Consider the following 112,808-nt stretch of genomic DNA (forward strand, 5'->3'; position numbering starts at 1 on the left):
AACTGTTGCTTATTGGAAACGATGACATCTATATTCATTTGTACATATTTGTGGTCTTTACCTGCAGAGGATATACGTGGTGGTAAAACAGGGTGCTGTAAAAATGGAGGAACCGTAATGCTTTAAGGCAGGCCGCCACGTGCACACTTTAGCCATTAACTCCAGGTACAGATACCGTTTGGGCGTCCCGTGTGTTTGTACGGATACAGTTGACAAACACAAGCGCACTCAGGTTCCCTATTTAAATAATACCTGTGTTAAAACCGTTTTAAGCAATCCAGTTATCTTAAGATAGGGTTTATTCTCTTAATGACCTGATGAGGGGCGAGCAGTGGCGGCAGCACAGTCCAAAATTCAAATAGGGGAGCCACACCAGCTGCCACCCCAAATGCTGCCAGACTTTGCCGGCCGGGAGTCGCTGGCAGTTGGTGTTGCTCCCCTATGTGAATTTTGGACTGTGCTGCAGCTTCACCTCTGGAGCCGCCATTGGGTGCGAACAGAAATAAGCCAAGGTGTCTTGTCCGTATTTGCCAGCTAGAGCGCAGCCCGTATCACGCAAGTGGGTAGGGTTCCCTTTGGTGGGACTCCCAGGATTTGCTTATTTAGACAGCCCCAGCACATTGTTCCCGAATGCCCGAGTGAAGAAGGAAGCGTCAGTCAGTGCCAAGCGGCCCACTATATAAGCCGATTGAGATAATCATTGAACCGTATTTACACCTACATTCCAGCCATACACATGTCAGTCTTCTCCAGCCATATATCCACCTCTGTCCAGGTCTCCATGCCTTCAAAATTGAAGATGACCTTACTGTACTTACCTTCCGACAGAACGCCACCTTCCTACCTCCCTACCTATCCGCTTGAAGACAGGTGCAAGTGGAAAAAGATCTGACATATGCAGAGATGCATACGTGTTTGTACACTTCTGTGAACATGCGGAGAGTGATTACACCATTCATGCTCTGCTAACTGTGAACATCTAAGGCCCAGTGTGGCCTTAGATGTTCTATTTCCTATTGGCTCAGCTTGGCCATAAATGGTCTAGTTCCTATTGGCTCAGCTTGGCCATAGATCAGGGGTAGCCAACCCTGGTCCTCAAGAGCTACCAACAGTGCATGTTTTGCAGGTCTCCTCACAGAATCACAAGTGTAATAATTAGTTCCACCTGTGGATCTTTTCAAATGTGTTAGTGAGTAATGACTGTACCTGTGCACCAGCTAGGTGGTCTGGAAAATGTGAACTGTTGGTAGCTCTTGAGGACCGAGGTTGGCTACCACTGCCATAGATGGTCTAGTTCCTATTGGCCTAGTGTGGCCATAGATGGTCTAGTTCCTATTGGCCTAGTGTGGCCATAGATGGTCTAGTTCCTATTGGCTCAGCTTGGCCATAGATGGTCTAGTTCCTATTGGCCTAGTGTGGCCATAGATGGTCTAGTTCCTATTGTTGGGCCAATGTGGCCATAGACTCAGTCCTTGATGGGCCAGTGTGACCATAGAATGCCTAGTCGCCGATTCTATTACATCATCATCCAATCACAAGCCAGCTTGTTGCATAGACTGTGTCACTGCGCTGATTCTGTGACATGGGTGAACGTGGAAACGCCAACTACCTAACAGTTTTTTATTTATGTACGTGCATGCGCGATTGTGCGTACACATTAGATTATAGGGATGATATGTTGTTCTGATCCGCGTCGGAACGATATATCGTCTAATGTATACACAGTCTTACATATTTTCTTTACTGAGCTTGACCCATTGTAGTATCTTAAAGCGAAAAAAAATAAGCAAACAATTAGGTAATAAATTAGAAAAGTAAAATCTACTGGGGCTTTAAGTAGGTTACATGAATTTCCCTTAAAGTTTAGACAACAAAACAACACATCCTTAATCGGGTGCTCAGAGTCCAAATGATGTAATAATCCTGACTTCAATTTAATGTATAAGTGGAGATTGAAGATGCCAGGGTGTATAGTTCTCCTTTACACGGTGTAGTTCCACTTGGTATGCTTTGCCCCGCCGGTCCCCTCACCGTGAGCCCGCTTCACAGACGATCACCAAGTCGGCGACACGTGAGACCAACTAAGTGAAACCAACGTGCACACTTCCGGCGGCAACAAGGTACATCACAGCACCACTTCCGGCAGTAGTTAAGGTATTGTGACACAGTCGGGTTAGGGGTCCCTCTCCTGGGGTAGATGGACTTCCTCATTACACACACAGCAGCCATAGAAACAGGATACAAGTCAGGGGTTCTTGTACAAACTGGTCGGCGCCAGTCTTTATTGTGCCAAATGAATATAAACAAAACATAAACATAAGTCCTAGCCCGGCTGGGCACTAGCTACACAGCAGATTCCCACTCTAATAATAGTAGGGCCTATTGCCCTCACCATCAACAAAACGTGCACAGTACTTACAAGGATTATCACCAAGTGTCTCTGAACAGGCTAGTCTGCCTGTTTTCCCAGGTGTGAGACACTACATTACATTAGCCATTTCCAGCTGCAAGCCCTAATGAGCCTGTTACCAGGCTGAAAGGCCCAAAACCTGGAGTGGCCTGTGGATGGAGCCCTCCCTCTCCTCACATCCACACCCCCAGGACCCAAACCGGCTTTTCCAAAAGCCGACACTCTGGTCTGCTTACAACACAGACTTCTCCTGTCCTGGGGTTTTTTAGAACACATAGGCCAAAAACCTAGGCCAAATGTACCTGCCATTGACCACTTTACCAGTGCTTCTATCACAGTACATAACTATACACCCTGGCATCTTGAATCTCCACTTATACATTAAGTAGAAGTCGGGGTTATTACAGCATTTGGACTCTGAGCACCCGAATAAGGTTGTTTTGTTTGTAGTCTAAACTTTTAGAGAAATTCATGTAACCTATTTAAAGCACCAGTAGATTTTACCTTTCTATTTTATTGATTTGGTTAAAAGGAGTTGTGAGCCTTGGTTTAATCTAGGCTGCCTTAATAGGCTCATTGCGCAAAAGTATAGGTCTTTTCTTTGTATTGTAAACAAATAGGTAAGCCAATTCTGATGACATAATCCAATGTACAAGTAATAGATTAAAAAAAAATACTTCAATGAAAAGATGGTTTTTCACCCCCAGAGTATCCTGGACAAAATGAATGTACGGTGGATACCTTTTTCTATACGTCCTCAACACATGAAAACATAAAAAAAGCGGGAAAAATCCAGTAGTGTAGGAATGTAATGTAAAACCAATTCGGCACCCAGTGCATATATTATGTGAAGTAGAACAAAGAAGGGGGAGGGGATGTCCACTTCCTCTTAGTATTGCACATACACAATGATTATGAAGCATGAACGTATCAAGCCTTATCTTTTGTGTTGTACAAGGTTCTCTCTATAACCAGACCTCCATATTGTGGTTTAAGGAGAGGTCAGTCCACCATATTGTAGATGAAGCAGAGAAAATGCTAACATGGGACCTCATTCAGAGCCGCTTGCAAAATGCGAGCGTTCGCTCTGAATGAGGGCGGCCGCATCTAAAAAATGATCCGGCCTCCTGGCCGCTCGCTTTAACAAGCGGCCAGGATGATGGTCAAGACCATCGCGACCGTCGGGGCTTGCGACGAGACTGGTGATGTCAGTGGGGCCGCCCGCAAACGGCAGTAGTTCGCTTGGGAACGCCTCCGTTTGTGAAGCCACCCCCCCCTTCCCCCCGCTGAGCTGTCGATCAACATCGACAGCCGTCCCTTTTGTAGTGAGCCCTGGAGCAAGAGAATTTCTCGCCCCGGGGCTTGCGCACACGCAGTGTGGCCGCTGCGTATGCGGAGAGCCCGAAATCGATCCGCATGCGAACACTCAAGCGCTTGCGAGTGGGTCTGAATGAGACCCATATTGTGATTCCATACATTTTTTAATTCACGATACACGCCAAAAATAATACAGCAGAACAGATGTTGCAAGATGGCCTCCTACCAGAGGTTTGATATAAGAGCCCCAAAAGGTTTCTGTACCCCCCCAGGAAAGATCACAGGACCAAGTTGGTTCTTCCCCTATTGGAGGACCACGTTGCAATCAGGCTTCCCTCTTCCTATGCCTTTTAACCTGAAATAGGTATTTTTTTAAATATTGCCTCTCTCATCCCCCCTACCCAAAACCTTCCTGTCTTACACCTTGCTTTATATTTCAAGGACAATAGTGAGAAGACTTTTGTAGTGAAATGGTATTCTCTTCCCTAAGCGGCAATGGCTCAAGTCCTTCTCCGTCACCTTAAGCACCCTCTCACCATTTTGATTCCACAAATGACGAGGACGTATCTACTTTTTCCATTTCCTCCCATTCTACTACCTGTTCACTTGACCCTACGCCCTCATAAATCAGTCAACTGCTGTAAATTGCTGTCCTCATCTCAGCCTTAACTTAAATCTGCAACCTCTCTCGCTCTCTCTCTCCCCGCTGGTGTCTTTCTGTCTTTAGCCTTTATAGTGGAAAAAAAACTTTTCTGACCCAATGTAGATTACAGTCCCTTCTCTCAGCTCTCCTTCCCCCTCCAAGCTTCTTAAGAGGATTTCCTACACCCGCCACGCAGTCTTCATTTCCTAACACAACCTGTTGAACCCTCACAGACTAAGGTGGTGAATGATTTGACCACTGCTAAATCTAAAGGCCGTTACTCATTTTTAATTTTCCTGGATGTCTCTGTAACATTTGACATTGTTGCCCTATCTCATCTCTGCTCTTACAAACACTGCATTCCCTTGATCTTCAGGACACTGTCCTATCCTGGTTCTCATCTTACTTATCAAACCTTTCCTTTAGTGTTTGTCTCTGAATCCACCATCTCTCTGTGTCCCTTAGTCAACTAGAGTGTCACACGGCTCAGTGCTAGCCCCTTTCCTCTTCTCTATCTATACCAGTTTTTGTGGAAGACAAATAAGCTCCTTTGGGTTACAATATCACCTTTGTGCAGATGATACCCAAATCTACCTATCGTCTCCGGATTTCTCACCAACCGGGTTGGCCCATGTTACCTATTGTCTTTCTGGCATTTCGTCTCAGATATCCACTCACCACCTCAAACTCAGTCTTTCAAAAACTGAGTTAATTATATTTAAACCAACCAACAGAAGCTGCCTGCCTGGTATCTCTCTATCCACGGGCAACGCGGTAATAGACCCCACTTGTCAAGATCACTCACATACATTTATGAAACATTTCTAGATCAAGCACATATCTCTCAGAAGATACTGCAAAAACCTCTACACGTGCACTCATTGCATCTCATGCAGAGTGAGCTCTACACCAGTTAGCTGAGCATGAATGGTGTCATCACTCTCCGCGTGTTCACAGCAGTGTACAAACACGTATGCGTCCCTGCAGATGTCAGATCTTTTGTCACTTGCACCTGTCTTCCAGTGGATCAAGGTAGGAAGGTGGCGTTCTGTCGGAAGCTAAGTACAGTAAGGTCGTCTTCAATTTTGAAGGCATGGAGACCTGGAAAGAGATGGATATATGGCTGGAGAAGACTGACATGTGTATGGCTGGAATGTAGGCGTAAATACGGTTCAATGATTATCACAATCGCCTTATGTAGTGAGCCGCTAGGCACTGACTACCGCTTCCTACTTCACTCGGGAACCCTACCCACTTGTGTGATATGGGCTGCGCTCTAGCTGGCAAATACGGACAAGACACCTTGGCTTATTTCTGTTCGCACCCAATGGCGGCTCCAGAGGTGAAGCTGCAGCACAGTCCAAAATTCACATAGGGGAGCAACACCAACTGCCAGTGACTCCCGGCCGGCAAAGTTTGGCAGCATTTGGGGTGGCAGCTGGTGTGGTTCCCCTATTTGAATTTTGGACTGTGCTGCCGCCACTGCTCGCACATCATCAGGACAATAAGAGAATAAGCCCTGTCTTAAAATAACTGGATTGCTTAGGACGGTTTTAACACAGGTATTATTTAAATAGGGAACCTGAGTGCGCTTGTGTTTGTGAGCTGTATCCGTACAAACACACGGGACGCCCAAACGGTATCTGTACCTGGAGTTAATGGCTAAAATGTGCACGTGGCGGTCTGCCTTATAGCATTACGGTTCCTCCATTTTTACAGCACCCTGTTTTACCACCACGTATATCCTCTGCAGATAAAGACCACAAAAATGTACAAATGAATATAGATGTCATCGTTTCCAATAAGCAACAGTTTTGACCTAAAGGAGAAACAAACATTAATATTGACATATATATTAATAATGTATACATTACAACATATGGTGTGGATCTGTGTTATTCTGGGGCATCAGCAACTTCCCCAAATTCCTGCCAAAACTCCATCAGCTACGTGTAATGACTTCCCATACGCTTCTAAGGTGCACCACTGACTCCAGCAACCTCTGAACCCAGCTATTTTATCCTACTTGTTTATTGTGTATTTGCACCGCGTGTTGTTAATAAAGTTCATCCAGACTGTGGGTTCCACCCGACTTCCTGGTTATGCGGTTCAGCCGACTTCCTGGTTGTGCGTTCCACCCGGCTTCCTGGTTGTGCGTTCCACCTGGGTTCCTGTCCGTGCGTTCCACCTCATTTCCGGTTCCTAGGAGCCCGTAGTCTCGGCCTAGCCATGGCCGGCGGGAGTCGTGATCGCTGGGCTTCTCTGCTCTGCCTTCGGGGACAGTTTTAGGGAAGGTCTGTCACATGACCGGCGGCCGCCCAATCCGTTTCGAGTAAACTACCGCACGGGGCGAAGGGTTACCTAGCAACCGACCAGTGCCTGCAGCTGGGACACACGTATGTATGGGGCCAGGTGTGTACTGCCAGCAAGTCTCTGGGGGCAACCATGCTGGGTATTACCCCAGATGGGTAATCATCATGCTAGGTGTGTGTGTATATATAATATATATATATATATATATATATATACACATACATATACACACACTACTGCATGGCAAGCGACATCTGTAATGGAGCAATTAGATAATAGGTATATATACATTAGCCTCATTTGTAGTGGGAAGGGACCTGTCATGTAATACATTACGCCGCAGCCGATATCTCGCTATTGATCATTTTAGCGATTTTGGGGTACCAGAGCACCTATATGCGACCCACATGGGAGATGTCGGGGTGCTCCCTTTTATATGGTCCTCATGAGGTCATGATCCGATAGCATAGGATATATACAGGTTGAGTCTCCCACATCCAAATATTCGGAAATACAGAATTTTATTAGCATGACTGAGGTAGTGACACCTTTCTTTTTGGTGGTTCAATGTACACAAACTTTGTTTAAGGCACAAAATTATTAAAAATAAAGTATAAATATTACCTTCAGGCTGTGTGTATATAGTGTATATAAAGCATAAATTTATTATGTGTGGGTCCCATTCCCAAGATATCTCATTATAGTATGCAAATATTCCAAAATACGGGATATTCCGATATCCACAATACCCCTGGTCCCCAGCATTTTGGATATGGGAGACTCAACCTTTATTGCCATTGCATCTCTACATAGCAAGGGGCTCCTCCATTGTTTGTTTTACGTAGTCTGACTAGGCCGCTCGCCTTAATTATTTGGGGCAAGACCTGTACAGTCCCGGTGCACTCACATTGCCTGTAGCCAATAAGCTGTAACTAGGGAGAAGAACGACACTCACAGGCCTTTTAGCACATTATATACCAAGGGTACATATAGCGAGCGGCGGCTTACGGCTCTGCGTGGAAGGAAGAAGGCGGATAGCAGGGATAATGAGGGTCTGCAGAGGATTGTGTTCAGATTTGCTTGATTTTACCGTCTTTAAATGATCTTAAACAAAGTGGCGGTATAATCTAATAGCCCAAAGAGACATACCATTTTTAAAACAAAAGAAACCCCAAACTGCATAATACTTGGGGCATCCTGTTTTTGTTTGACCAAAGATGATGGGGAGATCTGGGCATTGAAAACTCGACCGTCCCTTCACCATCTCTGGAGAGGCTAATGTTTTCTGTGGTGCCGAGGTCATTGTCTCATGATTACGCGTGATTATCAGACAATAACTACTAAGGGGACTCCCCTCTTTGGAAAGGGTGCCCTAAGTGTGCCAACATGGGGAGATGGGGCACTTTTAGTACCCTTTACCGTGCTGGCTTTTCTGTATTGTAGTGGAATGACGGAGCAATGACTTACTCCTTACCTGTGGTAAGTGGGGATTTGTTCAGTATCTTCTTTACCTGCCAACAGCGCTTGAGTGCTTGAGGACGAGTCCTCCTCACGTTTGATGTACATGCTGGGGACAAGTCACACTTGTCCTTAGCACTCAAGTTAATGAGGGAAGGTTGATAAGGGATAGTTGGAATAAAGAAAGGACTATCCACCTACAGATATTTTTAGATATCGTCCTTGGTGAGTAGCTTAATGGACAACTGCACATTAGGCAGCTATCTAAAGAGACAACCCATAAAAAAAACATATGGTACACTGTATAGTTTTTACATGCCAGGAAGCAGGTAACCATCTCCCACACAGCAATGAATATTCATGAGTATTATTGAGAGAGCGGATGTACATGTTACCTCCGTTACAATTTCTTTTCATACGCTGAGAATCAAAATAAGTTTAATAGGCAGAAATATCGTTCGGCATTACCAATCACTTAGGGTCCGTGTAACAGGTTGCCCTTTAAAAAATTAGTTTGAACAATCCGAGTACTGCAATATTGAAAATGTAATTTATTATGTATTTTTAGATTGAGCTTAGAAACCATGTGAAGGGGAAACCAGTCTGTAGCGGAGAGAGCATCTGACCGATCTACTGAGGATGGATAAAGACAGGACTTGGCTGACTGATACGATATTGAATATCACCCTAGAGATCATCTACGTGTTGACTGGGGAGGTGAGGGAGTCTGGGAGTGTCACAGTGACATCACTCTTATCTCTATTACTAACACAGGGACCTGACTGGGGAGGTGAGGGAGTCTGGGAGTGTCACAGTGACATCACTATTATCTCTATTACTAACACAGGGACCTGACTGGGGAGGTGAGGGAGTCTGGGAGTGTCACAGTGACATCACTCTTATCTCTATTACTAACACAGGGACCTGACTGGGGAGGTGAGGGAGTCTGGGAGTGTCACAGTGACATCACTCTTATCTCTATTACTAACACAGGGACCTGACTGGGGAGGTGAGGGAGTCTGGGAGTGTCACAGTGACATCACTCTTATCTCTATTACTAACACAGGGACCTGACTGAGGAGGTACTAATTACTGTGTCCTAATACACAGGAGTACACTGTAGTGAAAAAGACATCTGTAGAGTGTCTGACACCCAGCAGCCGCCCCCGTGTGTCAAGAGGACTGAGCAGGACCCAGAGCCCCATCACGGTGCCTCCACCTCACTCACTGATACATGAGAAACACAATGATCAGAAGATCCTGGAACTCACCAACAAGATCATTCAGCTGCTGACTGGAGAGGTGACTGCTGGGAATGGGACATTATACGGTAACACCGGGGGATGTGTCTGGGTGATGACTGGAGAGGTGACTGCTGGGAATGGGACATTATACGGTAACACCGGGGGATGTGTCTGGGTGATGACTGGAGAGGTGACTGCTGGGAATGGGACATTATACGGTAACACCGGGGGATGTGTCTGGGTGATGACTGGAGAGGTGACCGCTGGGAATGGGACATTATACAGTAACAGCAGGGGATGTGTCTGGGTGATGAATGTATCATTGTGTGTGCCAGTTAGAGTCAACTAAATATACCTACAGGGGTTGGATACGTTACGTCGAGTCTCTCTAGGTCCACAGTAACCTGACAATGTCAGCGAATGTTTTGCGCTGACGCTCGCACAGAAAGATTCACTCACCTAGTGAGTTACAGATCGTCAGCGTTTGGGGTAGGTAACGTTGGGTAGTTAGAGAAACGCTGGTGTGTCGGACCATTTCAACGTTGTTTTCTGGGCGTCCATAAATTAGCCGCTGCATCCTTGCAGGCAGCAGGTGAGCCCTCTGCGTATCTGGAGACTTGTTGTGTCTGCAACAGCTTAGACTTACTCAGAAGGCTGATCGATCTGCATTTGATGTTACCATTTTAGTGCGTGAGCGGCGGATGTGAGATGCTTTCAGTGGGCGTCTCTAAGCACTGGACGGCGGGTGAGACATTAGCCTATTTTCGTAATTGCGTTCCGTGCAAGAATGCAGCTGCGATTACATTACGCGGATCTGAATCAGGCTCTCAGTGCACCAGCAGAGCAGGGCTAAGTTAGCTAAGGACCTTCTCTATTGTGTCCTGCTGCTAGCTCCTAAAAGGAGGGTCACCGATTCACTGACTAAGGGACAAATCCATTTGGCCGCAAACAATTACGCCGACCTCGCAACCAATTTTTGGATTACTGTGGGTAGGAGCGCTCCTAATACCTGCAATGTCCAATTAAAATTAATTGGTTGCAGGGTTTTTTGAGCTCAGAAAAAAAATCAAAACCTCACAGCTAATTGAATAACAAAAAATCCTTCACCTGCGGAAAAAAAACGCAGCAGCTGCGAGATTTTTGGTAAAACCCGCACTTAATTGGACATGCCCCTAAGAGTGTCCGGGCTTTACCTAAGAGATCATACTGTGAGTTAATATGCAGTCATCATCCACTATGGGAGTGGCGCTGGGCTGCGACTCTCTAGTCCATACACTCCCCAGTACACGGCGCCGACTGATGGTTGCCTCAGTGACCGGGTGATGCTGCCGCCCTGCTTGCAGTATCTGCCCACGATTTCGACTTTCCTCCCAGGCATGCTTTGTGGCTGGCTCCTCCCCCCCAGCTGTACTTGGCTGCAGGCATCTGAGGGCATGCTGGAGGCTGCAACTACACAGCCAGAGGCTGGGGAGCCTCTTAGGGTTTTTGGCTCAGTAAAACAGCCTATGGTTGCAGAGTGATGTGTGTGTGTGTGTTTCGTTGGGATTAAAACCTATAAAGTGGTTGTTCCTTACTGCAAATATACGGATACATTGCTTTAATGGAGATTATAAACTGTGGCTGGTAGTTATCCTTACTATGATTCATGCATTGCTATTTCTGTTATGTTGATTTAGAATTCATTTTAGCACCCTGCACCTGTCACAACCCGTGCAGTTCCTCTTTCCTACCTGGGGTGTCGCTCTCTGCTCTGGTGCTTCTAGCACACTCAGCTGATGCAACAAACTGCTGAGATACAGACCAGAAGCACCAGAACAGAGAGCAACACCCCAGGCTGCAGGGTGCTAGAATGAACACTACTGAGTAACCCTATTTATGTTAATGCTGCTGTACATTTGTGGGGATTATAACCCTACGGATAGATTCATGTACGTATGTATAGGATGTTCAGCTATTGCAGTTACGATTAACCAGTTGTGGGAATTACAAAGTGTTTTGTGAGCTTTATTAACCCTACCTGTACCGTAAGGCCGACATCCTTACTGGTTTATTCTGGTTATAGTCCATTACATTACTGTACCAATTACTGTTTCTTCTACATCTTTTATTTTTTTGAAAGATACATTTTTATTGTATTTTCCATGGGTACAGAAGACCGAACACATTGCCAAAATAATCAAAAGATCCAAGTAATATGGCAAAATATAGCCATGAAAGAGGAGTTAACTTCTACATCTTTTATATAAGTTTTAGGCAGGATTTAGTTTAGTTAAAGTTCAGCCTCATTACTTGCACTAGACCTTTTTGGAGGCTATATAGGAAGGTTATGTTGCTTTTTGGAAACAGATTGTTTATTGTGTCTATTTCCCAAGGGTGACACAGAGCCAGGAGCAGTCTGCAAAGGATGCGAGACGGAGGCCGTGGACCGGCCGTCGGGAAGTTCAGCGGATGAGTCGGTGATCCCGGAATGGGCTAAGTCCATGGCTCGGGCCATTGCAGATCTTACCAGGCGGGTAGATCGTCAGTCAGAGGTGAGTGACTTTTCTCTCCTTCGTGCCTAGAGAGTCCCGCAGCTTCTTTCTGACCCTTCAGCTGAGTCCGAAATTTGGGGGAAGTCCCTTTCCAAGGTGTCTGCATGAGACGCCTACTGTAATACCGCCTGGTATTTTGTTAGACGCCACGTCTGTCGCACCATTTGCACCAGCCTTATAGCATGTGCAGATTTACCGTCGGCGTGTGACATCCAGAGTGAGCAATGAAGCATCTGCGCATGCAAACACTTTAGCGTCGCGCCCGCGACTCGCCCCTAAGGCGCCCATAAGAAGGACCATCTTCGTGCATCCGTTCAGCCACCGCCCAGCACATTTCTAATACATCTCTGATACGGTGCGTCTCAATCACAACGGCACCTTTGTGCGTACACTCTGTGAAACGCATTTTGCCGTCTGAGTTTTGGGGATTTTTCACCCATGCACACTAGCAAATAAAAATCGCTCAACTCCGTAAACATCAGCTCTGATTCAGGCCACCTGACTCCTTGGGATGGGACTTTTCCGATTTCAATGCTCTGGCGCCCAGGGAAGTGGGTTGGTGGGTGGATGCCTCGAACTATGGTCCCTTTGGCAGGTTTACTCTTCAGGGAACTAGAATTGGCTACTGTGAGGGGACTCTACAAGACAACAGGAGAGCACACACAGGGAACAATGTCCTGCCAACTTCATTAGCTGCCTTAATATAGGAAGAAAAATGACGCTTCAAATCTACAGCTACATCGATGGTCTCCGCACTTTCCAAATCCCCTCAGGCTATTACCTTTGGCCCCATATGTCCTATTAACAACTTGGGGGGTTCCCGGGCGGGCTGAGACTTGTTAGAATGTCCCTAGTATCCGCATGGGGACACCTGGGCATTGTGGAGCTGAAACTACTGCTGGGAAGGTCATTATGCCCTGTATGAAGCTGGGTAACTGGGGAAATGCACAGTTTCTATACCCCATTCACCACAATGTTTATTGTCTATATAGGAGTATGTAGAAGAACAGAAGAGTCTGTGTAAGGACGTGATGATGGAGAATCACCGGCCCCTCACATCACTGGGTAAGAGGAGGGGTAATCACAGTCCTGCGTATTTAGGAGATGTCATCGCTATGTGATAGATACATTGTTTTATGTATACAGTGTGAGTGTGAAAGTTGAAAGTGTCACCCTCCATCTCGGTGGAGATAATTGACTGCCGTTACCAATCACACGCAGTGCTAGAGGGAGAAATGAACGGGATGCGTTTGGAATTGGAGTCTATTAAGGAGGTGGAGGAAGACCAAGAAAGAAAATCACATAGACACAACAGTAGCATTAAAGGAATTCCTGAGACCATTGATTGCTAGCCCTACATAAATTCCTCACCTACCTTTCACCCACACCTCGCTCTATGGCAAGCCGTTTTCGCAGAGATTGGTCGCAGTGGCAGATTATAAGAAAAGATGGATTCTACAGAAAAAAGCACCCTTTACTTCCTCACGTGTTTCTGCCGACCCAGAGGAAAGAGATCACATTTTAATGTGTACCCTCCAGCAGTGTCGGACTGGGGCATGAAGGGCTCACCGGGGGTATGCAGTGCTAGGGGCCCATGCTTAAGGGGTGTGGTCAGCCAGCAGAGGGGGTGTGGTCAGCCACTACAGCTGCTTAGCTAACCATTAGGCAAATCATGGTGTAGTTTCTTTAGAAGTGCATCAAGCACCCATGTTTATCCATGGTCCTGCTCCAGCAGGTAACTGACCCTATAATAGAGTAACAATGTATAATTTGAGTGCACAGTCTGGAACCTGACACCTAGAGGAGGGTGTGGGGCCCCCAGACAGTAGGGCCCATCGGGGAATTCCCCTGTACCCCTGTGGGCCAGTCCAACCCTGCCCTCCAGTCTGAAACACACTGACATCTGTATACCCGTCTAACCACAAAAAAATCACACACCCTTCTTTATTGAATTGTTCCAGTGTGTCGGGCAAATTGCATATTTCCCATAATCCTTACAGTAGAGGGGACTATAGCGTTATTCTCGACCCACAACTTGGCATACTGCAGTCAGTGTCTACTCAGACAGCCCAGGCTGAGTCTCAGCAACTTGTGGCACTAGTTAGACAGTTCAACCTCAGAGACACCTGGGGGGTAGATATACTACTCGGCGGTTTGTCCCCTGGATTTAACATTTACTTGTGCTGCCATTTTAATTCCATCGGTCAAAGCCTCAGGTCATCGGCAAAAAAAAAAATCAAAGATCTCTTTGGAAACCACGCAAACCCTCCAATGGAAAAAAAAACATCTTCGGCCCTTCTCCACTTTGGCCTTACTCCCCGATTTTATTAGAAGCTTGTTGGCATTGGTGCTCCGAGGCCTTGTGTTGCTCCGAGGCCTTGTGTTGCTCCGAGGCCTTGTGTTGCTCCGAGGCCTTGTGGTGCTCCGAGGACTTGTTTGAAACCAGCCTAGAGGGACGGCCTTTAATCCAGGCAATACGACAGCCCACGCAATGGTAATCCCAAAACCTGGTTGCAACTTTAGACCCATTTCACACTGCACGCGCCGAGTGTCAAATGTATGGGTTTTCCTTTATTGCTCCTCTCCCTGATGTCACATTGAGATAATACATACCTCAGTTTCTTTCTAGGTGACTAAGCTATACAATATTAAAAACGCAATCCAAATTCATCCCATAGTTTTTATGTGATGCCGGAACGAACAGACAGATAAACAAAAATTCCAAAAATGTGTGTTGTTTTTTTGTTTTTGTTTCTATAGTTCATAGACAGTCCCAAGGAGAACATTTCTCCCCCCCAAAAAATCGAACTTCTTAATGACTTTGGTGTCTTCTCTATTACACCTCTCTTTTCAGACCTGCAGGAATGAAAAAAAAATCTGTCAAAATCAATATCCCTTCTGTGAATAGGAAGAGATCTACAGAACATGACGTGACATGATCACTGCCCTCTGCTACTGTCACTTCCATTGTGACCCCCTGTTTTGTATTGCTACTGCAACTTTTGATGGGACATTTATACTATTTCACAGTGCGCTTTATTTTAGATCTTCCTGCACCCCTAAGCACGCTTCTGTTGAGGGTCTCTCCAAAGACCAGGAAGTTGTTGTGCACTTTTAAATGTGCTGGATAGAGTTTAGAGGAGTACCGATGTAAGTGTGATTTGTGGTCCTCATCCAATGAGCTTCGTATATGAAGGTGACTTATGGTGGTCCACAGGTTGGACACAATGACTGAGTTTGACTTCTCCACAAGGAATGTCCTTGCTTGTGTCAACTAAAGATGTCATACATGGCCAGCCAACCCGATTTTCCCCCCTTGGTGTTCCTTTTTGTTCTCTTTTAATGGATAGGATACTACTCAATTATCCATACAGCTTGTAGGTTTAACCACTTCGTGATGGGGGTAGTTCAAAGCTTTGTGATCACTGCATATCTTGCAGCTATCTGGACTTTCCAACACTTTTTGATGTCAACGGGATATTTTGAGATCAGTGAGGAATCTCCGGCTTCTCCGCTAAGCTTTACATAGAACTCTCTTTGAGTAAGTTAGTTAGTAACCATTGCTGGCTACTTCCCAGGAGCCCAAGGCTGCCATGGCTTCCAGGTGTGGAGCGGTGTATTGTTGAGGTTTTTATGCATCCAAGGTGGGCAGGGAGGGGTTAAACTATGCCAAATTGGCCAAAGTCGTCTACACAGATAATGGCATATTGTTGTTTCTCAACTGTACCCGCAATTCTTGCAATTTCTAATATATTTGATACGTTTACAGTATATTATTGTGGTTTTTAAAGAAAACGTACTAGAATAGGAGCCATGCAGCCCCAAAGCTATCCAGCTACACCAGTTGCACTACTGCTACACGAACCTACACCATCCACGCTTCTACTTCCTACACTCTACTGCTTCCTGCACCAACACAAGCCACACTCTACTGCTTCCTGCACCAACACAAGCCACACACTACTGCTTCCTGCACCAACACAAGCCACACACTACTACTTCCTGCACCAACACAAGCCACACTCTACTGCTTCCTGCACCAACACAAGCCACACACTACTGCTTCCTGCACCAACACAAGCCACACACTACTACTTCCTGCACCAACACAAGCCACACACTACTGCTTCCTGCACCAACACAAGCCACACTCTACTGCTTCCTGCACCAACACAAGCCACACTCTACTGCTTCCTGTACCAACACAAGCCACACTCTACTGCTTCCTGTACCAACACAAGCCACACTCTACTGCTTCCTGTACCAACACAAGCCACACTCTACTGCTTCCTGTACCAACACAAGCCACACTCTACTGCTTCCTGTACCAACACAAGCCACACTCTACTGCTTCCTGCACCAACACAAGCCACACTCTACTGCTTCCTGCACCAACGCGAGCTGTACTCTACTGCTTCCTGCACCAACGCGAGCTGTACTCTACTGCTTCCTGCACCAACACGAGCTGTACTCTACTGCTTCCAGCACCAACACGAGGCATGCTCTACTGCTTCCTGCACCAATATCAGCCGTACTCTACTGCTTCCCGCACCAACACGAGGCATGCTCTACTGCTTCCTGCACCAACACGAGCTGTGCTCTACTGCTTCCCGCACCAACACGAGGCATGCTCTTTTGCTTCCTGCAACAACATCTGCCATGCTATTGCTTTCCTCACAAACACCAGTCATACTGTGCTGTTATCCACATTCGTGCCACCCTTGCTAATATTAACTGCACCAACAGCCCTCAGTCTATAGCACCTGTAGCTGGTGGTACCACGGACTACACCCTCTCCTACCATAGACTATACCTCCTACTCCCTCAGCCTAAAGAACCTGCAGGCGGTGGTACCACAGACTAAACCCTGTCCTGCCATAGACTACACCTCCTCCTCCCTCTGCCTATAGGACTCCCAGGAGCCTTTGCTCCTCTGTATAACCATTGTGCTTACATTATCTAACCACAAAGTATTTCTCTCCAACAGGTCTCACTGGGGATACAAAAATATCTGGAGGATCCCGCTCCCCTATTTCTTCCCCGGACTGTAAGATTGAGGGTCACAGTTTTTTAGATATCCAGACTGCAAAATCCTCATCAGTACATGAACAAGACAGAGTCATTTGTAAGGAAAATGTCATTTCGTGTGACCATACACGGCATACATCTACTGATGTAAAGGAAGAATCGGTCTCCAGCGATGGGGGACATCCCACCAACATTTCTCCACCCGCAGATCAGACACAAAATCCATCTCCTATTAAGGAGGAATCTGTCTCATGTGAGGAAGGAAAAGTCACAGACACTGACAATTCTACATCCCCAGATCATGGACAGACTCCATCTAATGTTAAGGATGAGTCCTGTGAAGAGGTGGAGCTCGGCAATACTGACTGTTATACAGAGGATCTAAAATACGTGTCTCTTCATATTAAGGAGGAAAGTCTCTCGGGCGATGAAGGAAATCTCTCAGACACTGACAGTTCCATGCCCACCGACATTATAGAGTATACAACTATTCACATTAAAGAGGAGACTGTCTCTGGGGATGAAGGAGATCTCCCAGATAATACTCAGACTTCATCTTCATATATCGACAAGTACGGTCGGAATTGCAGACAAGATGCTGCCACGGAGAAACCCTTCTCGTGTTCTGATTGCGGCAAGAGGTTCAAGCACAAGTCCAAGCTCATCAGCCATAAGAGAATTCACACGGGAGATAAACCCTTCTCTTGCTCCGAGTGCGGGAAATCCTTCAACTGCAAAACGGATTGCCAAACCCACCAGAGAATACACACAGGGGAGAAGCCCTACTCTTGCTCCGACTGTGGCAAATGCTTCAACGTGAAATCCAATCTGGTTACGCACCAGAGGATTCACACGGGGGAGAAGCCCTACTCCTGCTCCGTCTGCGGGAAATGTTTCATCAGCAACTCCAATCTCGTTACCCACCAGAGGATTCACACGGGGGAGAAGCCCTACGCGTGCCCCGAGTGCGATAGATGTTTTAGTAATAAGTCGGAATATAACCGGCACCAGAGGAGTCACACGGGAGAGAAGCCATACCCGTGCTCCGAGTGCGGGAAGTGCTTCATCAGCAAAGCCGAACTGAATAGCCATCAGAGGATTCACACCGGCGACAAGCCGTTCTCTTGCACCGAGTGTGGGAAGTGTTTTAGCAGGAAGACCCAATTCATGACCCACCAGTGGATCCACACCGGAGAGAAGCAGTTTTCCTGCTCGGAGTGCGGCAAGTACTTCAGCAGCAAGTCCAACCTGGTGACGCATCGGAAGATCCACACCGGGCAGAAGCAGTACGTGTGCCCCATCTGCGGCAAGTGCTTCAACAACAGCTCGAACCTCGCATCCCACCAGAAGATCCACACGGGCGACCGGCCGTTCTCCTGCTCGGAGTGCGGGAAGTGTTTCATCACCAACTCGCAACTGGTGGCCCATCGGAGAAGCCACACGGGGGAGAAGCCCTACTCCTGCTCCGAGTGCGGGAAGTGTTTCAGCAGCAGCTCGGAGTGCAGTAGGCATAAGAGAATACACACAGGGGAGAGGCCCTATGCCTGCTCCGAGTGTGATAAATGCTACATCAGTAAGTCCAACCTTGTCATACACCTGAGGACTCACACAGGAGAAAAGCCGTTCGCCTGCTCTGAGTGTGGGAAGAGTTTTATCAGCAACTCCGATCTTATTAAACATCAGCGGATCCACACTCGGTAGAAAGCATCCTTGCTCTCCGTACAGATAACCCATTATATTAAAGGGCATGTACACTTTCGTGGGGAGGGGGTATGATGATCCCTTTCTTTTCTGTCTAGTAGAGCCTCCAAGTGTCCAGTGAAATGGCGGAGGACATATTTATAAGCTTCCTACCCAAGAGTTTGATGTAGCGTTCCTAGAGTAAGGTGGAAAACTAAAGTACTAGGAAACCTGAAAAGAACATAAATGACCAACAGCAGCCAAGAAATAAAGACACTCGTTTTAATATTCCATGTATAAGTCATTTGTATGTGTGATTATGGACAGCTTTACTGCCATCTAGGATTTGGCGGACGAAGGGCCGCCTCATATCATGTCCATGAAACTAGCCTCGTCCTGTATAAACCGATCTAGCTAGCCGAACACTAATGGAAACTATTTACTGTGCATGTCTGTTTTATACACGTCTGGAATGTTAATGACATTAAAGTTGAATAATAAAATTAGCTACTAATATGTCTTTGGGTTTACTGGTTTAAGGGACTGGTTCTAGCCATCTCTTCCTCTGCTGACCAAATCAGCCTGGCTCAGGTTACCTAGGCTATAACCAATGATGCACAGTGAAGTCAAGTGAATTTACCGAACTGTCCAGTATCGGCCAATGATCTGCTCAGTACAATGTATCCTCCCAAGATGAATTACTGAATGTCATTGGTAAGCAGCCTCCCAATGACCTGATGGCTGGCGTCACATAAGTAGTTATACCCTCATCTACTGCTCTGTAATCCCTTATGTCAGGGGTGGGGAACCTTATTTTCTGCCGAGGGACATTTTGATATATATAACATTATTCACGGGCCCGGAGCAGGCCACGCCCTCTCCACGTGACATCACACGGGGACGGGGCCACAATCGCCGGTGATTACAGCAATGCCCGGAGCATCCAGAGGATACTCCTGGGGAGCTGTAAGGGCAGCGGTGTAACCGTCTGAAGCATCCTAAGGACACTCCAGGTGGCACTGCTGCATAGATTCTGGCTGCAGGGTGCCGTTCTAGGCACCCCACTAGCCAGATGAGGCTAGCAGAAAAAAGCTCCAAGGGCCAGCCCAAATGATTCCGCGGGCCCCATCCCTGCCTTATGTGATTGAACAGAAAATCGGCCACAACTATTCTACCTTATTTCAAAATATTCAGAATTCATAACTAAAGATTTATAAAAGACAACATGGGATATTAATGTATAAGATGCTGTCCGACCTAACTCATTCAGAATTAAATAGGTTCTATTCAATAATATACAAAGAAATTAGCATTCAGCGCTCAAACCTCTCCCTGAGAATATACTGAATTTGATTGGCCTTCACCTGAAATGAGCATCCTGCAAGTCTATACCATGTAACCTGTCATATAGATGGTAACAATAGACTGAAGTGATATGTTTAAAAATACTTTTACTTTGCAATAAGTAGAAAACGTACAAAATAATATCAGACACTAGCGGTGTCACACTATGGTGTACAACAATTAGAATGTCTGTGCTTGACTAGCACTTGGTGATCTGAGAATCACTGTCCCCTATACTTGGGCACTGTACCAACTGTATTGAGTCCCTTGGTTTTTGATGAGAATGGTGACAAACTTAGTGAGGAAGTTTGGGGACAGAATAACGGCGTCCCGCTAACTCCTCCAAACTGAACAATGCTGGTGTTCTTTAGTGACAAGTCTGGTTTGTGTTGTGTCCTTACTTGTGTGGTGCTGTCGGTATCCTGGGATGTCTTCTGACCAGTTAGGAGGAGAACCACTCGGACTAGGGTGTAGGGGCTCCAGACTGGAACCTAAGTGAGTGATATGTCTAATTAAAGACTATATCCTGCACCTCGGCTAATAAGCCTTACAGTCCCGTCTTTGGAGGGGAACCGCTGGATGCGACCGTCTCCGATCTCAGCCTGCTCTCCCGTCCGCTACAGAGACTCCCCTGCCTTTCTGTCGCTGCGTGTGGCTGGATCCCTCCTCCTACAGTCTGTGTTCCGTGTCCTCTGCTTTGCGGTTACGGGTGCCCGGCTTCGGCGTCTGGACACTCCGTTACATCCTGGTCTTGTGATAGGCCCGATCACGTAATCGTTGCTCTGGTTTCAATATACAGTGTCTCCGTTCGGGGATTATTGGGGACAGTGTTTCAATTGTAGCTTGGGTGTAACACCTCCCCGTTAGGGTCTTCCTCTGGAAGTTGTTGTCTCTTTGGTTTACTACCACCAATATAATAAGAGAAAAGCTAGTGCTTAATATCTCTCCATGGTCACAACATCATCTCATCTCCACTCTCTCTCTGCCTTGGAGAACACCCATTTGCATGCGGTGGGAATTACTGGATGCCATTCTGAATATGGGAGAGAGGAGAAGAACAAACAACAGCGGTTTGATAGTCCTATATTACAAAAATAGTATCAAATTTGTCTCCGAAACCATTAATATAATTTAAGACAATAAATGTTTTTGAAAGACATAGGGGCATATTCAATTAGCCGTGGGAGTTCACCCCGTGGCTAATTGTACCGCCAATCCGATTCAATTAGGGGGGATTCCTCGCACGGGAAAGTCCCCGAGACTCCACGTATGAGCCCCCGCAGTCAGTCTTTACCACGCACCTCATAGAGGTGCAAGGTAAAATCCGTGTAAAAACGGCCTATTCGGCCTCGCGTGCAAGGGCAAAACACACTGATTCCGCAGTTTTTGCGGAATGAACTCCCGCGGCTAATTGAATATGCCCCATATTATTCAGACAAAACAGTTAGAATTTTTTTTCCCCTTATAAAACAATATATCACATTTCACAAAGAGAACATCATAATATATAGAATTGTAAAAATAATTATATTGTGGATAAAGTGGACAAATGAACACAAAGTCCGAAAAATTAAACCAATGGGAGAGAGCAAATGGGATTCTTAGGTTCCACACTGGAGTATAATGCCCCTCCCCCCCCCAATACCCACTCCTGAGCCCCTCACACACTTGACTTTTGTCAACCAAAATATAATAACTTACCTTCTCCTGGATGGCTTGCAAGATGCAATGCTGTATGATGCAGGACACTGTCAAAGCTCCACTGCTACCTAGAGGCAAACACAGGATTTCTAGAGAGGTTGGGTTCCTAATGCTAGACTGCAGAACAAAGCTATTGTGATGATTTGTTCAGTCCTTATCTATGTATTATGTACTTGTTTAAAGATATTGTGGTGAAATGTCTGTATACCTGCCTGTTTTAAATCATAGATGAAAAAATTACCAGCTTTTCCCACACATGCCCACCTGTCCACCAGCTTTTCCCTCACATGTCCACCAGCTTTTCTATTACATGCCCTTCTGTTCACCAGCTTTCCTCACATCCCCCCCACTGCCCACCCAGACGTGACTGCTGCTAAAGACTCTGTATGGACGCGGCTTAAAATCAGTCCCATTTATAGCTCTTTTGCAATGCCAGTCTGCTATAGTAACGTTCAGCTCTTTTTTTTTTTAGCTGCGAGTTTATAGCTCTATTGCCATGTTCTCCTGTCTTTGGTACTAATGTGTAGGTAAGTGTGCTATGCGTTTTTACATTTCCCTCTTAGAATGTTCTATTGCTGTATGTTTATAGCCCTCTGATGGTGCCACTCTATACTAGTGATTTACAGCTCTTGTGTTAGGGTGAGGTTTAGCTCCGCTGGAGTGCACTTATGTCTCAGGCTCTAGTATGTAGTTTGCCCTGCATCTATGGTGGAAATTACCAAAAAATCGTGTTTGGCGCTGGATTAAATCCACCGCACATCACCAGCGGTATTGACCTCCAGAACTCCTGGATTTAACTTTCGGTGGTTTGGAGGGTAATTTCCAAATGGCCAGCGATGTGTCAGGGTTTACAAATGGCTAAAACGACCGTTTAGTGAAAAACACACTTATACAATGAATTTTTTCCCATATGAAAACAACATTTATTATCAATATTATTATTCTCTTAATCAATAACTAATGATTGCCCTGAAAAGTCATTGTGTATTTTGCCTCCTCTTGTGTCCTGAATGGTCAGACACTTCAGACATACTGCTGTCACGCCTATGATAATCATTTTTTTTCTATTAGTGGCTTTCATGGTGGTTTTTGAAACCGGCAATGATGTGTCTGGTGGTTTCTCTCTTTTATAGGTGAACACAAGTCATGGTAATGTGGAGCGCGGGGCTTGGTAAAATGGCAGGTTTTTGCAGGTTTTCTAGCAGTTTAGCCTTTAGTAAATCGGGTGGTTTGCAAACCACCAGAAAAAAAACAAAAAAAACCCAACATTGATATTGCAAAACCGCCCGTCAGTAAATTTCCTCCTGTACGTTAAAGTTTTAGGTATTTATATACTATATGGAGCTTTTACAAATGGCTGATTTTTGGCGTTTTTGCTGCAGGATTTAAAGCAGCAATTATTTTAGTTAAAAGGTGATACATTGGTGAATCTGCTGTGCCCATACACTTCGCACAGTGTCCCTGTGAAAAACAGCCCTGATTGGTTAGTTCAGTGCGGGCCCAATTGGCTCCTCCCTACTCAAACACCCATCAGGATTGGTGCACACTTCAAGTGCTTATTTGAATATAAGGCTGGGGTATTGACTGGCTCGGGGTCTATATAAAGAACACATGCTTCTGCATCTGTCTCTCTGCAACCCTGGAGAACTGAGTGCTGGGGCTATTATGGGGTTATGGCTATAACTGGTGCAATTGAAGATTGGAGCGCCACAGTGCCTTTCCAGCAGCGCAAGAGGAGGAGCCTCCACACTGTTGAGACTCGCCTGGATTGGATACCCACAGGTGATCACTCATATACAGTATCTGTGTTACCAATGAAACTGCTGCATAATTAAGTTAACCCATGCTGAAGTGTGTTACAATCACAGTGCCATTATTTACCTGTTCTTCCCCATTATTGTCATTTTCGATGTTGGTTCCTCTCTTTACCTCTTTCATTAATAAACCTGACTTGTTATATTAACTGGATATTTGCCTGACGTGAAATATGTTCCCAATTCCACGGTACTAGGGGTGAGCAGTAGGCGTAAGGAGACTCGGGTAGAGCCAACCTGAATGGCGTAGTCATTCTTCAGTGGCGGGAGATTGGTAAAGAACAAATAAATGTAAACAGCAATAAATGATCATGTATAATTTATAAATCGGATGTCCGCAACCTGTTGGACGTCTTGTGGAGCTGATACATTGTCCAGCAGGGAACAGGGTGGGGGCGTGCGTTACATACGCCAAATTCACAGGGTGGGGGCGCGCGTTACATACGCCAAATTCACAGGGTGGGGGCGCGCGTTACATACGCCAAATTCACAGGGTGGGGGCGCGCGTTACTTACGCCAAATTCACAGGGTGGGGGCGCGCATTACATACGCCAAATTCACAGGGTGGGGGCGCGCGTTACATACGCCAAATTCACAGGGTGGGGGCGCGCGTTACATACGGCAAATTCACAGGGTGGGGGCGCGCGTTACATACGCCAAATTCATAGGGTGGGGCCGTGCGTTACATACGCCAAATTCCCTATGTTACGTTGTCCGGGAGCTTAAATGTATAGAGGTAGGACATCGACGAGACACCAATGCTGTAGTAGTGCAACAGTTCTGAAGCATGTAATGTTATGTGGTTACTTAATAATTGATTGGTACAGCTGACACCAGATCTGCAAGACTACAACATCAATTTTAAAGTTGCAAATATATATAGAGAGAGATATACACAGTATATATAGCTATAGATATATGTATATATATATATATAGATATATATATATATATATATATATATACATACACAGTGTATATATAGATATATAATAGTCTGTATAAGTAATCAGTTTATGATCATATTAAGCTATATGGCTGTCACTGTGGGCTCTGGACTCAGAGACTGACTAGCAGCAGTTACAATTAGCGCTGGAGAGGCTTTTGCGTTCTGTACCCATGAGACTACAACTCCCATAATGCATCTCTCCCGCGGCCGCTAGACAGGACCAGTCTGACCCTTCTGTAGTGCAGGAAGTATCGTGGAACGCAAGCAACAGGAAGCGACGTGGAACGCACACACCGGAAGTGCTTTGCTAGCCATTTCCTTTTAAGACTGAAGCAATAGAAAGCAGAGAGGAGAGACCAGAGAGATTGCTGCTGCTGCTGATGGGACAGTCAGTGACTCCAGGTAATGACATTTACTACAGGCTGTCACTAGGTGTCTATGTCATAGTGCAGGTGGAGCAGCCTCTGGTGTCACTAGTCTATTTCCCATCCATTTTATACCTACCCCCCCCCCCCCCCCCCAGATAACAGGACAGGACCAGAGTCACAGCTATAGTACACCTTGTAGGTTGGGTTACCAGACCAGCCATGTACAGGATAGACGGACGCGAATGGCGCTTGTTACATGGCCACCACTGTACATGCTAGGCTATGTGTTATATACCCTTGTCGGACAAATGTTTATCATCTTTGTATATACTATATATTTATGTTGACTTGCGTCCCATCCTCACATTGTACAGATGTTGTATACTGATGCTGTATACATACTATACTACTGACTTTTTTTTAATTTTTTTTATTCTTTTTGTTTTTTTGTAATGTATTCATTTATGTGACTTATGTCTTTATTCCTAACTTCCGTTTGGCTCAGATGCGCAGGGAAGATGGTGCTTAGGAAACAATACTGGTGACTGTGAGTAACCCAGGTTGGTAACATTATAAGCATTCATTATATGTCTGTGGCTCGTTATACTGAGTAGATGAGGTATCATTGTTCTTATCACTATTTTGCAGCGTCATTCGATGACATTACTTTTCACTGCTTCCATTCCACCAATGTTTTACTACATTTGTGTCCCATACCTGTTACAGGGACGTGCAGTCAGGGTAGGCAGGAGAGGCAGAGCCTCCCCTGTCATACTCCTGAGATTTGATATGAAAATTGATTAGAACAATACAAAGATATGTATAACTTATAAACATCATCTTTGTTTATTGTAATCATTTTTGTAGTTACCACTCACCAGCTTTGTGGATCTACCTGGGACTGCAGGGAGACGAGAGATGAGGCAGCCACAGCTCAGCCTCGCTTCTGTATAGTCGGACACTGCTTACAGTGCTGGGGGAGGGGCCACACCACAGGTAGTAAGCTGCACAGAAAGAGAGCTAATAGAGGCATGCCTCTGAGTATGGGGAGCATGCCTTGAGCACTGATGGACACCTTGGATGTGTCATGTGACCAGGAAGTGCCCAGCAGTGTTTAGAGATCGGAGCTCAGTCAGCAGAAGCAAGAGAATACACAGTGATGCAGGTAGGAGAATCAATGGACACTGAAGCTTAGTGTAGTGAGGGGAGAGTTACAGTGAGTAGGGGGTGAGACAAGCTCCCAGGACTCAAACCCATCTCCATGTGTGCATTACCAGCCATTGACCTCACCGCTCGTCACTGATCTGTTATATTAGGATTTACTTTTCATATTATGTGGACTATGTAGTATGAAAACCAATGAGGTAAAACTGTATTTTTACCACACTATGCTTTATGTGGCTGGCACAACTACATATTCAAGACCCTTTGATAATAGTGTTCCCTCTCTAGGTAAAGGGATATTCCAGCTCAATGGGGATTTGGCTTTCATCCGCCTTAACCCAGTCTAGTACACTAATAGGGAACCTATCTGTTTATGAGGTGCAGGTCCCCTGTCTTTCTGAAATGAGGTTGTCGAGTAAGCAGGACAAACAAAACCACTTACCCAAGGGATAAACGTGTGACTCGACCATAACCCAGAAGGCAGGTGTAGTGTGGAAATAAGTAAATGAAGTTTAGATGGGTTAATTATTCAGCGTAGAAATATTTTTTAGAATATTTGACTCACCAAATCCCCCCCTCCTTTCCTTTTGATCTAATATGAATGTAGTACTCTGGCTAATACTAGGGCTTCCGTCTCACGATAACTGGTTACAGTCGTTTAGCATCATGAATAGAATATAATTAAATATACGAGGAATCTATCTCTTTCCAAAGTTGTGATTTTTGGAGAAGAAACAAAAACTTGAGAGTCGTAATTTGGAAAGTGTAGCCGAGTGATTGAGGAAAGGGAAGAAAAATATGGTGAAATATTAGAGTGACATTTTCAACATTGTAAATAAACAAAACATTATTTGTATGTTTTTATGTTTCATTATAACGGTGTATAACCAGAGGTATGGAGCAGTGATGCACACAGAGCTAGTTACAGCTGCGATCCTCAGCAATCTGGTGCATTCAACAGTTGTTGAAGCGGTTGAATACTTTTTCGTGTCCCTCCCAAGTATCGGTTCCCCCATGTGAGACCCCTACTGTTGCCTGCCATCGATAAATGGCACCAAAAGGTGGAACCAAGAGTTTTTTTTCTCCATGGCAACTAAACCTGCCTAGACAGGAGGTGTGTTCTGTATACAGCACCTGATTGGACAGGAGCCTCTGCCAGTCCAATCAGTTTATGCATCCAATACACATCTCCACCCCCAGTCCGCCAGTATCGGAAGCCTTTGGCTCCACCTCCTGCAGTGGGTGGCTGATGAACTGGTAATGTCAGGTTAGGGGTCCTATACACTAATTGGGAGGCTGCCCAAGAAAGACAGGTTGTGAATAAATGGACAGACCCTTTCCTAAAAGTTATATATCTATATGATTACGCTCCAGGAAATTGTTACTTTGAACTGTCTTATAATATTTAAGAGTCACTGAATACGAGATGAATTAATCCCTAGCTGTAAAGAGACATTATTTGACGAACCTCTGCACAGTATTGTGCAGTTGTTAACAGACTTAGGGGCAGATGTACTAAACTTTGGAGAGTGATAAAGTACCAACCAAACAGCTCCTAACTGTCATTTTTCAAACACAGTCTGTAAGATGACAGTGACTGGTACTTTATCTCTCTCCAATTTATCACTTTCTACAGCTTAGTACATCTCCCCTTAATAATGAATAGTGTTCCTCCATTGCCCTGACTCCGAGAGGTATATTAATAGGTAGCGGAGGGGCTAAATCAGGTTTATGGGTTCAGTATCGGCCAATGATCTTATCCATGTGGAGGAGGATGTTGTGTGTTTGCAGGGGTTAGTTTTCTTCTGATTAAATGATCTCCGGTTTAGCGCGCTTATGGTATGGAAATTGTACAATTTTTCAAAATACTAGGCTATATGTCACGTTACTTTCTCTATTGCAGGTACTAATCATTTGTGGACCATAAGCTGGTAAGTTGCTGTCTTCATCATTATTTATAAGATTGGTCCACTGAAATGAAATACATCCAAAATAAGGAAAAGAAGACACACGGCAAATTCCAGTTGACCCTGATCATCGGCTGCTTCTGCCTCTCTATGTGAGGATCAGTGTGCCAATTCTGCAACACATGTATATGGAAAAATTGGATGCGTTTCGTCCCTTTCTGTAGTGACACGAGCAACTTAGTGCAGTACTATAATAAGGGAGTGTAATAAGCCCATGTCACCTAACCCAGGTTTAGATTTCAGGATTTAACTACCATTAATATGTGACTCTGAAATACCTCTAATATCCAATCTGCCTTTGTTATACAGTCCAGGAATAATTTCCTCTTTTCCCTATTGTTTAATTCCTTCACATTCAAGCTAAAGAACATTAGTATTTCAACATTAATAGTCTGTGTTTAACTTACGGTGAAAGAGGAAGCATATTAGGGGGAACATAGCAAATAGTTACATAAGTAATATACATTTTGACGGGTTGGGTACGGGATCGCGGCAGTCGGGATACCGGTTGTTAGATTACCAACAGCGGCGTCCCAATGGTCAGAATCCCGACAGGATTAGGTAAGTAGCCTAACCCTCCCCCTAATCATCTTTCACACAGCCTGACCCTAACCCCCCCACGCATCTTGGCCCTAACTGTCCCCTTAACCCACCATGCCCGCAGCCTAACCCTAACGCTCCCCACCCGCAGACTAACCCTCCCCGTAATGCCTATCCCTCCCTCCCTTCTTAATACTTACCCCCAGGATGCTGACTACATCCCATTTTGACATTAAGCATACATCAGTGACGGAACAGTTGCATCCCCAGGACACAGAGCAAAATTTGGGTAAGGGCACGGCGATGCTGCTGTAGCCTCCCAGGCTCTATTTCAGGAGTTTGCTGCCACTGCACTTGCCCCACTCATATGAGGCTCTCTGCTCTGCTTAGAGCAGAGTTGGGGCCTCAGGTAGTGATTTGGGCATCAGGCGGGGAGCAAGGGCCTCAGATGTAGAGAATGACCCTCATCTCTTGGCACCGTAGCGACTGCACAGATAGTTCAACCACTGCCGTACACTGAACTAAAAACTTAAACCCAAACCCCCACACAGTCGCGTGGGAAAGAACATTGACCCTATATCCAGGTTTTCCCACAACGCACAAATTCTTGCAGTGAGCAGAACATTTATTCTGTAGGAACAAGGTTTGTCCTATTTTAAATCCAGGAAAAGGAGAGGCTGCAAGTTTTTCTCCAGCCTATGACTAGTTGGGTATCGGGAAGAGAATCCACATCCAATAGGGCAAGCGAGAACTTGAAACATCAACAACGCCCAAACACAAATTCATCACTGTCTACATCAGTGGTGTCAAACTCAGGCCCTTCAGCTTTTGTGGGACTATGTATCCTAGCATGCCCTGCCACAGTGTTAGCATGCCCTTATAGCAAAACTGTGGCATTGCATGCTGGGATGTGTAGTTCCACTGCAGCTGGAGGGCTCGAGTTTGACACCACAGGTCTACATGGATAAGTGATACAGTGGCAGGAAACTCTTCGTACAGGTGACGGGTAATGTCCCCGTGTTGAACTAAATTCCATTCTCTCTTTCCGTGGTCTGTGTGCCTCACATGTTCCAGTAGGGGATCGATTGCTGCAAATTAAGTGGTGCCATTAGCGAGCGAAGGGACAAAGATAGTGTTTCAGTACTCACAAATCTGAGATCAAGTAAATCCTCATCTGTGAAAGGTTGAAGATTGAGATTAACTTGAGTATGTTTAGTAATTCCCATGCAGGATATGAACTCCATGAGCCAAATGTAACAGGTCGGTACAGACAAATCTGCACTTTTTTTTGGACTCTGACCCTACTACATTCGGCCCTAAGGTTTGGTGCATGATGCTCAGATAACAAAGGGACAAGAACGGCAGAAGATGTATTATTTTTTTAGGAGATGTAGCTCTGAGTTATATATGCTGTAGGCCAGTGGTTCTCAAACTCGGTCCTCAGGACCCCACACAGGTCACGTTTTCCAGGTCACCCAGCAGGTGCACAGGTGTAGTCATTACTCACTGACACATTTGAAAAGATCCACAGGTGGAGCTAATTATCTCATTTGTGTTTCTGTGAGGAGACCTGGAAAACATGCACTGTTTGGGGTCCTGAGGAACGAGTTTGAGAACCTGTGCTCTAGGCGTCACAGTCATGTTGCATGTCTTCTGTCCAGTGGAGACATCATTGGGAAATTGAAGGGGGTGAGAGCGTATGCCTTCAATAACATTGACCAAGCAGCTTGAGTAGGGCTGTAGCTCCCTAACTCACCACCTTGCCAAGCATGACCGTCTGTCTCATGTGTGTGAAAAAACGGTTTTAATTATCGGGAAGTCATTGTTATGCATATAATGATTTATGGGTGAACGGTAAATATGATTTGATGTGAAGGGAATGTCATTTTCGTAAGCTGTACAGCAGTGTGTGAAACGGGGAGATGAAGATTTTTGGGGGGATTGCGACATTTAAATTAGTGCACGTGTTGATGTATTCATTACCTAGATGGTAAATTAATTATGGGCAGCCATTAGCCATTTTTTTTAGCCACTGCCGCGTGAAATTTATTGGCAAGTGGCTGTCTCTGGGAATTAGCTGATGTAAAATCGTGACTGTGAAACACTTAAAAAAAACCCACCAAAATCACTTTTGCTCCAAAGCACAGACCTCGAGGTCCACCCCAAAGTAATTCCACGGCTCTTGAATTCCGATCATCCCACACCTGATACACAATGTTGAAGTGTGTTCCACTCCAGGTAGACAAACACATGGTAACACGAGGCAAGCCTTAAGCCGGATCTATTTATTTAATGACAATTAAGCTCTGCTGTCTCAGTAGACGGTGATTCAACAAAATCCATTGACCCTGTAATGCTCAGTACTTTGATTTGACAGGAATTTTTTTTCTGGGATGCAAGCAGTAATGTAGGGTTAGGCTGCGGAAGGGGTGTGTTAGGGTAAGGGTCACAATAATTACCTAAATCTGTCACTTTTAATGCTGCTGTAGATATTCTGACCGTCTGGATCCTGTACCCAACCCCTAAAACTTACCACTTGATCTCAGTTGTTAATATCAAACTCCTTCCATGCATCTCCGACCCATATTAGCTTCTTAAAAAAAAAATTATATTAATGCATAGAAAACTGAATATACCTGGTAGTATACATCACAAGTAGCTATGATACTGTACCATCTACAAGGTAGTCTATACTCAAATCCTTGCAATGATACAAAGTAACCTGTTCTCTGGGATAATGTAATAACTTGGCTAGACAGGATAACTAAAATTAAAATGGCCTATCTATGTACATATCTTGGTCAATTTCATAACTGGCTGATACATTTTTTTTGTGAGGACGAGCCCCCAAGAACAAATTTTTTTCTCAAGACATTTCAATGTTACAATCTGCATCCCATCTAAGTCACCTGGTGGCTGGTTTACTCCGACACAAGTTATAAAAATGTATTGACCTGGAAGCAAGTTGAACCACCCTGATTTTGCTCCGTGTCTGACCTAATCTATGACAAAATAGGGGTATTAAGATGGTGGCTGTGTCAAAGTTTGGGCTTGTTCGCCCCTACAAACAGCTTACAGCACAGATTTGATCTGGTCGTAATAAGCCCTTTCAAATTTCTCCAACTCTTAGATTTTATTAATTTGCTTCCAAGGGAAGGCATTTCCAGAACACCCTAAATAACTTTACAAACATTTCACTTTATAGTATAATTCTCAACACAAAATAATCCCTGACACCTAAACCTGAACATAGATGGAAGGCCAACTTGGGCAAGCCATAGGATGAGAAGGCCTGATCCACAATAAGGGAAAGGGTATTAAATTATTTACTCTCGACCCTAATAAAAGAGAATTGTTATAAAACCCACTATAGATGTATTCGGTACCTACGAAGCGTCAAAAGGCCTAAACTTTGTGTTGAAGAAAAGTTTTGGGTCCTTCCTTCACATCTGAGGATGTGCCCCAAGATAACAGCTTTATTCGATGTCTTCCTTTCTTCTTTCTTCTTCTCTTAAATTACATTCATTCTTCCGACACCTTAGACCAGTGGTTCTCAAACTCGGTCATCTAGCAGGTGCACAGGTGTATTCCTTTTTTCACTGACACATTTTAAAAGATCCACAGGTGGAGTTAATGATTTCACTTGTGATTCTGTGAGGAGACCTGGAAAACATGCACTGTTTGGGGTCCTGAGGACTGAGGACCTGATTCCGACCCGCTCGCTAGATGCGATCGCTCGCCCCCAGCGTATGCAAATTTGGCTAAGTGACGGTATGGTAGGTGCTCACTCGGAAAGGCATAAGCATGCCCACTTTGTTTTGGCGAGCGATCACTTTGTGTCTATAGACGCCCTTTATCTTATGTAGAGACGCCCACTAGCGCACGTCATCTCCAGGAAGTGTATTAAAACTTTGGTACATCGAGGACCATCGGAAGGGATCGCAGCACTTGTGGTTGCCTTACCTTACCGCAAGCACTGCGATGACTTCTGTGTAAAAACTGTCAGGTGACCTGTACTATGACGCTGGCTGATAATTATGCACGCCTCTGAAACGGCGTTGAAACACCCAGGCACGCCTGCGTTCGCACCTCCACTCTCACGTTATTAGTATCCTGCCCCTGTTACCACCCACAAACGGCCTCTCCTGTCACTCATTACACTGGGCTGTCTCTGCTGGGCGAATGAGCGGATTGTGATCGCTCCGAGTAGTTTGCGCACGCAAAGAATGAAGCGTGCGCAGTCGCTTAACATTGTCCGCGTACGACCGCGTGGCCGCTTGCGACCGGGTCTGAAAGAGCTCCTGAGTTTGAAAACCTGTGCCTTAGACATTCACAATCTGAGGGTCCAGTGTGTAAATTGTACTACTTGTACTTATTAAAGACTTGCCATCACATGCCATTGTAGGAATTGTGAGGAATAAGTGATATTATTGGATGTGGTGGTATTAGGAGAAGAGCATGTAGCTTTGAGCTGATCATTTGTACAAAGTAGTATGTTGCTACAGGCACATACGACGCGTTTCGCAATATATTATAACTGCTTCTTCAGTTACGATTATCAGTGCACCAGAAAAGCTGGTAAATCTGGGCTTAGTTTAAAAGAAGGTTTTATGTAGGATGTTGTCATTTTTAATAATATTAGGTTTATCCCAGTGTTTATATCACCTAACCACAATGTATTTCTTTCCGTCAGATTTCACTGACAGTACAAAAAATGTCTGGAGAACCCCACACTGCTACTTCTTCACCGGACTGTATGAAAGAGGATCACAGTACTGACCTAAATATCCAGACTGCAAAATCCTCATCAACAGATGAACGAAACACAATGAGCGCTTTGAAGAATGTTACTGAGAAACTGACTTCAAATGAAGGACCATACTTCACTGACATTGCCACACCCGTAGATCATACACAGTGCACATCTTTTCAAATTAAAGAGGAATCAGTCTCATGTGATAAAGCAAACCTCACCGACTACGACATTTATACACCTACAGACTATACACAGTATAAATCTTTTCGTATTAAGGAGGAACCAGTCTCATGTGATGGTGGAGACCACTCAGACACTGATAATTATACACCCACGAATAATACACAATATACATCTAATGATATTAAGGAGGAATCAGTCTCATGTGATGGAGGAAACTTCGTTGACGCCAACATTTATACAGACGCCGATTATAGACAATATTTATCTATTCATGTTAAGGAAGAATCAACTTCGTGTGAAGAAGAAAATTTCACAGACACAGACATTTATACACCCACATATCATACACAGTATACATCTACTCATATTAAGGAGGAATCAGTCTCATGTGATGGCGGAACCCTCACACACACTGACATGTATACACCCACATATCATACTCAGTCTACATCTACTCATACTAAGGAGGAATCAGTCTCATGTGATGGAGGAACCCTCACAGACACTGCCAATTATACACCCACATATCATACACAGTATACATCTACTCATATTAAGGAGGAATCAGTCTCATGCGATGGAGGAAATTTTTCACAAACTGAAATGTATCCACTGACCGATTATACACCATATTCTTTTACTTATATTAAGGAGGAATCAGCCCCATATGAAGAAATAAATCCTACAGACAGTGACATTTATGCACCCTCAGATGATACTCAGTATACCACTCTATCTACATATACTGAGGAGTATGGTAAACAGACAGTAGACGAACCGCTCTCATGTTCCGCTTGTGGGGAAAGTTTTCGAACAATAACACTCCTTACCAGGCACCAGCAAATTCACACCGGAAAACCTTCGTATTCTTGCCCAGAATGCGACAAATGTTTTACCAATAGCTCAAACCTCGTCGCACACAAGCGGATCCACACTGGAGAGAAACCATACTCGTGCCCTAAGTGTGCGAAATCTTTCAGGTCTAACTCCAATCTCGTTGCGCACCAGAAAATCCACACGGGGGAAAAGCAATATCCCTGCTATGAATGCGGGAAATGTTTTAGCAGCAATTCATATCTCGTCATACATCACCGGATCCACACAGGTGAGAAGCCGTATTCCTGCTCTGAGTGCGGGAAATGTTTCACCAGTTTTTCCGAGCGCAACAGACATCAGAGAATTCACACAGGCGAGAAGCCATATTCCTGCTCCGTGTGCGGAAAATGCTTTCTGAGTAGCTCAGAGCGTAATAGTCATCAACGAATCCACACACAAGAGAAGCCATTTTCCTGCTTCGAGTGTGGAAAATGTTTCATCAGGAACTCGGACTTTATCAAACACCAGAGGATTCACACGGGCGAGAGGCCGTATCCTTGCTCTGAGTGTGGGAAATGTTTTCGCAGTTCGTCGGAGCTTAACCGGCACCACCGATTTCACACGGGCGAGAAGCCGTATTCCTGCCCTGAGTGTGAGAAATGCTTTCTCAATAACTCGAAACTTATTCGGCATCAGAGAAGTCACACGGGGGAGAAGCCCTACTCTTGCTCGGAGTGCGGGAAAAGTTTTACCAGTAACTCGCATCTGGTTAGGCACCTGAGAATACACAGGGTAGAAAGCCCACATAGTCAAAGTTGAGCAATCTTGTTTCGTATTAAAGGAAATGCTCATTTTAGGTTTAGACAAAATTCTCCACACCTAGATAGCAACTTGGCAAAGGTGCAAGGGCAGGGCGAGCAAAAAATATACAACGTACAAGACAAGCTAGGGAAAGCAAGTCACCCGGAAAACGTAGAGTTGAACAAAGCGATGACTGTTATTTAAATTTATTTAAAAGTATCATGCATGAATAATCTCTGAGTGATGATGATGATAAATGTGTATTTTAAGCAGGCCGACATCAGTGTTACGATCTCGAAAACTGGGGGCTGCCATATTTGCCTATCAATGTGGCTCATACTGTGCTGTATGAAAAAGAGCCGCCATATAAAATTGATTGCTGTAGTATGTTCTACTGTTTATGTCACGTTATGTTAATGTGGTATGTCATCGGCATTAAAAGTCAATAGGAAAAAAGTCTGGGCAACTTTATATAGTCTATTGATGGAAGGAAAAAAACGAGTCTTCCTCTCTCCAAAGTTTATGGAGAAGCAAAAGTTTGCACAAGTCAGGAGGGAGTTGGACGGGGTGATGGCGTTCTTTGTAAAGTATTATGGTTATGTAGAGCACTGCAAAAATGAGATTTCCTTTTCCACAGTCAGACTGTTGACAGAAGATGACCCCTACTGTGGGTAAACACAGTATATATGATACCCCGGGTTGGGTATGTGATCCTGCATACACCATGCCGGTGGTGGAAATACTGATGCATGCAGATAAATAATTTAATCCTAACCCACCTTTCCCGCAGCCTAACCCTCTGCTCCAGCAGCCTAACCATAAACCCCCCCCACCGTAGTCTAACGCTCCACTCCCGCAGCCTAACCCTAATACTTACCGTCAGGATGCCGACTACACCCCGATACACCAACTGTATTATTAAATCCTTTGATGAAGTTCTGAGGCCCCTAAAATCAGGTCTACAATCAATGTTCTAGATCAGTGATTCTCAGTCATTTCCCAGCTGGGTACCCCATGGCAGCTCATTTGCATCCTATGTACTCCCTACCATTACCCTACTGTGTATTATTCCTCTAACCAGACTAAGAATAATGGTGCTGCTATCTGGATGCGCAACTTCCTCCCATTTGCCCACCATTCCACCATGACTGATGAAGGCGGCCGTTCTATTATTTTAACAGGCAAAACTAGGCCATTTAGACCTAACACTAGCTCATCTATATGCCCCCAACAATCTGCCCTTTTTGATTGGTTCTTCTCTGCCTAAGGTGCATCGGGTTCTCCTTTCGTTAGGCGGACACTTGAACGTAGTGCTGGACTAATCAACCTGTTTTAGTTATTGCCCAACATCGTTGCTAAATAGCTCTCCAAAATATTGGCAAAAAGACTAAAGCCTTCGACAGAATTGCTTGGCCTTCCATGTTCCAAATAATATTGAAATTTGGATTCCACTGTAACTATTACAGCCCTTTAGCGGTATACAAAATATATAGAAGGTGAACTATACCCCTTTTACACCAGAGCAAAAACCTGGGTGATTGCTGGGTCTACCCGGGTCACAGTTAGGTGTAAAAGGGTCCCTGAAAAATAACCCAGGTCAAGTGACCCGGCAATCAAACCCAGGGAGCAACCAGGGTCGGACCCAGGATGGACCTGGATAATGGTGCAGTGTAAACGGCACAACCTAGGTTATCCGACCTGGGTCATGCCTAATGCTGGGCATACACTACACAATTATCTGTCAGATATCTGTCCAATCTGGTTGGTTGTAATGAAAATCTGGTAATGTATGGGAGCATTCAGACAAATTGGTTAAAACACACGTATTTAACCAATTTGATAAATTGTTTTTTGTCCGTTTTTCAGTGCTTAAGACCATATGATCAATTATCATTTGCTCCCATACATTACCAGGTTTTCATACCAACCAGCCAGATTGAACAGATATCTGACAGATAATTGTATAGTGTATGCCTAGCATAAAATGAGCTAATTGGTGGTTGTGGAGCAGTCACCTACCACTTTTTATGACCTCACAAGTTTAGCAGGGCTGACTTGAGAATAACCCAGATCGATGGTGCTGTGTAAACGGTGTCTGATCTGGGTTGGAACCATGTCTGAAAACACAGGTCAGACCCGGGTTTTTGGTGGAAAAGAGGTATTAGAAACAATTCACCTTAGGGTGCGCTTATATAAACCTCAGAATCAAACATACAATAATATATTTTATTAAGATCGCATATGAAGAAATAAACATAAAATACATTATATATATATATATATATATATATATATATATATAATGTATCGGCAAACTATACATCCATTCTTTCTATCTCTCTCAGGTATTTGAATTTGTATCCTATATGGGCATTCAAAAGTTCCCTTTTAATAATAGACAAAACGGCTCCTTGAAAAAAGTGTTTAAAGAAAGTTACTTTGCCTCCAACTCCGTCAGTATTTAGCAGTTCCTGATAGTATTTGTAACAGAATAAGTCTCCATGCAGTTACTGAAGTATCAACTCCAATAGCAAGTATGATATCTGAGGAAACCTCCATGTGATGGAGAAACGCGTCAGGGACAAATTAATATTCTTATTACTACATCCAGTATCTGGAGCACATATACTGGCTCAAATAGATAGAAAGAATGGATGTATAGTTTGCTGATTTATATATATATATGTATATATATATATATATATACTGTATATATAAAATGTGTTTTATGTTTATTTCTTCATATGCGATCTTAATAAAATATATTATTGTATTATTTGATCCTGAGGTCTATATAAGCGCACCCTGAGGTGAATAGTTTCTAATTCACCTTATATATTTTTTGTATATCGTTAATTAGCATTATTGGAGCAATTAATTGGGTTGCAGCTTTTTTATATGTTTTATAGACAACTTAAGATATACATTTACTATTGCGCCTGGTTATTTTTTTTTTTTTATTACAGCCCTTTATCTTAAGCCCTCTGCCACAGTCCTTGATAGTGGTTTGTTATCCAACCTCTTTAATATCACCAACAGTAGTACCCAGTGATACCCTCTGCCATAATCTTCGCCTTACCTAGAGCTTCTAGAATCTGATCCAAACCAGATATTAGTGATATAAACATAAACAATTCCCGATATAAAATCTACCCCTTTTCACTGATGATATCCTTCTTACCTTATCTAAACCTCTCACCTCCTTTCCAAATTTGTTCAAAGAACTGTCACGATTTTGGTAGGTTCTATGGATACAAAATGAGTAATAAGTCAGAAGCCATACCTTTCCACCTACCAGGTCCTCACAAAAACCTTCTTAAACTCAACACACTGTCAACCTGAAGGTGTCACATGTCCCCCTTTCTTTGCCCAAATTCAACAGGACTTACTTCTGTGGTCTGGATAGGTTGCATCAATGTGGACAATTGAAGGTCCTCCTGAAAGTATTCTATTTCTTTCTATCTTTACCCATTGCTGTCCCTGTGTGACCCATTCCCTTCAGTCTTCTTGATCTAACTTTTGTGTGGAATCATCTAAAGTCCCGACTTAGCAGAGACCTGTTTTCCAGAGCGGCCACGAATGAGGTATAGGACATCCTATATTTCTTCTGCATTCCAATACCACACGAATCAGTCACACGATGGTCTGGCAGTTTAACCCATTCTCTAAACCAGGGTTTCCCAAGCTCGGTCCTCAAGGCAGCCTAACAATCCAGGTTTTCAAGCGCTGGGTTGATCTGGAGACCGATTTACTAGGTGAGGATCTGCTCTCACTTCTTCCTTGGCCACAGAATTTGCGATGCTGTCAGTTGCATCATTTGCCTTAACACTATCCAATGGGTATAGGGTCAACTCTACCTCTTAGCAATAGGACTATCCTTTTCCTTCAACCTCCCCATGAAACCACCCCCTTTTCCCACCTGGCCAGCAAGCTAACACGCCTGTGACATCGGCTAGCGTTGGCATAACCTACCTCCACCATATAATCTGAGATTTTACTCCACAGACGTTTGAGGACATTCAGGAACAACATGGTATAGCACATTTTATCAGTATCTCCAGATTAGTCCCTTCGTCCGATCTCTACTATCTGCTGCACCCCGGTAGACGCACCACCCCTATTGAACGTTGCTATATTTATCATCCTACTGACAAGGATTCTACATCCCGACTCTATCACAACATCTTTGTTCTGGAATCCCCAACCCTATTTCCTCGCGAAAAGATCTGGGATGCCGATCTTGGCTGTCCCTTGGGTGGCGATATTTGGAATATAAATTGTTCAAATAATTTAAAATCCTCTATAAGCATCGCTAGTAAGGAAACCTCCTTCAAGGTTCTCACTAGATGGTACACGGTGCCTGAGCGTCTTCACCCCAATACTCCTGACCTTTGTTGGAGACAGTGTGGTCAGGCCGGCACTTTTAGTCACGTTTGGTGAACGTGCCATAAAATCACCCCTTACTAGACTATGATAAACTCCCTCATAACGGCCGTCACTGTACACACTGATCCACCTCATACTTTGCGTCCCACCCTGCCATCTTCCTAAACATCCCAACAAACTTATCCTCCATATTGCTTCCTCAGAACGATATCAACTAGGTCGAAAATGGAAATTCTCTGATTCCCCTACTGAACAAGAAGCACTGAATCGGATCTGGTTTGTTTCCCGAGTGCAATACATCACTGGCCTCCTCAACAAAACAATGGCTACAGTTCATGCTGTTTGAGATCCATGGTGTACCCACCACGCTGTACCCAACCCAAGCACCTAGTAATTTATTCCGGTTAGATCCTACTCCACGCGTGAGCAAATGTGTATGATTGATGTATCGGTACCTGTACAGGTGTGGTATGTTCATTTTTAATTGATACAATAGTGTCTACAAGTGTGGTAGTGACTATCAGGTGTCTGAATTGAATCTATAGTGATGTCAGGTGTAAGGGTGTTAGCGGACTTGCCCTTACTATGCCTCGCTTATATTACGGTTGCTGCTATTTCCAAGTTGGAGAAAGGACCTCTGTGACGTAGACACCACGTGACCGCTGCAGGAGGCTGGACCGCTCCTGCGTTACCATCCACTAGGGCATAGAGGGGGAATATATATTTGTGGCGAGCGCAGCGAGCCACCGTTCCCTGAAGCGTGGCGAGCGTAGCGAGCCCGCGAGGGGACACTTTTGGTCCCCCGTTACCATCCCTGCCCCTCCCCCTTTCAGGCCGAGTCACGTGGGTGTGACGTCACAGGGCCATCAGCCCTGTATAGTCTAGACCTAACCCTTATATTACCCACAGGAACCCGGTGTACTGTCTGCATGCAGCTGTCACTGGCTCTTAACAGGGGTGTGCAACCTGTGTCCCCTCCAGCTTCTGTGGAACTACATACCCCAGCATGCCCTGAAACAGTTTAAGCCTGCCCTAACAGGAAAACTATGGCAGGGCATGCTGGGATGTGTAGTCCCTCAGCAGCCGGAGTCCCACAGGATGCAAACCCCCTGGAGTATTGTATTCATTCATTGCTGGGTTGTGTGACCCGCAGTTGATGATGATAATATTAGCGAATGCAGAGACTGCCATCTACAGGTCAAAGTAAAAAATGCAGGTAACAGACTCCAGCGTTTTGGACTCGGGAGGGAATAATACAGGTCCCTACTGTACTGCACAGCTCCCATGGGCCACCTCAGCCGCTCACGGGGAAGGGAATATAATGTTTAGAAATCCATAACCAGGAAATCAGGTGGAACGCACAAGCAGGAAGTCGGGTGGAACGCACAGCCAGGAAGTCGGGTGGAACGCACAAGCAGGAAGTCGGGTGGAACACACAACCAGGAGGTGCTAAAGCCATAACAGTCTGGTGATCGGGCAAAAGCAGCGGTTGACTGTATTTCCCCTTCGTGCTAGGGACCTGGAAGTGACGTGAGTGAGGGCGGAAGTGCAAGCAGAAGCAGCAGATCGCAGAGTGAATACATCATTGCTGCTGGCATGGCATAGCTGTGGGTGACACCAGGTAATGTTATGTAATAATACAGGCTGTTGTCTTGCACTCTCATCCAGTAGCAAGGCAGGTGGAGCAGCCTTCTGTGCCTCCATGCTCATATACCCCCCTTTTTCCCCCAGCAGCTCAGGGTCAGGGTATTACACACTCTCTGGTAATACTATATGTGTAATATAGCACAGATGTGTAATAATAATGGGATTGTTTTATGATAATTTGGGGCCTTTAATGATTAACCAGCATGTATCAGATGACATCGTCAACCCCACGGGACGCGGTCACAGTCCCGGTTGTTGAGATGCCGGCGCTTTAAAGGGTTTAAAGCTGCTGTGACCCGGCTTTAAACCCGTGTTCAGTGACCCGGCCTGGACCCGGGAATTTGATGTAAAAGGGATAATAGTGATCTAAAACTCGGACATGGTTCAGTATGTTACAAAGAGATCAGATTTTTCATTAATTGGTAAGGTTTGCAATACCGGGACTCCCTTTGAGCCTTTTACCCAATGCCGAATGTCCAGGAGTACCCCCAGACTTAACCAGGAGAGACTCCAGCACCGCTGGGCTTAGTGTGTAGTGTTTTCCCTTTACCTGGTACTGCTACGTAGGTACAGATAATTACACACCCAGGCAATATCTGTATAATAAGCCTTTGTATGTATTTCCTTATGTTAACCGACACAGCTAGAGAGCTTCCAACAAGTCATCAGTTCAACTATAATAAAATATAGCAATACAACATGAACATGACAAATGCCAGTCTCCTGGGGTCCGGCAAGGCAGTGATCCTGTCCGCTTGGCCTCTGGCTTTCGGGGGGACATACCGTCACAGAGTTTGAGTATGGAGGAAGTGGTTCTCCTCGCATATTAAAATGACCGGAAAGTATTCTAAGTGAAATTGCCAGAGATGTGCCATTGGTTTGCTTTCCCCTGAAAGGGGGCCCTGGGTGAGGTTAATACCATCCACCTAGTGCACATGGGGGTACTTGAGGCATACAGGAGCAAAAAGGACTATGGGATATTTTCTTCATGTAGCAAATTGGTGCCTCAAATCCCGGCAGCGCCAGCCCGACATGGAAGGAAATCCCGATCGTCTAGGAGGTAAGTACTTACTAACCTAACTCTACCCCCTAACCCTAACCCTCCTTTAGGGTGCCTAACCCTAACCTCCCCCCCTGTGCCTAAACCTAATCCCCCCTCTAAGTGCCTAAACCTAACCCCCCCCTTTCCCCGCCGCCTAAACCTAAGTCCCCCGGGGGTGCCTAACCTCCCGGGGGGGTGCCTAACCCTAAGTCCCCCCCCGGGAACCCTAAACCTAACCCTCCAAAACCCCCCCCCGCAGCTGTCCGCGCCCGGCGCCTGGCATCCCTTCGATCGGGATGCCGGCCACCGGTCTCCCGGCGTAGGTTAGTAAACCCTCGCCGGGATTCTGTAGTCTAGATGCCGGCGGTCGGCATTGTGACCGCCAGCATCATAAACGTATACCGGCTAGTCTTATCCTGTCAGTATATTACAGAGCTCCCTATGCCCCAGGATGCTCAGAAATCTTCAGCGGCCCAGTGCTGGTGTGTTCTTTACTACTACTGCTAGCTTATTTCAGACAAGCAGCTGTGTTGTTGATGACGATTCTCAGTAAGTTTATTGAATATATAACCTAATAATTGCAATTTATATTAATATAGTAAATTCAGTAATAGGTTTTGGTTCGGTTTAGATCTGTTCCTCCAATCACGTTTGTATCTTCATTATTCTCTACGTCTAGCTGTGAGCTCACGGGAAGGTGACATCCATCTTTAGGGGAGATGGTCCTGTATAGATTATCCGACTGACTTCAAGATGGACAAGGACAGGAGTCACATGACTGAGAGGATATTACATCTCACGCTGGAGATTATCTACCTGCTGACTGGGGAGGTGAGGGAGTCTGGGAGTGTCACAGTGACATCACTATTATCTCTATTACTAACACAGGGACCTGACTGGGAAGGTGAGGGAGTCTCGGAGTGTCACAGTGACATCATTATTATCTCTATTACTAACACAGGGACCTGACTGGGGAGGTGAGGGAGTCTGGGAGTGTCACAGTGACGTCACTATTATCTCTATTACTAACACAGGGACCTGACTGGGGAGGTGAGGGAGTCTGGGAGTGTCACAGTGACATCACTATTATCTCTATTACTAACACAGGGACCTGACTGGGAAGGTGAGGGAGTCTCGGAGTGTCACAGTGACATCACTCTTATCTCTATTACTAACACAGGGACGTGACTGGGGAGGTGAGGGAGTCTGGGAGTGTCACAGTGACATCACTATTATCTCTATTACTAACACAGGGACGTGACTGGGGAGGAGAGGGAGTCTGGGAGTGTCACAGTGACATCACTATTATCTCTATTACTAACACAGGGACGTGACTGGGGAGGTGAGGGAGTCTGGGAGTGTCACAGTGACATCATTATTATCTCTATTACTAACACAGGGACCTGACTGGGGAGGTGAGGGAGTCTGGGAGTGTCACAGTGACATCACTATTATCTCTATTACTAACACAGGGACCTGACTGGGGAGGTGAGGGAGTCTGGGAGTGTCAGGGAGGGATGGGGCAAAGAGAAGCAGCATTTTAGCAGGGGCGGGCTGAGGTGACCCGATATTTGCCGGGTCTAATTTATTAGTCCTCTATATTTTGTTTACTATCATAGAGGGTCGAGAAAATCAAATTACAAGCCTATGTAGCTATATTAATTTCTATCTCACAGGAATACACGGTAGTGAAGAAGTCTGGAGAGCATATGGCACACAACAGCTCCCAGGTGTCAGGAGGATTGAGCAGAACCCAGAGCCCCATCACGGTGCCTCCACCTCACTCACTGATACACGAGAGACACAATGACCAGAAGATCCTGGAACTTACCAACAAGATCATTCAGCTGCTGACTGTAGAGGTGACTGCTGGGAGTGGGACATTATACAGTAACAACAGGGGATGCGTCTGGGTGATGACTGGGGAGGTGACTGCTGGGAGTGGGACATTATACAGTAACAACAGGGGATGCGTCTGGGTGATGACTGGGGAGGTGACTGCTGGGAGTGGGACATTATACAGTAACACCAGGGGATGCGTCTGGGTGATGACTGGGGAGGTGACTGCTGGGAATGGGACATTATACAGTAACACCAGGGGATGCGTCTGGGTGATGACTGGAGAGGTGACTGCTGGGAATGGGACATTATACAGTAACACCAGGGGATGCGTCTGGGTGATGACTGGAGAGGTGACTGCTGGGAATGGGACATTATACAGTAACACCAGGGGATGCGTCTGGGTGATGACTGGAGAGGTGACTGCTGGGAATGGGACATTATACAGTAACACCAGGGGATGCGTCTGGGTGATGACTGGAGAGGTGACTGCTGGGAATGGGACATTATACAGTAACACCAGGGGATGGGTCTGGGTGATGACTGGAGAGGTGACTGCTGGGAATGGGACATTATACAGTAACACCAGGGGATGGGTCTGGGTGATGACTGGAGAGGTGACTGCTGGGAATGGGACATTATACAGTAACACCAGGGGATGTGTCTGGGTGATGACTGGAGAGGTGACTGCTGGGAATGGGACATTATACAGTAACACCAGGGGATGCGTCTGGGTGATGACTGGAGAGGTGACTGCTGGGAATGGGACATTATACAGTAACACCAGGGGATGGGTCTGGGTGATGACTGGAGAGGTGACTGCTGGGAATGGGACATTATACAGTAACACCAGGGGATGGGTCTGGGTGATGACTGGAGAGGTGACTGCTGGGAATGGGACATTATACAGTAACACCAGGGGATGGGTCTGGGTGATGACTGGAGAGGTGACTGCTGGGAATGGGACATTATACAGTAACACCAGGGGATGGGTCTGGGTGATGACTGGAGAGGTGACTGCTGGGAATGGGACATTATACAGTAACACCAGGGGATGGGTCTGGGTGATGACTGGAGAGGTGACTGCTGGGAATGGGACATTATACAGTAACACCAGGGGATGTGTCTGGGTGATGACTGGAGAGGTGACTGCTGGGAATGGGACATTATACAGTAACACCAGGGGATGTGTCTGGGTGATGACTGGAGAGGTGACTGCTGGGAATGGGACATTATACAGTAACACCAGGGGATGCGTCTGGGTGATGACTGGGGAGGTGACTTCTGGGAGTGGGACATTATACAGTAACACCAGGGGATGCGTCTGGGTGATGACTGGGGAGGTGACTGCTGGGAGTGGGACATTATACAGTAACACCAGGGGATGCGTCTGGGTGATGACTGGAGAGGTGACTGCTGGGAATGGGACATTATACAGTAACACCAGGGGATGCGTCTGGGTGATGACTGGAGAGGTGACTGCTGGGAATGGGACATTATACAGTAACAGCAGGGGATGCGTCTGGGTGATGACTGGAGAGGTGACTGCTGGGAATGGGACATTATACAGTAACACCAGGGGATGCGTCTGGGTGATGACTGGAGAGGTGACTGCTGGGAATGGGACATTATACAGTAACACCAGGGGATGGGTCTGGGTGATGACTGGAGAGGTGACTGCTGGGAGTGGGACATTATACAGTAACACCAGGGGATGGGTCTGGGTGATGACTGGGAGGTGACTGCTGGGAATGGGACATTATACAGTAACACCAGGGGATGTGTCTGGGTGATGACTGGAGAGGTGACTGCTGGGAATGGGACATTATACAATAACACCAGGGGATGTGTCTGGGTGATGACTGGAGAGGTGATTGCTGGGAATGGGACATTATACAGAAACACCAGGGGATGTGTCTGGGTGATGACTGGAGAGGTGACTGCGGTGAATGGGACATTATACAGTAACACCAAGGGATGTGTCTGGGTGATGACTGGAGAGGTGACTGCGGTGAATGGGACATTATACAGTAACACTAGGGGATGTGTCTGGGTGATGACTGTATCATTGTGTGTGTCAGGTTCCTATAAGGTGTGAGGACGTCACTGTCTATTTCTCCATGGAGGAGTGGGAGTATATAGAAGGACACGGGGATCTGTACAAGGACGTGATGATGGAGAATCACCGGCCCCTCACATCACTGGGTAAGAGGAGGGTAAGGGGTAATCACACTCCTGTCTGTCATCACTATGTGTTTAATACACTGGTACATGTGTTGTTTGAGGACGATGGGTTTGTGGGTCGCACTGGCAGAGGACTTTGCTAGGCTGTATGTACTTATAGTTTATATGCTGACATATTGTATGGTACATAGCTAGGAATGGTGAGGATACTACCTGTCATACAATAGGTCACTGTCTAATTATGGCAGGATTTACTAAGCAGCGTCTTTTGAAGCCTCCAATTCTCTATGGGTTTTGACTAATAATACACCTACTTTTTCATTTAATATTATGTGAAATAAAAAAACAAAAGAAAAAGACAGACAAGTTAAGTACATCTTAGATGTTCTACTAATAATCATTATCTCCATTTCAAAATCTCTCTGGAGGGTAGACAAGCATGGCTGTCATTCTAACCCACACACACACACTCACAGCTCTCAGCATGCCTTATGATGGCAGAGAGGGTGGGAGGACTTTACTGTGCTCAGCGCAGGAAGAGCTGATCTAAGATCTCAGCTCACTGTATCGTGTGACATGAGACTGGTTGCCATGGTAGTTACATTAACACTGTGTAAAGTCTACAGAACTATAAGTTAGGAATAACAGCCTGAATAAACATTCAAGGAAGTCCATATCCTCCACACCAGTTTTTTTTCTTTTTCTTTCCACCTTATGTTAAACCAGGAGTGCATACAACTTCCAAGCGGTGTCCCAAAGCAAAAAAACCCCATATATATAATATATATATATATATATATATATATATATATAGTGCAGAGTTTGAAGAAGTAAAAGAATGTATTGCAGTACGAACAGGCTCACACAAAAATCCAGCAGGATATTTCAGATAAATAGTAACAACTTCAATGTTATAGTGTAAGCAGAAAAGCAGGTTTAGTTTGGGAAGTTCCGGAACTCCCACTCACCGCCGAACCAATCACAGGAGCAGTCACAAGTGGGTCCCTCCAGATTAGCCAGTTAGAAAGCAATTGAATACAGGTAAATGTAAATACAAGTAGTTGTAGCAAGTACCCTATGCAACCAACGCGTTTCGAGACTCCTGGACTCTTCCTCAGGGCTGCGTGCTTACCTGTGGCCATATCTCCTTTATTTAAGAGCTAAGATAATGGATGACCTCTCTGACACCAAAAGACCTGAGATTATGAAGAAAAATATTCACTTTCTACTTCAGGGTCCATAAGGGGTCCACAGGGTTGACCTTGGGGTATAGCTGGATCTGGATCCATGGGCACCACGCAGTTAAAGCTTTGCTGCTCCCAGGATGCACTTGGGTCCGTCCTCCTCTATACCCCGCCCCGGCCACAGGCACCTCAGTTTTAGTTGGTGCCCGGCCGGAGTCGGGTCACCCTGCGCAGTGGGGCTGCATAAGCAGCCCCTAAGCTTTATTCTTTATTTTTAAAAAAAAAAAAAAGAAGAAGATTTTATTATTTTATTTTTACTGTCTTCAGAGCGGCAGCATCAGACTGTCCATCTGGACGTCTATGCTGCCGCTCCAACATCCCCGCTGGCGCTGCGACGCCGGTACTGATCCGGGGATCGCAGCGGGACCCCGGAGTCAGTGCTAGCGTGGCTCCGGGACCACCCAAGGACTGCTGCCGGACTGAAGGGGCCAGGTAAGCCGCGTGCAGCGCTGTCAGCGCTGCACGCAGGGATAATGCAGTCTTCATGCCGCCGGTCTCTGGGGACAGACCGGCAGCGCTAGTAGCGGCGGCGGGCTCCCCCTCTTCAGGAATACCCCGCGTGTCCGCTGGCCCCCGGGGTGTAAGTACCGGCGGGGAACCGGCTTCCCCGGGGGTTTAGTACTAGCAGGGGAGGCAGCCTTCCCTGCTTCAGCGCTCCTCCCCTCAGCCCAGCGCGCCTTCTCTCATGTGTGCTGGCGTCGCTGGGCTGTAATCTCCTGGCCACTCCTCCTCAGTGCTCTCCGGCGGCCATCTTCCTCAGGCAGCATCGCAGAGCTCCCAGGCAGGCTTCCAGTGGACCCGTCCCCCTGCGTACCTCTCCCCTGAACAGGACAGTGTTCGCAGCGCTATAGCCCTCCCAGACACTGAATCTGGGAGGTTGATTGTAGCGGAAGGTGCAGTGAGTAATACTTCTCTGCATGGTATGTGACTTTTTGCTAGTGCTGCTGTCTGTGCTTATTTCTACTTACTGTCAGCTTTTTACCTATCCCTTTCCTTCTACGGTCCTCAGGTGCGTGGGGGAGGGGTGTTCTTTCTGTGTACCTCACTTATATAAATCTACGTATTTGTGAGGTCCGTCACATACTGCGGTGTGCTCCTCAGTACCAGTTTGTGGGCTGTTTGGGTTGCATACTTGGGAGTGCGTGGGTGTTATACGCCTTTCCTCGTTTCGGTGAGACACTTTTTTAGCAAAAAAGTTTGTGTCATGTCTGATGAGGGGAATGAGCGCTCCGAGGCTCCTGTGTTGTTTTCCTGCCGACGCTGTTCGGCAGGGGTTGACGGGGCAGAATTGTCTGAGGACGGTCTGTGCGGGCGGTGGCAGTTGGTACCTGGACCCTCTAAACCCCCGGTGGCGCAGGATCCTCCGTGGGCAATGTTTACGCAAGTGCTGGCGTCAATCGCGGACCGACTTGCGGTCCCGACTGCGGCCCCTTCTAGGGCGTTGCCCCAGCCTACCATGCCCCGTTCCCCGGGTGTGACTCGTCTGGTGCAGTCTCCTCCCGGGTCTCAGACTGTGGGTCCTTATGCGGGTTTGCCGGTATACGTGCAAACCCCCACGGTGCCGCAGCAGTCGATGGTACCTTTTCAGGGGTATCCTCAGGCAGTACCCCCGCCTTGGGTGGACGTCCTCTCCAGCTCTGTTCAGAGTCTGGCGGCTTCGTCTTCGGCTTTTCAACATATGTTGCACAGCGATTTGCCCCCACGGGCGTCCAAGCGTTCCGCTCCGGCTTCACCGGCGACTCAGTTCACGGACACGGACGTGTCTTCGGATGACGGGGAGATCCATGAAGACTCTGACTCGGATGCCGGGGCCCAGGAGATGGAGGCTAAGTCTTCCATTAATGTGCCGGCATTGGTTAGGGCGGTGCGGGCCATCCTTCACATTGAGGAGGATGTGCCCGCCCCCAGGTCAAAATACCCAAATTTTAAAAAGGCCAAGGTAGCTTTGACGGTTTTTTCCCTGTCCGATCAATTGACGGATCATATGGCAGGGGCCTGGCAGTTGCCCAGCAAGAGGTTCCAACCGCAGAAGCGGTTGGCTTCGAACTATCCGTTTCCGGAGGCTCATTGCAGGAAGTGGGAAACTCCTCCAGCGGTGGATTCCCACGTTACCCGCTTAATTAAAAGCACTACGCTGCCTTTGCCGTCGATCTCCTCCCTGAAGGATCCCACGGACAGGAAGGTGGAGACTTGTTTGAAGTCTATTTACTCTCTCTCGGGGGCGGTGGCCCGTCCGTCCATGGCCATCTCTTGGGTGGCTAAGGCCATCGAGAGCTGGGCCAATGCTTTGGAGGATACCTTTCCGGAAGATGCTCCGGAGATCCAGAGAGCGTTGATAGGTCAAATGAGGGATGCGGCTTCCTACATTGGGGAGGCATCGTTAGACGCAAGCCTGCTAACCTCTCGGGTGTCGGCTGCAGCTGTGTCGGCGCGTCGGTCTTTGTGGCTGAGGTCTTGGAGAGCTGACGCTGACTCCAAAAAGGGACTGGAGGCCTTACCTTTTAATGGGGAGTTGCTTTTTGGTCCAGACTTGGACAAAATTGTGGACACTCTGGCTAAGTCTAAATCAGCCTTCCTCCCTTCGGCTTCTGCTCCTACCAAGGTACGGAGCTCTGCTTTTCGGTCCTTTCGGGTTCAGGGCAAGGCAAAAGGTCAGTCCTTCCCGAGGCAGTCGACGACCAAGGCCGCTTCTAAGCCCAAGAAGCAGCCCTGGAGTGCCAGGCGCCCTTCTTCCAAGCAGGAAGATAAACCTTCTGCCTGATGGGACGGGCCTCCCTCTGGGGGACCCCAGAGTGGGAGGCCGACTTCTTCTATTTGCCCAGTGCTGGCACAATACCACCACGGATGCCTGGGTTCGAGAAGTGGTCTCCCAGGGGTACGCCCTGTCTTTTCGGCACAGACCGCCCCACCAGTTTTTCTGCACGAGTCCTTCTCAGGATACGACGAAGTCTTTACAGATTCAGGAAGCTATAGAGTCCTTGCTGACAGCAGGGGTCATTGTTCCCGTTCCTCAATTGCAACGAGGGACGGGGTTCTATTCTTCTCTGTTTCTGGTGCGGAAACCCAATGGTTCTCATCGCCCTATCCTCAACTTGAAGTCTCTGAACAAATTCCTCAGAGTTCCCAAGTTCAGGATGGAAACGTTACGTTCCATCATTCTGGCGATGGAACCGGGGGATTATATGGTGTCCCTGGATATCCAGGACGCCTACCTCCATGTTCCGATAGCACCTTCGAACCAGCGGTATCTGAGGTTCGCTATCCTTCAACACCATTACCAGTTCCGGGCGCTACCCTTTGGTCTCTCCACGGCACCGAGGGTGTTCACGAAGATTATGGCGGTCATGGCCGCACATCTTCGGAACCAGAATGTACGGCTACTACCGTATCTGGACGACCTCCTGTTGCTGGCGAGTTCCCCGGAGGTACTGCTTCATCATCTCCACTTGACGGTCGCTTGCCTGCAAGCGCACGGGTGGCTGATAAATTGGAAAAAGTCCTCCGTGATTCCATCTCAGCGGATGGTTCATTTGGGAGCCCTGCTGGATTCTCGGCAGCAAAGGATCTTCCTGACCCCGGAGAAGGTCTCCTCCCTGCAGCTGAGGATACACAGTTGCCTGAGCAGTTACCGCCTGTCGGTCCATTCGGCTATGAGGGTTTTGGGCTCCATGGTGTCAACATTCGACATGGTGGAATTTGCCCAGTTCCATTCCCGGCCTCTGCAGGGGCTGATTCTATCGGAATGGAACGGGTTACCTCACCGGATCCGCTCTCAGTTGCTGGTGTTGTCCCCGGAGGTTCGGCAGTCTTTGGCTTGGTGGCTTCAGACAGCTCATCTGATCGAGGGGCGTCCCTTTTGGATCCCGGACTGGGTCCTGCTCACGACGGATGCCAGTCTTCGGGGTTGGGGGGCAGTGACCGGCTCGTTGTCACTTCAGGGTCGTTGGTCTGCGGAAGAAGCTCTTCTTCCCATCAACATTCTGGAACTGCGGGCGGTTTATCGTGCCCTGCAGTCGTCCGGTCCCGCTCTTTACGGACGGCCGGTTCAGGTGCAGTCCGACAACGCCACCACGGTGGCGTATATCAACCACCAAAGAGGAACTCGAAGTCGGGCAGCAATGTCGGAGGTGTTCTCGCATCCTTGCTTGGGCGGAGTGTCACATTCCAGCGATCTCGGCAGTCTTCTCTCCCGGAGTCCTCAATTGGGAGGCGGACTTAATCAGCCGTCACGACGTGCATCCCGGGGAATGGTCGCTTCACCCAGAGGTGTTTCAGCTACTCGTGGACAGGTGGGGGCTGCCGGAGCTGGACTTGATGGCCTCCCGTCACAATCACAAGTTGCCCGTTTACGGGTCAAGGACAAGAGACGCAGGCGCCAGTCTGGTAGACGCGCTGTCGGTGAAATGGACGTTTCACCTGGCGTATCTGTTTCCTCCGATATCCTTACTTCCTCGGGTTCTGCGGAAATTCAAGCAGGACGGCGGCACGCTCGTGCTGGTTGCTCCGGCGTGGCCCAGACGTCCTTGGTACTCCGATCTGAGGTGTCTCTCCATCGACGCTCCGTACCTTCTTCCTCAGCGTCGGGACCTGTTGTCTCAAGGGCCCTGCCTTTACCCGGATCTGGGTCGGCTGTCTTTGACGGCGTGGCTCTTGAGACAGCCGTCTTGAGGTCTAGGGGTTTCTCCAGTTCAGTCATTGGTACCATGCTTAGGGCACGCAAGCCTGCCTCCGCACGGATTTACCACAGGGTGTGGCGCACTTACTTTCAGTGGTGTGAATCCAGAAACTATGATCCTCAGGTGTTCCGGGTTTCCAGAATCTTGGAGTTTCTTCAATCAGGTTTGGACCTCGGCTTACACCTGGCCTCTCTGAAGGTTCATGTGTCTGCATTGTCCGTGTGGTTTCAGCGACGGATTGCTACACTACCGGATGTTCACACCTTTTTCCAGGGTGTTCTCAGGATACAGCCTCCCTTCGTGCCTCCTGTTGCTCCTTGGGACTTGGCGGTGGTGCTACGGGTCTTGCAGGGTCATCTTTTTGAGCCTCTTGAGGCGGTGGACCTCAAGTGGCTGACGTTCAAGACCGTTTTTCTCCTAGCAATTGCTTCTGCCAGGAGGGTGTCAGAGTTGGGGGCGCTTTCCTGTCGCCCTCCTTTTCTGATTTTTCATCAGGACAGAGCGGTGCTCCGCACTCGTCCTGAGTTTTTACCCAAAGTGGTCTCGAAGTTCCACATTAATCAGGAACTTGTTGTGCCAGCTTTTCAGTCGCCTGATCTTTCAGCTGGTGAGGCTTCCTTAGATGTAGTCCGGGCACTTAGAATCTATGTGGATCGGACTGCTTCGGTTAGGAAGTCGGATTCTTTGTTTGTCCTCTTCGGTTTTCACAAGAGGGGTTGGCCTGCCAACAAGCAAACGTTAGCCCGTTGGCTTCGTTCCGTTATTTGTGAGGCTTATGCACAGGAGGGTTTACCTGTGCCAGCCTCTGTTAAGGCTCATTCCACTCGTTCTGTGGGTCCCTCTTGGGCTGCTAGACGTGGCGCCTCCGCTGTTCAGCTGTGTAAGGCGGCCACTTGGTCTTCAATTCAAACGTTTTTGAGGTTCTATGCGTTTGACACCTTCGCCTCTCAGGATGCATCCTTCGGGCGCCGGGTACTCCTTTCAGCACAGGAGCGTCCCCGCCCTTAGTTGAACTGCTTTGGGACATCCCCAAGGTCAACCCTGTGGACCCCCTATGGACCCTGAAGTAGAAAACAAGAGATATGGTAAGAACTTACCTTTGTTATCTCTGTTTCTACGAAGTCCATAGGGTCCACAGGGCGCCCGCCCTGATGCACCTGGCTTCAAATGGGCTGTGTGGCTGGTCACCGGTTTTCCGTCTCCCATTTCTGTGAGTATGGTTTCTTGTGTGTTCCAGTCTTCCTTCTCTCTGTTTAGTCTCCTCCTCCGGACTTAGCTGCTTACCAACTGAGGTGCCTGTGGCCGGGGAGGGGTATAGAGGAGGACGGACCCAAGTGCATCCTGGGAGCAGCAAAGCTTTAACTGCGTGGTGCCCATGGATCCAGATCCAGCTATACCCCAAGGTCAACCCTGTGGACCCTATGGACTTCGTAGAAACAGAGATAACAAAGGTAAGTTCTTACCATATCTCTTGTTATATGCGAACAAGTCCTATTACAAAAATATACAGCATTAAATTTCGTGTCACTTAGAAATCCTTAAAAATTAATAATGAATCGATAAAAATACATTAAGTCCACAAAGTGGACGCGTCGTTCCGATTATCATCTTCCGCTCTGTAAAATTTCAGTAAATGAATTGACATCACATAGTGAACTGGCCGGAAACCAGAAGTCCTTCACCAACGTGCCGGAATCATAAAGTCCTTTCATATGTTTTTTGGTGTCCTCACTCCAATACCTGACCGGATTCAAAGTGGTCCGCAAACCGGAACTTCATTTCCCATGCGACAAAGTTTTTCAGTTAGTGTCGTGTTTGTCCGGTCTCCGCAATAATGGAAGTCCATGTGCCATGGACCGGAATTCCTTGGTCCGTTTCCCAATTAATAATGTATTAAATAATATCCACTAATAAAGAATACTTTATTTACAAAAAGGGTACAGTGATTAGGTATAAAATTTTTTACAAAAGAAATGGTTACAAAGGTACATACATGTATTACAATTTAAAATAAAAAGGAAAAACTTACAAATTAACATACAGAAAATCTGTCCAGAAGGAATAACAACACATGCAGGTTACTGTAAACTTCAATGCAACATTGATACCTCAGTTTGAACCCAGAACAAAGAAATCCCCTGTGCACCCCCCTTATATAGTCATAACCAAGTCTTTGCTGACTGGCTGACCAGCTAATTTAAATCTGTGACTCTCTCCGAACACCTTCAGTCACATTTAACTTAAAAAAACCATATAATTAACTTCCCCTGTGGAATGATTATCTAAGATATAGGGTGTTCACATTAATATTTGCTATTTTAGCTACAATATGACGTAAATATCATGTGTTTGTGATGGGGGATTGTTGAAATGTTTCATAGCTTGGAAATTATACTCTTGAGTGATTTGAAAATCGGAACCCAACCTGCGAACAGACCAGGGTTGTGTGTCCTGGTTCTGCTACTCGGGTCAATACCAGGGTTATTCCTGGGAGTGACCTGGGCAGGCTGCAGTGTGAAAGGTGCGATCCGGGTCGTGCTAAAAGGAGTTGGATGGATGGCTGATCGGGCACTAATCAAAAACATACCGATCAGTTAATAGGCTTCCGACAAAAACGGAGTGTGTAGTAGACTGTAAGCTCCTGTGGTGAATGCTCCGCGCTCCAAAGATGGCTATAGTACTTTGAGTCCTACATAAATAGAGAATTCCGATGCATCTTCAGTAACACCTGTTTTGCTTATGGCCACACTTTGGTAACTGTCCTAAACACCTTGGAGTTATCTTTGCCTAAATCCACTTGGAATGCGATACAATAATTTTCCACACTCATCGCTTTGTCACTGTCACTTATCGGTCATTCCACCAGCTTCCTCTTTCTGTCTAGAGCAGTGGTGTCAAACTCGGGCCCTCCAACTGCAGTGCAACTACACATCCCAGCATGCAGTGCCGCAGTTTTGCTATTAGGGCTGCTAAAACTGTGGCAGGGCATGCTGGGATATGTAGTCCCACAAAGCTGAAGGGCCCGAGTTTGACGCCACTGGTCTAGAGGCAGGCGGAAACTCTGACCCATTTCTCTAAAGCCCTCAACAATGTAGCAGCTTCCTTTGTCTTCTGTCATGTCGGTGTCGCCCCATCTGTGATTGCCATTCTAAGGACAGCTAAAGACTTAACGATTTTAATAATGCCTCATTGCCATCTCTAATATTCAGATTTAAGACTTCTCATGTGCTGGACCTATTCTTTGGAACTCTCACTATATCTATCAGACTGTCCCCTAAATCTTTAATAGTGGTCAGGGATGAGATGGGAGAGTAGGTCAGGAGATAAGATTATCTTGATATTTAAAGTCAGAGTTACCGGTCCTTGTTATCCTGCCTCCTCCTCCCCCAGCCTATCGCACCTGCAGCTCTTGGTACCACAGACTACACCCTGTCCTGTGCAACAATGTCACTCCCAGCAGCCTCTGCTCCTCTGTATTATCACCTTGTTTATATAATTTAATCACAATGTATTTCTCTACTACAGCTCTCACTGAGGATACAAAAATATCTACAAGATCCCGTGCCCCTATTTCTTCCCCGGATTGTATGACTGAAGATCACAGTGGTGTTATAGAGATCCAGACTGCAAAATTACCTTTAGCAGATGATCGGAACATGATCAACTGTCGGGAGAATGTTACTGAGAAACCAACTTCATGTGATGGAGAAGACCTCACTTACACTGACACTTATACACCCACAGATCATACACAGTATACATCTACTCATATTAAGGAGGAATCAGTCTCATGTGATGGAGGAGACCTCACAGACAATGACACTTATACACCCACATATCATACACAGTATACATCTACTCATATTAAGGAGGAATTAGTCTCATGTGATGGAGGAAACCTCACACACACTAACATGTATACACCCACATATCATACACAGTATACATCTACTCATACTAAGGAGGAATCAGTCTCCTGTGATGAAGGAGACCTCACACACACTGATAATTATACATCCACAGATCATACACAGTATACATCTACTCATATTAAGGAGGAATCAGTCTCATGTGATGGAGGAGACCTCACACACACTGACATGTATACACCCACATATCATACACAGTATACACCTACTCATACTAAGGAGGAATCAGTCTCATGTGATGGAGCAGACCTCAAAGACAATGACAATTCTACACCCACATATTATACACAGTATACATCTAATCATATTATGGAGCAGTCCATGTTATGTGATGGAGGAGCTATCACAAATGGTGACATTTATACATTTTCAGGTCATAGGCAATGTATCTCCATCCAAACTGAGGAAGGAGACCAAAATATCCCAAAGATTCAGTCAAACGACAAACCCTTTTCATGCTCCGATTGTGGAAAGTGCTTTAAACGCAACATTTATCTTTCTATACATCGTAGAATCCACACGGGGGACAAACCGTACTCCTGCTCTGAATGCGGCAAATGTTTTAGCAATAGCTCGAATTTTATTAAGCATCGGCGGATTCACACGGGAGAGAAAACGCATCCGTGCAGCGATTGCGGCAAATGCTTCTACAGCAAATCCAAAGTGGTCATACACCAGAGAACTCACACAGGAGAGAAACCATTTCCCTGCTCCGAGTGCGGGAAGTCTTTTGTATGCAGATCAGACCTCATTAGGCATCAGAGAATTCACACGGGGGAGAAACCGTACGCCTGCCCGGAATGTGGGAAGTGTTTTGCCAGCATGGGAGAGCGCAGCAGACATCGGAGCGTTCACACAGGAGAGAAGCCCTATCCTTGCTCGGAATGTGGGAAGAGTTTCGGCAGAAAGTCAAGTCTGGTGACCCATCACCGGACGCACACGGGGGAGAAACCTTACTCCTGCTCTCAGTGTGGGAAAAGCTTTACCACCAACTCACATCTTGTCATACATCAGAGACACCACACTGGGTAGGAACCCTATTCTGGCTCTACCTGTAGGAACTGATGTATGACCAGTGCAGGACGTAACAGTAACCAGAGAATTCACGCGTGAGAAAAACCTCTAGGTAAATAAGTGGCTTGAATTGTAAATAGTGGGGCTGATTCGGATGCCTTTATGTCTGACTACGGCAGCTTATTCACTCGGTTATGCTAAGGAGAATATCAGCACGTCTATATGAATTTGCGTTCGTATAGACGCAGGGGTGGCGCGCCGACCCCTGGTTTTCCCGATGTAGCCGTCCTCATTTATATTGAGACTAGCATCCAGCCCTGGTTGGGTACGGGATCCCGGGCCTCAGGATGCCGACAGTCAGAATCCCGACAGATTTCTGTAAGTATTGTAACCCCAACCCTCCCCCTAACCCATCTTTCCCGCAGCCTAACTCTCCTCTCCTCGCAGCCTAAACCTTCCTGCAACCTAACTCTAACCCTTCTCTCCCTGCAGCCTAACTCTAACCCTCTCCTCCCTGCAGCCAAACTCTAACCCTCCCGCAGCCAAACTCTAACCCTCCCGCAGCCTAACTCTAACCCTCCCGCAGCCTAACTCTAACCCTCCCCTCCCACAGCCTAACTCTAACCCTCTCCTCCCTGCAGCCTAACTCTAACCCTCCCCTCCCTGCAGCCAAACTCTAACCCTCTCCTCCCTGCAGCCAAACTCTAACCCTCTCCTCCCTGCAGCCAAACTCTAACCCTCCCCTCCCTGCAGCCAAACTCTAACCCTCCCCTCCCTGCAGCCAAACTCTAACCCTCCCCTCCCTGCAGCCAAACTCTAACCCTCCCCTCCCTGCAGCCAAACTCTAACCCTCCCCTCCCTGCAGCCAAACTCTAACCCTCCCCTCCCTGCAGCCAAACTCTTACTTTCCCCTCCCCGCAGCCTCTCTAACCCTCCCCGCAGCCTAACTCTAATCCTCACCGCAGCCTAACTCTAACCCTCCCCGCAGCCTAACCCTAATCCTCCCCTCCTTGCAGCCTAACCCTCACCATAGTACCTAACCCTCACCATAGTGCCTAACCCTAATCCTAATACCGTTTGGATTTAATAGACGGGATTCTGACCGCCAGCATCCTGACCCCCAACCCATGTTGCATGGAATAGATCCGTCAGAAACAGACGGTCCAAGCTATGTCCGGACACCTCAAACACGTGTGGAAGCCGGGCTACATGCCCACCACATTTCCCCGTGATGCAGCTGTTCCGTGCGTCCGAATAGTCGCCACCCAGAAACGCTTATAACATGTTAGGCTCTGTACACTCCAAATGTGGCGAGGATGAAGCTACTTACTACTGCGGACGCCTGCGCAGACCCCGTTTCCAGTTTTATTTTCGCAGATTGTGAAATGCGCTTGCTTCTGCGGATCCACTGACGCAGAATCAGCCCCGATGTATTTACAGATGTGCCCTCTTACATCCTTGCCGATCGTGCTACAAACGTGCGCACGCATCGCGCCATGTGATTACCCGCAGCAGCATACGCTATGGTATGCTATGGCGCTCACTGCGGCAATCCTATGGAGTTTCGGGAGTGAATGCAGTGCGCGTATCTGCTCACGGGTGCACACGCCTTGCGCGATTTGCCGCGTACGCAGTAAAGATGCAAGAGGGCATACCTGTACTTTTGACCTCCAGATTAAGTCTGTATGTAAAACTGAATTATAAAAATGTGTTAATAATTACAAATATTTTTAAAATGAATATTAATTACAAATAGACACATGCTGTATTCTGAATTAGTACTGCTAACAATTAACAAAGGGACCCCTTGCATCATATTCTACATGACTACAGCAGTGTTACAGTAATGCTTGGTACACACTGATAGATATATCGCCCGTTCCATTGAACAGGCGATATATATATAGTGCATCGCCGGGTGTATACAGCGGATATGCCTGTGAACGACGTCATTCACAGACCTAATCAATTTGCTGTGCGGCAAAGACAATGGCCGATATATCTGAAAGATATATCGATCATCTGCTAGTGTGCACGGGAGACCCGCGATCGCCTGTACACATGCTGCTGGACCCAGCGGTGATTGACAGCTCAACTGGGCGATTTAAATGCCCGCCCATTTGAGCGGTCAAGCCCGGCACATTGGGCAGACGCTTTGCTAAGTGTGTAAACACTTACCAATCATCAGGTCGGCGGGTTAGCCGAACTATCGACCCAACTTACACTGCTTATGCCTGGTGTTCTGCCATTTAGAACATGATTATAGCTATATTATTACAGTCAGGTGCATAAATATTGGGACATTGACAGAATTTTCATATTTTGACCTCTATTCACCACCACAATGGCTTTGAAATGAAACAAACAAGATGTGCTTTAACTGCAGACTTTCAGATTTAATTTGAGGGTAATTACATCCAAATCAGGTGAACGATGTAGGAATTACAATGATTTCTATATGTGCCTCCCACTTTTTAAGGGCCAAAAGTAATGGGACAAACTAAACAATCCTAAATCTAACTTTCACTGTTTAATACTTTGTTGCAAATCCTTTGCAGGCAATTACAGCCTGAAGTCTGGAACGCATAGACATCACCAGACGCTGGGTTTCATCCCTGGTGATGCTCTGCCAGGCCTCTACTGCAAATGTCTTCAGTTCCTGCTTGTTCTTGGGCATTTTCCCTTCAGTTTTGTCTTCATCAAGTGAAATGCATGCTCAATCGGATTCAGGTCAGGGGATTGACTTGGCCATTGCATAACATTACACTTTTTAGCCATAAAAAACTTTGGTTGCTTTTGCAGTATGCTTTGGGTCATTGTCCATCTGCACTGTGAAGCGCCGTCCAATGAGTTCTGAAGCATTTGACTAGGAGCATATAATATTGCCCGAAACACTTCAGAATTCATTCTGCTGCTTTTGTCAGCAGTCACATCATCAATAAATACAAGGGCACCAGTTCCATTGGCAGACATACATGCCCACGCCATGACACTACCGCCACCATGCTTCACTGATGAGGTGGTATGTTTTGGATCATGAGCAGTTCCTTTCCTTCTCCATACTCTTCTCTTCCCATCACTCTCTGGTACAAGTTGATCTTTGTCTCATCTGTCCATAGGATGTTGTTCCAGAACTGTAATGGCTTCTTTTTAGATGTTGTTTGGCAAATTCTAATCTGGTCTTCCTGTTTTTGTGGCTCCTCTTGATTGTTGACTTTGACACATATACACCTACCTCCTGGAGAGTGTTCTTGATTTGGCCAACTGTTGTGAAGGGGTTTTTCTTCACCAGGGAAATAATTCTTCTGTCATCCACCACAGTTGTTTTCCGTGGTCTTCCGGGTCTTTTGGTGTTGCAGAGCTTTCCGGTGCTTTTTAAGAATGTTCCAAACAGTTGATTTGGCCACACCTAATGTTTTTGCTATCTCTCTGATGGGTTTGTTTTGATTTTTCAGCCTAATGATGGCTTGCTTCACTGATAGTGACAGCTCTTTGGATCTCATATTGAGAGTCGACAGCAACTGATTCCAAATGCAAATGTCACACCTAGAATCAACTCAAGACCTTTTACCTGCTTAATTGATAATGAAATAATGAGGGAATAGCCCACAACTTTCCATGAAATAGCTTTTGAGTTGATAGTCCCATTAATTTGGGCCCCTTAAAAAGTGGGAGGCACATATAGAAACCGTTGTAATTCCTACACCGTTCACCTGATTTGGATGTAATTACCCTTAAATTAAATCTGAAAGTCTGCAGTTAAAGCACATCTTGTTTGTTTCATTTCAAAGCCATTGTGGTGGTGAATAGAGGTCAAAATATGAAAATTCTGTCAATGTCCCAATATTTATGCACCTGACTGTATGTATTGATTGTCTATGTATTGGTCAAAGACAAGGTTGACTGCAGGGTGTTTGCTCGGAATGTCCAAAGGCCACTGCAGCAGCAATACTGGCTGCAGGGTGCCGTAATAGACACCCTGCTACCCAGATGCAGGGGCCAAGGGGCAACTAATACAGTCACTTCACTTAAATAATAGCATTCAAATGATGGACAATGAAACTGAGATTTGAACAAGAATAAAGTCTTTATTTAGAAATGAATATTTTTTAAAATTGTCAAATGAGTTTTCAAGCATATCTACAATCTAAATATTCATGTGTATGGCTCAGGAAATCTTGTATGACCCTTACACGCTATTGCAAAGTAGGAATGTCATACGTGAGGAGAAGTGCTACATAATGCACATCAGTCCAGCCATATTGCAGAGGATCTTTGTGGGCTGTATGATCCGGTCACACAGCAATGTTGGCCTGGGGTCAGCGGGATGAGTAGGATAGCCTATGGAGGTTATGTGGGTGGTTCAGGGATTTGATAAGCTGTCTGAAGAGAGAAGTTTTTAGGGAACGCTGGAAGGTTTGGAAGATAGAAGAAAGTCTTGTCCGACGGAGTGGGTGCAGCCAGAAAAATGTCCTGGGAGCAGGTAATGAGTGTGGATAAGAGAGATAGATCTTGTGCAGAGCAAGGACAGTGAGCTGGTAGATGTTTAGAAAGAAGGGAAGAGATCTGTGTTGGTATAGTTTGGTTAATAGCCTTTTGTGTAAGTAGAAGTATTTTATATTGAATTCGGTAAAAGAAACAGGCAACCGATGTAAGTGTACTGACACCGGAGCAGCAGAATTTGAAGTTTTAGGAGGCAGATCAGTCTCCCCTAAGCTGTATCCAAAATAGATTAGAGGAGTGACAGCCTGGTGATTGGAAGACCAGTAAGGAGACTATTGCAATAGTCAATGCGGGAGATAATTAGGACATGTATTATGGTGTTTGCAGTGTCTTGTGTATGATAGGGGCATATTCTGAAGATATTTCTTAGATGTATGTAACAACCTGGAAACGGATTGAATGTGGGGAACAAAGTACAGTTCTGAGACAAGGATGACACCTAGGCAGCGGCTTGTGTAGTAGGGTCGATTGCTGAATTATCAACAATTATAGAGATATCAGGTTGGTAACTACTATTGGCTGGTGGAAATATAACTAATACTGTTTTGGATGTATTAAATTTGAGGTGGTAAGAGGACATCCAGGATGAAATGGCAGAAAGATATTCAGCGACATGTACCAGCACAGATGTTGACAATCTAGGGGGATAAGTAGATTTGAGTATCATTCGGATACAGATTATTCTAAACTACGAAAGAGCGGATTAGTTTGCCAAGAGAGGTGGTATAGATTGAGAAAAGCAGGGGCCCTAAGGGTGCATACACACCTGTACGATATCTGACCGATTTAGCCAAATCGGAACAACAAATCGGGCATATCGTGCAGTGTGTATGCCCAATTTGCGCGTACCCGCGGTCGCATGCGATATCGTGCGATTGGCTGTGCAGCACAGTCAATCATACGATATCGCATGTGAGCCTGTACAAGTGAATGAAGGACGGAACAGTGATTGTTCCATCTTTCATTAAATCTTTCAAGTGTGTACCAGCAATCATGGGATGTCCAGGGTGAAGGCAAATCGCCCTGAACATCGGCACGATTGCCGGTCGTTTAGGTGTGTACCCTGCCTAAGACTGACCCTTGCAGTCTCCAACTGATACCCATTTTCCACCAAAAACCCGGGTCTGACCTGGGTTTTCGGACGTGGCTCCAACCCAGGTCAGACCCCGTTTACACTGCACCTTCGATCTGGGTTATTCCCAGATCAGCCCCATTCACACTGAACCCGGCTCTGCCCTGCTACACTTGTGAGGTCATAAAAAGTGGGAGGTGACTGCTCCACAACCCACCAATCAGCTCATTTTAGGCATGTCCCAGGTCGGATAACCCAGGTCACGCCGTTTACACTGCACCATTACCCGGGTCCATCCTGCGTCCAACCCTGGTAGCTACCTGGGTTGGATTCCCGGGTCACTTGAGCCAGGTTATTTTTCAGGGACCCTTTTCCACTGAGCCGTGACCCAGGTAGACCCGGCAGTAACCATGGTTATTGCAGTAGTGGGAAAGCCATGTTTTTGTACGATCACTTAAGAATGCTGTGCTTTTCCCACCTGTATCTATTAACCCTATTATCTACATCCAATACCGTTCTCTTGGACTATTAGGAGGTGCTGGGCTTTGGCCACCTTCATCTGATATTATGCTGCCATTCTGTTTCCATTCATTTGCATCCAAATGCAATCTTGTTTTACTGATAGGAAATGTATATTTTATTAAATAGCGATCCTGCCTGGGGCTGGTCTGTCTCTCTAACTCATTTGCATCCAGTACCTTCTCCTTCCACTAGTAGGAACTGTAACTTTTCTTAAGCTACCACCTGACTACCTAATTGAGGCTGTTCTGCCAGCCTGTTTAACTTGTGTTCAGTACCATCCTAAACATAGTTGCAGAAAGACATAACGCTGCCACGAGGCTAAAGCTGGGTACACCTTAGACCATGTGCAAACTATCCCTTGAACTCCTGGACAAACGATCTAGTGCAGTGGTGAAACTCGGGCCCTTCAGCTTTTGTGGAACTACATATCCCAGCATGCCCTGCGACAGTTTTAGCATGCCCTAATAGCAAAACTGTGGCACTGCATGCTGGGATGTGTAGTTCCATTGTAGTTGGAGGGCCCGAGTTTGACACCACTGATCTAGTGCATACACACTGTGCAATCTAACAAACGACCAAATGATATATCTTGCATCGTTTGGTGGTTAGATCGTTAGCTATATTATGTAACCGTATCGCCTGGTCATTTGGTAGATTGATAGATCGAGCTACTTGTAGAGAAGATCTGAAGATGTGACGGACGACGACGCTGGAGCGATGTGTGACGGACGACACACTGAACGATTTGCCTTTCCGATGCGTCGGAATCGGCCCTATCATTAAAAAATGTGTCTAGTGTGTAGGGGCCTTAATGATTTAAGGAACTGATGCAGAATTGACTGATTTTGCTCCCCAAATTGCGGGATAAGAAAAGGCACAATTGCGTGTATAAGATAACTTGCATATAAAGCCTGCACCAGTAATATAAGTGCCAGGTTTGAGGCTGGGCTGTTCATGGCATGACGACGTGTTTTATCAGAGTTCGAACAGGGCATGGCGGTGTGTGCCTGATGGATAACTGTGTGGAAAATGATTTAATTAATGCCAACACATTACACAGCAATGTACCATACAGGCCCACTCTCTGACCAGAAACTCCTGTTTTTTTTTTGGGGGGGGGGGGGTCTCCTAGCTCCTGGAAATGTGGACCAGCACCTTGCACCGAGAAGTGTGCAGGACAAAGGCCTTGATGACGCGATCCCCAACATCCTGCCCTCCTGGGACATCCTCTGGGGAACTAACCGTATGCACTGTATGGAGAATATTCATTCAATCCCTCCCACCCCCGGAGCTTACAATCTAATTCCCTGCCATATGCACACAAACCCCTACTTAGGCCATGCCGCAATCCTTAGGCCTTCAGGACACAGTCCTCATCAGCCCTTTCGGGTTTCAGTATCATCTGTACGTGGGTGATACCCAAATCTCCCCCCCCCCCCCCCCATATTTCTCACCACTCGTGTTTAAGAACATATTCGTCCACTGTAAATAATTCAATACTGGCGTTTCCTGTTTGCGTTTCTGTCCTGTGAATAAAGTCGGTGATAAGTCTGATTTTTATACAATTCAGGTGGCAACACTACTACTACACTTATTACTATATTCCATGCAAAGGATTGCAGCGTCTTAATTTATTTGTATTTTTTTTACTATTTAAATAGTTGGTGGTATCCCATGAGCTCCTACACTTTCCTTTTGTCCTTCCTCACACCATGTGGGACCCCACCCCCCCCCCTCCCTAATTTACTCAGTGTTACTGTAATTATTCATAAGGTTATTTTTAGTAGTGGTTGGAGCACTAATTTTGTACAACACTGCTGGAAGGCACCACAAGGTGGCGCTGCTGTGCAAGGACAAGTGATTTAGTGAGCCTTTACTGCAATGCATCATGGGAGTTGTAGTCCAAAGGGCGCAAGGAGAGGGATATTTGGCATAGTATTACAGATGTTATTGTTTTTAAATACAATGATTGGAATCTAGACAGCAGCCACTGAGCTGTACGAGTCCACACGGAGGAGACCAAGGAAGCCTACAGAGCCAAAAACTCTGGGGATATGCTAGAGGTGATGGCTTGGTGGAACGCACAACGCGGAAAGCAGCTGGAACGCAAATGCAGGAAGTTGTGAGGGGATTTTATGGACATCTTCCGCTCAAGGCAGAAGCAGTCGAGAGCAGAGGAGACACAGCTGATGTAATTGGGAATAGCATCAGGTAATTGTTGTTCTCAGTGTGAGCGTTTAATGCATGGTAGAGGCTCGTTATATCTACTGCAGATGTCCATCCCTAATTATACCTCTCACCCCTGTCTCTTTATCCACACCATGGCCCCTCCCTCATTATCCCCACCACCCTCTCACCCCTGCCTCATTATCCCCACCATGCCCCCTCCCTCATTATCCCCACCACCCTCTAACCCCTGCCTCATTATCCCCACCATGACCCCTCCCTCATTATCCCCACCACCCTCTCACCACTCCCTCATTATAACCACCACCCTCTCACCCCTACCTCATTATCCATACCATGGCCCCTGCCCCATTCTTCCCACTATGACACCTAATTCATTATCCACCATCACCCCTCATTATTACCATTGTCTTCCAACTATCTCTCTTCATCCTCTCTAACCCCTCCCTCATTATCCCCATTATCCCTCTCATTAATAACCCTCTCTCATCATCCTACCATCACCTATCCCACATCAGCTTTACCATTATAATCCCTCCCTAATTATCTACACTTTAACTCCTCCCTCATTCCTCCCACTATCATCCTTCACCCCCCACCCTCATCATCCCTCCCCTATTATGTGCTCTACCCGCCCCCTTTACTATCCCCACTATCACTCCCTTGCCCACCATCTTTACCATCACCCTGCACTCACCATAATTATCATAACCACTAGGTCAGCAATTCTACCATCTCCCGCCCTCATCCCTTCCATCAGCATCCTTACCATCACATCTCTCATTATATCCAGCTTCACCCATTCCTCACTGTGCCCACTGTCCTTCACCCATTCCTCATTATACACACTGTCCTTCACCCATTCCTTATTATACACACTGTCCTTCACCCATTCCTTATTATACACACTGTCCTTCACCCATTCCTCATCATTCCCACTGTCCTTCACCCATTCCTCATTACACACACTGTCCTTCACCCATTCCTCATTATACACACTATCCTTCACCCATTCCTCATTATACACACTGTCCTTCACCCATTCCTCATTATACACACTGTCCTTCACCCATTCCTCATCATTCCCACTGTCCTTCACCCATTCCTCATTACACACACTGTCCTTTACCCATTCCTCATTATACACACTGTCCTTTACCCATTCCTCATCATACACACTATCCTTCACCCATTCCTCATTATACACACTGTCCTTCACCCATTCATCATTATACACACTGTCCTTCACCCATTCCTCATCATTCTCACTGTCCTTCATCCATGCCTCATTATACACACTGTCCTTCACCCATTCCTCATTATACACACTGTTCTTCACCCATTCCTCATCATTCCCATTGTCCTTCACCCATTCCTCATTATACACACTGTCCTTCACCCATTCCTCATCATTCCCACTGTCCTTCACCCATTCCTCATCATTCTCACTGTCCTTCACCCATTCCTCATTACACACACTGTCCTTCACCCATTCCTCTTTATACACACTGTCCTTCACCCATTCATCATTATACACAATGTCCTTCACCCATTCCTCATTATACACACTGTCCTTCACCCATTCCTCATCATTCCCACTGTCCTTCACCCTTTCCTCATTATATACACTGTCCTTCACCCATTCCTCATTATACACACTGTCCTTCACCCATTCCTCATCATTCCCACTGTCCTTCACGCATTCCTCATTATACACACTGTCCTTCACCCATTCCCCATCATTCCCACTGTCCTTCACCCATTCCTCATTATACACACTGTCCTTCACCCATTCCTCATTATACACACTGTCCTTCACCCATTCCTCATCATTCTCACTGTCCTTCACCCATTCCTCATTACACACACTGTCCTTCACCCATTCCTCACCATTCCCACTGTCCTTCACCCATTCCTCATTACACACACTGTCCTTCACCCATTCCTCATTATACACACTGTCCTTCACCCATTCCTCATCATTCCCACTGTCCTTCACCCATTCCTCATCATTCACACTGTCCTTCACCCATTCCTCATCATTCCCACTGTCCTTCACCCATTCCTCATTATACACACTGTCCTTCACCCATTCCTCATTATACACACTGTCCTTCACTCATTCCTCATTACACACACTGTCCTTCACCCATTACTCATCATTCCCACTGTCCTTCACCCATTCCTCATTATACAGACTGTCCTTCACTCATTCCTCATTATACACACTGTCCTTCACCCATTCCTCATTATACACACTGTCCTTCATCCATTCCTCATCATTCCCACTGTCCTTCACCCATTCCTCATTACACACACTGTCCTTCACCCATTCCTCATTATACACACTGTCCTTCACCCATTCCTCATCATTCCCACTGTCCTTCACCCATTCCTCATTATACACACTGTCCTTCACCCATTCCTCATCATTCCCAATGTCCTTCACCCATTCCTCATTATACACACTGTCCTTCACCCATTCCTCATTATACACACTGTCCTTCACCCATTCCTCATCATTCTCACTGTCCTTCACCCATTCCTCATTACACACACTGTCCTTCACCCATTCCTCATTATACACACTGTCCTTCACCCATTCCTCATCATTCCCACTGTCCTTCACCCATTCCTCATTATACACACTGTCCTTCACCCATTCCTCATCATTCCCACTGTCCTTCACCCATTCCTCATTATACACACTGTCCTTCACCCATTCCTCATTATACACACTGTCCTTCACCCATTCCTCATTATACACACTGTCCTTCACCCATTCCTCATCATTCCCACTGTCCTTCACCCATTCCTCATCATTCCCACTTTCCTTCACCCATTCCTCATCATTCCCACTGTCCTTCACCCATTCCTCATCATTCCCACTGTCCTTCACCCATTCCTCATTATACACACTGTCCTTCACCCATTCCTCATTACACACACTATCTTTCACTCATGCACACTTTAAGGAGAGAACTACCCAATGACATCAGTTCCACTGTGTTTTAAAGGAGACCATACAGAAGGGGATAGAATTCCTCTGCGAGGCATCTATTAGTATTTCAGCCAGAGCTATGGATGAGGAATGGATACTATGAGAAATAACATCAAAGCTAGCTGCGTTACATCAAATGCTAGGTGATTTGGGATGATTAAAACTGTGCCAGATTAGGTAGACATTGGCCAGTTCGACAGTCCCCTTTGCCTCTTTTTGGTAACTTTTTTTTTTTTCCTCGATCCTATATATAGGAGAGAATATTGCCGGGGTCGGCTATAGGTCAAATGTGAAACATTTTATTGTAAGTTTAAAACTACAAATCTAAGCACTTACAATTGTGTCGGTTGTAGGAAACTTTGTTGAAGAACAGATTACAGTAGGTTTATCCGTTCTCCCCTTTGCGACGCGTTTCACAGTAGATACTGCAGGCATCCAAAGTATATAGATCCAGCTGTTGTTAGGAGGGCCCTATGGCTCATACCTTGGTCACTCCATAACATTACTGAACATCACGGCTGGATGGGAAAATCTCAGCAGAAGAAAAGTACTCCGAAAAGTTTGGTAGACTGTAGCTACCCCAGTACAGGAGTGAATGAGCTGCTCCGGTATAGGCCCAGTAGTGATAGATGCCAATGGTGGAAGACAAGAAAAAAAATGAAAATGATAACATGTTAAAGAGCTGGTCTACTTGTTTACATCCTGCCTTCCGCAACCGTGGAGCAGTGTGGACCATCAAGTGGAAAAAATAAATGTACATATTCATAAGCTGTTTCTTTATATTTAATTGGCAGCACAGTTTATGTAGAAGTTAGCATTGCTGCAACACAGCACTGGGGTCTTAAGTTAAATTCCTGCTAAGGCCCTATCTGTGTGGAGTGTGTAGGTGCTCCCATGTTTGCATGGGTTTCCAGGTGCTCTGGTTTCCTCCCAAAATCCAAAACATACAAGTTAATTGGATCCTAACAATAAAAGATCTCTAGTGGTAGGGAATATAGATCGTAAGCTCTATTGGGACAGGGACTCATGTGAATGGCTAAATATTCTCTATAAAGCGCTGCGTAATATGTGTGCATGCTTTATAAGTTACTGGTAATAATAATGTTTTCTGTCTCTAGGCTAAATCATGAAGTCACAAGAAGGCGAAACGTGTCTTCAGGGGAGAGAGTCCAGTATAGATCACCTTTCTGATTCCCGAAGGATGGGCAAGGACAGGAGTCACGTGACTGAGAGGATATTACATATCACCCTGGAGATCATCTACCTGCTGACTGGGGAGGTGAGGGAGTCTGGGAGTGTCACAGTGACATCACTATTATCTCTATTACTAACACAAGAACCTGACTTGGGAGGTGAGGGAGTCTGGGGGTGTCACAGTGACATCACTATTATCTCTATTACTAACACAGGGACCTGACTGGGGAGGTGAGGGAGTCTGGTAGTGTCACAGTGACATCATTATTATCTCTATTACTAACACAGGGACCTGACTGGGGAGGTGAGGGAGTCTGGGAGTGTCACAGTGACATCACTATTATCTCTATTACTAGCACAGGGACATGACTGGGGAGGTGAGGGAGTCTGGGAGTGTCACAGTGACATCACTATTATCTCTATTACTAACACAGGGACCTGACTGGGGAGGTGAGGGAGTCTGGGAGTGTCACAGTGACATCACTATTATCTCTATTACTAACACAGGGACATGACTGGGGAGGTGAGGGAGTCTGGGAGTGTCACAGTGACATCACTATTATCTCTATTACTAACACAGGGACCTGACTGGGGAGGTTTATTTTTGGTAGACATTTAGGGGAATATTTACAAAAGTTAGAGTTTTTAGAAGTGGTGATGTTGCTCATAACAGCCAATCAGATTCAACTTAACATTTAACTAGCACCTTCTAGAAGATAATAGCTAGAATCTGATAGGTTGCTAATAGCAACATCTCTACTTCTAAAAACTCTCCCTTTAGTAAATGTACCCCTTACTGTACTCTTCCCACCCAATGATATGCATTGTCACTGTCCTACCCCCTGCTGACCTCCTTCTCTCATTAGCCACATGTGCTCTTCTCATTATGTAATAAATAATCCGGGCAGTGGCGAAAATCGAGTCTTACAGTGTTGCCCCCAGCTGCTTTAGAAGAGTTCACGCTAATCAGGAGTGGTCAACGTGATTCACCATTTCTCAAACCATCGCATTTTGCTGCAGATATAGAAAGAGAAGAATGCTGTACAGTGGATTCCTAAAACATGTGTTTAATGGAAATTCTAATAGTACGAATGTCCCCTTTCAAAAGACGGACAGCTGAGTTCACTCCCTGATAACAGGTTGACATTTTACATATGCCTGCGGTGTTTATAGGAAGCCTACAGGTTTTTCCAATCATGCTCACTGAATGATATGTCCTCTTTGCACTTATTTTTATTTATTTTTTTCAATTATTTATTTTTGTACGCAGGATTTTACAATTGTGAAGACGTCTGATGAGTGTGTGGTACTTAACAGTCATCCCCGTTCATCGGGGGGACCGAGAAGGACCCAGAGCTCCTTCACGGTGCCTCCGCCTCACTCACTGATACATGAGAGACACAATGACCAGAAGATCCTGGATCTCGCCAACAAGATTATTCAGCTGCTGACTGGAGAGGTGACTGCTGGGAATGGGACATTATACAGTAACACCAGGGGATGTGTCTGGGTGATGACTGGAGAGGTGACTGCTGGGAATGGGACATTATACAGTAACACCAGGGGATGTGTCTGGGTGATGACTGGAGAGGCGACTGCTGGGAATGGGACATTATACAGTAACACCAGGGGATGTGTCTGGGTGATGACTGGAGAGGCGACTGCTGGGAATGGGACATTATACAGTAACACCAGGGGATGTGTCTGGGTGATGACTGGGGAGATGACTGCTGGGAATGGGACATTATACAGTAGCACCAGGGGATGTGTCTGGGTGATGACTGGAGAGGTGACTGCTGGGAATGGGACATTATACAGTAACACCAGGGGATGTGTCTGGGTGATGACTGGAGAGGTGACTGCTGGGAATGGGACATTATACAGTAACACCAGGGGATGTGTCTGGGTGATGACTGGGGAGGTGACTGCTGGGAATGGGACATTATACAGTAGCACCAGGGGATGTGTCTGGGTGATGACTGGAGAGGTGACTGCTGGGAATGGGACATTATACAGTAACACCAGGGGATGTGTCTGGGTGATGACTGGAGAGGTGACTGCTGGGAATGGGACATTATACAGTAACACCAGGGGATGTGTCTGGGTGATGACTGGAGAGGTGACTGCTGGGAATGGGACATTATACAGTAACACCAGGGGATGTGTCTGGGTGATGACTGGAGAGGTGACTGCTGGGAATGGGACATTATACAGTAACACCAGGGGATGTGTCTGGGTGATGACTGGAGAGGTGACTGCTGGGAGTGGGACATTATACAGTAACACCAGGGGATGTGTCTGGGTGATGACTGGAGAGATGACTGCTGGGAGTGGGACATTATACAGTAACACCAGGGGATGTGTCTGGGTGATGACTGGAGAGGTGACTGCTGGGAATGGGACATTATACAGTAACACCAGGGGATGTTTCTGGGTGATGACTGGAGAGGTGACTGCTGGGAATGGGACATTATACAGTAACACCAGGGGATGTGTCTGGGTGATGACTGGAGAGGTGACTGCTGGGAATGGGACATTATACAGTAACACCAGGGGATGTGTCTGGGTGATGACTGGAGAGGTGACTGCTGGGAGTGGGACATTATACAGTAACACCAGGGGATGTGTCTGGGTGATGACTGGAGAGATGACTGCTGGGAGTGGGACATTATACAGTAACACCAGGGGATGTGTCTGGGTGATGACTGGAGAGGTGACTGCTGGGAATGGGACATTATACAGTAACACCAGGGGATGTTTCTGGGTGATGACTGGAGAGGTGACTGCTGGGAACGGGACATTATACAGTAACACCAGGGGATGTGTCTGGGTGATGACTGGAGAGGTGACTGCTGGGAGTGGGACATTATACAGTAACACCAGGGGATGTGTCTGGGTGATGACTGGAGAGATGACTGCTGGGAGTGGGACATTATACAGTAACACCAGGGGATGTGTCTGGGTGATGACTGGAGAGGTGACTGCTGGGAATGGGACATTATACAGTAACACCAGGGGATGTTTCTGGGTGATGACTGGAGAGGTGACTGCTGGGAACGGGACATTATACAGTAACACCAGGGGATGTGTCTGGGTGATGACTGGAGAGGTGACTGCTGGGAATGGGACATTATACAGTAACACCAGGGGATGTGTCTGGGTGATGACTGTATCATTGTGTGTGTCAGGTTCCTATAAGGTGTGAGGACGTCACTGTCTATTTCTCCATGGAGGAGTGGGAGTATATAGAAGGACACATGGGTCTGTACAAGGACGTGATGATGGAGAATCACCGGCCCCTCACGTCACTGGGTAAGAGAAGAGTTGATCACAGCCCTGCCTATCTATATGGGTTATATCATTACTAGGTGTATAAAGACATTGTTACATGTGTAGAGTAGGGGAAATAGACCTGGGAGTCACAGACAGAGAAGGGACTTTGCTGGGCTGTATATCTGTAGTTTATGTGATTTAGCTTTGCATGTGCGGCTGCGATTTCTTTCGGATTTGCAGCTGCGATAATCTGAAAATCCAGTCTCAGCCTTTCCCTTCTGTAGTTATGAGCACCGTAGATTGCAAGCCCTAAGACGCCCACTTTCAAAGTCCGTGGAAAGTGGAAATCTGCCGGAGGACTCAAACACTCGACCATCGCCACGATGCCCTATGGCTTGCGCTATGTATCCTTCTGAATTTTCTCCAATCATGGTCTCTGTGATTGAGAATGTAGTCGCGTTAACGTATGGCCAATTTTTGCGATCATTTCAGGATACCTCACACGAATGCCCGTTGCCTTTCCATCGTCATCACAAATTAATGCGATTGCATACGCAACACTGGTTTCCGCGTGCTCTCCGCTGAAATGTAAGTCTGTGGGGGCACCGGATAATGAGCAGTATTGGGATTTCTGGACTCCTTGTCCGGCTACACCTCCCTCGCTCCTTGGAGTTGGCAGCAATGTATTACACAGCAATGTTATTCCCAGAAGCCTTTGCTCCTCTTATTATGTCCATGTTTATATCATCTTACCACAATTCATGTATTTTTCTTCCACAGGCCCAGACTGTATGACAGAGGATCACAGCGTTGTTCTAGATAGGCAGACTTCAAAATCCTCAGGCGACTGTCTGGAGAATGTTACTAAAAAACCAACTTCATGTGATGGAGGAGACCTCACAGACACCAACATTTATACACCCACATATCATACACAGTATACATCTACTCATATTAAGGAGGAATCAGTCTCATGTGATGGAGGAGACCTCACACACACCAACATGTATACACCCACATATCATACACAGTATACATCTACTCATACTAAGGAGGGATCAGCCTCATGTGATGGAGGAGACCTCACAGACAATGACAATTATACACCCACATATCATACACAGTATACATCTACTCAGGAATCAATCTCATGTGATGGAGACCTCACAGACAATGACAATTATACACCCACAGATCACACACAGTATACATCTACTCATACTAAGGAGGGATCAGCCTCATGTGATGGAGGAGACCTCACAGACAATGACAATTATACACCCACATATCATACACAGTATACACCTACTCATACTAAGGAGGAACCGGTCTCATGTGATGGAGGAGACCTCACAGACAGTGACAATATACATACAGTAGATACAGTATATACTTCTGCTCGTATTGTGGAGGAGCACAGTAAAAAGAACACTGATTCTCAGTTAGTGGAGAAAACGTTTTTATGCCTTGAATGTGGGAAGTGTTTTAAATGTAACTCTCACCTTGCCAGCCACCAAAGAATACACACAGGAGAGAGGTCCTATCCGTGTCCCGAGTGTGGGAAATGTTTTATCAGTAACTCTGATCTGGTCATACATCAGAGACTTCATGCACGCGATCAGCCATATTCTTGCTCTGTTTGCCGCAAGTCTTTTGACAATAGCTCCGAGCTTGGCAGCCATCAGAGACGTCACACAGGAGGGAAGCCCTACTCGTGCTGCCAATGTGGCAAATGTTTTACGAGAAGAACACATCTGGTCATACACCAGAGAAGTCACACGGGAGAGAAGCCCTATTCCTGCTCCGAGTGCGGCAAGTGTTTCATCAGCAACTCCCATCTCCTCAGCCACCAGAGGATCCACAGTGGGGAGAAGCCTCACTCATGTCCCGAGTGTGGAAAATCCTTCATTAGTAAGTCACGCCTCGCCGAGCATCAGAGGACCCACACTGGGGAGAAGCCGTACAGCTGCTTTGAATGTGGGAAATATTTCATCAGCAACTCAAATCTTTCTACGCACCAGAGAACTCACACGGGGGAGAGGCCATATTCCTGCTCCGAGTGTGGGAAGTGTTTCAGCCGGAAGTCTCATCTCGTGAGACATCAGGGAATCCACACAGGAGAAAGACAGTGTATTTGCCCCGAGTGTGGGATGTCTTTCTGTAATAGCTCGGAGCTTGCCGTACACCAAAGAATGCACGCCGGAAACAAATCGTATTGTTGCCCTGACTGTGGTAGAAGTTTTGTCTCTTATCAGAACCTTATTAAACATCAGAGAATTCACGTACGGTAGAAAACGTAGACTTGGTGTGTGTATAATTGAGCGGTACCACGTTTCTTGATGTTTAGTAAATATATATCTATAAAAAATTTACAGCTGTGTCCTCTTACACCTCTGCTTTTATGTGTGCCCGGTTTTCTCAATTTTGCCACTTTTTCCTAAGTTTTGCGTCTTAGGGCCTGATTCATTACAGATCGATACTGCGATCGCAGCTCCGCAATCGCACGTAGGCCCGATGCGAAAATATGCTAATGTTTGCAATCGCAATGCCATCGCAGTCCAACATAAAGACGCCCACTTCCCCATACTCACATCCATAATACCTTGCAAGTTTGTGAAACCATCGGTAACATCGGAGCCTCACGCACACTTGCACAAGGTCAGACCTTACTCGGAGTTTGCTAACCTCATCGCACGCAGTGAGACCTCAAGCTGCGTAAGGCATCGCAGTGGCTAATTTATGCATGTCCCTGTAACGGCGTTCAAATGCACTGACACGTCTGCGTTTCGCCGACCACCCCCCCATCAAAACCCCCTGTCAATCACTCTGCAATGGTTTCATCGCAGTGGTGCCTTTGTGCACGCTCACTCTGATGCATACACATACGCAGTACGCAGGAATCAGCCGTCTGCGTGCGTAATCGCAATAGTGATCCTTGCTGAATCAGGCCCTTAATCCGCATTTTGGGGCTGCTGCGTCCACTCTTGCGTCTGTTATAGAAATATTACACTTCAGGCCGCCTCGCAGTCACCGCCCAGGAACTCCAATGGTTTCCCTCACCCAGGTCTGATACCAGCGTTCCCATTTGCAACAGCGCACACACAGGGTGACTCATGCGCCGTAGGGGTTTTCAGAATATTTTGCGCAGTAGCGAATAATTGCTGAACTGTGTGAATACTGGTATTGCGTGCAGTCAGCGCGCTCCTCGGAATAAGGCCCATAGTGTATTAGGTACTTAGGATTAGGGTTCTGGCGCCGCTAAGTCTGTGGTGCGCTATTGCTGGAAATTGAGGGCATAAACTGTTGCACTAAGCCTTGGAGAGAGAGAAAGTGGACAGAGATAAACTACCAACCAATCGGCTCCTGCCATTTTTCAAACACAGCTTGTAAAGTAACAGGAACTGATCGGCCAAGGTGCACCGTGATTCTGAGTTGGGAGTACAGCAAAAAAAGTGCAATGAACAAGCCAAGTTGCTGTTATGGGTTGGACGGTTAATCAGGTAAGAGAATATGAGATGCCGCCTGTGGGCAATAGGAGCAGCCTTGAGGGCTGGTTGTGGCCTTTATAGTAGTGGCCAAGGGACTGGTGATTGAGAAGCAGCCTTGAGGGCTGGTTATGGCCTTTATAGTCGTGGCCAAGGGACTGGTGATTCAGAAGCAGCCTTGAGGGCTGGTTGTGGCCTTTATAGTCGTGGCCAAGGGACTGGTGATTGAGAAGCAGCCTTGAGGGCTGGTTGTGGCCTTTATAGTCGTGGCCAAGGGACTGGTGATGTGAAGCAGCCTTGGGGCTGTTGGAGCAGGCTTGATGGCTGCTACCAGTGCCGCCGGGATGACTCTGGCGACGGTGAGCTTAATAGCGCACCTGGAACGCAGAGCTGCTACCAGTGCCGCCGGGATGACACTGGCGACGGTGTGCTGGATTGCGCACCTGGAAGGCTAAACTGCGACTGGTGCTGCTGACCTGACACAAGTCACCGGATGATGACAGATGCTTCTGGGGTAGGAAGCGCTCCGTGCTGCCCAGATGGTAAAAGCAGCACGTATGGACGAGATGCAGGTGGAGCCGCCTGGATGGAATAAACGGCTCACATGAAACACAGCAAGACTGACACAGGCACTCGACTGACAAGCAGGAAACAGGAACCGGAAGTACGAACAAACTTCTATCACCGGCATGGATTGCTGGGCTGGGTGGAATTTAACAGAGACAGAATCCAATCCAAGCAACTTTCCCTTAATGACAGATTACTGTGCACCTGGGCAGTCCAGAGAGGAGAATCAATTAGTGCACCTGACACTGCACAGGGGCAGCAATTAGTGCAGTGCTTCAGTAGTAACAAAGGCTGGAAGTCCAAGCAATAGGATCTGCTAACTGCAGATCCTACCAGTTGCAAGGCAAACATATGTATTATTATTGCATGCAAAGTGGCAGTAAAACTATAGCCACATCTGCTTTCTTTTTTTAAAGCTATTGTGGCAAGATCAGTGTAAAGGTGTTGTCTCCTAGTGTAAACGATTGCACTTGTAATACAGTAGCCAGGTACAAGGGCCTTGGTACAAGAATCTGCAGCTAGTTTTATTAGCAGCACAAAAATAAACAAAACAGAAGAGTAAATCCTGGCCTGTCTGGCTCTAACTAAACAAAATGATTCCCTCTCTCAGAGTGGAAGGACCTAACGTCCCTCTCACAAAACAGTCTTTAGCACAGCACTTTAAGTAATCACAGTGTCTCTTAACAGGTCTCTGACCTGCTCACCAGGCAGTGAGAGATGGACTACACTGACTGACACACCCTTTATTAGTATCTCTCACAGATGGTCGGGCAATAAAGGCTGCTAATCATCTTCTGTCTACCAGACAGAAGCTAAAAACCTGGGGCATATATATCTCCCCTTGACAACCTTTCCAGTGTTTTGTTATGTTGTGATTTAATTATTACAGGGATAGGCTCTTTCATTCCCCCTCCACCTCCATTACAAATTTTTTTCCCCGATGACTGCTGCTGCAATGGAACCAGTCATTGAACACTGTATTTGGTTCTGCCAAATAAATCTTATTTTTGAAGCAGTGAATATTACACTTTAATGTTTGTGTTACCTGTGTTCATGTCTCCGGTTTGTTTCCCAGTATCCCAAGTTTTTACAAAATGTAATAGAATGGCAAATGGATGTTGACATTAAGATGGCCCCATTAGCTACATATTGGATTAGCCCCTCAAACTTGCCTATTCTTTGGCCATGCAAAGGTGACCGAGCCAAATGCTCTGTGCTGCTGGTAACATTCTAATGCTTGTCCGTATGTCACCATTTTTAAAGAATGAATGTGATTGGTGCTCTGACCTAAGCCAGACGCAGCTAAGAGAGTAAATATGTATGGTAAACTGAACACACTACAATAGCGAATCACAAAAACAATCTGCCAGTAGATAAAAAAAAAAGGCCAAAATATGTCACACAAGAGCTAAACAAAACAAAACTTGTATATATGGTCTTATCGTAACCAGACACATTGTGTAGTAGGGTAAATATGTTTGGGTAGTATTAAAAGATAGCCTGATACATAATGGCCAGTGTTTGGGGTAAGAACATATATATGCCCGTAATTATGGGCACTATACTGTTATCATTGTGTTTTTGGAATAACCTGACATTATTTTTTATCCCGTCTGGAATTGGTCTGATTGAGCTACCATGTATTACAATTTATATGTTACACCCCATTTAGTTTGTAAATTCTACAGGATATTACCCTCAGTCTGAATGCTTCGGTCTACCGCACTTGTTATGTTACTATTTTTATTGTTATTTTGGTATATGTGCTATTTTGTATTACTTCTTGTATTATTTTATGCAGTCTTTAAAAAATGAGAGGTTTGTATCCCACAATACGTAGATGACTGCAGGTCCCGTCTGCATCCCGAGACAGTTTGTCGACCCGTTGGGCAAATTCGCACTCTTATGCTCACAGGAAAACGTCATAATGTTGACAAATAGAGAGTATTCGCATACAGAGCATGTGCAAAAGCGAATTTGCACATTTTTGCCTATCTACGTCCAGGGGCAGAACTATGGGAGACAATGGACGGCTTGCCGCCGGGCTCCAGCACTGAAGGAGCACCTCCTCCATTGTCCACAACATATTCACCCCACTTAGGGCTGTAACTATGTACCCAGAGTGTACCGTCACAGCCGCCCAGTACATGGCACCCCTTCCTGGCACCTGAGAAGCCACCATGCACTAGTGGAGAGCTACATGCCAGACCATCAGCTGCTGCCTTCGTCTATCTATAGCTTGGATGCATGCAAATTGCTACATTAGTGTCAGTGGCTGTGACCGGGGGGGCACCAAATTATAACTTGCCTCCGGGCGTCTGGGATAAATTTACGCCACTGTCTACATCCTTGGCCGGATCTGTCTTGGCATGAAATAGGCCAGAACTGGGAGCCAATAATGCGATCACACAGCATTGTTCTGTCTTGTGGAAGTGTCATGGGAGTACAGAGACTGGGCACCTCTTTCATAGGGATCTCTTGCACCTAGTATGTGTCAGATGCACGTGGTGATACTAATAATGACGGTGGCAGCTGTGGACGGAAGAACAGTGGGCGGAGCATCTTCCCGCTTGAAGCCGCACAGATCCCCGCATTAAGCCCTACGGAAACCGGTATTAGCATAAGGTAGTAAATCTGGCTTCCGTGGCTTCCCGTAAAAAAGGTCCACTTTGCGCCCGACTCAGAATCTATAGTGGAAGCCATCAAAGGGTTTTGGGACCATACAAGGGCATGAAGTCACAGGCCGAGCCATGAAATTTGTTGTGTCTTCTAATATCCTTTACTATGCTTTTGTCATTAAGTTCTGCATGCTGAAAAACCATCAACAATGTTTTTGCAAATATTTAAAAAATGTTTTTACATATAGAAGCATGCACAGTTTATAGCACTCAGTTGAGTCACTCTTCCCGACTAATAGGCCCTTAACAATGTTCAAATCCATATGCGCCCAACTGGCTTCCCTAACTCGTGCCAACGTCATATCCTGAACTCGCCCTATACCAGTGGCTGAAATAGGGGGACCCAGATGAATTAGCATTGGAGTCAGCAGTAGGATAGACCCTAGATTCAGATTAGGCAGAATTTTGAGAAACGCAGTTATTGGTTTGGCCTGTGTCACATTAAAGGAAGATAGATACAAACGTCTTTATCGGTGGTACTGCATATCCTTAGGACGGCCTACTGTAGATAATTCTGATGTCTCAGATACTGGAGAAGATGCTCCACAACAGGATAATTTCTCAACATCTAGTGGCAATGCGAGGAGTTATTAGCAATGCCGCAAAAAATAAAAAAACTCATGGCTACGTTATTGGACATTGAGGTCCCTCTCTCTCAAATACATTCTACCAATTGGTGCCTTCTCAGTGATTGATTGGCCCCTTCTTGCTGCTGCCATCTACTAGCTAGTGGTGGACAGATCATCTTCGGCTCCATCCAAGTGAGCAATACTCAATATAATTCCAGCAACCATGTTGCGTAAGAAACCTCACAGACATAGCCACAGGTCATGTACAATATACACTTCAGCATAAGCCCGTCTTGCATGGTTATTACCATAACTCCACAATATTGTCTCACCAATGCCGATCTGCTTTCTACTCACCTTTGAGAATGGTGTCAAGATGTGATGAAACGCGTTAGTACTGCAGAGGAGAATTTATGTCATGTAAGCTGTATAATATCTCTGTGGAGGCAGCTGTATGGACTATAATACCAGTATTACCTAGAAGCTTACTAATTGCATGCTTTGAACTGGTGTGCAGCCCCACACGTTGTTAAAACGTTACTCTGCAGAGATGGACTTGTGCCGTTGATAGCTGATTATTATAGATGTTCTAGCATTCAGCTAAGCATTGAACATCAGAACTATTATTCATTAGTACAGCTGGCTAGGTGTCTTAAACCGGGATCTCCAGAGGGACTGTCATGTGTGGATGTGAAGCAGTGTTTTCCAAAGAAGGTCCTGTAAGTCTGGCCCTTAGTATATTTCAATTGAAGAAAGATTGATCAAAACTCTTCGCATTTGTCCATCTAAATTACGGTGATTCGTGAAAGGACTTCTGCGGACATATTAAATTCAGGGAGGCTTACAGTGGGAATAGCCTGAGTGTATTATATATAAAGTACACTCTGCAACATTGTTTATAATAAGTGTAGCCTATACTAAGTACATCTTTGATATAATATAAATGTATTTTTTATAGGGATCTTTATGCAGTATTTGTTATTTTCTTATGTTTCAAATTATTTATCTTTTTTTGTTTTGTCAGCTCTGAGATTCATTTGTTGTGAGTACAGGTTGTGTCGTTTTTATCTAGACTTACTTTATAAGTCTTTGGGTACCTTACTATATTTCCGGCCACCAATTATACAGGTATCTGGTTGATCTATCACTATTACACTGCTTAACCAATGTATAAAAAGGTAGCATCATTATTAAGAGGCCACACCCCTCATGAATGTTGATAAATGAAACGCGTCTGAGCTCCCAAATCTCTACCAGGAACCTTTATTTGACTCCCGAGAATCAAAACAGTTTGGTACTCACATGCGTTAATGCCACATCCTGCCTGGACCCGAGATGCAGTGATCATTCAAGAACATTGCTTTCCAGATAAGCTTTGTTTTACGTTAATCTTGTACAATTTTGTTTTTGTAGCATTTGGGCTATTTTGATTTTTTTTTCACTTTGCAGTATGATAGATATACATCAAAGAGGATCATATGGCAACATAAAAAACTTAAATACATTGGGCTTTTTCTATCTTCCCGTTATGACCTACTGTACCAGGAAAACTTTCCGCAACTTTTTATGAAACCTCACGCGGACCTGGTCTCTTGGAATCGGCTTATAATGTCATGGCTGGGCAGAATCATTGAAGTCAAAATTAGTATTCTTCCAAAATGGCTTTATCTTTTCTGGACCCTCTCAGTAGCCATTCCCCACTCTCATCTTCATAAACTCCAGCATGGCAACCCACCATTATCTTCCACCATTCTCAAAAAACCTATTTACAGGGGTGGTAGTGGCCTCCCACATTTCAAACTTTACTATTTGGCTACCCACTTTTATCAAATTGCTTCTTCCTCCTGGCTTCACATTGAAGCCAGTCTCAATAACTCCCCAGACCTGTCTTCTCTCTGGGGCCTACAAAAGAAGCATCATCCCCCCCTTCTAGCTTCCCTCCTTCCCTTATATTCCTCCTATATCTGTGGATTCTACTCTGCTAAGTTCTCCATCACCTCCCCTATATCCCCCCTTACACCCATATGGAATATTCCCAGTTTCCCACCGGGCCTACAAACGACTGGCATGACACTGTGGACAAGACTTGCCCTTAAATTTTCTGATGATTTTAGTGCACGCAGGCTTTGGCTTCCCTTCTCAGACCTACAATCAAAACCTCCCTTCAAGTTCTTAACCCTATAGAGCAGGGGTCTCCGACCTTGGCCCTCTAGCTGCTGTGGAACTACAGATCCCAGCATGCACTGCCACCTTTTTGATATAACAGCATGCTAAAACTATGGCAGTGCATGCTGGGATGTGTAGTTCCACAGCAGCTGGAGGGCCAAGGTTGAAGACCTCTGCTTTAGAGTATTGCCAAATAAGACATTTTCCACTCTCTATACCACAAGCTCCACTCCTTCGTAACCTCACTCCTTTTGAATGCCTCTGTAGGTACCACCCTTGTCCAAAGGAATGATTTCCCAAATTTCTGGTATCATTGTTGCTGCCGTCCTGGACTGTAGCCTCCGTGAAACCTCCTGGGAGGCGGGCCAAGGCCCCCCCCCCCCCTCGTATGAGGAAGCTTGGGAAGATATGAGACAGGCAACTGCCAAATCTTCCATTTCCACACAACTCAAGAAACCTCTTATAAATTATATTATCACTGTTACTGTACTTCAGTACGGCTCTCGCAAATTATTCCTTCTTCCTCGCCTCTTTACAGGAGAGACCGTGGCCTTCGGGGTTCCCTTACCCATGTCTGGTGGATTGCCCGGTCCTTGATGTTTTTTGGACCTCGGTCCATACTCTTATAAATACTTTATTTGAACCGATCCTACAGGATCCGTGGGCCTTTCTTCTGTTACCCTCCTTCTGATCTCTGCAAGCATTCTATAAAATTGTTGTCCCATATTTTAGTTGCCGCTAAAAAATTGATAGCTCGTACTTGGAAAAATCCTCTTCCACCCACCCTCTCTGCCCTAAGATCACAAGTTTGGCATATTGTGGTGATGGAAAACATCACCTATTATCTCTATGATAGGGGCCATATGTTCACCCAGTGGTGTGCTCCATGTCTCTCCTATGAAGGCACCCCTCCTCCTTAACCCTTACACCTGCCTCCTCCAGTGGACCCATGTGCGACAGGGAGGGCTATCCATCTTGCTTCATTCTTCCTTGCTGTATTGCCTTGGATAGGTACTTTTCTGTCTCTATAATATTTTCTGCGCATCATATGATGCCCCTCAAAATGCTCTCTTTTTAAGAAGTCCTGTTCCCCCTTACACTCCTACGCTTCCCCTTGCCCACCCCCCTCTTATACACCATACTTTTTTTTTGTTTTAATTACATATCTTGTTTTCTATTGTATCCTTTTTATTTGAAAATGTAGCTCATTGCTGGTGCTTTCTACATTTATATGTTCAGCCTGTTCCCCCTTATGAGCTCTTTAAATAAAGATTTTTTTTAATAAAGAGGATTGGTCACACGTGTCCTGCACGTTGCGGTTGTCACTATTTTCTCCTGCTTTCAAAGATATCAACAGATAAGCCTCAATATAACTACCTACTACATATGGAGCAACGTGTCCAGGTGCCCTTCCTAAGTTTGTGGTGATACAGTATATAGAAAAAAAGGGCCGGCACACAGAAACATATAACTTCATGCAGCTGCTAAAGTTTTTGCAGTCCATGTTTCATAGCTTTACTCTTTCTTCAGGATGCCATAGCTGGGTTGTTTGAGCACATGGGACCTGATTCAGACCCACTCGCTAGATGCGATCGCTCGCTTCCAGCGTATGCAAATCTGGCACACACCCAGCAAGGCAGGCGATCGCACGGCAAGACATAAGCACGCCCACTATGTCTTGGCGTGCGATCACTTCGTGTATGTAGACGCCCACCATCCATTCTTATGACGCCCACTTGCATACGTCATCTGCTGGAAGTGCCTGAAAACACTGGTACATCGAGCACCATCGGATGCGATCGCAGCGCTTGAGGTTGATTATACCCTGCCGCAAGCACTATGAGCACTTCAGAGTGAAATTCCACCAAGTGACTTGTACTATGACGCTGCCTGTTAATTATGCACGCCTCTGAAATGGCGTTGCAACACTCAGGCACGCCTGCGTTCGCACCTCCACTTCCCCGTTTCTAGGGGACTGCCCTTGTCACCACCCACAAACGGCCTCTCCTGTCACTCATTCAGATGGGCTGTCTATGTTTTGCGAGCGAGCCCTCCCAGACCTCTCGCAGTGGTTCACGCACGCACAGTGATGCATGCGCAGATTGGAAATATCGGCCAGCTACGAGGGATCGCTTCCTAGTGAACGGGTCTGAATCAGGCCCTTGGTGAGATTCTTATATAAGGTATGTAACGTTTTCCTTTGTCCTGAAGAAAGAGTAAAGCTCTGAAACATTCACTGCAAATACTGTATCAGCTGTATGTAAGTTATTAGTTCCTCAGTGCTGTCCATTTCCTCTATATATCACTACAAACTCGGAAATGGCACCAGGACCCTCAGAGACACCCATTCTCTATTAAAGAAAACCAGCTGCTGTCCACACCATTCCATGCATGGCATGTCCTTAGGAAGCATGCCCATCTTACTGCTACCCATTCTCCTTTTCTTCCCGTTGTCATCAATCCTGGCTTTCAGGACGGGAATATTCTTCATGTCGTACACTCCTGGCATCACCGAGTTCTGCGCTATGTGTATCCATTTATGAATGGTGGCTGCTCCTCGGATCTCGTCTGTTCTCCGCTTCAGGAGAAACATCCCAACCTAGTGTCTCCTTTATTTCCGTATTATCGAGTCCGCAGTTTTGTCACATTGGCATTATCTTGCTTGTCTCCTTCAGAAATTTGCTGCTCTATGGGTACTGCCCTAATGAACTGGGCGATGGTCATTGATATGCAGACATTCTCGATGCCAGCTGGATCTTCCCAAATTGACTAATGGTCTTGGGGCCGATTTGCAGGATACTATTGGGGCACGTGTACGACTGAACAGACAATCGGTTTCTTCTTCCTATGCTGAAATGCACTTTAAATTACATCATAGATCGTACTATACTCCTAAATTGAAATACCCTACAGGAGCCTCTACCGACACCAATTATTATGAATACATTTATTTAAAAAGAATGAATTTAGACCATACAGTATATTGTATGTATTATCTATCTATACACACAAAATTATCAGTAAAATATATAAGTGGATACATAATGTATTACAATCAATGTTGAAATAAATAATCAAATATTACAATAATTTCTGTCCCTCTTCTCACTTTAACATCTCATACTATAATGTTACATATATGTTTTATATCTCATACAATGTAACCACAACAGTGGGCTCATGGGATGTTAAAGGTCTCTGCTGAATGTTTCACTTATATACTTAGGGGGATATTTAACTGGGAGCAAATTTTTCCAAAAATATCATGCTGCGTTTTTCCAGCAGGTGCGAGATTTTTCGTATTGAATTGTGCGTGAGGTTTTTATTTTTTCACACGTTGCTCGATTAATTCAGAGCAGGTCCAATTTTTCCTCAAATAGTTTTTTTAAGGAAACATTGTCAGGATGGCTTCTGAACTCCTTGGATACCTCCCCCTAATGACTAATTAGGCAATTGGAAGTTTCCAATTAGATTAGTTTAATAATTACATCATTATTGGTTGTTAAAAGCAATAATGATGTCAAAATATCCCAAAATCAACTTTTTTTTTGTTAATTTATGCATTCCAAATTTAATTAAAATTATTATTTAAACAAAAAATAATTGCTCCCTATTTTTCTTTTTAATTGGACTAAAATTACCTCAAAATCACCTTTTTTCTACTTTTTTTTGCCATTTTTTTCATTTTATTTGTGTGTAATAAAGCAAAAAAGTTTGCTTTGTCTAATTTTTTTACTTAAAAATATGCACAAATCAACCATTTGCTGCATTTTTAAAGGACTTTTTTTTTCTTTGGGACAGTAATCACCAACCATTACTACTGTTAAACTATTTTTTTTTTTTATAGATTTTTTGGGGTACAGGCTGTTCCTCTTTTTATGGATTACATTTCTTGCAGGTATCAGCTGAAATTTTTTTTTTTGCAACCATTAATTTTTAATTGAATGCTGCGGACATCAAGTGCACGCATAACCTGCAGCATTTAAAAAATGGTCAACATGCACCCATAATTTTTTGCAGCCAAAATTACGTGGGCTATTGAATATGCCCTTCAATATGGTGTATGGTGAGCGTGTGTGTATATATATGTATATATATATATATATTAAAAAAATCACAAAGATAATTACTGCACGCTTGTAAGACACAACTTCTCATGACCAGACTCCTTTATATAAGAACTAAAATTCAGTGTTCTAAACGGGAACTTCATGTTGAAGCGCTTGGTTCCGAAATGTTCACAACTGTGGGAGCTCTCACATACAGTTGCATTTCATTTGAATTCAATTGAAACATTTTAAATCATGCAGACCAAGAACAAATGATGCGTCCACTGAAGAAATCTACTTGCACCAGGGTTTATTAAGGCATATATTTACGTAAGGGGTGATTCCATATATTTATTTTTTTATTTGTAATTAACAAAAAGCTTTACTAATTTTTTTTTTTTGTCTTCAGCATTACAGAATATTCTGTGTTGATTGGTGCAAAAATGTCAGAATAAATCTGGTTTGACGCCGTGATGGCAGAAATTAAAACATGATTAAATGCCAAAGGGGATGAACAATAACGGCAGCATTTGCGCCTTCTCGTGCCCACGTGTGTTCATACTCATTTACAGCGAAGAGTATCAGTGACATGCTGAGGATCATTACTGCCTTTACGTCACAATCGCCACTTGCGCTCACAATTAACACGGAACGCCAGACGTACATTAATGTGAAAATAACAGAACATGTCTTCTATGCGTCCTGACGAATCCCGTTTTATTTGAGCAGACTACTGATCGCCGATTCCTAATGTGGCTTCACTACACCATCATCCCTCCATTCTTTAAGTATGTTTCCACAAAGCCACAGACAAGATCTGGTGGATTTGCGAGTCCACTGGTATCGGTGTATTAATTTTCATATGCAGTAACACTGGATTGTTTCGCGTGTTGGCTTGAAGCGATTACCTTACCCCAGCTCTATTCCTTTTAAATCTCTGCCACCAATGCAACAGCATTAATTTCATTACATCGGACGCCTACCGCCATCACAGGATCACAGTAGTGGCAAGAGTTTTGCTATCTGTGGGATTTCAGGTGGGCATTTAGATCACACTTGATCCCAAAACACTTCCCGCACTCAGAGCAAGAAAACGGTTTTTCTCCCGTGTGTCCCCTTTGGTGCCGAATGAGATCAGACTTACCGCTGTAACATTTCCCGCATTCGAAGCAAGAGTAGGGCTTCTCCCCGGTGTGGCTTCTCTGGTGCCTGACGAGGTTAGAGTTACTGATGAACCGCTTTCCGCATTCAGTGCAGAAATAGGGCTTCTCCCCAGTGTGAATTCTATGATGTGTGACAAGGTGTGAGTTACAGGTGAAGCATTTCCCGCACTCAAGGCAAAAATAGGGCTTCTCGCCCGTATGGATTCTCTGATGGGTCACGAGGTGCGAGCTGCTCCGAAAGCATTTCCCGCATTCGGAGCAGGAATACGGCTTCTCCCCGGTGTGCATTCTCCAGTGCATAACGAGCTCTGACTTACTATTGAAATATTTCCCGCACTCAGAGCAAGAGTAGCGTTTGCCTCCCTCGTGCCGATGGTAAACGAGTTCCGATTCCCAAGTAGGAAATTTCTCCCACTCGGAACGAGGAAATGCGCTCTCTTTTCTGTGAGCTGGCTGACGTCTGAACCGGCCTGACCTGGCATCAAAACAATCCTTGTCTATGGAGAAGGGAGTGGAGTGAACTGCCTGATGGATCAAGAGATCAGTTTCGGTAGCAAAGTTAACACCGCACAAAGGACACCAATACTGTTTATCTGCTGCGTGAATTTGGTGGTGAAAATCCAGCTTGGATTTATCAGCGAAACGCGCACCACATTCTGAACATGTCCATTTTTGTCCCATGGTTTGTAAGGATCCTGCTTCGTCCATGTTCGATGATATATACGGTGTATGATCGGAGGGTGTATAAATGTCAGTGGGGGGATGGTGTCCTCCATCACATGAGACGGATTCCTCCTTAATATGAGTAGATATATACTGTGTATGACCTGTGGGGGTATAATTGTCAGTGTCCGTGATGTTTCCTTCTTCGCACGACACAGATTCCTCCTTAATATGAGTAGATGTATACTGTGTATGATTTGAAGGTGTATAAATGGTGGGGTCACTGAGATTATCTTCTTCATCGGAGACAGATTTTTCCATAATGCCAGCAGATGGATTTAGCGAATGATCTCGAGTTGTATAGAGGTCAGTGTGTGTGAGGTCTCCTCCATCACATGAGACTGAATTCTCCTTAATATGAGTAGATGTATACTGTGTATGATTTGAAGGTGTATAAATGGTGGGGTCACTGAGATTTTCTTCTTCATCATCGGAGACCGATTTGTCCATAATACCAGCAGACGGATATCGCGGATGTTCTTGGGGAGTATACAGGTCAGTGTGTGTGAGTGTTCCTCCATCAAATGAAACCGAACCCTCTTTAATATGAGCAGATTTATATTGTGTATGATATGTGGGTGTATCAATGATGGTTTCACTGACGTTTTCTTCTTCATCGGAGACCGATTTTTCCATAATACCAGCAGACGGATATAGTGGATGATCTCGAGCTGTATAAAGGTCAGTGTGTGTGAGGTTTCCTCCATCACATGAGACCGAACCCTTTTTGATATGAGTAGATGTATACTGTATATGATATGTGGGTGTATCAATGGTGGTTTCACTGATATTTTCTTCTTCACCGGACACCGATTTTTCAATAATATCAGCAGACGGATGTTCTCGGGGAGTATAAATGTCAGTGTCTGTGAGGTCTCTTCCATCACATGAGACTGGTTCCTCCTTAATATGGGTAGATGTAGACTGAATATGATCTGTGGGTGTATAAATGTCAGTCTGCTTAAGAATTCCTGATTCCCCCTTACTATGAGTAGATGGATGTTCAGTGGCCGTATCTTTAGGGGAAACTGTTGGAAAGAAATGCATTGTGGTTAGATTTTCGATAAAAGTAATCCACATTACTACTAATCCTGCCATGTCGAATAAATAAAACAACGTGAAGCCACACTAGACTGCTCTCATCAATTTGATGTGCGCCAATTAGTCTGAATGTTTACTCGAAGTACCGCGATGCAGCGACCGCTACTTCTTCTTACGCCACATTCGTAGTGCTTCATCTGCGACTTTGTACGTGTAAAACTAATTCCTGTGCGGTTTAAGTCGCGGACTAGCATCTTTGTTACACTGTGAGTGGTGTTTCGATGCGCCTGCGATGCCAATAAGATGCAAATTTTTTTTAAAAAGAGACAATATGTTACTCTTCTCTCTCGGAGCAAATCGGTGGAGCTGTACGGCTTACGTACGCTATGGTGTATGAGGACACATCTATAGAGTACTTTTATTATGAATTATCGTTTTGATGTATCTCATCGCTAAAGAAATAATTATGTGTATGCATATATAGATGTAGACTTACCACGCAATCTGATGGACTGGTAACTCTCCATCATCAAATATTCGTACAGAGTTGCGTGCCCCAGGTACTTCCAGACCTATAAAGAGGGTGAAATAGATGATGACACCTTTTAGGAACTTTATACACCCAACGCACTGTTCCATGCATACGGTAACACTGAGCAGTCGGTCCTCCCTGGGACTGGCCTGGTTTCTGTACATGTGCACTAGCAGTCAGCGATTGGCGGCACTTGTGGTGGTGCACATGATGACACAATCACACATTGGATTGTGCTGAAAAGATCATACAAACACAAGCTTTCTGTAACCATTGGACGACTATAGTACGTGTTGTTTTGTTCCTATACGGCTTACTGTGAACCTGATTCTAATGGTGAACGGACCGCTGACCCACAGCTGGCTGGTGCCCTTTCTGCCTAATACTCCTGTTCCTCAGTAACCAGTTGTCTCTAACCGTCAATCGGCCTGTGTCCTGTTTTTCTATCTGGAGAGAACCAAATACGCTCAGAGGTTTGCAGCAAAAGACTGGCCAGAGGCTTGCGGCTGTAAGTAGAGCACCCCTTAGGTATTTCCAGGGCAACTAGCAGAGTTCTGCTGACACAGATACAGCCACATTTTACGGGTACATAAACTTTAACTGAGAACCGAGTAGTCCATCTGCGCAAACTGTACTAGCCAAACATTTCAGTAAATTGAACGACATGAGGTTTCGGGCGACGGGCGCTGTGGGGCCCAAAGCCATGGATTTGTGGTGGCATTTATCATATGGGAGGTTCTCCATTGCTTGTTTATTTTGTACCACCAGGCTCCAAGGAGAGAGTGCAACTTATTCACCAAAAACTAAACTTGATTTCCTTATATGCTATACTATGCCCGAGGTTGGCTCCCTCCATACTGCACAGATCTCCCTTTATGCTCGGGGAGACACGGAATAACAAATATACACCAATTTTTTGGAACCAAAGTGGTCAACAGGTGGAGATTGCTTGTCAGTAACGCGTCACCTCAGGGTCTAGTGCCCACTGGTGGGACCGTTCGGTTGGTCGAATCACTGTGGAGGCTAGTTATGGACTGGTAGCTGGGGCTGGGGCGTGTTACTGTATAATGTCCCATTGCCAGCAGTACTCACCTCTCCAGTCAGCAGATGAATGATCTTGTTGGTGAGTCCTAGTATCCTCAGGTCATAGTGTCTCTCATGTATCAGTGAGGGAGGTGGAGGCACCGTGATGGGGCGCTGGGGTCTGCCTGATCCTTCTGAGACACGGGTGTGGCTGTTGGGTGTCACATGCTCCCTAGATGTCTTATTCACTACTGTGTAATCCTGTGTAGTAAAGCATAAATCAAAACATATCATCTTTCAGGAAAAAGCAAATAATACACTTAAAATAGGAAAAGTCTACTTTCCATGCCATAAACACATAATGCAATAATCACATGTCTTTTAGGACTACTGTGTAAAGGGTATTTTCTGTAATTGTTACCCAATTAAACCCCCAGACTCCCTCACCTCCCCAGTCAGGTCCCTGTGTAGGTAATACAGATAATAGTGATGTCACTGTGACACTCCCAGACTCCCTCACCTCCCCAGTCAGGTCTCTGTGTTAGTAATAGAGATAATAGTGATGTCACTGTGACACTCCCAGACTCCCTCACCTCCCCAGTCAGGTCCCTGTGTTAGCAATAGGGATAATAGTGATGTCACTGTGACACTCCCAGACTCCCTCACCTCCCCAGTCAGGTCCCTGTGTTAGTAATGGAGATAAAAGTGATGTCACTGTGACACTCCCAGACTCCCTCACCTCCCCAGTCAGGTCCATATGTTAGTAATAGAGATAATAGTAATGTCACTGACACTCCCAGACTCCCTCATCTTCTCAGTCTGGTCCTTGTGTTAATAACAGAGATAATAATGATGTAATTGTGACAATCCAAGGGGTAAGTTTACAAAAGTGGGCGTTTTTAGAAGTCGAGATGTTGCCCATAGCAACAAACCAAATTCTAGAAGGTGCTAGTGAAATGTTAAATAGAATCTGATTGGTTGCTATGGACAACATCTCCATATCTAAAAACTCTCACTTTAGTAAATATACCCCCTAGACTCCCTCACCTCCCCAGTCAGGTCCCTGTGTTAGTAATAGAGATAATAGTGATGTCACTGTAACACTCCCAGACTCACTCACCTCTCCATTCAGCAAGTAGATGATCTCCAGGGTTATATTTAATATCATCTCCGCCATGTGACTCCTGTCTTTGTCCATCCTTGGTGCATCCATTAAATAATACACAACGTCTTTATGTATTGATGACTTTGACCTTCTTGACAATAAATATCAAATAACCTACAAAAAAACCCATCAATTTAGAAGCAGCAAAGAAACAATACAATATAAAATCATAAAACAACAAAATATCATTCAGGCAAATAAATGACAAATATGTTACTTGTGTACACTTCCACTCCTCACTATATGTACTACAAAAATATAGCCTAGGCCAGTGGTGCTCAACCACTTTTTCTTAGCTGAGACTGAAATGTCAGTGGCCCGCTATGCCAGGACCCCGAGGTTTAGCGGACTTGTACGCCAGGACCCCGAGGGTTAGCGAGCTGATACCCCAGGACCCCGAGGGTTAGCGAGCTGATACCCCAGGACCCCGAGGGTTAGTGGACTGATAGAAGGTGTAGGATTTAGATGGATGATAATATAGAGATGGTGTAGGAATGGGAGGGATGATAATATAGAAGGTGTAGGAATGGGAGGGATGATAATATCGAAGGTGTGGGAATAGGAGGGATAAGGTAGTAGGTGTAGGAATGGGAGTGATGATAATATAGAAGGTGTAGGAATGGGAGGGATGATAAGGTAGAATGTGTAGGAATGGGAGGGATGATAAGGTAGAATGTGTAGGAATGGGAGGGATGATGATAATATAGAAGGTGTAGGAGCAGGAGGGATGACAAAATAGAGAAGGTGTATTAATGAGAGAGATGATAATATAGAGAAGGTGTAGGAATGGGAGGGATGATAATATAGATGGAGTATGAATGGGAGGGATGATAAATTAGTAGGTATAGGAATGGGAGGGATGATAAGGTAGTAGGCGCAGGAATGGGAGGGATTATAATATAGAAGGTGTAGGAATGGGAGGGATGATAATATAGAGAAGGTGTAGGAGTGGGAGGGATGAGAAATTAGAAGGTGTAGGAATGGGAGGGATGATAATATAGAAGGTGTGGGAATGGGAGGGATGACAAGATAGAATATGTAGGAATGGGAGGGATGATAATGTAGAAGGTGTAGGAATGGGAGGGATGATAATATAGAAGGTGTAGGAATGGGAGGGATGATAAATTAGTAGGTGTAGGAATGGGAGGGATGATAATATAGAAGGTGTAGGAATGAATGGGGTGATAAGGTAGGTGGTGTAGGAATGATAATATAGAAGGAGTAGGAATGGGAGGGATGATGATAATATAGAAGGTGTAGGAATGGGAGGGATGATAATATAGAAGGTGTGGGAATGGGAGGGATAAGGTAGTAGGCGCAGGAATGGGAGGGATGATAATATAGAAGGTGTAGGAATGGGAGGGATGATAATATAGAAGGTGTAGGAATGGGAGGGATGATAATATAGATGGAGTATGAATGGGAGGGATGATAAATTAGTAGGTATAGGAATGGGAGGGATGATAATATAGAAGGTGTAGGAATGGGAGGGATGATAATATAGAAGGTGTAGGAATGGGAGGGATGATAATATAGATGGAGTATGAATGGGAGGGATGATAAATTAGTAGGTATAGGAATGGGAGGGATGATAATATAGAAGGTGTAGGAATGGGAGGGATGATAATATAGAAGGTGTGGGAATGGGAGGGATAAGGTAGTAGGCGCAGGAATGGGAGGGATTATAATATAGATGGAGTATGAATGGGAGGGATGATAAATTAGTAGGTATAGGAATGGGAGGGATGATAATATAGAAGGTGTGGGAATGGGAGGGATAAGGTAGTAGGCGCAGGAATGGGAGGGATGATAATATAGAAGGTGTAGGAATGGGAGGGATGATAATATAGTAGGCGCAGGAATGGGAGGGATGATAATATAGAAGGTGTAGGAATGGGAGGGATGATAATATAGAAGGTGTGGGAATAGGAGGGATAAAGTAGTAGGCGCAGGAATGGGAGGGATTATAATATAGAAGGTTTAGGAATGGGAGTTATGATAATATAGACGGTGTAGGAATGGGAGGGATGATAATATAGATGGAGTATGAATGGGAGGGATGATAAATTAGTAGGTATAGGAATGGGAAGGATGATAATATAGAAGGTGTAGGAATGGGAGGGATGATAAATTAGCAGGTGTAGGAATGGGAGGGATGATCATATAGAAGGTGTAGGAATGGGAGGGATGAAAAGGTAGTAGGTGTAGGAATGGGTGGAATGAAAAAGTAGAAGGTGTAGGAATGGGAGGGATGATAAGTTAGTAGGTGTAGGAAAGGGAGGGATGATAATACAGAGAAGGAAGGTGTAGGAATGAATGGGATGATAAGGTAGTAGGTGTAGGAATGAATGGGGTGATAAGGTAGGTGGTGTAGGAATGAATGGGGTGATAAGGTAGGTGGTGTAGGAATGTGAGGGATAATAATATAGAAGGTGTAGGAATGGGACGGATGATAATATAGAAGGTGTAGGAATGGGAGGGATGATAATATAGATGGAGTATGAATGGGAGGGATGATAAATTAGTAGGTATAGGAATGGGAAGGATGATAATATAGAAGGTGTAGGAATGGGAGGGATGATAAATTAGCAGGTGTAGGAATGGGAGGGATGATCATATAGAAGGTGTAGGAATGGGAGGGATGAGAAATTAGAAGGTGTAGGAATGGGAGGGATGATCATATAGAAGGTGTAGGAATGAATGGGATGGTAAGGTAGTAGGTGTAGGAATGGGAGGGATGATAAATTAGTAGGTGTAGGAATGGGAGGGATGATAATATAGAAGGTGTGGGAATGGGAGGGATGAAAAGGTAGTAGGTGTAGGAATGGGTGGAATGAAAAAGTAGAAGGTGTAGGAATGGGAGGGATGATAAATTAGTAGGTGTAGGAATGGGAGGGATGATAATATAGATGGAGTATGAATGGGAGGGATGATAAATTAGCAGGTGTAGGAATGGGAGGGATGATCATATAGAAGGTGTAGGAATGGGAGGGATGATAAGTTAGTAGGTGTAGGAATGGGAGGGATGATAAGGTAGTAGGTGTAGGAATGAATGGGGTGATAAGGTAGGTGGTGTAGGAATGAATGGGGTGATAAGGTAGGTGGTGTAGGAATGTGAGGGATAATAATATAGAAGGTGTAGGAATGGGACGGATGATAATATAGAAGGTGTAGGACTGGGAGGGATGATAAATTAGTAGGTGTAGGAATGGGAGGGATGATAATATAGAAGGTGTGGGAATGGGAGGGATGAAAAGGTAGTAGGTGTAGGAATGGGTGGAATGAAAAAGTAGAAGGTGTAGGAATGGGAGGGATGATCATATAGAAGGTGTAGGAATGGGAGGGATGATAAATTAGCAGGTGTAGGAATGGGAGGGATGATCATATAGAAGGTGTAGGAATGGGAGGGATGATAAATTAGCAGGTGTAGGAATGGGAGGGATGATCATATAGAAGGTGTAGGAATGGGAGGGATGAGAAATTAGAAGGTGTAGGAATGGGAGGGATGATCATATAGAAGGTGTAGGAATGGGAGGGATGATAAGTTAGTAGGTGTAGGAATGGGAGGGATGATAAGGTAGTAGGTGTAGGAATGAATGGGGTGATAAGGTAGGTGGTGTAGGAATGAATGGGGTGATAAGGTAGGTGGTGTAGGAATGGGACGGATGATAATATAGAAGGTGTAGGACTGGGAGGGATGATAAATTAGTAGGTGTAGGAATGGGACGGATGATAATATAGAAGGTGTGGGAATGGGAGGGATGAAAAGGTAGTAGGTGTAGGAATGGGTGGAATGAAAAAGTAGAAGGTGTAGGAATGGGAGGGATGATAAGTTAGTAGGTGTAGGAAAGGGAGGGATGATAATACAGAGAAGGAAGGTGTAGGAATGAATGGGATGATAAGGTAGTAGGTGTAGGTATGAATGGGATGATAAGGTAGTAGGTGTAGGAATGAATGGGATGGTAAGGTAGTAGGTGTAGGAATGAATGGGATGGTAAGGTAGCAGGCGTAGGAATGGGAGGGATGATAAATTAGTAGGTGTAGGAATGGGAGGGATGATAATATAGATGGAGTATGAATGGGAGGGATGATAAATTAGTAGGTATAGGAATGGGAAGGATGATAATATAGAAGGTGTAGGAATGGGAGGGATGATAAATTAGCAGGTGTAGGAATGGGAGGGATGATCATATAGAAGGTGTAGGAATGGGAGGGATGAGAAATTAGAAGGTGTAGGAATGGGAGGGATGATCATATAGAAGGTGTAGGAATGGGAGGGATGATAAGTTAGTAGGTGTAGGAATGGGAGGGATGATAAGGTAGTAGGTGTAGGAATGAATGGGGTGATAAGGTAGGTGGTGTAGGAATGAATGGGGTGATAAGGTAGGTGGTGTAGGAATGTGAGGGATAATAATATAGAAGGTGTAGGAATGGGACGGATGATAATATAGAAGGTGTAGGACTGGGAGGGATGATAAATTAGTAGGTGTAGGAATGGGACGGATGATAATATAGAAGGTGTGGGAATGGGAGGGATGAAAAGGTAGTAGGTGTAGGAATGGGTGGAATGAAAAAGTAGAAGGTGTAGGAATGGGAGGGATGATAAGTTAGTAGGTGTAGGAAAGGGAGGGATGATAATACAGAGAAGGAAGGTGTAGGAATGAATGGGATGATAAGGTAGTAGGTGTAGGTATGAATGGGATGATAAGGTAGTAGGTGTAGGAATGAATGGGATGGTAAGGTAGTAGGTGTAGGAATGAATGGGATGGTAAGGTAGCAGGCGTAGGAATGGGAGGGATGATAAATTAGTAGGTGTAGGAATGGGAGGGATGATAATATAGATGGAGTATGAATGGGAGGGATGATAAATTAGTAGGTATAGGAATGGGAAGGATGATAATATAGAAGGTGTAGGAATGGGAGGGATGATAAATTAGCAGGTGTAGGAATGGGAGGGATGATCATATAGAAGGTGTAGGAATGGGAGGGATGAGAAATTAGAAGGTGTAGGAATGGGAGGGATGATCATATAGAAGGTGTAGGAATGGGAGGGATGATAAGTTAGTAGGTGTAGGAATGGGAGGGATGATAAGGTAGTAGGTGTAGGAATGAATGGGGTGATAAGGTAGGTGGTGTAGGAATGAATGGGGTGATAAGGTAGGTGGTGTAGGAATGTGAGGGATAATAATATAGAAGGTGTAGGAATGGGACGGATGATAATATAGAAGGTGTAGGACTGGGAGGGATGATAAATTAGTAGGTGTAGGAATGGGAGGGATGATAATATAGAAGGTGTGGGAATGGGAGGGATGAAAAGGTAGTAGGTGTAGGAATGGGTGGAATGAAAAAGTAGAAGGTGTAGGAATGGGAGGGATGATAAGTTAGTAGGTGTAGGAAAGGGAGGGATGATAATACAGAGAAGGAAGGTGTAGGAATGAATGGGATGATAAGGTAGTAGGTGTAGGTATGAATGGGATGATAAGGTAGTAGGTGTAGGAATGAATGGGATGGTAAGGTAGTAGGTGTAGGAATGAATGGGATGGTAAGGTAGCAGGCGTAGGAATGGGAGGGATGATAAATTAGTAGGTGTAGGAATGGGAGGGATGATAATATAGATGGAGTATGAATGGGAGGGATGATAAATTAGTAGGTATAGGAATGGGAAGGATGATCATATAGAAGGTGTAGGAATGGGAGGGATGATAAGGTAGTAGGTGTAGGAATGAATGGGGTGATAAGGTAGGTGGTGTAGGAATGAATGGGGTGATAAGGTTGGTGGTGTAGGAATGTGAGGGATAATAATATAGAAGGTGTAGGAATGGGACGGATGATAATATAGAAGGTGTAGGACTGGGAGGGATGATAAATTAGTAGGTGTAGGAATGGGAGGGATGATCATATAGAAGGTGTGGGAATGGGAGGGATGAAAAGGTAGTAGGTGTAGGAATGGGTGGAATGAAAAAGTAGAAGGTGTAGGAATGGGAGGGATGATAAGGTAGTAGGTGTAGGAATGAATGGGGTGATAAGGTAGGTGGTGTAGGAATGAATGGGGTGATAAGGTAGATGGTGTAGGAATGTGAGGGATAATAATATAGAAGGTGTAGGAATGGGACGGATGATAATATAGAAGGTGTAGGACTGGGAGGGATGATAAATTAGTAGGTGTAGGAATGGGAGGGATGATAATATAGAAGGTGTGGGAATGGGAGGGATGAAAAGGTAGTAGGTGTAGGAATGGGTGGAATGAAAAAGTAGAAGGTGTAGGAATGGGAGGGATGATAAGTTAGTAGGTGTAGGAAAGGGAGGGATGATAATACAGAGAAGGAAGGTGTAGGAATGAATGGGATGATAAGGTAGTAGGTGTAGGTATGAATGGGATGATAAGGTAGTAGGTGTAGGAATGAATGGGATGGTAAGGTAGTAGGTGTAGGAATGAATGGGATGGTAAGGTAGCAGGCGTAGGAATGGGAGGGATGATAAATTAGTAGGTGTAGGAATGGGAGGGATGATAATATAGATGGAGTATGAATGGGAGGGATGATAAATTAGTAGGTATAGGAATGGGAAGGATGATAATATAGAAGGTGTAGGAATGGGAGGGATGATAAATTAGCAGGTGTAGGAATGGGAGGGATGATCATATAGAAGGTGTAGGAATGGGAGGGATGAGAAATTAGAAGGTGTAGGAATGGGAGGGATGATCATATAGAAGGTGTAGGAATGGGAGGGATGATAAGTTAGTAGGTGTAGGAATGGGAGGGATGATAAGGTAGTAGGTGTAGGAATGAATGGGGTGATAAGGTAGGTGGTGTAGGAATGAATGGGGTGATAAGGTAGGTGGTGTAGGAATGTGAGGGATAATAATATAGAAGGTGTAGGAATGGGACGGATGATAATATAGAAGGTGTAGGACTGGGAGGGATGATAAATTAGTAGGTGTAGGAATGGGAGGGATGATAATATAGAAGGTGTGGGAATGGGAGGGATGAAAAGGTAGTAAGTGTAGGAATGGGTGGAATGAAAAAGTAGAAGGTGTAGGAATGGGAGGGATGATAAGTTAGTAGGTGTAGGAAAGGGAGGGATGATAATACAGAGAAGGAAGGTGTAGGAATGAATGGGATGATAAGGTAGTAGGTGTAGGTATGAATGGGATGATAAGGTAGTAGGTGTAGGAATGAATGGGATGGTAAGGTAGTAGGTGTAGGAATGAATGGGATGGTAAGGTAGCAGGCGTAGGAATGGGAGGGATGATAAATTAGTAGGTGTAGGAATGGGAGGGATGATAATATAGATGGAGTATGAATGGGAGGGATGATAAATTAGTAGGTATAGGAATGGGAAGGATGATAATATAGAAGGTGTAGGAATGGGAGGGATGATAAATTAGCAGGTGTAGGAATGGGAGGGATGATCATATAGAAGGTGTAGGAATGGGAGGGATGAGAAATTAGAAGGTGTAGGAATGGGAGGGATGATCATATAGAAGGTGTAGGAATGGGAGGGATGATAAGTTAGTAGGTGTAGGAATGGGAGGGATGATAAGGTAGTAGGTGTAGGAATGAATGGGGTGATAAGGTAGGTGGTGTAGGAATGAATGGGGTGATAAGGTAGGTGGTGTAGGAATGTGAGGGATAATAATATAGAAGGTGTAGGAATGGGACGGATGATAATATAGAAGGTGTAGGACTGGGAGGGATGATAAATTAGTAGGTGTAGGAATGGGAGGGATGATAATATAGAAGGTGTGGGAATGGGAGGGATGAAAAGGTAGTAGGTGTAGGAATGGGTGGAATGAAAAAGTAGAAGGTGTAGGAATGGGAGGGATGATAAGTTAGTAGGTGTAGGAAAGGGAGGGATGATAATACAGAGAAGGAAGGTGTAGGAATGAATGGGATGATAAGGTAGTAGGTGTAGGTATGAATGGGATGATAAGGTAGTAGGTGTAGGAATGAATGGGATGGTAAGGTAGTAGGTGTAGGAATGAATGGGATGGTAAGGTAGCAGGCGTAGGAATGGGAGGGATGATAAATTAGTAGGTGTAGGAATGGGAGGGATGATAATATAGATGGAGTATGAATGGGAGGGATGATAAATTAGTAGGTATAGGAATGGGAAGGATGATAATATAGAAGGTGTAGGAATGGGAGGGATGATAAATTAGCAGGTGTAGGAATGGGAGGGATGATCATATAGAAGGTGTAGGAATGGGAGGGATGAGAAATTAGAAGGTGTAGGAATGGGAGGGATGATCATATAGAAGGTGTAGAAATGGGAGGGATGATAAGTTAGTAGGTGTAGGAATGGGAGGGATGATAAGGTAGTAGGTGTAGGAATGAATGGGGTGATAAGGTAGGTGGTGTAGGAATGAATGGGGTGATAAGGTAGGTGGTGTAGGAATGTGAGGGATAATAATATAGAAGGTGTAGGAATGGGACGGATGATAATATAGAAGGTGTAGGACTGGGAGGGATGATAAATTAGTAGGTGTAGGAATGGGAGGGATGATCATATAGAAGGTGTGGGAATGGGAGGGATGAAAAGGTAGTAGGTGTAGGAATGGGTGGAATGAAAAAGTAGAAGGTGTAGGAATGGGAGGGATGATAAGTTAGTAGGTGTAGGAAAGGGAGGGATGATAATACAGAGAAGGAAGGTGTAGGAATGAATGGGATGATAAGGTAGTAGGTGTAGGTATGAATGGGATGATAAGGTAGTAGGTGTAGGAATGAATGGGATGGTAAGGTAGTAGGTGTAGGAATGAATGGGATGGTAAGGTAGCAGGCGTAGGAATGGGAGGGATGATAAATTAGTAGGTGTAGGAATGGGAGGGATGATAATATAGATGGAGTATGAATGGGAGGGATGATAAATTAGTAGGTATAGGAATGGGAAGGATGATAATATAGAAGGTGTAGGAATGGGAGGGATGATAAATTAGCAGGTGTAGGAATGGGAGGGATGATCATATAGAAGGTGTAGGAATGGGAGGGATGAGAAATTAGAAGGTGTAGGAATGGGAGGGATGATCATATAGAAGGTGTAGGAATGGGAGGGATGATAAGTTAGTAGGTGTAGGAATGGGAGGGATGATAAGGTAGTAGGTGTAGGAATGAATGGGGTGATAAGGTAGGTGGTGTAGGAATGAATGGGGTGATAAGGTAGGTGGTGTAGGAATGTGAGGGATAATAATATAGAAGGTGTAGGAATGGGACGGATGATAATATAGAAGGTGTAGGAATGGGACGGATGATAATATAGAAGGTGTAGGAATGGGAGGGATGATCATATAGAAGGTGTGGGAATGGGAGGGATGAAAAGGTAGTAGGTGTAGGAATGGGTGGAATGAAAAAGTAGAAGGTGTAGGAATGGGAGGGATGATAATACAGAGAAGGAAGGTGTAGGAATGAATGGGATGATAAGGTAGCAGGCGTAGGAATGGGAGGGATGATAAATTAGTAGGTGTAGGAATGGGAGGGATGATAATATAGAAGGTGTGGGAATGGGAGGGATGAAAAGGTAGTAGGTGTAGGAATGGGTGGAATGAAAAAGTAGAAGGTGTAGGAATGGGAGGGATGATAAGTTAGTAGGTGTAGGAAAGGGAGGGATGATAATACAGAGAAGGAAGGTGTAGGAATGAATGGGATGATAAGGTAGTAGGTGTAGGTATGAATGGGATGATAAGGTAGTAGGTGTAGGAATGAATGGGATGGTAAGGTAGTAGGTGTAGGAATGAATGGGATGGTAAGGTAGCAGGCGTAGGAATGGGAGGGATGATAAATTAGTAGGTGTAGGAATGGGAGGGATGATAATATAGATGGAGTATGAATGGGAGGGATGATAAATTAGTAGGTATAGGAATGGGAAGGATGATAATATAGAAGGTGTAGGAATGGGAGGGATGATAAATTAGCAGGTGTAGGAATGGGAGGGATGATCATATAGAAGGTGTAGGAATGGGAGGGATGAGAAATTAGAAGGTGTAGGAATGGGAGGGATGATCATATAGAAGGTGTAGGAATGGGAGGGATGATAAGTTAGTAGGTGTAGGAATGGGAGGGATGATAAGGTAGTAGGTGTAGGAATGAATGGGGTGATAAGGTAGGTGGTGTAGGAATGAATGGGGTGATAAGGTAGGTGGTGTAGGAATGTGAGGGATAATAATATAGAAGGTGTAGGAATGGGACGGATGATAATATAGAAGGTGTAGGACTGGGAGGGATGATAAATTAGTAGGTGTAGGAATGGGAGGGATGATCATATAGAAGGTGTGGGAATGGGAGGGATGAAAAGGTAGTAGGTGTAGGAATGGGTGGAATGAAAAAGTAGAAGGTGTAGGAATGGGAGGGATGATAAGTTAGTAGGTGTAGGAAAGGGAGGGATGATAATACAGAGAAGGAAGGTGTAGGAATGAATGGGATGATAAGGTAGTAGGTGTAGGTATGAATGGGATGATAAGGTAGTAGGTGTAGGAATGAATGGGATGGTAAGGTAGTAGGTGTAGGAATGAATGGGATGGTAAGGTAGCAGGCGTAGGAATGGGAGGGATGATAAATTAGTAGGTGTAGGAATGGGAGGGATGATAATATAGATGGAGTATGAATGGGAGGGATGATAAATTAGTAGGTATAGGAATGGGAAGGATGATAATATAGAAGGTGTAGGAATGGGAGGGATGATAAATTAGCAGGTGTAGGAATGGGAGGGATGATCATATAGAAGGTGTAGGAATGGGAGGGATGAGAAATTAGAAGGTGTAGGAATGGGAGGGATGATCATATAGAAGGTGTAGGAATGGGAGGGATGATAAGTTAGTAGGTGTAGGAATGGGAGGGATGATAAGGTAGTAGGTGTAGGAATGAATGGGGTGATAAGGTAGGTGGTGTAGGAATGAATGGGGTGATAAGGTAGGTGGTGTAGGAATGTGAGGGATAATAATATAGAAGGTGTAGGAATGGGACGGATGATAATATAGAAGGTGTAGGACTGGGAGGGATGATAAATTAGTAGGTGTAGGAATGGGAGGGATGATCATATAGAAGGTGTGGGAATGGGAGGGATGAAAAGGTAGTAGGTGTAGGAATGGGTGGAATGAAAAAGTAGAAGGTGTAGGAATGGGAGGGATGATAAGTTAGTAGGTGTAGGAAAGGGAGGGATGATAATACAGAGAAGGAAGGTGTAGGAATGAATGGGATGATAAGGTAGTAGGTGTAGGTATGAATGGGATGATAAGGTAGTAGGTGTAGGAATGAATGGGATGGTAAGGTAGTAGGTGTAGGAATGAATGGGATGGTAAGGTAGCAGGCGTAGGAATGGGAGGGATGATAAATTAGTAGGTGTAGGAATGGGAGGGATGATAATATAGATGGAGTATGAATGGGAGGGATGATAAATTAGTAGGTATAGGAATGGGAAGGATGATAATATAGAAGGTGTAGGAATGGGAGGGATGATAAATTAGCAGGTGTAGGAATGGGAGGGATGATCATATAGAAGGTGTAGGAATGGGAGGGATGAGAAATTAGAAGGTGTAGGAATGGGAGGGATGATCATATAGAAGGTGTAGGAATGGGAGGGATGATAAGTTAGTAGGTGTAGGAATGGGAGGGATGATAAGGTAGTAGGTGTAGGAATGAATGGGGTGATAAGGTAGGTGGTGTAGGAATGAATGGGGTGATAAGGTAGGTGGTGTAGGAATGTGAGGGATAATAATATAGAAGGTGTAGGAATGGGACGGATGATAATATAGAAGGTGTAGGACTGGGAGGGATGATAAATTAGTAGGTGTAGGAATGGGAGGGATGATAATATAGAAGGTGTGGGAATGGGAGGGATGAAAAGGTAGTAGGTGTAGGAATGGGTGGAATGAAAAAGTAGAAGGTGTAGGAAAGGGAGGGATGATAAGTTAGTAGGTGTAGGAATGGGAGGGATGATAATACAGAGAAGGAAGGTGTAGGAATGAATGGGATGACACGGTAGTAGGTGTAGGAATGAATGGGATGATAAGGTGGTAGGTGTAGGAATGAATGGGATGGTAAGGTAGTAGGTGTAGGAATTAATGAGATGGTAAGGTAGCAGGTGTAGGAATGGGAGGGATGGTAAGGTAGTAGGTGTAGGAATTAATGAGATGGTAAGGTAGCAGGTGTAGGAATGGGAGGGATGATAAATTAGTAGGTGTAGGAATGGGAGGGATGATAAATTAGTAGGTGTAGGAATGGGAGGGATGATAATATAGAAGGTGTGGGAATGGGAGGGATGAAAAGGTAGTAGGTGTAGGAATGGGTGGAATGAAAAAGTAGAAGGTGTAGGAAAGGGAGGGATGATAAGTTAGTAGGTGTAGGAATGGGAGGGATGATAATACAGAGAAGGAAGGTGTAGGAATGAATGGGATGACACGGTAGTAGGTGTAGGAATGAATGGGATGATAAGGTGGTAGGTGTAGGAATGAATGGGATGGTAAGGTAGTAGGTGTAGGAATTAATGAGATGGTAAGGTAGCAGGTGTAGGAATGGGAGGGATGGTAAGGTAGTAGGTGTAGGAATTAATGAGATGGTAAGGTAGCAGGTGTAGGAATGGGAGGGATGATAAATTAGTAGGTGTAGGAATGGGAGGGATGATAAATTAGTAGGTGTAGGAATGGGAGGGATGATAATACAGAGAAGGAAGGTGTAGGAATGAATGGGATGGTAAGGTAGCAGGCGTAGGAATGAATGGGATGGTAAGGTAGCAGGCGTAGGAATGGGAGGGATGATAAGTTAGTAGGTGTAGGAATGGGTGGAATGAAAAAGTAGAAGGTGTAGGAATGGGAGGGGTGATAATATAGGTGTAGGAATGGGAGGGATGATAAGTTAGTAGGTGTAGGAAAGGGAGGGATGATAAGTTAGTAGGTGTAGGAATGGGAGGGATGATAAGTTAGTAGGTGTAGGAATGGGAGGGATGATAAGTTAGTAGGTGTAGGAATGGGAGGGATGATAAGTTAGTAGGTGTAGGAATGGGAGGGATGATAATACAGAGAAGGAAGGCGTAGGAATGAATGGGATGGTAAGGTAGTAGGTGTAGGAATGAATGGGATGGTAAGGTAGTAGGTGTAGGAATGAATGGGATGGTAAGGTAGTAGGTGTAGGAATGAATGGGATGGTAAGGTAGTAGGTGTAGGAATGAATGGGATGGTAAGGTAGTAGGTGTAGGAATGAATGGGATGGTAAGGTAGCAGGCGTAGGAATGGGAGGGATGATAATATAGAGAAGGTTTCATAGAAAATGGGCCTCAGACTGCACACTGAACATATATATATAAATTGGAGGTGCTACCTGTGGAGACCATTGATATGTACACAAAAAGAAATAAAAGTGCACAACTCCAAATTATATGATTATATATAAATAAATACATTTTGCAGTAAATAGAGGTTTTTGGCATAATGTTGGCCAAGGTTATGGGCCTACCCACCACATCCGGGTAACCTCTGTAGGGTAGGTCCCTAACATACTAGGGTTCATATCCAGAGCGCAGGACACCCCAAAACTAGCCCAGCTAAGCCACCCCAAGGCACCGCTATAATAGGAAAAGTGAAGTGTAAAGGAAATAGTTAAGAGCAGCCGCAGCTGCATATAAAGAATTCTTCCTTTACACTTCACTTTCCTATAGTTTTATAGACAATTATTAATTTCATTTATTTTTGGTAGTTTCTGGTTGCATTTATGTAACAATTTATCATTATCATGAATTTTTAAGATTATTGTATTTTATCATTGTTCATTTTTGTTAGAATCATCATAGATCTTAAAGTCTATTTAAATCCCGATCATGTGATAAGATACCACTCATGTGACTACTTAAGAATCATGGGATATGTAGTCCCAGACTTGGTATCAGTGCCGATATGAACACCGGCTTATTATACAACTCCCGGTCACTGAATTAGCCTGGTTTCGTGAGACCAGTACTTTGCGGTCACATGACAAATGACGACTCATGTGACTGCTGCTGGGATTTATGGGATATGAAGTCCCGTGTATACTGTTTTTATTTAGAGTAAGGACGTTATGATCAGTAGACTGCGGTATTCTGGGTGATGGGATAAGGAATGTCCCACAGATTTATCCCCGGAGACTCATGGGACATGTAGTCTTTTTTTATGTATATGGGTATGTAAACAAGGGCTATACACCCCATCGGAGCTATAGTCTGATCTCTTTGGAGCACATTCTAGTGATCTTTAAATAGACGCCCAGATTGATTTTATTTATAATAGGAGATATTTATTTGCAGTTCTATTGCTCATTGCAATATCTTTACCCCCATGTTCCGGCGGACTTCTGCGTCACGTGGGTAGTCATGTGCCGCGGAAGAAAGCCGGTAAGTTGAGCAGGGGAGATAAAAATGTTTTTTATGTTTAGATGTATGATGTGACATGTAGGATTTTAGGTATATTTATATAATAAACATTGGACGGAATTGGTATGCGGCGGTTCGATTCCCGGCAGCGGCAGCCCGACAGCGCTGGAAATCCCGATCGTGGATAGGTGAGTATCTACTAACCTAACCCCCCTAACCCTCCTTAGGAGTGCCTAACCCTAACCTCCCCCCCAAGTGCCTAACCCTAATCCCCCCTCTAAATGCCTAACCCTAACCACCCCCTTCCCTGCTGCCTAAACCTAAGTCCCCCCCGGGGGTGCCTAACCCTAACCCTCCCCCTAGCCTAACCCTAACCCTCCCGGGGGGGGTGCCTAACCCTAAGTCCCCCCCGGGAGCCCTAAACCATATCCCTCCCCCCCCGCGGCTGTCCGCTCGCGGCGCCCGGCATCACTACGATCGGGATGCCGGGCGCCGGTCTCCCGGCGTCGGGGAAATGCCGGGCGTCTACATCTAGATGCCCGGCATTTCACCCTTGCCGGGATATGACAGTCGGGAAGCCGGCTGCCGGTATTTAGGCAGTCGGCTTCCCGATTGCATACCCATTGGACAGCTGATTATTTGCATTTTTACGTATTTCTATGCACTCAAATTAGTAGCCATGATTGACAGATTGATTAATACATGTGCCACTTATTTCCTGATTGGGAACCATATATATATATATATATATATATATATATATATATGCCACTATGGATCATTTGTGAATATGCTCCTGAGGAAGCTGGATGTATCTCTGACCAGCGAAACGCGTTGAGCTTATGAGGACTGGTGATACTCCCTCCTACTGCTGATGACCTTTAACCCTGTTACCTTTGGCATCATTTCTTCTCCGGTGGAAACATCACAGCCCTGAAAATTACCATTTCGGCCGCTGCATGCCGCCAAGGACTGCGAATACATTGTGACCTATACCGGTAATTTCATCGCCTAAGGGATATTTTAGTCATATCAATAACTTTTCCAGCACAGGATTATGCTCATTTTTGGAGAGGGCATCCACTAAGGAACTGATTACATCACCGTCTCGTCCCTTCTATATATATATATTTTTTTGTGGCACTAATTATATATATTTTTTATTTACTTTTCATATTTATGTTTTGTGTCTTCATTTATTTTGTTTCTTTATTAAATTGTTGTTTATTCGATTTCAGCTGTCCATTGAGATATTTCCTATTTTTTGGATTATTAGTACATATTTTTAGTTATAGCGCTGGTATATTATTTATCTATCTGCCTTGTTCTTACTAGGACCTTACACCCCCTATTTACCAGCTGCTCTCTGACAGCGCTCAGCTTTTTTCTGTTTTTATATAATATAGAATATATGTGACAGTGACTGGGGTGCGTGCAGGACATACTGCTAATCCGCCGCTGTGCGTACCAAGACGCAACCATCGGTTGAACCATCGAAGACTGCACAAGACCTGAGGAGGAGCAGAATCTCCGTCTTAGCCAATGCAACTGCGTCTTTAGATGGCGATACATCCGTGCCTAGCCAATTACGAATGCGTCTTAGTGCGCTGACCATCGGTACGCAGGCTGAAGACACTTGCGCCTCTGACTCAATGATGGGCAGTGTAATAATGAGGGGAGTGGGGACAGGGGGCACAGATGGGGGACTGGCAGGGAGTCACAGGGTGCAAAGTACAAGGTGGGTGAATGAGAGTGACATTTCCCACAACCCCCCTCTCTCACTCTGCTTAGCACCCAGCATCACTATACATGGGGAGGACACAGCAGCACCCACCTGAGGTCACTGCCAGGCAGCTGCTCCCCTTCCTTCCCTGCTGCTGCGTCCGGAGTCACACACTCACTGGCACTTGCCAGCAGTGCCAGGCAAGCGTCAGACCACGCCCTCTCACGCTGGTTGGTCAGTCCTCTCCTAACATTGCACAAGCGCTAGAGGGAAGAGCTTGTTTAACGTCTAAGAAACACTTGTCTTCAGTGCAGGGGGTAGTGTCGGCCATTTTGTTGTAGCTCCACACTGGATCAGGACAGGGATATTGATATGAGGTGGACTCTCAGCTGTGTGTTACCTTAGGGGAGCACAGACCAGGGCAGCAGCACCGTCTCACCTGTCACTTATATATAAGCAGAGGTCAGGAGTAGTATTATTACAGCCATTCCAGAGGATAGGGGTGAGGCAGACATTTTCTTGTGGTCCTTCTGAGACATTATTGTGTCCTGGGACCTCACTCTATACAAGATGACTGCATGCAGCAGCCCTGGCCCAGGGCACATTCATTGTTGCTGTCACAGGGTCTCTGTTCCTGTGCTGAAGTGTGTACTGGAAGACATGCCCATTGTGCATTTTATAATATTATTAGCCTGGGGTTTATAGGGTTATAGAGCACAATGATAGTTAGCAGTGTTGTCCATTAAGTACAGAGGGACCCAAAGCTCATACATTAATAATCTGCAATGTGGGTTGCAGGGGTTTATAAATCCAATTACCAACCAAGGCCTCGTATGTGTGGAGTTTGTATGTCCCCCCACCTCGGGGCATGGTTCAATTGGCTGCTTCCTACAATGGACCCGTGTCTGGGTGGATGGACATTTAGGCTGTAAGCTTTGCGCGGCTGCGCAACTTGTGGCGCTGTGTGATTGAACGGTACTAATCGAAGGCCGTGATGGGCAACAGGGCAGCCTAAGGGTCACAGGTGGCCCCTTGAGCCATCACCTCAACCTCATGGGCCTTCCTGCTTTTAAAACTTGTTGCTGCTTTATGCCCCAGCTCTTATTCCCTGCAGCAGCTCTTATTCCCCTGATTTATACCCCATTGCACTCCTTCCCTTTCCCTCGATGCTGAACCAATAATATGGTTTAGGACAGGGGTATTCAACATGCGGCTCGCCAGCTGATGTGGAACTACACATCCCAGCATGCCCTGCCACAGTTTTGCTATCAGAGCAGGCTAAAACTGTGGCAATGCATGCTGGGACCTGTTGTTCCACAGCAGCAGATAGTGTGAGAGTTGATTTGGGGTGGGTGGTATGTGTATTTCCCAACTCTAGTCCTCAGGGACCCTTTACAGTGCATGTTTTACAGATCTCCCCAGTATTGAAATAATTAGCTCTCCTAAAATGTGTCAGCCAGTAATGAATACACCTATGCACCAGCTAGGAGATCTAGAAAACATGTACTGTTAGGGGTCCCTGAGGACTGGAGTTGGGGAAACACTGGTGTCAGGGCCGGATTAACGGCGGTGTGACAGGGGCGATCGTTCCTGGGCCCCCACACCTGAAGGGGTTAAAGTGAACCGGAGGGGACGGAACCAGTTCTGCCTCCTCCGGCCAACCTAACCCCGCCGCCGCAGGGAGGCACCATTTGCCAGACGCCCGCTGAGATTGTAACCAGCGGCGCCCGGCTTTCTCTCCGCAGCGGCAGCCAGAGCTCATTCGTGAGCTCCAGCTCACGCAGCGCACTATGGGAGAGACGTCACGTCATGACGTCTCTCCCATGGTGCAGAGGAGCAGCCGAGCGGCCTGGACGTGGACGGCAGCGGGGCTTAAGGTAAGTAATAGCTCCTTTTTTTTGTGTGCAAGCGGCTATTGTACTGGGGGCATTACTCGGGGGGAGGGGGGCGCTACTTCTGGGGGCATTACTACTGGGGGGCATTACTATTGGGGGCCTCACTTCTGGGGGCATTACTATTGGGGGCTCTACTACTTGAAAGCGGGGCATTACTACTGTGGCACTACTACAGAGGGAGCATTACTATTAGGGGCACTAATACAGGGGCATTACTACTGGGGGCATTTATACAGAGGGTACTACTAGAGGGGGCACGACTACTGTATCACATTGCCTATCGGTGGTTTTGATGATCCAGCCATGCCGGGATTCCTTCAAAGTAATATCCAGTATTGCGTTTAATCTGGGTAACAGACACTACAACGCAGCTGCAGCACATTTTGACCCCTCCCACTTCTGAGTACATTTTGGGTTACCTTCTCTGCAGGTGTTCGCCCCTAGGAGTCTGTAGTTGTCAAAACCATGTAGTTGTCAAAATACAGTTTGGCTAAATTAATCGTGAGGGGACATTGGAACGTTTACAAAATGCACCTAGAATGCACTTATCGATCACGGTGGTTGTGGTAGGCCCATGAACTGTATAGGATGAAACCGGATCCCCGTCAGCTCAGAGCTGGTGCAGAATTCCCAGCACGGAACATCTCACAAAAAGCTCCCTCATCACACGCTGTCCTTTCCCCACAGAATCTCTGTCAGATTCCCCCCTCCCTACGTAAGTGGTGCATGAGCCCAGGCCACTGTCCCGCGCATCAACAGGCCTAATCAAGACAAAAGCCACTATCCATTTGTGAAGTCAGGGAACATATATGCTGTCTTGAGACCTACGAGCTCCGTTCAATTTAAAAACAGCTGAGACTTTCTCAGGATCTATGGATCAGATTCATTGACAAGCTTAAGGAGAGAAGCAATTACTAAGACATTGTACATGTATTTCCACATGTGATAAAGAATAGAATTAACATGTAAAAATGGGGTTGGGTACAGAATCCCGTCGGTCAGAATCCCGATGCCAGCATCCCAACAGGGTTAGGATACCCTATCCTGCCCGCAAGTACCCTACCCCTACCCCTAAACCTAACCCTCCCTTCCTGCAGTCTAAACCTAACCCTCCTCCCCCCGCAGCCTAACCCTAACCTTCCCCCCCGCAGCCTAAACCTAACCCCCTCCCCCCGCAGCCTAAACCTAACCCTCCCCCACCACAGCCTAAACCTAACCCCCCCGCAGCCTAGACATAACCCTCCCCGCGCAGCCTAAACTTAACCCTACCTCCTCGCAGCCTAAACCTAACCACCCCCCCACTGCAGCCTAAACCTAATCCTCCCTGCCCGCAGCCTAAACCTAACCCTCCCCCACCAAAGCCTAAACCTAACCCCCCCGCAGTACCCTACCCCTAAACCTAACCCTCCCTTCCTGCAGTCTAAACCTAACCCCCTCCCCCGCAGCCTAAACCTAACCCTCCCTCCCCCACCACAGCCTAAACCTAACCCCCCCCAGCCTAGACATAACCCTCCCCGCGCAGCCTAAACTTAACCCTACCTCCCCGCAGCCTAAACCTAATCCTCCCTCCCCGCAGCGTAAACCTAACCCCCCCCGCAGCCTAAACCTAACCCTCCCCCCGCAGCCTAAACCTAACCCTACCTCCCCGCAGCCTAAACCTAATCCTCCCTCCCCGCAGCGTAAACCTAATCCTCCCTCCCCGCAGCCTAAACCTAACCCTCCCCCTGCAGCCTAAACCTAACCCCCCCCAGCCTAAACCTAACCCCCCCCCGCAGCCTAAACCTAACCCTCCCCCTGCAGCCTAAACCTAACCCCCCCCCTGCAGCCTAAACCTAACCCCCCCCAGCCTAAACCTAACCCCCCCCCGCAGCCTAAACCTAACCCTCCCCCTGCAGCCTAAACCTAACCCCCCCGCAGCCTAGACATAACCCTCCCCACGCAGCCTAAACTTAACCCTACCTCCCCGCAGCCTAAACCTAACCCTCCTCCCGCAGCCTAAACCTAATCCTCCCTCCCCGCAGCCTAAACCTAACCCTCCCCCTGCAGCCTAAACCTAACCCCCCCCAGCCTAAACCTAACCCCCCCCGCAGCCTAAACCTAACCCCCCCGCAGCCTAAACCTAACCCTCCCTCCCCCACCACAGCCTAAACCTAACCCCCCCCAGCCTAGACATAACCCCCCCCCGCAGCCTAAACCTAACCCTCCCCCCGCAGCCTAAACCTAACCCTACCTCCCCGCAGCCTAAACCTAATCCTCCCTCCCCGCAGCGTAAACCTAACCCCCCCCGCAGCCTAAACCTAACCCTCCCCCCGCAGCCTAAACCTAACCCTCCCCCTGCAGCCTAAACCTAACCCTCCCCCTGCAGCCTAAACCTAACCCCCCCACAGCCTAGACATAACCCTCCCCGCAGCCTAAACCTAATCCTCCCTCCCCGCAGCCTAAACCTAACCCTCCCCCTGCAGCCTAAACCTAACCCCCCCAGCCTAAACCTAACCCCCCCCGCAGCCTAAACCTAACCCTCCCCCTGCAGCCTAAACCTAACCCCCCCGCAGCCTAGACATAACCCTCCCCACGCAGCCTAAACTTAACCCTACCTCCCCGCAGCCTAAACCTAACCCTCCTCCCGCAGCCTAAACCTAATCCTCCCCCACTACAGCCTAAACCTAACCCCCCCCCCCGCAGCCTAAACCTAACCCTCCTCCCGCAGCCTAAACCTAATCCTCCCTCCCCGCAGCCTAAACCTAACCCTCCCCCTGCAGCCTAAACCTAACCCCCCCCAGCCTAAACCTAACCCCCCCCGCAGCCTAAACCTAACCCCCCCGCAGCCTAAACCTAACCCCCACGCAGCCTAAACTTAACCCTACCTCCCCGCAGCCTAAACCTAACCATCCCCCCCCTGCAGCCTAAACCTAATCCTCCCCCACTACAGCCTAAACCTAACCCCCCCCCCCCCGCAGC

The 112,808-nt window shown here is 45.7% G+C and overlaps 4 protein-coding genes across 5 annotated transcripts; 3 read left to right on the top strand and 1 right to left on the bottom strand.

The window, feature by feature from the left end:
- The first annotated feature begins 6,580 nt into the window (after positions 1 to 6,580).
- On the top strand, positions 6,581 to 18,912 carry LOC148505646 (uncharacterized). Its single transcript, XM_088447916.1, has 6 exons — positions 6,581 to 6,782; positions 8,710 to 8,858; positions 9,252 to 9,443; positions 11,758 to 11,916; positions 12,909 to 12,981; positions 16,904 to 18,912. Exons 2-6 carry the CDS (start codon positions 8,781 to 8,783, stop codon positions 18,643 to 18,645), a joined length of 2,244 nt encoding a protein of 747 aa, XP_088304042.1. The 5' UTR covers positions 6,581 to 6,782; positions 8,710 to 8,780; the 3' UTR covers positions 18,646 to 18,912.
- A 5,873-nt stretch (positions 18,913 to 24,785) lies between these two features.
- Positions 24,786 to 35,473, top strand: LOC148505647 (uncharacterized). Its single transcript, XM_088447932.1, has 4 exons — positions 24,786 to 24,834; positions 25,306 to 25,360; positions 27,868 to 27,895; positions 33,165 to 35,473. The coding sequence occupies exon 4, from the start codon at positions 33,186 to 33,188 to the stop codon at positions 35,043 to 35,045; it is 1,860 nt and encodes a 619-aa protein (XP_088304058.1). The 5' UTR covers positions 24,786 to 24,834; positions 25,306 to 25,360; positions 27,868 to 27,895; positions 33,165 to 33,185; the 3' UTR covers positions 35,046 to 35,473.
- Positions 35,474 to 40,912: 5,439 nt separating this feature from the next.
- LOC148505648 (uncharacterized) lies at positions 40,913 to 75,103 on the top strand. 2 transcript variants are annotated; one of them, XM_088447928.1, is made up of 7 exons: positions 40,913 to 41,034; positions 42,782 to 42,933; positions 43,779 to 43,964; positions 46,023 to 46,146; positions 55,571 to 57,002; positions 61,380 to 61,383; positions 74,192 to 75,103. In XM_088447928.1, exons 2-7 carry the CDS (start codon positions 42,856 to 42,858, stop codon positions 75,029 to 75,031), a joined length of 2,664 nt encoding a protein of 887 aa, XP_088304054.1. In that variant the 5' UTR covers positions 40,913 to 41,034; positions 42,782 to 42,855; the 3' UTR covers positions 75,032 to 75,103. The 2 variants fall into 2 exon arrangements, with proteins under 2 accessions (XP_088304054.1, XP_088304051.1); XM_088447925.1 differs by lacking the exons at positions 40,913 to 41,034; positions 42,782 to 42,933; positions 43,779 to 43,964; ... (1 more) ...; positions 55,571 to 57,002; positions 61,380 to 61,383 and adding exons at positions 65,223 to 65,296; positions 69,392 to 69,552; positions 70,738 to 70,926; positions 72,656 to 72,779 and having other exon boundaries at positions 73,521 to 75,103.
- An 11,168-nt stretch (positions 75,104 to 86,271) lies between these two features.
- On the bottom strand, positions 86,272 to 108,162 carry LOC148505649 (uncharacterized). Its single transcript, XM_088447915.1, has 5 exons — positions 108,067 to 108,162; positions 91,857 to 92,015; positions 90,806 to 90,997; positions 89,678 to 89,753; positions 86,272 to 89,168 (listed from the first exon to the last, which is right to left on the bottom strand). The coding sequence occupies exons 2-5, from the start codon at positions 91,947 to 91,949 to the stop codon at positions 87,274 to 87,276; spliced, it is 2,256 nt and encodes a 751-aa protein (XP_088304041.1). The 5' UTR covers positions 91,950 to 92,015; positions 108,067 to 108,162; the 3' UTR covers positions 86,272 to 87,273.
- Positions 108,163 to 112,808: the final 4,646 nt, after the last annotated feature.

The sequence above is a fragment of the Taudactylus pleione genome, unplaced genomic scaffold, assembly GCF_031769625.1.
Source record: "Taudactylus pleione unplaced genomic scaffold, aTauple2 ptg000445l, whole genome shotgun sequence".
Classification (NCBI taxonomy): Eukaryota; Metazoa; Chordata; class Amphibia; order Anura; family Myobatrachidae; genus Taudactylus; species Taudactylus pleione.

What these genes read in the sequence shown, in the direction of transcription:
- LOC148505646 (XM_088447916.1), top strand. Translation starts at nt 8,781, where the DNA reads ATGGATAAAGACAGGACTTGGCTGACTGATACGATATTGAATATCACC. An exon ending in TTCAGCTGCTGACTGGAGAG is followed by an intron (nt 9,444 to 11,757) that starts GTGACTGCTGGG and finishes CTATTTCCCAAG; the next exon opens with GGTGACACAGAGCCAGGAGC. An exon ending in CCGGCCCCTCACATCACTGG is followed by an intron (nt 12,982 to 16,903) that starts GTAAGAGGAGGG and finishes TCTCTCCAACAG; the next exon opens with GTCTCACTGGGGATACAAAA.
- LOC148505647 (XM_088447932.1), top strand. Translation starts at nt 33,186, where the DNA reads ATGTCTGGAGAACCCCACACTGCTACTTCTTCACCGGACTGTATGAAA.
- LOC148505648 (XM_088447928.1), top strand. Translation starts at nt 42,856, where the DNA reads ATGGACAAGGACAGGAGTCACATGACTGAGAGGATATTACATCTCACG. An exon ending in TCTACCTGCTGACTGGGGAG is followed by an intron (nt 42,934 to 43,778) that starts GTGAGGGAGTCT and finishes TCTATCTCACAG; the next exon opens with GAATACACGGTAGTGAAGAA. An exon ending in TTCAGCTGCTGACTGTAGAG is followed by an intron (nt 43,965 to 46,022) that starts GTGACTGCTGGG and finishes TGTGTGTGTCAG; the next exon opens with GTTCCTATAAGGTGTGAGGA.
- LOC148505649 (XM_088447915.1), bottom strand. Translation starts at nt 91,949, where the DNA reads ATGGATGCACCAAGGATGGACAAAGACAGGAGTCACATGGCGGAGATG. An exon ending in TTCATCTGCTGACTGGAGAG is followed by an intron (nt 89,754 to 90,805) that starts GTGAGTACTGCT and finishes CCCTCTTTATAG; the next exon opens with GTCTGGAAGTACCTGGGGCA. An exon ending in CCAGTCCATCAGATTGCGTG is followed by an intron (nt 89,169 to 89,677) that starts GTAAGTCTACAT and finishes TCTTTCCAACAG; the next exon opens with TTTCCCCTAAAGATACGGCC.